Below are 144,179 nucleotides of genomic sequence, written 5' to 3'. Positions count from 1 at the left end.
TGCAGAGCTCAGTGGAGCCCAGGCCAGCGGACAGAGCAGACATCTGTGGCCGAACTCCTGCTTGGGAAACAGCCGCAGGCCGCGACCACCCTGCTGAGTCACCGGGCCGGTCGAGCCTGCTCCGTGCCAGGTACCCCGAGGAAGACTGGCCAAGCCGGCCCCGTGCCAGGTACCCCGAGGACGAGCCGAGTCTGCCCTTCGCCACCTACCCAGAGGAGCCAATGCTGGTGGAAAGCACCGACGACAGCAAGACGGCCCAGGTGCCATACGAGGGGGAGTGTGGAAGTAGCCTGGGGGCAGCTGACCCCAGTCTGGCTGCTGCACTGCCAGAGCCGATGTCAGAGAGTTGCGGCCAGGATCCCCACTGACAGCAGTGGGTTTCCATTGCTGCTAGGGCCCCGGGCTGGGACGCAGTGGAGTGGGAGGACCTGCGTCCCCCCTGCCACCCACTCCTTGGGTGGCAGACTCCCTCCTTTTTTCCCCTGGCCTAGAGAGGTTGGGGGCTGCTACAAAGCCCGACCCAGCCCCTGCTTAAGGGCCTAGGCCTTTGATTGACTATTTGCTACTGACCCAGCCCCAGCTTCAGGGCCTGGGCCGCTATAGACTTTGCCCTCAGCCCTTGCTTAAGGGCCTGGGTTTCGGACCTCTGGACTCAGCCCCTGCTTATGGGCCTGAGCCCCTAACTGTGTGCCTTTTGCCCCGGACTACCGCCAGACCAGAGTGAGGCACTGGGACACCCCACAGCCCCGCTGAGGGCCGAACCTCAGCCCAAACCTACTACATACACATCTAGACTAATACTGTAAACAGGACCAATTTGCAATCAGACTGGTGATATGCCTCTGGGACACGGTGTAACAGGGCTTTATGGCCCCTTCTGCCACACCCTGTCCCAGGAAGCAGCAAGGTGGGAGAAGAAGAGCAGCAAAGGTAGGTCCTCCAGGCCTGCCTAGAGAGGCATCACTGGGGCAGCCATCTTTGAAGCTAGAAAGTCCTGGTCCTCCAAGGCTACAAACAGCAAATCAGTACCCAGCAGGCTCAGATAAAAGGAGATGCAGGGCCTTAGCCCATTAGTTCCTGACTGGGACCAGAAGCGTGAAGAAGGGAGCTCCTCTTTGGCCAAAGGAGCCTAACAAGAAGAGGTTATGGTTGACTGAACTTACACTAAGATTGCAGTGGGAGAAGAACCTGAGGATGCTGACCCTGAGATTGGGCTGGAGATAAAAGGACCCAACAGCAACAGTTGATTGGATTTGAGCAGTATGTGGCTGCTGTGTATAGGGTTCCTGGGTTGGAACCTACTGGCCACAGGTAAAGTGGCATAAACTCCAAAAGGGGGCAGGACTGATTTGGGAGCCCAAACAAAGAGCTGAATTTAAAGGGCTCAGAGCTTGGTTGAAGAACCTAGCAAGGACAAAGACTTATTTGCTGGACTCTTTAATATCCCAGACTAGATTTGTGTGACTTCACTAGAGCCAAACCACTGAAGACCTGCCAAGATCAGTCAGCAGCCTGCAAGGGTCACTAAGGTCAAGAAAAGGATTGCAATACCCCATCCAGTTGCTTGGAAGCTTCAAGAAGTGAGTGCCCTTTTACAGGCCCTTTGTGATATCACCCTTGTTATATGAGAAACAATAAAACGTGATTATAATATCCCAATTATATCATGCTATGCCTCAAATCAAAATTGGGTGGCCCACTTTTTACTAGTCTAAGAACCATGGAAGTCAAACCTGCAGGCCATCGTGCTTGTTGTATGAGCCATTTTCGTTTGTTTTCTACTGTGCACAGTGTTCTAAATATGATAGTTAAATATGGTAGAACTAAGGCTAGGTCTACACTACCCGCCTGAATCGGCGGGTAGAAATCGACCTCTCGGGGATCGATTTATCGTGTCCCGTCGGGACGCGACAATCGATCCCCAAATCGGCGCTCTTTCTCCACCAGCGGAGGTGGGAGTAAGCGCCGCCGACAGAAAGCCGCAGAAGTAGATTTTGCCGCCGTCCTCACAGCGGGGTAAGTCGGCTGCGATACGTCGAATTCAGCTACGCTATTCACGTAGCTGAATTTGCGTATCTTAAATCGACTCCCCCCTGTAGTGTAGATGTACCCTAAGACTCTAAATTGTATTAAAAATAGAAGTCAATGAAAGCTGATGCAGGGGGCGCAAATGGGGCACCAACATTAAAGCGCTAAGTCAGCGGTACAGGCCAGTACTGGCGGCTACTTTTTACTGGTACGGCGTACCAGCCCATACCACCTTACTTTCACTCCTGCTTATTGGCTCAATACAAGGATAACTGGATGACAATGGCCTGTGACATGCAGGAGCTCAGACTAGATCTAATGGGCCCTTCTGGCCTTAACCTGTATGAAAATGCCTTGGTGAAACAAAACCCAGATGTGTTCACTTTAAAACATCCTCCAATCTAATTCAAGCTTTCCGGAGGAGGAGGAGGAGGAAGAGAGCTGAATTGGAGAGTTTGTCTTTGTAGTTGGGGGAGTCTTTTACAGTAATGGCTGACAATAGGTCTGCTTTGCCTTTTATTGTAATGTATAGTCCATACATTTATCTGAACTCACTACATGCTGGGGGGTGGGGAAAAGCTATTCCCAAGGCTGGGTCACTGACTTAAACAGCATCAGGGGTATTATTAATCTCAAAGCCTCTCTTTTTGTGCATGTGTGTCCCTACATGTTTCAAGCTACTTGCTTGCCACAGATCCACTCCTGGCAGCAAAGAAATCAAGTGAGTATCCTCTTTTCTCTGGTGCAGGGAATGAGAGCACCTTCTACCTGATTCCTGCCCACTGCCTACCGAATGCATTTTTCAAAGTAACAGTGTTGATTATTAGATTACTCTTCATTTTAAAAAGTATAAAATGGCTCTCCAGTACCTTTGGCATAAATTACTAAAACCAAATCAACTAAAACTAGCAAATAACCCTAGCAACAGCCATTAGCACCACTCAGCCCACAACAGAAGAACTCACACTCCCATTCAAACCACAGCCCCCTTCATGCCCCCTCCATCCTCAACATGCAAGGTATACCTGTCTTGCTGCATACATATGGATGGGTTATTCCTCGTCTCTTAAGTATTTCAAAGCCATGAGTCTACGTCAGAAAAAGCTATTTTAAAAAAAAAAAAAAGTCATGCACACTTCCACCGTCCCTCCTTTCACAATATTCCAGGATACAACTCTAAATTATAGATCTGCTTTGAGACTAGTCTAATTGAACTCTTGTACAAGACTGCCCTCTGCTGGTTCTATTAGTAATCCACAGCAGTGGTCTCCAAACTTTTTTGATCGCGCACCCCTATCAGTAAAAAATTTGAGCACGCACCCCCTGCTGCGCCGAAGCGCGCAAAAAAAAAAAAAAAAAACCTGACTCCCACCCGAACTGCTGAAGTGCAAAAAAACAAACCAAAAAACCTCCTCCTACTGTGCCCCCCCAAGGATCCTCTTGCACACTCCTTGAGATGCACGCACCCCACTTTAGAAACCACTGATCTACAGAATCACATCATTCATACCTGGGAAAGGGAAGGCCTGTTTTGACAAATGAAAACCTCCTCTCATGCATTGCTGTGATGTCTCAGGTGTGTTTGTGGAGGTTTGGACTGTTTATTAAGATGAAACAATCTTCCTTGCACTTGAAGATAAATAACTCAATCCACTTAAATGATATATGACCTGGGAACAAGCTTTCTTTGTTATTGGACTGAAATCAAACTTTCCCCAGTCATAGGGTAGCAAGCATAAAGGGTTTAAAATGAGAAAAAAAATGAAGACCACAGTAAGCTAGAAGGATGTAGGATACCAAACTCTCTCAGTGACCACAGATAGGGGCAGGGTTTGAAAGGCAGCATTAAAAAAAAAAAAAAAAAAAAAGCATCATCAGATACAGGTGCATGCAAAACACAAGTGAGTGTCTAATAGAGCTGTACAAAACTCTTAACTCAGAAATCTGCCTGCTTTCAGGTTTTATTACAAACATAACACTGGGGCCAAATTTGTAAGAGATTTTGGTAATTCTGGTCTGACTTCAAATGGACCTTGGTTGACTAGTTTCAAGTGAATCCTGAACCATTCAAACTCAGTTGTACTCCCCAGTCGGTTAGGTTTGTACCCATCTGTTATCTCCTGTCTTGTACTTAGATTGTAAGTTCTTTGGGGCACGGATCGTCTTTTTTGTTCTGTTTGTACAGTGCCTAGCACAGTGGAGTCCTGCTTTAGGACTAGGGCTCCTAGACACTACAATTAAACAAAAATATGGTTAAGCTCAAAACTGTAAGTCCAAGTGAACTGAAACAATAGTCCGGAAAGCTCTCTTGCTAGCCTCTACATAAGCTGTTTAAAGTATGGAAGAGAATCCTAAAAAAATCTACCATTGACTGATTTTTGTTTTAGAGCATCCAACTGGAATGTTGGTATAGGATAATAACCTGGAAAAAAATCAGGAGATGGGAAAAGGCAGAATGGATACTTCTGACACTACATACACCACCAAAGACTATGGGTTAATACAAGGAAAACAAGAAAGCAGAGGGGACTTTATAGTAAGGGTGTGTTTTAGACTCCGAATATCGCAGAATTGGAGAGAAGAGGTAATACTGTTAATAGCGATTATTTTAAATCTTGAAGATTTTTAGCCACCAAGGATATCTCTGCACTGCAGCTGGGACTGAGCCACCCAGGCTGGGTAGACAGACTTCCGCCAGCAGGACTCGAGGTAGCGGCCTTAGAACTGTGGACTTTGCAGTTTGGGCTAGAGAGTGGGCTCTCAAGCCCCCTGCTATTTTAATTGCTCTAGCTCAAGCCTTGCCAGCATGTCTGTACAGGGGGCCTGAGAGGATGCTTCCAGCTGCAGTGTAGATATACCTCCTCCCCAAGACATCTCAGACATTTTTAACTCTAGCTGAGGATATCTGACCACAAATTAACTGAATTTAAGATGCAAAGAAGGGGGAAGAGTAGCACGTAATGATATTCTAACATGAGATTTCTGTAAAGCAAATTGTTATAATGGAGAAAGACATTGGGCACCATAAAATAAGTTTTGGATGGGGGAGGGGAGAGAAATGGAAAGTCTAAAGAAGACAATTTAATCAGAGAATCTAGTAGTTTTTTAAATTTGGGATTAAGCCAAGGAGGGGTAGATTTAGGCTTGGTGATTAAAACTTCCAGTACTCAAACAATCCATCTCTCTGTTAGGGCTTTCTATAGCGTATCATTGTAGTACCTAATGCTCAGGACACTCTGCATACTTAATAAGTTTTGGGGGAAAACCACTGCATGAAATAATGCCAACTGGAAGGGTGAAAGGCAATTCCAAACATAGCAAGTCAGTTCTCATCAGGGGATTTTGCAGGACAGCATCACACTATCACTGAGTATTTGAAGGAAAAAACAAACAGAAACAGGTAAAGATCAAGTCTTATTTACTTATCATGGGAAAACTTGGCAAGGCATTAATTTCTTTGTAAGACAGCATGAAAAGGTAGGAGCAATATATTCAGAAGGAAAGTTAGGTTCAGAGTATTACCATGTTAATGGCATCTAATCTCCCCCATTATGTCAGGCCTACTTTAACTATGCCTCCTTTACAATCTTTAGTATTTGGGGGCATAATCCATGTGCAAGAAAATACACCAGCCAATTTCAGAATTAATTTTAAACCAGCTATGTTGACTGCACAGCAGCAGGAGGGAGTGCGACTACTTCATACTCTGCTAGCAAGAATGTCTGTTTTGGGGTGAGGGGTTGGTCAAACCAACCAACTTGCATTTAGATTTGGATAAAACTTTTAAAATTTTGAATTTTACAGATTAAACTGTTTATCATCTAAATACACTGAATTACCTTCTGTATAGTTTTTCCAGGAGTATATATTATATCTTGCACAAAAGTCACCATTCACTGTCATGTGCTAAAATAATATAGAATTATTTGCTACCAGTTTTCATGTACCGGAATTTTCAACTTCACACATCACTTCTGCTCTATTTCTTTTGGTAAGAATATCTTCATTATCCCATTAATTATTATTTACAGCAACCTCCTTAATGTACATAGCTCTTTAGAGGATGTTAACCCTTACAGCAGACTGACCAATTTTTCCACTCCCTCTCCCTTATAGAAATAAAATGCATTGTAATTATTACAAAAAAAAAATTGGACTTGTTTGCAGAAACAGTGATCAAAATGAATTGAGGATTAAACCTGTGCGGTACTCAACTGTCTATGAAAATTAACAGGTAACACACTCGAGGTGAGACTAGATGATCATGATTGCTTTTGGCCTTGGAATCTGATCTGGCAGTATGACAGAGGCAATGCAATTGTGTGGGTAGGACAATGGACAGACTCAATGTCCAGCAACCATGACATTTTTTCCCCTAGGTAGGTCAGGCCTTAAAAGCCCAGAGGACAAAGAGATGTAGGAATAGAATCTGTGTAATGGTTGCTGGAGGCTACCATGGAAAAACAAAAAAAAGCAAGCTACCCCAAATGCCCCAGCCCCATTTTGCTAGGCACTATATAGACATTTTAGATGTTAGCCTGGAACCGAGCTTCAGTTACACTGAAATGTTCAGAAGTAATGTCAAATACAGCTAACAAATATTTATACTTAGTGCCTTACAGCAGGAGTCATTTCTTTCATTAAACAGATTAAATGGGTCTGGTTTCAGTCCTCTGCCCCGTCCCATAAAATGGAGTATTTGCCAGGCTTTCAGCCTTCCAGGGTCCAAAAGGCAGCTAAGCTTGTCATAGATTAATGCTACCGATTAGTTCAAATTGCCTGTAGTCAAATCCTATCTTCCACTGTCCTGACTACCCACAAATTTCACTCACATGAGGCAAACTTCAACTAGAACATGGAGGATATAAACCTCAAAATCTTCTGAACTTTAGAGAAACTCTAGAAAAAGTGTTTAAGGGCCAAGCCTTCCCAGGGTGGAAAGGCTCTGGTATCTTCAGTGACTACCCTGTCATGGCAGACATCCCTTCCTCCACACAGCTACAACCATACAGTCATGTGCATCTGACATGACCTTACTGAATGTTAGCTTTATAAATAGCTACATTTGAGAGCTCCAGGCAGTCTGTAAAAATATGAGTAATTATACCTTGAAACTAAGCTGTAACTAGAGCTAGCCAGTTTCTGTAAGAGATGATAATTTTAGACACTTGTAAGGTGGTACCTGGAGGCAATTACATTACTTGCAACCATCAACAGCTGTAGGAGCCTAATATTCTTTCATCTCAATCTTAAAGGTCATCTGTGTTTCACTTATTTAATTTCAGTCTTCTAGGCAGGGCTGGCTCCAGCATTTCTGCCGCCCCAAGCAAAAAAAAAAAAAGCAGCCGCGATCGGCAGCGGCAACTGGGGAGGGGGGAAAAAAAAAAAGGCCGCGATCGGCAGTTCAGCAGCAGGTCGTTCGCTCCTAGAGGGAGTGAGGGACCTGCCGCCCCCGAATTGCCGAAGGTGCTGTCCCTCTCCCTTGGCCGCCCCAAGCACCTGCTTGTTAAGCTGGTGCCTGGAGCTGGCCCTGCTTCTAGGAAGCTGGAGGCATTCAGCTCTGTTGCTGGACCTTTCCATCCTGATCATCTGTTCCTACCCATACAAGAATTCCAGAATCAAGTTTTATTTATGGGGAAAAGACTAATGATAACACTAATACAGTATTGATCAGCAAAACTCCTGTTTTCGTGGTTTAATTTCCAGTATGGTTAATGACACAAAGCAGAGACACAAATTATTGTAATCATCTGTCTTTAGGAGAATTGAGTTTCTTGCGTCTTCTCTGATACCTGGAAGAAAAAAGAATTGCAGTGATAATTTGGAACGTATTCTTGGATTTTTCCTGTCAGGATTTGTTTGTAACCAGTAGTCTACAGCCTACATACTAGTAGTGCTATAAAAAGATACACGAGCTGATCAACACATTTGTCTCCTGTTCACAAGGTGTTACCTACATAAATAACACTGCAACTTCTACTGCTGCATGAACAAGTACACAATACAACCAACTTGAAAATTCACATCTGAATCTTGTACCTACTTTAGTTACAACCACCACGACCAAGATTATTAAAAGCGATTGGCAAATAAAACTTCAGTTTTTCCAAGTTTATTTATTCTATGCACGTGACAGCACTTTGGATAAAATTCATTTCACTAGATGGTCAGATAGCTTTTCCCTTGCTGAAAAGGGTCCTTAAAACTCAAGAAAATAAAAAATGACCTGATCCTTCATAAGGATCTGCTCATATGACTCCATCACTCCATCAATGACTCCCTCCCACTTTCTAAACGCATTTAAAACAAAATCAGAACATCCTTTAAAAAAAAAAAAAAAAAAAAAGGTATGGCCTAACTGGTATTTTTTAAATAGTCAATTTCACTAAAAATTCAAGTGGACAGTGTCCTTTCAACTAAAACTAGCACTACACTAAATCAGAAGAAGATATCCCTGATTTCATATACAAGAAAATGAAATTTTGTTGCTTATTGCGAAAGAGCAGAGTTTTTACAAGTTTCTACAATCAATTCTTCCTCATCTAATCCCATATGCTCTTTCTTATATAACGGCAGTCATTCAGGGAAGAATTTGGACCAGCTCTTCAGTTCTCTGTTAATTTCAGCCAACTTAAAGTTTTATGAAGCCACTTTAGAAAGGACTCTCAACAGAAGCTAAAACAGGCTTTGTTTCCACTGGCACAGCTGAACATAGATAGTGCCTAAAGTGGAAGTAACTTGATCAGGAGTGCTTCCTCCTCACAAATCTTATCTTTTAAGAGACTGCAAATATAAGAGCTGACAATGCTTCCCTATCACAGGCCCTTTGAGACAAAGGAGCATCCACGGTGTTTCACAGTAACTTAAGACTCTAAAAGCAACTGCTACTAGGAAGGATTCTAGAAAGTTATCACTGGAGGAGGTAAGTATTCAAAAAGGGTAGATAATGCTGAGAATTTTAATTTCCCAAAGGCTATAAGTCTCCGAAAAGAAAATAATTTGACCTCAGTTCTCCCACTTTGGTCAGTAACTAAGGTCTTGTCTACACTACGGACATATTACCAAATTTATCAGCGTTGCTGATATTGGTGTAGCTCCACTGTTGTTCGGAATGTTGGAAGCCCTAGTGTAGACTGTCACTGGTAAGCACTGTGTCATCTAACCCTGCTCAGAGCAGGTCTAATCGACAGAGATATTAGGCAGAAACTAATGTTCTTGGTCAAATGTACTTTACATAATAGATTGGTTTCACAGTGAGACATTAACGAAGAATACAAGAATTATCATCTAATCAATCAGATGAAGAAAAATAATCTCCTTTGACATTACTATACAATACCCTTTTTGGTGCAATTCTAAGACCGTATCGCCAGTGAAAATTCCTTAAGGAATTTATCCCTATGTAAAATTAAGTGTTATGTAAAATACTTAGTAATGTTAGCATCAAACTATTATGTCATACCTAATGAGTTACCGTAGGAGTGAATTTAGCCCATGTTATTTATTCCTCTTTCCCTTCAATCCCCAAAGGACAAATACTTCAGAAAAGACACTTACTGTCCCACAGGGTACCAGCGATGTTTTGTTGTATAAAACATTTTGCTGAGCTCCTCAAATGTAGGACCTTTGCTATTCTTTAGCTCCTTCACTTCCAATCTAGATTTCAGTACTTGATCATGTGTTTCTTCTTTGTTATCCACTGGATCTGGTCGAGGTATGGGCTACAATATCATCAGTAATGAGCACATTACTTTAGTAAGCTTTTAGTATTTTTTAACTCTAATTAAAACATTTAACCACTTCCCTGAACTGTTCACAATCCATCACTGCAGTATTTTACTACTGCACAAGAATTAGAAAGTGAAACTGTCTCTAAACAAAAAGTCTATTTAGTCTGTTTTATCTTATCCAAGTTGAATAAGTGCAAGGAATACAAAGGGCACAAATGATGTAAAGAAAATTATCAAAATCTAAGGTTTTAGGCTCCCATAGACTGCCAGATTCGCTTTGATTAAAATCAATCTACTCTGTGCCTGTCCTACTCTGGTTGTAAATCTCTTTCCCAGAATTGTATCCCCCATGCCTACAGGGGAATCTGTCTGTATCCCCTGCAGGTGAATCTCTCCTGTGGACTCTATAGCACAGAGAGATGAAGTGATCACACAGGAGTGAGTGGCAGTCAAGAGGAAAACTCAGCTTTGTTCATTCAGGTTCATATACTGTACCCATCTCAATAGTACATTTTCCCTGCTCCCAACAACAGTTTGAACTACCTCTAGATCAGAGGTGGGCAAACTACAGCCCACGGGACCCTCCTACCCGGCCCCTGAGCTCCTGCCCCGGGAGGCTAGCACCCAGCCCCTCCCTTGCTATTCCCCCTCCCCCGCAGCCACAGCTCGCTCTGCTGCCCTCCCAATGCTCTGGGCAGCAGGGCTGCGAGCTCCTGGGGCAGCGCAGCTGCACAGCCAGGGCCTGACCCGGTGCTATGAGCTGCTCTGCAGCATGCCTGGCTCCAGCCGGGCGGCGCAGCTGCCTGTCCTAGTGCTCTGGGCAGTGTGGCTGTGGCGCCACCAGCCATCGGTGCTCCAGGCAGCGCGGTAAGGGGGCAAGGGGGGTTGGATAGAGGGCAGGGGAGTTCAGGGGGCTGGGCAGGGCAGAGGTGTGGATAGGGGTCGGGGTAGTCAGAGGGCAGGGAACGGGGGGGCTGAATGGGGATAGGGGTCCCGGGGGGGCAGTCAGGAATGAGAGGAGGGGTTGGATGGGGTTCTGGGGGCTGTCAGGGGACAGGGAATGGGAGGTTGGATGGGGCAGGAGTCCTGGGGGACTGTTGGGAGCGAGAAGCTGGGGGGGGTCGGATGGGGGCAGGGCTGGGCCACGCCTGGCTGTTTGGGGAGGCACAGCCTCCGCTAACCAGCACTCCATACAATTTTGGAAACCTTATGTGGCCCGCAGGCCAAAAATTTTGCCCACCCCTGCTCTAGATAGTAGCCAAATTCATATCACAATATTCTGGCCATGTTATCCAGTATACTGAGACACTTAATGAGAGCTAAAAAAGGGATAGCCCAAAAGAACATTGTTAGCCAAATTAAAGATTGTCTGTGCTTTCAAGCAAACAGGAAACATAGTTGTGCAAATCTGTATATACCTGTGTGTGCTCATATGGAATTTCAACTGAAGGATGGTAGCAGACAATTGTCCTTCCATCTGATGTCATGGCAAGTTCCACTTTACTATAAATGATGAAAACATTATACAGATCAGTATATGCCCTTATTCCTATCAAGTCCACCCTCTTGCTCAGGTGAGAGCACTCTGGAAGAGACATGAGTCAGACTGGCTGACCAAGAAACGGGCGGAAAGTCTAGGGTATTACGTGCATAAGTTTGCTATCTAAAGTTGAAAAGACATCTTGAAAATTTTACTCACTAAGTGATTTAGCAGACTAAGAACCACTGACTTTCAATGGGACTTAGACTTCCGAGTCACTTAGACATCTTTGAAAATTGTACCCAGCACCACAGTTAAGTGCATAAGATTTCCAGATAGTTTCCTTGTAGTATTTTGTATCTTGTTTGTTTTTTTGAAAATATTTAGAAACTAGGCTTAAAATGTCTACAAGATACCTAGAAGTCAGAAATAAAGCACGAAAGACCATGGCAACTAGCCCCCTCAATAAATTCCAGGGCCAATGCCCTACAAAAGAGTCCAGCACCTCTAATCCACTGGGCAGGAAAGGGAGCAGGGATTTCTACCAAGTGCTAGGCCCTACCAGTCAGCTTCTACATAGAAAGCATGATAAATGTGAAGCTCCACCAAACTCATTCTGCTGGAAGAGATGAGGCTTGTCTCATCTTCCCTGGAGAGACCGTTAGTGTCTATGAGGTGAGAGGGGTCTACACTATTCTAAGGCTGAGGGGGGATATGATTGCTATCTTTAAATATATCAGAGGGATAAATACAAGGGAGGGAGAGGAATTATTCCAGCTTAGTACTAATGTGGACACGAGAACGAATGGATATAAACTGGCCGTGCAGAAGTTTAGGCTTGAAATTAGACGAAGGTTTCTGACCGTCAGAGGGGTGAAATATTGGAACGGCCTTCCGAGGGAAACGGTGGGGGCGAAGGACCTGTCTGGTTTTAAGATTAAGTTAGATAAGTTTATGGAGGGAATGGTTTAATGGAAAAACATGATTTTAGCCAAAGGAATACCGTGCCATTGCAGGTAAATAGTATAATGGCTAACAAGGGTCAGGCTGGAGACTCTTGCCTACATGCTCGGGGTTTTACTGATTGCCATATTTGGGGTCGGGAAGGAATTTTCCTCCAGGGTAGATTGGCAGAGGCCCTGGAGGTTTTTCGCCTTCCTCCGCAGCATGGGGCAGGGATCGCTAGCAAGAGGGTTCTCTGCCAATTGAAGTCACTAAGCCACAGGATTTGGGGATTTCAACAGCAGAGTCAAGGGAAGGGGTAGGGATGGCTTTGTGGCCTGCAGCATGCAGGGGGTCAGACCAGATGATCATAATGGTCCCTTCTGACCTTAAAGTCTATGAACCTCCTTTCCCCACCTTTTTTAGATTTCTACCCAGTAAAGAACTCCAGTAACTGATTATGTTGCTACTCAACTTTCCCAAGCAGCTGCATGGACGTGCCAGTACTTTTGCCGAAGTACTGAAAAGCAGCCATGCTCTTTAATTTCACCGGGCCTCTTGACAAACCTATGAATATCAGCAGAGGCACAACAGCCCTTTGTCTATAGAAGACAACACTGCATTGATTTTTCACTTAATTCACATTTTGAACGTTAGTTTCACAAGCCTTATGTCTAGAAACAAGGCTCTTCAGAAAATGGCTAGATCAATCCAAAACTTGCAAAAGGAATAATTGGCATAAAGAAAACAGCAAGACTAACAGCAGATAGGGCAATTACTCCAATATTTATCCCTGAAGCTATGGGTCAAATGAAGTCCATAGTTGGTCAAAATAGATTTGATTGTGTACCAGTTATAGTCTTCTGGAAGGACTGAATATGTAGATTTATGGCGAGCACAATGCACTGCTCCATCTGCAAAGATGAGAAAAAACATCAGTGAGAACAAATGAAACTGCAACAAATTTAACTTTAAACCTGCATTCCGTTATCTCAAACATGAGTGAGCTCAACCAGAAATGCACATTCAGTTTAAGTTTAACGAATCCATTTAAAAAAAGTGTCTTGAATATCATGCCAATATTTCACTCCTATTATAATACATATTTCTAGAACTGCAACTGGCCCAGTACTTGGGTGCTATCCCAGGGTTATCCTTGTGGTACTCTAAGAAGTTGCAAAAAACCCATACCATACCAAGAAGTGGGCTGTAGTCCACGAAAGCTTATGCTCTAATAAATTTGTTAGTCTCTAAGGTGCCACAAGTACTCCTGTTCTTCTTCTTACTACTCCTAAAGTAATAGTTTCTTGCCCAATGAAATAAAAACACTGCTATATTATAGGGTTGCATTACTTTGTTGCTTCTGTAGGCCAAACTCTGCACTCAATTAGAGAAAGCCCCATATTAAGCTGCTGCCTGCTTCAAGTGTGTGTACAGGAGTGATGACGGGACCATGAGGGAGGCAGAAATAGGGATTGGGGAGGTGGAGGTTACATTCCCCAGCCCCTGCTCATAGAGCTGCCTTGCCCTTTACCCTCTAGTTACTCAGCCTATGCCTCCTTCCTCTTCTCACCTGATCCCAGAGGTTGATCCCCTTGCCCAAAGCCCTGGCTGGGAATCAGTTCCCACAAACACAGGGCCTGCCTTTCTCCTTCCAGGCAATTTTTGCAGAGGTTGAGCTGAAACCCTAGGGTTTGTTATAGACAGTCTCTGCCCTGCCCCCCCACTTTTTGTCCCTGATTTTTCCATCTCTACTTCCCCCATTCCTGGTCCTTGCTTCCTCATCACTCCCCACCACCACAACTCCCAACCCCCTGCCACTCCGCCCCGAGGTCCCTGCTTTCCCCTCCCACCCCACTATCTTCCAGTTCCTGCTGCTTCCCCCAACCCCACTCCTCCCTGCTCCATGTCCCTGTTTCTCCCTGACTCCCAAAACTCCTTCCTCTAAAACGCTTACTTTTCTTATACTCCAGGCTACGGACAATCTCCCCATGCAAGTTAAGATACTGCCTCTGATATGCAGCAGCAGGGGGCACCACAGAGATTCCTTTGCCTTGCAGTACTAGGCAGTCTGATTTTCCTGTAAAGCAGGCTGTCCTGGTTTTCCGATTTTCACCAAAATCAATAGGATTCTGCCCACTGACGCCTAGAACATTCCCTGAAATGTTGGAATTGATCAGATGCAGTGTTCACAAATTATCGTATTACATACAGACAAATAGAAATGCCAAGAAGTTATGTAGAACCTTGCTTTGCTGGGCTAATAGATGTATAGAATGAGAAATTATGAATACAAAGACTGTTATCCATGACAACATCCAATTCCAAAAATGCTTTCATGTTTCATAGAATTGCAGCATCTTCACTTTTCCCCGAAACTGTGTGGGGTTTTAGTTCAACAGTAATTCATGAGCTTATGCTTCATTGTTTCTGGTTCTGGCCAGATCACAGGGTAGTAAACTCATACATTTTATAGCTATCTTATGATGTACTCTTCCACTTGTGTGGGTTTGTTATTTTTAAATATTTGAGTTTCAGTGCGTCTCCACTTTGAAGATGATTTTATCAAGAAGTATGTGTAGTAGTAATCTGAACTTAGATTTATGGGTTTTTTTAAACTGACATTTTTCAGGGATTTATTAGGATGACATGCATACCTGTGTAAGAAATTAGGCTCATGAACGTCAAACTCATTACTGATATTTGAAAGTGATCATAAAAATAACTAGACTGGGTACAGTTCTTCTAATGTTCCATTATTTTACTGTTTACTATAAGTATGGATATTGTTAAATATTAATACTCCATTGCTTATGGCAGATATGACACAAGTGTCTTACTTCCCACATATTTCACAAGAACAGGCACAGAAACCTAAAGCGAGGCCTAGTCTACAACAGAAAGTTTTACTGGCAAAACTCTACTTTTGTTGGCATTGCCTGGTGTTCATTACACTTACAGCTTCAGTGTAGCAAGAGATTACCACTACACTTCAAGCTCTGAATTACATTCACAGGAAACAATAAGGAGTTTGGGAAGCAGAAAACCCAGAATCAGCACAACTGTCAAAACATTTTTCTTCCAACTTTCGCTGTCACATTTTAGAAGACGTGACATAGCTCATCTTCGACTTTATATGGAGATACTATAAGATTTCCTTGGCGGTGCTTACAACTCCAGATACCCAGCGCTTTTTCTTCCACATATTGCTATCTTCAACTAACACCTCCCCAAAAGCCAATCTGAAATACTGCAAAAATCAGGCAACATCGCATATTATTGCTTCTTGTTCAAGAGAAGGTAAACACGAGCCTAAGAAATCAAGTCTTCAAATCTCAGATGCCTCCTAATGTTAAAATGCTCTTTAAAGCTTGGTTAATGGAGCTAATCTATTTTAAAGTTCAACACTGGAAACTTCAAGGGCAACCAAGTCAAAACGTGACTTAGTAACACAGCACATAACTCCATAAATATCAAACTTTAACCAGGTGAAATATAAAGGTCACTTCTCTGCCTGTGTTACTGTAAACTTTGCTCAGAGCTAAGTACCAATGCAAGAGTCTTTTAAAAAAGAAAAAGAAAACCAGAAAATTTCTAAACATAGGATTTTCATAAAGCAGCACTATTTCTTACTCTGTACTGAGGCCTGCCTACAGAATGTTGCTACATTCATCCACATAGTATTGGACCACACAGCTCTTCTCAATGCTATTGCCATGGTCACAGGAGACAGAAAATTGGTGCTGGAGAAAGAAATATTCTGGACGCAAATGGTATCCTTTTAACTGCAGCACACACTTCTGAAGGAGCAGGTTTCATCACTGTTTAGGAGACAGAAGGGTTGACAATTAGATCTTGAATCTTTTATTAATAAACTATGAAAGATACGACTTGCACTACACCTTATATATTGTTCAACAAGTGCTGGAAATATTTGTAATGAGTTAAGAATTAGCATCCACTTACTAAATAGTACTTCTGAGGGAAGGAATTCTGTACCAAAAAAATTAAAAATTCTGCGCACAATATTTTAAAATTCTGCATAATTTTATTTATCAAAATATTACAGTGATTATATTGTGTTATTTTGACAAATAAAATTATGCAGAATTTTAAAATTTTTAGGCACAGAATTTTTAATTTTTGGTGCAGAATTCCCTCAAGAGTACATTACTTTTGTGTGGCACAATCTGGGTGTGGGCAGCTCAGTGGAGGGGTCCAGGTATTTGTGGGGAGAGGGGGATCAGGATGCAAAGGGGCTCGTTGGGGGGTTCTGGGTGCAAGGGGAATGGGACTCTGTAGGGGAGTCCAGGTGAAGGTAGTTAGGGCTCAGCTAGGCGGGAGGTGTGGGGGCTCAGCAGGCAGTCTGGGTGCTGGGGGAGTTGGGGTCAGGATACAGCTGTTTAGGGGGCTCCCAATGCAGAGGGTGAGGCTCGGTGGGAGGGTTCAGGGTGCGAGGGGGGGGAATAGGCTTGAGGCGGAGGGAGTTGGAGGGAGCACAAACGGGGAGCAGCTTGCTGTACTGTGACCCCTCCCCCCTGTGGTTAAGGAGCAATGGGGCCAGGAAGGGGAGGCGCTGCTCCTCCATCTGCCTGACCACCCTGCACCTAACCCCACCCCACCCCACCCACTCAGAACCCCCACCCCACTCTTCATGCAGACTCCTTCTCCCCCCCCCCCCAAGGTGTAGAGCTTCCTGCAGTCAGGGGAGATTTCTGGGGGTTGATTTGACCCAGCCCTGGCTGCTCCGTGCAGGGGAGGGGGGAGAGAGACTTATCTGCGCTGCCAGGGAGGGGTTAGTGAGCACTGGTGCACTAACAGCAGAAGCTTTGCAGGAGAAGGCGCCTATAGTGAGTGTTCTACCCACTGTGCTAAAAGTTATAAGGTGGATACCACCACCTCCTCCAACCACTTGACTTATCTTTCCTTCCCTTCATTAACTGCCCTGCAGTTTAGGCAGGAGATAGGCATCTGGAGGCTTAAAGTAAGGAAGCACTGCGCATGCTCAAAAGGCAGAAAGTTAGGCACCTTGGGAACTTTTATCCTGAAAATGTAGGCACTGAGTGAGTTTAAGCACCTACAAGGTTCATTGGAAGTTTTAGCAATCACAGTGAAACCTAAAACTTGGACCTTTAAGTATCTCTGTGAATCTAGTCCTCGATCTCTATAATACACAGTGTATGGGCCTGGCTTCTTCAGATCTTGATAAGAACATCAGCATCCTTTTCAGAACACTTCAGAATCAGGGTTGTCAGCAAAACCACCCCTCACAGCAGACATGTATAGGATCTGGCACTGCTATCAAACGGATATATTTAAAAAATTTCTCCTTGAGGCCTAATAGCTATGCCAATCAGGTGTGTAAAGAGGGAATGACCTGCCAGGTAGCTTGCCTATAATGAAAGCCATCCTATGCAACTTTATCAGAAACAAATGCAGAACATGTCTAGTAACTGCCACACCCCATTTCTGGATCAGGACATCTCTGACAGCACTTTTCAAATATGCTGAGACATAACATCACAATGTTAAGTGAGCTGAAAATATTTTTGTTGCAGCCTATGCAGACGGTGTTCTTGCATATCACACTAAGGACTCATTAATATTACCATCATAATGTAAGAGAGGTGTAAGATAATGCTGGGTTTGTAAGTTAAATTTTCCTGGGAGCACATAGTTAATAAAGATAAGGTTTACAGCATGTGTGGTTAGCAAGCAGATAGAAGCGGAGATCAAAAAGAATTTTTTACAGTTTAAAGCACCAAACTGTAGATTCAGTCTCATGGGACAAGAGTGCCACCACTTTGTGTACTCTGCTTATACAGGGGAGTGCCAACAACCTCTGCATGCATGGCAGGATCTACCACGACACTGTCAGGCCTTCATTGTCCTGAACAGCACATAGTGCAGAGAAGGTCTATGGTCACCTTAAATTAACCTTGAACCATTTAGTGAAACTTTGTCAGCACAAAACTGATACCTGTGAAATACTGTAAAGGCTTTTTACAAAGAGCCACACTCCGAAAAGTTAAGCTCCACTGCTTCCGCCTACTCTTTGGTCTTCAAATAAAAAACAAAACTAAGTTACACTGGGACTATAAAACCCTTTAAAAATATTCAAGACAGATCAAAGGATGGAAGATTAATATATCATGTTTTGGGGAAAGACTCCTGTAATCTTCTAGGTTGTTCTGTCATCAAAACTAAGGCCACTTTACTTATGAACAAGAGCATCCACACAGCGATTTAAGGAGCTGTAAATTATGTGCATTAACTTCACCCTTCTATTGTGTTCAGGTAGACAAGCCCTGATTAAGGGAAGGGAATAAGGGAATTTGAGGGAGGAAAAGCCACTGTTAATTCCTTTACATTAAAATGCTTCAACTGGTTTTCCATGACACCCATATAAATGGGAAGCTGCAGAAAATCAGATGCAAATACTTCTGATGCAGTATTCACCACACAATCAGCATGAGAGTTGCAAAGCCATGAACAATAATGGTGCATCTAATATAGGAGTCAGCATTATAGTTTGTAACCTATGCTAAGACAGTGTGTTTTTACCATAGAGTAACTAACATGCATTAGCTATCTCATTGTAAATACATAGTGGACACAAGGCCCTTCAGTTTCACCAAAAGACAAACTAGGTAAGGTCAGCACTAGGACCCCATCCAACCAATATAAAGGATTAAGGTCCCCTCAGTCTTTTTTCTCAAGACTAAACATGACCCAAAGGTTAAAAAAACTGGGTAAGTTTTCTAAACGTTTTATCATTATTGTTTCTCTCCTCTGGACTCTCTCCAGTTTATCCACATCTTTCCTGAAGTGTGGCACCCAGAAGTAGACACAATACTCCAGTTGGGGGTCTCATCTGGGCTGAGTAGAACGGGACAATTACCTCCTGTATCTTACATATGACACACTTGTTAATACACCCCAAAATGTTATTAACCTTTTTCACAAAGGCATCACATTGTTGATACATGTTCAATTCATGATCCACTACAATCCCCAGATCCTCTTCAGCAGTACTACCCTTTAACCGGTTATTCCCCATTTTGTAGTTGTGCATTTGAGGTTTCCTTCCTAAATGAGTACTTTGCACTTTTCTTTATTGAATTTCATCTGGTTGATTTTAGACCAATTCTGTCATTTGTCAAGGTCACTCTGAATTCTAATCCTGTCCACCAAAATGCTCGTTCCCCCTGCCCAGCTGGCACCATCCACAAATTTTATATTCTCCACTTCCTTATCTATTTCATTAATGAAAAGATGGACTAGTACAGGACCCAGAACTGAGTTATGTCCATGTACTTTGACAGCAAACTATTCATAGCAACTCTGAATATCTTTCAACCAGTTGTGCACCCACCGTATAGTAGTTTCGTGCAGACCACTAACATTTTGCTAGTTTGCTTATGAGACTATCGTACGGGACGGTCAAAAGCCTTAATACAATTAACTTATCACATCTAATGCTTCCCCCTTCCACTGGGTTTAGAGCGGTAAGCCACAAAACAGCAACGAGAACAGATGTTTGACCCTCCGGGGTTCCCAGCTCCCCCCGATCCTGCCCCTCCCCCGGGAACAGCAGGGACCACGCTGGAATCCCAGTAAGCGGGAGTAAAGGCAAAGACGACGGCAGCCGTTACTGCGCATGCTCAGATCGCAAGCTCATTAACCGTCGAACAGCAATTCGGTTTGGCGACAGGAGCAGATTATGACGTTACGTCTCCGGCCGCTCACGCGCTGCTCAACCGCCCGCCGCGGCCCATCATCGCCTTTCATCCCTCTGCGCCCCCCGCCGAGCCCACCAGTCACACAGCACCGCTGGAGCCCAGAGCCAGGCCGCGCCCGGCCGGTTGGGACCGACACCGATGGGGGAAGCAGCAGTTACCTGGCCCGGCCCAGAGAGTGGCGCCATTATCTTGTTCTGTGAGGCTCCACAGATTCAACTGAGAGATGTTCAATGAATCAATCAGTCTGTAGGTACTCGCCCAATGCCTTCCTCGCGATGCCCGGAAGCAGTGATGTATATTTCCTGTGACGTAGACACACCCTCAAAGCATGATGGGAAATGTAGTCCAAAGCAGTGTATAGGCAAAATACAAACAGCTAGCGTCCAAACCTCCCGCACGAGGTGTGTCCTGCCAGGCCCAGCCCCGTCCACCACCAGCCAGGGGTGCCTGAGCCAGCCCCACCCCTCCCTCTTACCTGCCACCAGTGGGGGTGCAAGGTCAAGTCCAGCCCTGCCCACCTCCAAATAGGGATGCCAGGCCCAGCCTCACTCCTATGGGTGTCAGGCCCAGCCCCAGCCCCATCCTGCCTGCCAAAGGAGTGCCAGCCCCAGCCCCACCTCTCCTTCATGTGCCACGAGAGGTGCCAACCCTGTCCACCACTAGCCAGGAATGCCAGGCCCAGCCCCTCCCTCTTGCATGCCACCAGCTAGAGGTGCCAGGCCCAGCCCCTCTGCCTGCCACCAGCCATGGGTGCCAGCCCCCACCCTTCCTATCACCAGCCAGGAGTACCAGGTCCAGCACTGCCTTTGCCACCAGCTACGGGTGCCAGGCCCCAGCATCCCCCCAATCCTAGTGGTGTCAGGCCCAGCAGTGCCCAGCCACATGGCCTTTTGCTGAAGTGCAAGGTCATCTCCATAATGTTACCTCAAAGGCTGTTCTCTTCCATCTTTATTTAGGTAATGCTTCCATTAATCTTCAGTGGGAGCCTTGTCTGAAATAAGGGTTGCAGGACTGGGCACAGGTTATTTTCACAGGTCACTGATAAATACCCAGCATTAATTCTAGGCAATTTACAGGCAATGTCCAGTGACTTGTTTAATTTTTGGCTCCTTAAATGCTGCATGGTTAGATTCTTGTTTACTGGCTTTTGTTTCTCTCCTAATGGTCCCTATATTTGGAGTAGCATTTAACAGATACTTTATTAGATGGAAACAGGAATTTACACAGAGATCAGACAAGTGGTCCATCTAGGCAAGTTGCTAAATTGAAATGTTTCAGTAAAAACATAAAATTCCTACAATGCATAATGACATATTAACATGCCCATGGGGAATTTTCTTCCTAAGCATTTAGTAATAATTCACAAAAAGAACAGGAGTACTTGTGGCACCTTAGAGACTAACAAATTTATTAGAGCATAAGCTTTCGTGGACTATAGCCCACTTCTTCGGATGCATATAGAGTGGAATAAATATTGAGGAGATATATATACACACATACAGAGAGCATAAACAGGTGGGAGTTGTCTTACCAACTCTGAGAGGCCAATTAAGTAAGAGAAAAAAAACGTTTGAAGTGATAATCAAGATAGCCCAGTACAGACAGTTTGATAAGTAGTGTGCGAATATTTACAAGGGGAGATAGATTCAATGTTTGTAATGGCTCAGCCATTCCCAGTCCTTATTCAATCCTGAGTTGATTGTGTCTAGTTAACATATCAATTCCAGCTCAGCAGTATCTCGTTGGAGTCTGTTTTTGAAGTTTTTCTGTTGTAAGATAGCCACCCACAGGTCTGACATTGAATGGCCAGACAGGTTAAAGTGTTCTCCTACTGGTTTTTGAGTATTATGATTCCTGATGTCAGATTTGTGTCCATTAATTCTTTTGCGTAGAGACTGTCCGGTCTGGCCAATGTACATGGCAGAGGGGCATTGCTGGCACATGATGGCATATATCACATTGGTAGATGTGCAGGTGAACGAGCCCCTGATGGTATGGTTGATGTGATTAGGTCCTATGATGATGTCACTTGAATAGATATGTAGACAGAGTTGGCATCGGGCTTTGTTACAAGGATAAGTTCCTGGGTCAGTGGTTTTGTTCAGTGATGTGTGGTTGCTGGTGAGTATTTGCTTTAGGTTGGGGGGTTGTCTGTAAGCGAGGACAGGTCTGTCTCCCAAGATCTGTGAGAGTAAAGGATCATCTTTCAGGATAGGTTGTAGGCCAGGCGGGCTCAGTGGTACCCCAGTTGCAGGTGGCACCCTGGGGGGAACCCGTCACAGGGGGTCTGGATGCATGGGGTTTTGGTGGACTGAGGAGCAGCTCCCTGTACACGGAGGGACCCTTCTCCCCCATCTGAGAAGTAATGGGGGCAGGAAGCAGGGGGGTGGGTGCTTCCTGCAGCTGGAGGAGGTTTCTGGGGGTGGGTCTGACCTGGCCCCGGCCCTAGTCACTCCTTGTAGGGGGAAGAGCAAGTCCTGTCCTGCCCGCCCTAGCTCAGCCCCCACAGTGATTTACCTCTTTGCCAGTTGCTCTGGGTGCCCAAAACAATGCGTACTGCTGGAGAGGGGTGCGTGACCGTTCTTATGGCCTCCCTTTGCTTCCCCATCAGAAAGTCATTTTTCGGTGGGGAAGCAAAGAAATCTGGGGGGAGGACATGAATTCTGCACACATGCAGTGGTGCAGAATTCCCCCAGAAGTAACATTCTGTGCAATGGTTTACCATGGACTACATGTAATCAACTATCCCTTATATAAACCTAATCTACTTGCCAATAGCCTGTGATTCCGAAGGCCCCTTTCTACAGGATTTTAAGATTCCCTAATTTTACATCCTCTGACCTAATTAGTTCTAAATGAAGTAGCCACTGGGTTACTGAGCAATTCCCTTCCTGAAATGTGTCCATTTTAGAGCTAGGACTGAAGCTGAAAATCCTGTAACCTAACCCCATTTCTAAATTCTAAAAGGTCACAATTGGCGGTATCTGCAAAAAAATCTTTTCCAAGACAACCAAATTCCCCCGGTATATATATTTCAAGACTATTTCTAGAAAACAGCAAACAGTTCTTTAAGCTACGATATACTAACTCCATTTCACCTCAGACACATAATGTTCCTAAAATCTATTCTTAGAAACAGCTTCTGCCAGGTGACAGCTTTCTGGGAGACAGACAGGAATTACTTCAGGACTCTTAAGAAGCATGACTGCACACCTCCCAAGTACATCTGGAAATGCAGTTAATAAGAAACAGTTTCTTACTGTACCTGTGGTTCTTTGGGATGTAATGCAGATGTGTATTCCACTTATGTGTGTGTGCACCCAGCCTGCTGGAACCGGAGATTTTGCTTAGCAGTATCCGTAGAATTCTGCCACTTGCACCTTGTGGCTGTGGCCCCTCCCCTGGCTATATGAGGTGATGCTGCCCTGAGCCCCCTCAGTTCCTTTGCATCAAACACCCATGAGAGGAGACTCTGATGCAGAAGGGACAGAGGGTGGGTCACGGAATACACATCTGCATCATATCGCCAAGAACCAGTTACAGTAGGTAACCGTTTCTTCTTTTTTGTGTAGATGCACTGTGTATTCCACTTAGGTGACTCCCAAGTAGTATCCCGAGGAGGTGGAGCTTGGAATCTGCCTAAATAAGGATATTAGGAAATACTATTTCACTAGGAGGGTGGTGAAGCTCGGAATGAGTTACCTAGGGAGGAGGTGGAATCTCCATCCTTAGAGGTTTTTAAGGCCCAGCTTGCCAGGAGGGTCGGGGTGGCGCTTCCTCAAAATCCCTGGCTCCGGCATGCTGGGCGCACACACACCTAAGTGGAATTCAAGTCTGCATCTACTCAAAGAACTACCAACTACTTCATTTGCCTCAGCAGGTCATGGATAGTGAAGAGGAAAGTCTCATTCTCTGTTAACCAAATCTGAGATAGACTGTGCTGCCCACTAACTGTTCAGTGATGAGGGCCAATGTAAAGGAACATAGTGGTAATAATATAGGACTGCAAGTCTCAGCCCCTAGGGGCCTACACCTTTGGAAAATCATATGGTGGTCAGTTTTATTCTAGACTGGCTTTTCTGCCAAATCAAAAACACATCTATACTTTCCTAAAAATTCAGATGAGAATGTCAGTAGGAAACATTCTGAGGAATTAGCTTACCAGCAGAGGAATACTAAAGCAGGAAGTGTTGCATGGTAATTAGTGCAGGAGCCTGAATGTCAGGACTTCTAGTGCTAGCTCTTCCATTGCCTTGCAATGTCACCTTGGGAAGTCTCTTCTCTGTGTTTCAATTTGCCCATCTGTGAAATGTGTCCAATAGCTACCTATCTCACAGGGAGCTTGTGAAGCTTAATTAAATTGTATGAAAGTCCTCTGAGATCCTTAATAGAAAAGGTGCTACATTATTACAAAAAATAATCATATTTAGAAGTGCTACTTTATCCATAAATGGATGGATTTAGCCTATGTCAAAGACAATATCTTAACATTAGTGAGAGACAAGTCCATAAGCCCTTACTCCTGAAATAACAGACCTGAGTCAAATATCCAAAAGCCAGTCCCTTTTTAAAGGACAATGAGCATTTGTGTCAAGCTGAAAGAAGGCAACTCCTATTACCTGGATAACTAGCTATGCTTTTAAAAAATGTTGTTTTGGAACACATACATTATAGCCTGTGTGGAAATCGACTTTTTAAAATCTATTTTTTTTGCCCTTTTTCCCTTCAAACAAACTTTTTAATGACATACAAACCAGAGAAGCACCATTTGTGTCATTGCATAATTATATGGCTGCTAAAATTCCTTTGCCATGCCATTTCAAAGTTATGATATGACAGAAAGGTATCAATTCATTTGGTACCTGGATAGAACTACTTCGAAAGCCCATGATGCAAGAACAAACCATTCCACACATAAGTGCATTAAGACGCCTCTTAGTAGAATTTAAAAAGACCACAAATGATGGGCAATTCTTACTATACTCCCTTGTGGAAGATACCCATTGATAGATGGAGCTCTGGATTTTCCAATGATCCCAGGTTTAAGGCCACATTTTAAGTGTCGACCCCTGCACCCAGGGGTGGTCCATGTGGGAAACTCATTGCAGGTCTTGGGGCTAGGTCTTGGTAGGACTGACCACAGAAGACAAAGTTTATTAAGCAGCCAAAAAATGTTGACGGCTCCTTTCCTGGACATACAGATTGTAACATTAATGAAAAATACCTTTTCCATCTTCAGACAGTTAGGAAACTGTCTTTTTCTTTTAAGTGAAGACTTTGGCTCTGTGATCTCCATTTTTGTCACATCCAGAATAAACAGACAACAACAACTTATTCTACATGTGTATGAAGGTAAATGCCACAAGAAAACTTAAATTTGCCCAGCATACAGCAGGCCACTGAGTGAGTTACAAAAACTAGCAAAACACCATGTATCCCACAGGCTCTCTTGAATTCAAAATCCTAATCTACAGTACCTTTAATTTTAATAGCACCTCAGAAAAACCCACCAAGACAACTATACTCCAGTAAGGATGCTGCTGCTAAGCAGACATAGGATAAGACTCTTAGGGCAGAGGGTAGAGTCCCCTCAGCAAACTATGCAGCTCATTATTAGAAGAGCCTGACTTTGTTTATAATCTAAATGCAAGACCAATCTTTTTTCCCATGCCTTTCTTCAGTAACACCAGCCCCTGCTATTACCACTATTCAAGGCAGAGGGTAAGAGGAAGAGGAAAGACAAGATTAAAAGAAATAGTGAAAAAAATGTTCTGGAATATGAAGAGATGGAAGAATGAAACTCATTTAGACTTGGTTTAAGATACCTAGAGTTATATGGAGTTTAGATAGCACAGTGATAACCATTCTAAAAATACCTAGGGCCCTTCATTTTAGGTTTTTATTGAATTTAATTTAAATTTTTTCAGGAATTTATCATTTTTATTACTACAACAAAAACAGATGAAAATCGGTACAAAAACTATAATTAATATTTTTTCTGGGTAAATATTGGGGTTTAGTTTGGTGGACAGAAGGACGGGGGGGGAAATGTATTCAGTAGATTAATGCTTTGATGAACGGAATTCAATGTGGTTTGCTGCAGAACTAAAACAGAACTCAAAACAAAATGCCACCCATAAGTGCCACTTATAAGAAAACAATACATCTCTAATCCCCCAGTAAAACTTTTCACTTGAATAAACCATTTACTGTTGTAGACTTAGAACTATTAGTCTGTAACTTTGATGCTACACCATTTGCAGCGCATATACTCAACTTCATCCTTTTCTCCTGTTTTTGGTTTTTTTAAACTTTTGAATATTTCCTTCTGTTCTGAAATGTATTCTGATATGGATTTTTGTTTTATTCCCATTTTAGTTTAGATTTTTAAACCATTATCTGTTAACAGCTTGAAGTGTGTGCATGGTGGGTGTGAGATTCATCAGTAAGTTTGTGCCTGTTTGTTTATTGTGTATATCTTCTAGACTAATACATAGCCTTACTTCAACATGCAGCTTTGCATATACAGACTAATGTATTATCATAATACACATATCATTTAAATGTATTGCATTTCCCTAATAAAACAAGTTATTTTTTACATATTTGAAAGATACAAAAGTAGAGTGAAAATTGGAAAAAACAGATAATACTTTTTGTAAAACCTGTGATTTTTTTAGGTAAAAATTGGTTTAAACTGAAAATGAAGATGCTTAAAAATACCTTAAATAGATATGTTCATAGTCCATAATTAATAGATTAAGTTAGAATAATGATTCACAGTTACCATTGAATGGCACATCATTATTACAAATAAAGATATATATTTTAATAACTAATTACTTCTCAGTTACTAAGGCTATCTCTGGATTATTTGAATACTAACTTCATTTTTTCAGTAATCCGCTCCCCCTCCCCTCCTCTTCCATCTCACTGATAAACCTTTACTGCAATCCCATCCCCCCTCAAGTGATCAGATCCTCTAATCCTTCCCCATGCTGATCAGTGATAAGTAAACAATAATATGCAGACCATATAGTTTGTCTGAACTAATTTATCCCATTCCCACCATTTTCCCAAATGCTAAAATCCTTGAGAATGCCACTACTGTATTTTATTCTTTGTTACAATTTGCTGCAGGTTTGTCATGCTTGAGAAGATTTAATTTTGACTGCTGGAAATGTGTGTTAAATATTATTTGTCTTAGAATTCCCTGAGTCAATTAACCAAAAGTTTCTTGAGATGGCACTTTTAGTACCATATGGATTTTTGAAATGAGTAGTAATTAAATAACCTGTATGGTTCTAAAACTGCCATATTTATTCACAAGATGAAAGTTCTTAAATGTAATAATTCTCCAGGTTTACAGATTACCTGGCCCAAGATATGTCTCAAATTATCTTGATTATCTAATTGTCCAGCTGCTGACAATTAGACACAGTTGGAGTAGCTGGCTGTGCTCAAGCTGCTGCTAGATCAGTTTGAAAAGGAGGAGATTTCAAACTATGATGAATAAAACAGTATGTTTCTCATGCTGAAAGAATACTTTACAAATAATAGAGTATCCCCAGAGAGAAGAACCCATGCTAAACATATAGTTATTTATAAGGGAGTGGGTTGCCAATCAACCAAATGTTTAATAAACACAATTTGGTCCTGCCTATATACTAGGACAAATCTAGCTAACACTAGGTTAAAAACATAGTTTAGTTCAGAAAGATTTTCCTCTCTGTGTTATAGTCTCTTCCTCTAAGGACTAGGATTTCATTTGTGTACTGTGTCACAGCACTCATCTAACCTATGAAACGGAACCCATTAAGTTTGGTTGCTTAATACCTGACTTTGATTTGGTGGGAACCAAATTGTTGTAATTAGGTTAAAAAATTTCCTAGACTCTTTTTTTTTTATATAAACAATTTGTGTCTCTATACATATAGACAATACCAAACTATGTTATACATCCATACTTAAACATGCTGTTTCACAGGCCCAGCAACGCATTCAGGTTGGACCCTCTCCCATCAGCACATGACAGAGGGCAAATAACTCTGCAAACACATGCTTAACTTGAAGTACGAATAGTCTCATTGAAGTCAATTAAGTCAACAGAACTACTCACATGCATAAAGTTAAGAAGGTGTATAAACATTTACAGGATTGGGACCTTATTCAACAAATGTTTATCCTTTTTCATGAGTTGACTGTAAAAAGATAAGCATTTTCTTGAATTTATTTGTAATTTGAAGTCAAATCATTTCTGTCAATAACCATGACCCACAGCTTGCTCAAAAACAGTTGCAAGATTTTGATACAGTATTCAGAATTCAAGTTGTTATGGACACACAAGTTGCAAGTTGTGTTTCTGTTTCTTGTTTGGAGGAGTAAGAAATTTGCTTTCTGCCATATTCCCTTAAATTAGGCTTGTCAGAACTTGATTTTTTGTGTAATTGACGGATATTATCAATTTTTATTTTTAAGAATTTTTACTTTTTTATCTATTTAAATTTTCACAGTTGCACAAAATTGTAGGTTTTAAATATTTCTTTGTCAATGTTTATCGATTTAAATTTTCACAGCTGTAGGCAACTATAGGAGGAATCAGAAAATTATTTAATGACACCAGACCTTGAGATTCAAAAAGTTAAAGCTTTATAACCATTAAAATACAAACTGTCAACCTCACATGTCAAAATATACAAAGTAAATGTCCTTAAATCAAATGCTAATAAGTTCGCAAGCAGCATTTTTTGTACTTTGCCTATCTGTAAATTTTGATTATCAACGATGGAAATATTTTTTAATCAGTTTGTGTGTGTATAGGGAAATCAACATTTACTGATAAGAATCTAATCCTTTCAAGCCTACTTATAATGTGCTCTTTTGGTAAACGTTCCTGATAATAAATTCACCTGCAGAAAGCATAAACACAGTTGAAACAAATTCAGTTAAATATTTGAAAGATTGTTTGTGGAAAGTCTTTGTATCTTGTGTAACAGAACTATACATTGCTTTAAAATTGATTTTTATGAGACCATAATTCCCCTATGAATGTGAGAGTAGGATGACATGGAGGTAGGTAAGAAAGGCCTGGAATAACAAAGAAAACTGCAGGTTTCAGAGTGGTAGACATGTTGGTCTGTATCAGCAAAAACAACAAGGAGTCCTTGTGGCCCCTTAGAGACTAACAAATTTATCTGGGCATAAGCTTTTATGGGCTAAAACCCACTTCATCAAATGTATGGAGTGGAAAATACAGTGGGCAGGTATAAATACACAGCCATATGTGTAGAAGAACCTATGTGGATGAGCCTGTGGTTGACTTGGTATGTTGGGGGAACCTATAGCTTAGGGACAGGAGGTCTTTTCTTGGGTGTTGCTGGTTGGCAGCATCGGTGGGACTTGGTGTCTAGGTATAGCTATATGGGTGTGGGTGGCTGTTTGGCTGTAGTTACGTACTGCTGGGTGTTGCCGTGCGTATGTGTCTGCGATATGAGTGCTATCTGGCCTGGGGGTCTGGGCGCTGCAGGGTGTGTATGACAGACAGTCAGGAGGCTGATGGAGTGTGGGGTGGGAGCTGGTTGCTGCAGGATGTGGTGGGGACGGGGTCTGGGTGGTGAAGGGTGCCTGTGTGAGGTGGGAGCTAGGTGCTGAAAGGTGTGTATGGGGCGTGTGCGAGTGGGAGCTGGGGACTGCAAGGGGCGTGTGAGGGAGGTTTCGGGGCTGGGGTCTATAGGTCGGTCTGGGGGCTTTTAGGGTGACCAGATGTCCCGATTTTATAGGGACAGTCCTGATTTTGGGGTCTTTTTCTTATATAGGCTCCTATTCCCCCCACACCCTGTCCTGATTTTTCACATTTGCTGTCTGGTCACCCTAGGGGCTTTAGACAGGTGGGTTTGGAGGCTGTAGGGTGTGGTGCGATTCTAGGAGCTACGGGGGGGTCTAGGCACTGCGGGGGGGGGCAGTGCTCTGTGAGGGGCAGCGGTAGGTCCGCGGATCTCACGGCAGTTACGCCCCAGTTACCCGGTTATGGCAGCGGTCCCTGAACCACAGACTGACCTCTCGCTCCTCCCCACTGCCGTGACTACATTTCCCAGAAGGCTGTAGGTAGTGGAGTGACGTCGCCGGAAACATATCACGCGTTCCTTCCGGTTGTGCGTGAGTACCGAGCGGAGCCGAGACCCAGCGGAGCCTGAATCCCGATAAGACAAGATGGCCGGGCTGCCCCGCAGGATCATCAAGGTAACTACCACCCCCACTCGGCCCGCCGTCCCGGTCCCCCATATGCCGCCGGCCCCCTGTGCCGGGCGCAGAGCGCCGAGTTTCCGGTGAGCGGGGCAGGGTAGAGCGCGGGGAGGCGGGTTCAGCCGCTCCGTTGACCAGGGGAGCCACGGGCAGGCCCCGCCGGGCTGGGAGCGGGTGGGGCCCGTGTCTGTGGAGCCGCCATTTGTCTCCTACCCCCGGGCTGCGTGAGCGAGGACGGCGCCGCCGGAGGCCCCGTGCGGCGGCGAGAGGAGCGGCTGCGGGGCCCGGGCGGAGTCTTGGCGCTGCTGCTGCCGACGCGGCGCGGGGAATGAATGAACAGGTGAGGCCGCGGCCTGTGCGCCGCCTCTGGGCCCCGGGAGCGGCGTTAGCCACGAGCCCTGCATCCGCCCGCCGCGGCGCGGCTCCCCTCCCAGCCCCACCCCGGACTCGGGGCCTCTGGCCCCCCTCGCGGCAGGAGACGCTCAGTTACTGCGCAGAACGTCCTGGGCTTCTCGGCGGGGCCGGGCCCGGCAGTGGATTTTACAGGGGGCTGCACCTTCTGTGACAGCGGCAACGAGGAAATGCGGCACCAGGCTGAATGAAACCGAACGTGCTCCAGTGCGTCGTGCGCCAACATCCTGCTGCCACCCGCGTTTCCCAAGGAAAGATTGTGATACGCACCATTGAAGCCCATCTTCAGCCTCGCAATTAGGGCTTCCTGGTTTGCGCTAGTTGCGATTTGTTAATCTTTTGATGACTCAGGACTGACTGTCTGAGGAAATAAGGTTACACCAGTTACGATGACTGCCCCACATAGGAATGGTTAACGTGTTGTCTAGACTGTTTACAGTATCTGTGAAGTATGTGTTTTGCTTGAATTTTATAAAGGGTTTTTTTTTAAATAAATAATCCTAGCAAATTAGCTCTTTCTGCATCTTTAACACTTAGAGTAGGTCTGAAATTATTTTCGTTGTCGATGCTTCTTCCTAACTGGATGGTAATTTGTAGGTAGTGAGCAAGATAATTCTAAAATGAATTTCTCTATGCAACTAGTGTAGTAAACAAGTAATCTTTAAACTGTATATTAATTTGAAATGTCAGAACAATGAAGACCTCTTGAATTCTGGATATTTGGTGTGTGTACATCGAATTGTATACGGAATAAGGGTTTAAAATATTTTTGAATATTGTGGATATTGTAATTAGAGTTCTTTCAGTAGTAGTTATATAAACCAAGCAGTGTGTTAAATGATATCTGCCTGACTTCTCAATTTGTAACAATACATTCATGCAGTGCAATGTGAATCCAACAAATTTCTTGGATCACACTAATATGATGTTTGCTAAAATATGTAATATTACTTCAGAACTACTCTAGTTAGTTCAAACCACTGAGTACTCTGAGTCTGGTAAACTTCTTTGATATCAATTTATATAAATATTGCAGCAGATGGAAGTGAAATCACACAATAAAAATTCATGAATGCAGCATAATATTGACCTGATATAGATCTATCCCCTCTTGTTAGTACAACATAAATATCCTTCTTACTACCTACATCTACAACTCCAACTTTTAGGCAGTGATGTGATGAATAACTTGTTAATTTTATAGAACTAGTCAAGTAAGGTCCATTAGGTTTGATGGGAAATAACACTGTTGTTTCCTGTTAAATTGAATGAATGTCATACAAATAATTTATAATGCTGTGAAGTTGTTCTTGGCTGAACACACTGAAAGTTTGCAACCAATGCAAACAGCAGAGAACAGGCAAATTTGCAAGTTAGATTGTCTTAAAATGAAAAGTTGCATAATAAATAGCTGGGATAATGAAATTAGAATAGGAAAAAAATCACTAAAACTATGCAAGGGTATTATTAAGACTAAAGTTTATTATCAATTTCTTAATGTTTACAAGCCATGTTGAGAATTTTTAAGGACAAAACTGTATTCATACAATTTGATTTGTCACTCATTCAGCTATCTTAATGAACAGAAAACACTGGAAATGTTACTGAAATGTGTAAGGGTAGAATATTTAGTATTACAAAATGTAGTGGAAACCAGTTATTGGAGTTGATAAAAATAGATTTTGATAAAAATCGGTTTTTTATTTAAATTGACAACTTGTTAAGGCCTAAACACATAATCTAGTACAATCCTATAAATTAATCACAAAAGATAAATAGTACATATTTGCTATCATGTTTTAAAGAAAGTCTAATCGATGAACTGGTGGAAGGCACTGGCAGAACATCTAGAATCAGAATTTGTTGAGTGCTAAATCAGCGTTTGACAGCAATAGCCTCTTCTGCTGGTGTAGAGATTATTTTCTTCACTTGTTTGTTCAATTTAGTTTAAATAACTAGTTCATTCAACTCCCAGTTAGTTGCTTAATTTTGAGAAAGCAAGGAAGCTACTTTTTCTCTTCCAATATGTGAATAAAAACTAGGTGTGAGGGGATGAAATCTACTAGATCTAAAATCTTGAAGGAGACCGTAACCAGATATAATTGGTTCAACTCACTAACTACAGTTAAACTGATTTAACAGAGTATTACATGCAAAACATGTTTTGATGAAGTTTGTTTCCAGCACATTTAAGAGAACTTTTTTCTGGATTAAATAAAACTCTCTCATTTAAATATATAAAATGTTTTTGTTCATTTTTAATTGAATGTTCATCCAAATAAAGCTAGACACATCACAAATGAAATAATCATCTAGTAAATAAGAAATGCAGTATTCATCATTCTCAGATAATAAAACATATAAAAATTAAGCATTGGAATAAATGTAAATTAAGCCATATAATTGCTTAAATAAACGTGTAGTATAGTGTATCCTCCTGGTTAACAAAAAAGAATAAAAATTAGTATAAAAGCTTTATTTAATTGTAAATAAACATGTTTTAATTGTTACCAACCAGTGAAAATCACTTTTTCCCTAAAGAAAAGGTTAAAGTATAAATACAAAACACAATTAAAATTGAAGATTTAAATAAGTGTCCTGCTTGCTGATTAAAATCCATGATTTTAATTGCTTGGCTTTAGATAAGCCCACACTGTTTGTTATGGAGAGCTGCAGCAAAAGCTCTATAGTTAAGCTGAATCTCCCATTATGTTTCAGGTGGCTTTGGATTCACCTCTTTATCTTCACCAAAAAATAATGAAACTACCTCTAAGTCGATAACAGGTTCATCTCCCTGAGTTTTTTGTCTTCTTTTCATGAGTACTTTGAAGCAAATAACACAACTTGTTTCCAAGGTATGGATGGAAGTGTGACATCTAGAAAAGTATCCCAGTGCTTTTTTGCCCCTTGCAGTTTAAAACTAGACACTGAATATTTGTCTGATTTTTTTGGGGGGGGGCTGCTCGATCTTTTCGAGAGTGGTAATTATTAAGAGAATAATGCACGCTTTAGGTTAAGGATATAGATAAATATATATGCCTCCATAGACTCCAGAGCTTTTGAATTTTGGATTGGTCATTATGGATTGTAGTGGTCCATTTTGTAATGTCCATACTGTGCCTTGGAATGGGGGTGTCAGACATACAGCCTTTGGGTCACATTTGGCCTACATGACTAAAATTGTGCAGAGTCTGTTTATTTTTCTAAATGAAAGTTTCTGCCCACCATGGTTGCAGAGAGAGATCCTTCCCAATCTAAACTGGTTGTGTCTGCCTGACTCTGCAGACATCTGAAACGAATAGCTATGGTAAATTCCAAAAGCCAGTGATACTTGAATGTCAACATCAAATATTCCATTGCTGATCGTTTTGATGGCATAGGAAAGGGAGTGGGAGTGAAGCCCTTGGTGGTTAGATTTTGGAGTTGCAGGGAAGCAAATGCAGAGAAAAGAATAGAGGGAAGACAGGTCAGAGGGAGAGAAACTGAGAAGGTTGGAAATAGTGGTGGCCTAAGGAAGAGCTTTTTTTAACTAAATGTGGGTGTATGAATAAAAGTTTAGTTACTAAATAAAGACTCTATTCTCCCCTTGATATCAGTGGAAGGCTTGCAAAGATATCTGTGGGAGATCTGCTGTGGATTGAGGAGAGTATGAAGTTCTAAATGTATGTTCTGGCTGATGGGCCATATGGAATCCAGCCCTCTCTTCTGCAGGGGATTGACCTTGTTGTTGTTCTGGTGTCTTCAGGTTGCCAGGGCAAGGTCTTACTACTCTTTAGTCTGCTGCTTCATGATTTTGTACAGGCTGGGTCTCCTCCAGCAGGAGGGAAACCTGCCCCATGCCTCCTCAGCAGAGGACTCTGCATGCATGTGGGTCTTTGTGCTACTCCAGTAAAGGATTTTGGAGGGTAGCATAAAGTGATTTAATGGGACTACTGCCAAGTATTAATGTATTATAGGGGGTAAAATTGGTTGATTTGCTGTATGTGTGTGCACCAACATTAATTGGGAGCACTGAGTTCAGGCAGCAGGAGAGACTGGTCTGTTTGGGCCTACACAATGGGGGTGGGAGACAAGGCTGGATGGGGTATAGTTTGAGGCTAGTGTATTTCAGCTGGGTGGGTAATTTTTTCAAGTCCTGAGCTGAAGACCTTGTTTATTAGAGAAACTTGCACCAGAATAACTACATTGATGCAGTGTGTCGGCATTAGGGAGTTCATTAATGTAAATGGCACATCAGTGTGATTTAATTCAGTGAATTTAATTGGAGTAGTGCATCTGCATTAGAGAAATTTGCACTGGTGTAACTACACCAGTGCATCCCATCCCCGGTGTAGACAGGAACTCAGCTTCATTTTCAGCTCTGAGATAAGATGTGAAAAAATTATCTAAGTTATACTTCTGGGGAATGGTCCTCAGTGTGGTCACTTTTGGTAAAGAGATGTAAAAGACTATTTCCAGTTACACTGATCTTAAAGAACTGTTTTGCTACAATGCGGTAATGGCAGGTGTACTCTAGTGCAGTTAAGAACTTCGCAATCTTCAGCATCACTGGTATGGTGGTGATGAGCCTTAGGATAGAGTTTTGGTTTATGATGGTTTATGATGGTTCTGCAGGTGATGGTAGGTGTCTAATTATGGATAGTTGACCTTCACTGTGTGCATTCATACGTACATTTCCATGCTGACATTTTCTTTTGAGAAAAGTACAGCATTCTGTCCAGTGATTCTTTCTTAAAAGTAAGTAATGGAAGTTTACAGTCAACTCAGATGTTTTTTTACCTACATGTTTTAAAACTTGAGAATATGCCGTATTGTTTTATTTTACTTGCTAATATCTTAATACCAGTTTGGTTCATATCATACTGTGCTGGCTATGGCTACTTTTTCTTCATGGGCCATTACCTATGTATCTGATAAACTCCTTTTCTAGACTTTGTGTGTGAAAATACAGAAGATGATGTATTCATATATCAAGTCCGTGAAATAGGTCTACAGTTGTAGCTCCTCAGACTGCTCTATCCCAAAACAGGAACACTCTTTTCCCATCAATGTACTGTTATGCTCATAATTAGATGAGTGCTCTCCCTCCGCTGTGCGTGCCCCCTTCTCTTCTCTCCACCCCCCCCCCCCCCACTCCCAACACACACAATTTACCTCTTTACCTGGAGACAATCTGCCCTGGAGAGGGAGAAAATCCTATTTTCCCACTCTGATAGAGTATGAAAAAATGAATGTTCACTCATGTCATGCAGCTGGCTGTAATGTCGTTTTTGTTTTCTTGTCCACATGCCATATGCTGCTTAATTTTAACCCCAACTGCTCTCTAACCAGCTGTAGTTTCCATTCCATATACTTCAGTTTAACTCTCCAACTGTGTGATGGAGTTAGATAGTGGTAGAACATCTTAATTTACTTTATTCCAGTTTCTTACTAACCGCAGGCAAATTAACATAAATGTATCATATCATAAAAGTCTTAATTCAAACAAGTCCTGGCAAAATAAATGGTTTAATGTTAATATCGATGCTGTAATAAGATATGTAGATGGGTGGTGATTACATTGGTTTACCAGTGTATTGACTAATTAAGGTGAGGCAAGGGGAAATCCCCAGGCAGTTATGCTCAAGTCAGTCATGTGCACATGGGAAGGAAATGGTGGGAAGCCAAAACTGGGAAACAGGTCCATGACTTGCATGAGGATAGCCAGGATGAAATGGGCCTGTGACTCAAACTGAAATCGCAGGGAGAAGAAAAATGGGTCTGACTCAGTGGGGGAGTCAATAGTTGAAGGCAGGGTAGAATAAAAGAAATGACCTCTCCTGCATGGTTGGCAGGTGAGTGATTAATTTCAGGTTCTTTAAATGATCACTTGACTAATCTCTGATTACTGGCTAAGACTTGCTGCTTCGATTTCCTTTAGAGAGCAGGGATCACACCTAAATCTCAGCTAGAGAGCAAATATTAAAGAAACAAACCAGTAGGCATTTTAAACTAAAAGCCATTTCTCTTCATTCTCATCGTTCCTGCGTTCTAACCCCAACTATTTGCATGGCATCTTCCAAGTACTAAATGTCATCCTTACCACTCTTGCAGAAAGTGAAATTGAAGAGACCCAGTCTTGAACAATGAGTCAGTAATATTTTCCATTTCAATTCAGTTAAACTTTACAATAAACCTTTTTAAAAAATCATAATTTTCAACAGCAGTAGTCTCGAGAACCTGACACATGTGCAGCTTTAATAACAGGCTTATGTACACCAGTTAATTATCATATTTTAAACTTATTTTGGTAACTTACACAGATCTAGTTACTGCTAGCTTAGACCTGGTCTAAACACAGGTTCTACCATTTTAACTAAATCAGTGTCTAAACAGACTTTTGTGGGCACTCTGGTTGAGCGCTTGATATTGACTTGACTGTAACTTGTCTCTTTGCCATTTTAAGAGTGCCCATTTGAGGTTCACTGATGTAACTAAATCAATTCCTAAATTAATTTGATTATATCAGTAGAATTTTTGTTGGTAAACAAAGTCTTTTACTATAGATATCTTTTACTGGATATTTCAAATGTGTGCTAGGGAGGGACGCATGCTGCTAAATCTTGATCTGGAGTTTGTTTTAAACTTCTACTAAAAGGTAGCACATCCATGTACCATTTAAAGTGTTTTAATTATGAACACTAATATAAACTGGAAACAAATCTTATAAGGAATAAGTTTAAAACATTCACTTATTTTTGAAAATTGGACTTGTATTGGATGGGTTGTGACAGTGGGTTTTTTTTTTGTGGAAGTTGTTGGAACTATTAATTTTTTTTGCCATAAGATCTCCCTTTGACTGTAAAACAAAAATATAACAAATCCCTTTCAAATTTGGGTGAGCCTTCTTGTCATAACTGCCACTCAATATGTAATGAAAGGAGGAAAAATGAAAAATGGCTCTCTAACCACCTTCTTTGTAGATGTTTTTGCTAACTACATAGTGGCTAAGTGACTATTCACCCATCAAAGCATAACATTAAACATAGTGAAACCCCTTTAAAATAGGTGTGAGGCTAAACAGAAGAGGTGAGATCAGTGTAGAGGTAGTGGCTTAAACTCTTGTGGGGGGAATATGTTCAGAGTGAGGAGAAAGGATCCAAGAAAAGAACCATGAGGAGAACCAGTAGATGAGGGGAGGAGCCATTAAAGAATGAGCCAAAAGATAGAACCAGTAAAACACAAGCAAAAAGCCAAGAGGGGAGTGTATAGAAGATGAGCGCAGTCCGTAGCTACCGAAACAGGCAGATTAAGGAATTCTTGTATTGTAACTCTACACTATTCCAGGTTTTCCTGAAGATGGGAAAACATCACAGATAACTAGAGTTCTAAAATTGTTGGAACCACAGAAATTTGTTAAATAGATGCAAGTCCTAATACCTTCACGATAGTTTTGGAAAAAGTTTGTAGCTTTCTCCTGATGTGTTCTATAACTTTTAAAGCAGTATCTCTCACTGAATGACAACAAATGTCCTTATGCTTCTTTATTGCCAAAATGTGTGGGAAGGAGATAGGAATGTGACCATTTCCCCGTCAACATATACAAGGTCCTTTTAATTAAAAAAAGAGACTCCTTAAAGTCTCCTAAAGCCCTCCTATTCCATGTGACACATTTTCTCTTCAATCTTCTAAATCAGTCCAGACTCTCATCAGGTACTCCTGGGGTAATTCTGCACCACTGTGCATGTGCAGAATTTGTCCCTTGCAGATTTTTGTTTCCCTGTAGAAAAATGACTTTCTGACTGAAAAGCAAAGGGAGGCCATAAAAGTGGTCATGCAACCCTCCCCAGCAGTATGTTTCAGGTGCCCAGGACAGCCAGCAGAGAGGTAAATCACTGTGGGGTGGGGGCAGGACTGGGGAAGACATGGCTGGTGGCTCCTACCCTGTGCTAGGCTCAGCTGCTAGTCCCTGCTGGGCCGGGGAGCACTGGACTTCCTCTTCCCCTGCATGGCAGTTGGGGCCGGGTCAGACCCACTCCCCCGGCTGTAGGAACTTCTGCAAACCGCCCTCTTCCCCCCCCCCCCCACTCCCCCTCCCGTGCTTCCTGCACCCATCGCCCTTCAACTGCAAGGGGAGGGATCCTTGTACAGGGAACTGCTCCCTCATCCGTCCAACTCCTGTGCATCCAGACCCCCTCATACCCAGATCCTCCTGCCAAGGGTCACACACCCACAGGCCCCTCCCCCCCCAACTAGCTGCACTCCCCCTGCACTTGGACCACCCCAGTGAGCTAGCCGCACCTGGATCCCCACCATACTGAGCCCCAACCAGCTGCACCTGGATCCCCAGCATCTGGACAACCCCTCTCCCCCAACTGAACCATCCCACACCCAGAGCCCCCTGCTGAGCACTAACAATCTTCACTTGGACCCCCTGCAGAGTCCATTACCACTGCACCCAGAACCCCCCACAAGCCCCTGAGCATCCAGATCCCACCCAGATTGCCCCATACAGAACCCTCTCACCCCTTACCTGGATCCCCCACACACTAAGCCCCTCGACACTTGAGCCTGTCTGCCCACACCTGGGTGCAACCTGGCATGGAGGGGCAGGGCTCTGGGGTGTTTCTCCCCTGGCACGGAGGGGCAGGTCCAGTCCTTGCGCTGTGTCAGGGGTTGGTGCAGCCTCACTGCTGAGTCAGTGTCCCAAGGGGAGGAGGAGCTGCACATTGATCTCCCATCTCTGTGCAGCCAGAAGCCTGTGCTCCCCAATGCCATGCTGGAGCCTCCACATTTATTTGACAAATAAAATTTGCAGAATTTTTGCATTTTTTGGCACAGAATGCCCTCAGGAGTAATCAGTCAAGTGAGGGCTAGAGCTTTCACTTTTCTCTAGTGGCAGAACTACACTAGTGTAAAGATATTTTAGAAATAGTTTAACATGAATTTCCATTTCAAGTATAATTATTAGTCAATATGCCATTGTGTTGTACTAGCCTTTGCCTACAGGTTGTAACTTATTTGAGAAGGTTTGTTTGGCTTAGCTTTCTTTTTCTACAATATGTATACTTTGGCATTTTATAATTTTCCTTTATCATTATTTGAAACTGATTGCTTGAGTTGTGGTCTTGAATAAGAAATTCTCAAAAGACTTAAAGGGCTGGTAAATGACATCCAAGCTTCTCAAAAATGATGCTTTTGTTACACTTTGTGTATAGATAGTGGCACAATATTTTTATGCAGATCACTGCATCATCTCTTCTCTACTAGGTTCTCCAGTACTGGTGTCCTGGTGATGATGATGGTGGTGGGTGGGGGAGGGGATACCTTATTTTACTCTTGCTTTTTCACCAAGCTTCATTTTGCCATTTTTGTTTTTGGTGGCAAAGAAAGATGCCTGCAGATGTTCAATTTGTAATGAGCTATCACATCCTAAGAAACTGGGTGTCTCTTGCTTGTATGGCTCCAAGGCATCACAGCAGTTTGAGAATCCCAGTTTTTTTTCAGGTCTGTTAACTTTTCATTTTTTAGTTGAGAACAAAGCATCTGCTTCTGTGGTCTCTTGTCTAGGTAAGCCACTGTTCAGCAAGCTCCAGCTTTTCTCAGGATATCCCTTTTATTCTCAACGTTCTTCTCTTCAAGGCTGCCTTTTTGGAAGAACTGTTCAAGCTCAGCACTCTTAACCATGCTCCCTCCCCCCAATATGATCTTCTCCCTCTCTACCCACTCCCAAAAAAGAAAAGCCAACTGCACTAATGAGGGAATCCCCATTCTCTTCTGCATGGCAACCTTCAATATTTTTTACAAATTCCTTGACTGCCGATTTAAAATTAATGCAAGAATTCTGGCAACAGCCTTTTTTTACAATCACAGTATTTAAAAAAAAAAAAAAAAAATCTGTATGAGGATTAGCAAAACTCGGTAGCTCTAGGATGCCTTTATAGTATTATAAAGTCCCATGATATTTAAATAGGAATTAATGAGTTAGTGTGTTTGGATTAAACTAACCAAATGAGGAAATTGACATACTTCCCTGAATGAGTCAAGAGGATTTCCTACTGTAGGGTATCTGTAAAGTCGGATTTTTACCTGACAAGTTAGTCACCTTTTAGCTTCTGTTAATCTTCACTAAACTTTTTTAATGAAGCCAATAAAATTATTAAATAGCATTTTCAAAGCCTGTTCTTTCTGTGACTTAGTTTCCAGTAGGCCTCAAAGAGCCACATTTTCTAGGTCTTGCTAAAACGTTTTGTTCCGAATTGCTAGATTCCATTTCTGGCTTTCAGTGATCAAAAAGCTAATTTTGTACAGACATTTATATTGGGATTTAATGTGGTGGTTTTTTTTGTTTTTTTTTTGCGGCCTGCCTGTAAAATCTTATATGTAAGACTTTCCTTAATTTGCGATATTGTGGATCCCACAATATTAGGCTTCCACCATAATTTTGTCAGCTGCGCAGAGCTGGATAGGAACCCTGGCTGCAGACCCTACATATTAATGACAGTAATATACTTGCAGCAAAATGTCTGGTTACCACAAATTAGCAGGCATAACATAATACTTGAGTATTTATATTGTTCCAGCAATTTTTTCTTAAACGAATGGGTCTTCTCTGGCTTTTCCAAATTACTACAATTAATAAGGGTCCATTATTACTTTTCTGCAACTTTGTGTCTCTTGTCTGCAACTCAGCTGCAATTATTTGACAATCATCCCATGATTCAAGTAGGGCCTTAGTTATATATTTTTGCAATAACAATAGCGAATACTGCATATTTTTTTCTATCTTGTCTGAACTCCCTATTTTATACATGAAGTATTTATTTAGGCTGAGATTTTTAAAGATACTTGATGGGATTTAGACTCCTGACTGCCTAAATACCTTTTGAAAATGACTTAGGCTCCTAAATCAGTTAAGCATTATGATGCTGAGCCCAGCAATGTCTAAATGCCTGTAAAAATCTTGGTCTGAGTCTTATTTTTCTGTGAATAAGTCTGATGTCTAATAAAATTTTGTGTTAATTCTAAATATAGGACTTTCTTAGGTCCTGATCCAGTAAAGTACATAAGCACATGCTCCAAGTTTTTGAGTAGTTTCATTGATGTTATTGGCACTAATCACATGCTGAAGTGCTCTGTTGGATCAGGGCCTTAGTGAGTTGAATTTAAAGGAGACTGGCAAATACTTAAAGTGGGGCATATCAAATATCCTTTTTTTTTCAAATGGCAAGGACAAGAAGGGCATTCAGCATTTGTTTGACAACTTTATTTTCCAGTCACTTTCCAGTTCCCACTGTAAAAGGGTATTAAAATACAAGCATTACCATGCCTTTTATAATTAATTTATGCAGCATTCTCTAAAAGGTAATGATTAATAACCTTTGTTTTTTTTTTAATGCCTGGCTTCATATTCCAACAAGTTTGTGTGGTATAGTGCCTTGCTCGGGTGTTTTGTTTAAGTATGAGAGCCCAGAAATCAGGGTAACAAGGGACAAAATTTACTGTACTTAGATGCTGCAAAACCTACCAGTGTGGTGTCACTACTCCTGTGCCTATACCCAACATTTTGCTTATCTTCAAGGAATTTAAAAGCTCCACAAGGCAGAAAGCACTTTAATAGGAGCTTTGCTGCTGGGACAGCAAACATTGGGTTAACAAGCAGAAGAGTCTGCAAGAAATATATGAAGTGCATAAAAGTTGTACTGATGTAGATAAAACAGTTATAACCCCCCTGGTGTGGGCATAGTTAGCACAGTTTTATTGTGTTTATACCAGTATAGTTTATTCTAGAATGGGAATAGCTATCCTGGTGTAAGACATCTCTCTACTGGAATAATTGTATACACATTAGGGATTGTACTAGTATAACTATATTGATCTAAAAATAATTCCCACACCCTTAACCAAAGTAGCTATAGTGTTACAACTCTCAAGTTCAGACCTGGCCAAAGACTACAGCCTGGTTTGCAGCACATGGCTAGGTAACATAGGCTGCCTTGCATCAACCTAGCTGTGAAAGTGTCTTCACTTAAATTTGGCTCCTGCCGACATAAGTGCCTCTTTGTGCCAGTTTAGTAATACCACCTCCCTTAGCGGCAGAGGCACAATCAGTGCGGCATCAGTGTAGACATTGTGTTGCTTACATCAGCTGTTACTGGCTTTCAGGGGTTATCCCACACTGACAATACAAGCACTCCCGGTGAGGTTGTGCACTACTGACACAAGGAGACAAGTGTGTGCATGCAGAAGCGATTTAATAACTATGGTGGCTGTATGCCAGAGTAAGTTAGGTCAACATCATTTTGTAGTGTAGACATGGCTTAAGGCGATGTCTTCACTGCTCTTTTCCCCCTCCCCCTTAACACACGCACACATAGGCCTTGGCTACACTTGGGAATTCACGCAGTGCTGTGAAGCGCAAGTGTAGTCGTGCCGCCAGGGCGGCAAGAGAGCTCTCGCAGCGCTGTATGTTCTCCACCTCTCCGAGGGGAGTAGCTTGCAGCGCTGCAGGCTCTGATTAACTGGCGCTTTACAGCGCTGCACTCACTGGGCTCGGGAAGGGGGGGAGGGGCGTTTTCACACCCCTGAGCGCAGCAAGTTGCAGCGCTGTACAGCACGTGTAGCCAAGGCCAAAGTGTTTGAAGGGTGGTGGCGGTTGTTGGGGATGTGTGTGTGTGTTTTACATAGCTAACTTGCATTAGTTATTTATCTTGCTTTAAAATCCTAGTGGAGACCAGGCTGCTTGATGTAGCTAGGTGAGGTCAGCCCCAGGTGGGGGTATAGTATTGATCTTGCGTCGCTACCTCCTGGTTTGTAAAAACTAGCTGTCCCTGGTAAAATCCTGGTAGATATAGCATGATAACTAATGTGAATTAGTTTTATTTCTGTTTAAAACAAAAAACAACCCCCCTTTTTGGCAGTGAATACATAGATAGCCTTACATCAAATTTATGAAGCAGTCAATGCTTTCAGTAGGTGAGGTCTAAGCCTGGCTTTTCTCCCCTACACCTGATTGGCAAAATTTTGTTAATGAAAGTTGGAAAAAAATCTCAACTTAATGAACACTTTTGTGAAAAGCTTCCCACCATTTATGCCTAATTACTGTCACTCAGAGCTTTAATCTGGTGGATATACCAAAAAAAGTGTTAACTGTTTCTTTCTAGAAAAAGACAAATACTACATTTGTTGATACAAAATAAGTAGTAGTCATATAAAACATATTTAGCCAGAGATTAAGGTCATGAGTGTTATATAACATAGCAGGGGTTTTTAAATATTTAAGTAACATGGTGGTATGGACTGTCTGATCTGGGTACTTTTTTTCTCTTCTCAAGTCTATTTTCATTTGACTCTTAATTTAGTTTTTCTCATTTTGTGGGTATTATCTGCTTAATCATAGCTGATTAAAAGTGGTTTTAACTGTGATCTTTGAATAAAACATTTGTATTATCTTTGTCTTTTTATAATATGGCTTGTAGCAGGTTTTTATTTGGCAAGTGCTTTACAGCTAATTACTGTATGAGATAAGTAAACTGATAGTACTTGCCTTTAATGATTGTGGTGCTTTACTTTCTTTGTGATCTGATGCTTTTCTATAAATGAGGTTTTTCTGCTCAAAGTAATGGATGCCCTTTTGCTCTGAGAAAGACACCTGTGTCAAAATGGTAAATATAGCCTTTAAAGATTAGTTTCCTTGTTAATTTAATAAGTGTATTTTATCTAAACAGTACTTTGATGTACTCCAGTACAAAGAGGCACATCCATCTTGCTGATTTGCAGCTGTAGTAGTGCTTCAGTCTTGGGGTTATGTTTTGTGGGCACCCAACATAAAATATTTTATAAATGTCATGTAGTGTGCACTGCATAAGCTTTAATTCTTGTTGTACAAGTTGTTTTACTTTTTATAATTTTCTCTCCCTTATTGTTTTGTGAACGATTCAGAGGGGAAATAGTGAAACTGACTAGATAGAAGTAGCCAAACACACAAAGTAAAGGAGAGAGAAAATAGACATTTTTCTTTAATATTTCCGTTACAGTAATCTTAAATATGGTAATAGTTACAGTTTCAGGGTTAACTACACCTTTGACCCTCTCTTGGGCAGAGCTCGCTCGCTCCTCTCTCCTCCCCCTCCCCCCCTTCCATCCCTCCCTTCAGATCAAGGTCCCTCTGTACCTCACTGATTTTTTTCCCCCAGTGGATCTGAGCATGGTCCAGCATTTGTGGTTAACCTTTCTCCACCACTGATTAAGCAATCTTCACAAAGTTAAATCCACTTAGTTTTAGGGTAAAAGCATTGCATAAAAAAAATATAGAAAACAATGAAAGTTCCTACGTATATTCTAAAAGCTTACCAGAGGTCACGTTGCGCCCCCTGTCCAACATAAGGCTCTGGTATATATCAGTCCGTCAAATCCCTCAACTTGGTCTGCTCTCCTGGTTACCAGTTTGTGTCTGGTTTCAGATCCAGAACCCTTTGGATAGTATAACTGTTCCTTTATCAGTTTGATCTTTTGATCTCTGACCTCCTGTAACTAGTATAAGTCAGTGGTCCTTTCCTCCCCCGGAAAGCTTCAAAAGGCTGTTTTTTTTTTGTTTTTTTTTGTTTTTTTCCTCTGCATTAATCGCCCCTTAGGGATTCCAGGTTCCACAGGTTTTCACGTTTTAAGCATAAAATAAAGATGCTGCATGTATTTGCAGTATCGGTAACAGAAGTAGATTAAACATGCTTTAACACAAGGATGGGTTTCTCTTTAAATTGATATACCCCATAACCGTAAAGCTTTCTTTCAGTAATGCAGAAGAATGGAATTGTGCAAGTTCAGTCTGATAACTTAAATTTGGTTTATGGCTATGAATACATTGCACAGATGTTTGTTTTATTGAATCATTCTAAAGTCCTCTCACTACTACATAGGAAAACTTGAACATTGCATATGAAATAGCTCTTCCTTCTGATTCTTCGTTTGGTAGGCATTTTTGTGTAGTGCAGAGTGGGAAGCACTTTCCTCAGCATAATGGTGGTGGGGTTTTCCTTAGAGTTCTCTGTAGCAATCCATCCTATTCATAAGTTCATCACTTTTTAAGGCCGGATAGGATCATTGTAATGATCAGTGTGGATTTGATTTAAATCACTAGTCAGGAAGACTCGATTTAATCATAGTTTTCTACATAAAAGTGCATTCTTGTTGGTTGTAAGAACCTTAATATATATTCTTCACAACTCAGATGTACGTTTCATTTTTAGAAGGTACACACTATACATTTTTAAACAGTGATTTATTTTGGAAACTTTTCAGATTAGTTTTACAGCTATATCAGAAAATGACTGGTTATTTCATTTACCAAAGGTAATTGAAGCAGATATTTATGAAGTCCACTGGGAGGTGAACTGTCTCCAATTCAACAGGTTAATCATTAATATTTGGAGGATTGTCTTGCTATGCTGTATTAGGAGGAGAACATCACCAGAAGACATTTAAATTTTTATTTAACTTCAACATTAAGTATTCTGGATTTTTTTCTTCAACAGCAAACATATAATATTTTAACAAAACAAGCATATGTCCCTCGCTTTTCATATTTATCTTCAGACTTCTTCTCCTTGTCCATATCTATTCCACCCCCAACAATCTTCTATTCATTGAACTTTTTGAAATTTTGCACTTTTAGAGAGATAAGGGATTGATTCTGTGTACACAAATTTGCAGAGGACAATAGAGTTGAAGTCTGTTATTTCTCACCTCTCTATATTTATTTAAAAACATTTTTGCTGTTAACAAGCATGTTACCTCTGGAGACACAAATTCACAGTTTGAGAACTACAAAACTAAGCATCTCTGATGGTATCTTCTAGACTGAACACTGAGTCCCATTGGGTAGGTATGTATATAAATAATCTATACAGAAGACTGTGGAACCTCATAAGATTGGGTCCCTAATCCATGAACTATTGGAAATCATTTACAAATCTTAAACACTACATGAATATATTGTCTCGTACTATAGAATTAGAATTTATAATCCTTATTCCATGATGAGATACATTATAGCTCAAAGATATCTTAATTAAAACCATCTTTAGATAGGTTTTTCCTCAAAAAGCATTTTATCAAAAAATCAGATTTAAATTAAATGTTTTTTTAAATTATTTTTTCTTTTAAAAAAAATCATTGTGGTGTGTTTTTTTTTTTTTTTTTTTTATCCATCCTGGTAATGATCTGGTCTGACCTCCTCTATAGCACAGGCCATAGCACTTTCCCAAAATAATTCCTAGAGCAGATCTTTTAGAAGAACATTCAACCTTAATTTAAAAATTGTCAGTGATGGAGAATCCACCACGATGCTTTGTACATTGTTCCAATGATTGATTACTCTCATGCCTAATTTCCATTCTGAATTTGTCTCGCTCTGTGTGATTTTTTGTTTGTTTGTTTTTTTTCTTTTTATACTTCACCTAACATGCAAAGTCATTTTCTATGGTTTTGCATAAATCTACTTAAAATGACTATTTGGTATCCTGGTACAAATTTTGTCTAAATACGTTTGCTGTGTTTTAAATAGCTTGCCTTTGTTACACCATGACTCTTTCTTCCTCCTCCTCCAGGAAACCCAGCGCTTGCTGGCAGAACCAGTCCCCGGGATAAAAGCAGAGCCAGATGAGAGCAACGCACGTTATTTTCATGTGGTCATTGCAGGTCCACAGGATTCCCCCTTTGAGGGTGGGACATTTAAACTTGAACTATTCCTTCCAGAAGAATATCCAATGGCAGCTCCTAAAGTACGTTTCATGACCAAAATTTATCACCCTAATGTAGACAAGTTGGGAAGAATATGTTTAGATATTTTGAAAGGTAAGTGTCATCCTTTCCACTAAATACATTTCTCTTAATTCATCCTTAGCAGGGAAAACTGACAATTTAGATATTAAAAGGATTACAAACTTTTTTTTTTAATTTTAGCTTTCTCACAAGGCTGGCTTAAATGGCTTTAATCTGAGAGGAAAACGCATTAAATCTGGAGGTGGTAATAAAGAATGTGGTATTTCATGAATTTGCGTGTCATTACTACTGTAAATCTGTCTCTTTAGATAAATGGTCCCCAGCTTTGCAGATCCGTACAGTTCTGCTATCAATCCAGGCTTTGCTAAGCGCTCCCAATCCAGATGATCCTTTAGCAAATGATGTAGCAGAGCAGTGGAAGACCAATGAAGCCCAAGCCATAGAAACAGGTAGTGTATCACATAAGTTGTTACTTTCGTATTTGTGTGAAATTCTATGAGAACTAGATTACGAAGGTGTTTTTATTTTAGAACTTAATTTAAAACTTGGCCTCTGGTTTTGTGCTTGTGACTCACAAGAACAATTGTTTGCTTGTGCAGTTGATAGCCCTGAATGCAGGTACAGAATCAGAGCCAGAGTGGAGGTCTTTCTTTTCTGAGGATCCACTTAGTTTGCGTGTTTTACATTGCTAAAAGTGCAAGAGTATTTGACTGAACTCTTATTGGGAAAGAGAAACCATTACTTTCTGTACTTCTAGCCATTCCTTGTACATCATGAGAGATTCTTTAATAAATGGCAGTTTAGTTCCACAGAGCTCTGCAGCATCTGTAAATCTGCTTGTGTTGCAGGCTCTAATAGAATGTAGTTTCTGTGGTAATAGAATAAACAGGCTGCATTACGCCTTCCCATTACAGGATCCTCTGCAGCCAGGCCATCTGTTCCCAGTGAATCTTGTGGGCTTGGATTGTGACTAACATTCCACAGCTAACATGCTTATATTTGTGAAACAGTGACATAAAACTTAATTTAAAATACTCAGGTATCTCTGCTTAACAAGCTCGTCTAATCAAAAGTTTGGGAAATGGAGTATATTGAAATGAATAAAATGAGATTTATTTCACTTTAAGAGTGTGCTTCTTTTTTTTTTCTTTACAGCCAGAGCATGGACTAGGCTATATGCCATGAATAATATTTAAATTCGCTCTGAACATCAAGTGTGCATCACTTCTCCTATTCTGCCAAGACCTCTTCTCTTTTTTCTTTTGTTTGCATTTAATGGACACAGTCTTAGAAACATTACAGAATAAAAGCCCAGACATCTTCAGTCCTTTGGTGATTAAATGCACATTAGCAAATCTGTGTCTTGTCCTAATTCACTGTTGTAACGCATGAGCAGAGGCTAGAAATATCATCTGGATTGTTGTGAAATTGTTTAAAAGCAGTAGCACATCTCTGCTTTGAATAACTTTTTCCATCATGATTTAAGTATAAGCACTGTGAATGAAGGTAGTCAGGGTTAGCTGCAGGGTTTTTTGTTTTAATTTTGTGTGCTCCTCCTCTTCCCTTTTTTTATGGTGATGCTAAATGCATTGGTTAAAGCAGCTAACCAGTTACACTTTAGGATATGCCCTCTAGCCAAGTCTAACTTAGATGCTGTAGATGGACAAGCTTGATTGTTTGAACAAAAATGGGAACATTAAACATCCATCACCTTCACTAATAATATTGTGATTCTGCTGTCAAGTGTAGAAACCTCCTTTCAAGAAAAAGCTTGTGACCATTTTGTATGGCTTGTCTGGAAGATCTTCTGTAAATCTTATGTTTTAGTAAAATATTTTTTGTTATTCTACTTTGCTGTTGTACAGTTTATTTTGCTGTGGTTTTCATTTCTCTACTGTGACAATTGTATTTAAAAAATTGAAACCAGAACAGAACAATTTGTCATCTCCAGTCTGACAGATTAAATAGTAAGAGGAAGAATTTTCAAATTCCCTTACTTTGGTTGCTGCTGATTTGTATTACTAGCTCATGCCACAGTGTGTTCCTAAATTGGCTGAGATAGTACAAAATTATATTAGTAGCTGATTCTTTCAAAATGAGCCTCTGATAAGTATAATTTATCACAGTCAAAGGTTTGACAATGCATTAACATGTATATACATAACATCTTATGTAACATTAAAGCAGGAGGCTAACAGAGCAAATGACAGCAGTAACTGGGTAAATGTGTCACTTGTCTGTTTTGTGCTGATTATCAGGTATTACACTATGCTCTTTAATTCTAACTCGTGTCTCAAAAAAAGCATATAAAACACCAGTGTACAATACAGCTGTTACAGACCAGCTAATCAGTCGATTGACATTTGCTAAGCTACTTTCAACTAGACCCAACTGATCTTATCTATAAGCCTAAGTAAGCTAAATATCACAAGAAAGGTTTATTCATTTGGAGGAAGTAATAGCTTCTTGCTTCCTTGCTATTACATTTATAATTTTTTTTGTCTCTCTTGGAAGCCCATTTTAATTTCTTCAGTTCAACTTTATATCCCTTTAAATGCTTTCTTTCTTTGTTTTTTTTTTTCTCTTCTTTCCTCCACCCCCACCCTCCAGGAATGTTTTCTGATCTCTAAGCTTTCAGTGTGGCCAGTCTGAACTGTATAAATGACAGCCTACAGTGGGAATGTATGTCTTGCAATTCACGGTGATGGTTATGTAGTCCGTTGGTATTCTCTGCCTCCCACACTCCTATTCTAGTATCATCTGGAGTTTCTATAGAATGTGGTGTATTTATTGTGCTCTTATGTAAGATGAAGATTATCTATTAAAGTTACATTTTCAACATACAAATGCTTTCAGTGACTGGTAACTGGTATTGTCCCTCAAAGTGCACTGCATAGTAACGTCATAAAACTTGGTTCAGAATAATCTAGTTCAGCACAAGATTAAGACACTTAAAAAGCTGGGTTTAAAGTTAGATTTCCTTATTGGGTGTAGTTTCTCACATCTGTGGCTTGCAGCAGATCTTGTGTCTTATTCAGGTTAAGTAGGCCTCTTTACTGTAACTAACAAATCAGGTTTTTTGTTTATTGATGAACATTTGTGCAGTTTAGTTGGTGAAATTCTCTTGCATGTCATTATTTGGGGGACTAGTTAACTGAGCATACATCTACCCTTAATTGTACAGTAACTGATTTTTAACATGGTAGATGGCTCTTCTGAACTCTTCTAAAATGAATTTAGCTAAAGATACACTTTAAAAAAACAACACCCTTTTAATACTACTACTGTTCACATTTACCAATGGATGCCTTTATTAGCATACTCTGAATATGTAATTGAATGGAAAAAGTACTCCTCCAGTCAAGCCATGGTAAAGGAATGGGGAGTGCAGTAAACTTCGTTGTGTGTGTATATAGAGGTGCCAATGCATCCCAGGTTTTTAAAGATTCTTAATGAGTCTGGAATGTAGCTGAGAGATCTACTGGTTGAGTGTTGAATAGCTTCCCAACCTGCTTTTTCTCTGTGCAGTTAGACAATGTAAAGCTGTGGGTAAATAGCTTTGATGTCTACAGATTTAAGTTGTTTAGAAGGACATGCCCTTAAATGCTTATTTTAAAAACAATTGTAGATTCTAAAAACTTCACATGGCATAACTTCAGTGATATCCACCATGATTGTAAGAATCTGTAAGTGGACTTCAAGTCCACAATAAATTAAAGCAAAGTAGGATTTATGAAAATATAATTTTATATTACAATAGTCACTTAACATCTGAATCTCATGCTTTTAATGAAGCTTAAAATGCAATGTCAGATATTTTCTGTCTTGTATCAAGTGATGCTTGCAGATATTTGACTTCCTGACTCATATTTGAGAATGTTTGAAGTTCTTAGCTCATCTGTATAGTTGCCTGAATTATCTGAAACCAGATTAATGGAATTTATTTTTCAAATGGTGGTTGGAGATGCCCCACTATGTTTTGTTATCTAATGTTCATTCCATCACCTCTAGAATTAAAATTTGCCACAAGTACAAGTGTGGTTGCCTTACCATAATGAGTACTAGTTAGAATTGTTAACCTTTGCAGAAGAATTACAGTAAGTGTTTCCTTTTATAGCTTTCCTTCAGTGCTATTGGTGCTAAGAGCTAACTGGCCTGAAAGCCTAAACAAGAGTTGAAGCTATATTTTACAGATGATGATTGTGTAGGTAGAAGGCATACATTGTAAACCAGACCCTACTTTTTTTTTTTTTTTTTTTTTTTTTTTTGCAATAACTAACTTTAATCTAGGTCAAGGAAATACACTGGAAGGTCCTTTGTTCTTGCATTTAACATTCTGAAATCTGAACTGTCATTTTTAAACATTTAGCCATGATTTTACATGGAAATGAGGTTGTGTATAAATCACTTAGAACTGATAGAATAAATGTCTTGGATATTAGGTGACTTCTGTAGCCTAAAAACAGTGAAGTGTTGCTTCTATAGCTTTCAAGAAAGCGTATCTCCAACACATTATGGTTACTGTAAAACATCTTAATGGAATAGTAAAATCGAAAGTTGTGAAATTTCCCTCAATGTGTGTGTTCCTACTTGGAATTATTTTGAGGGTTACTTTAAAATAAAATGTGTTAAACAGAACCTGTCGTGACTGTAACGTAATGGACACTTGAAATAAAAGGAAGCGTGATTATTCATTGCATATATACTGAGCATCATTTGAAAAAAAGTGGTCCCTTTTGTAGTATGACCATGGTATTGTTCAATTTCAGTGGTCTTTAAATGTCTGTGCAAAATAAGAAAATAAACTTTGACAAATTTTTAAGCCCTCCATAACTCTTGTTTTCCATTTGCTACTGCTTTGTAATGGGAAGAAAAGTAAACCATTCTGTCCAAACCTCAGACAAATATTAAACTGTTTCCCTGGTCTTGAAAAGTTGTTATTCTGGTTTCTTGCACAATATAGGAGTTTTAAATGCTTTGGAAGTGTAATTAAACTATCCAACCAACATTCCTAATTGCTTACTGTAAAAAAATGTTTACAACACCTGTAAAACACTGAGGTGTTAATATAACTGCATGTGTCCACCACAGGTAATGGACTTCAGGCCATAAATACAACTCCTCCTATCAAAATGTTCAAGATTTTCCTTGTGACCACTTAATAATGCTGTAGCACTGCAGTTTGTGTGAAGAGTGGCATACAGTATCTAAACTGCTTTATTGCTGATGTTTGCTTGCTTGTTTGATGCTGCATCATCTATAGTAAGTAGCAGCCTGGACTTGAGTGGAATGAGTAATGATGGCAAATGAGGGCTGATGTACTTCGTTTGTTCAGTGCTTGGAAAAAGGAAATGTCATGACTGCAAAAGTTAACTCTTTTAGCAAAACACAATTACTCTGGTAACATGCACTAGTAAAGGAAAATAATATACCTAAGGTAACTAAACTCGTAGACCTAGACATCTGTTGGTAAGAAGCTGTCAATTTGACTAGCCACAGAACATCAGCTACTAGAGGAGGCATGTTCATAGTAAAGAGTTGAGGGATTAATTTATGCAAATTTTGCTAGAAGTTAGCAGATGACATGAAAACACAGTTGAGGGTGGGTCTTAAATATGAAATAAAGATATCACTAGAAGATTTGTCACACATAGGTCTCTAATTGTGGCTGTAGCACCTGCAGAAGCATTCCTACTACAAAATTGTTCCAGAACTTGCATTTTAAAACAAGTTTCTTGCCTCTAAGGTTGTGGAAAAACTAAAGTGATGTACCTTCCTGAGGCTGCTTGTTGCACTGGGTTAACTATAAAACATTGATACCAGTTTAGCTGTTGCATTGCTGTGCAGTGTAGTAGCAGGTGCACACACAATTAGCTGGGTGTCTTGGTCAACCATCTCCATCTTCCTAGGTGTCAATCCTTCCCTTGGATCCTATGATGACTTCAGTCCAGTTGTTTGTACAAATGTGGGCCATCTTGAAAATTGGAATATTAGGGCAAACAGTATAAAAAAAGCCAAGAAATATTGAAGGGGTTCTAGTGTGAACTCCTATAGCTAACCATAAAAACCTCAGCTACTGCACACAGGAGCCTGCCATGCCTGAAGGTAGGTCTGCCTTTCTATACTGTACTTGAGAGCCAACACTCCAGCAGCCTAGAGAGGGAGGAGCTAAATTAGATGGGAGCAACTGCTGCATCTCAGTGTGTATGGGGGGGGAGGAGAGAGGAGCAGTCCCTATATCAAGGCTTGGTCACTTAAGAGGGGGGTTTTGTGCAACTAACCCCTGGGGCAAGACTTGAGATGGTACTATTTCTTACCCCCTTATTGACTAACAGGGTGACAATGAAGCCTGTATAAGTAAGGAAAAATGTTTGGGAACCTTAACTACCAGCACAGCTAGATATAGGAGTTGAACCAAGCCCCTTAAACAAGTAGCAGCTGATTATACAACAGGTTTAATTGCCCTTGAGAGGTTCACATCTTTGAATCAACTGCCTCAATCACTGATAGTGTAGTTCTTGGATTCTATTTTTTGACAAACATTTCCTTTTTATGTAAAGGTGGGGAAACTGTCCTAATGACAGCCCAGGTATAGCAAAAGTAGTTTAGATTGTAATAAGCAGGTTAATACCCTACCTGCTGCTTTCCAAGGATGAGACAGACTGTAGCTGTCCTTTCCCTCCATGAGAGGTACTGAACACAGCCTATGTCCTTGAACAAATGTGGCAGAATGTCACCTCTTACCTCCCCAAAAATGCAGAAGTCCCAGCTCTGACAGTTTTAGAAAAGATGGTAGTTAATCCCCTTCCAGTAAGTACTCTCTACACTTCCCCTGCACTCAGTAGGGGACTACTCTGGAAATTTGGCTTTCTGACACCTGTGAGGTAGGTAAGTTTCCTCCCTGTGTACAGATGTTAAGACCTATTGATGCCTCTCACCTCTAAGGCATACCCAATTTCAATTGTGTTTTTGAAGCAGCCTTCAGAAGAGCAAGGCTGTAGTTTAGGGTCAGGGATGAGATGAAAACTACTGCTGGCCCACTGCTCTAGTTTGTATCTATATGCTGTTTTATCAGGTGCTGAGGTTAGATAGGAGGTACATCAGACCAATTTATGCCTGCTGGGTTGCACCCATACTATTACTTGGACTATTCAGAACACTCAATAGGAGCACATGTGCATGACTGTCAGTTTTAGGCCACATTTACAATGATGTTTGATCTGGAGCCCAGAGAGGGCTAACCACTGTTAAAGGTTCTTGCTGGAGGTATATTTAAGCAGTCCTCAAACCCTTTTCAGATGGGGCATAAGCATTGTATATCAGCACTTTGCTATCAGTGGTAAAACTAGTGTCTACTGAAGGATGACACTCACAGCACTAGTTCAGATTTTATTGATATTTATCTCAAATATAAAAAGTCAAAATTCTTACATCAATCTTTAAAGAAAACCCATGCAAGCAGTTCAAAATGTTTACAATTTGTTAGGGGATTTTCCTTCAAATTTCTCTTCAGAACCATGTTGATAAACAAACCAACTTGGTTTTTCCTTTTGATTTTCTCCACAGGGACTTGTCAATAGGCCAACTTCAGGCAAAGTTAGTGTGCAGTAAGTCACCAAATTATGCTTTTCACTTTAAGAGTCTCTGTGCAATACACTTGATACTTTTGCAGTGTTAAAACATCAATTTTTAAGTAGGTATTTAGTGTAACAACTTCTGTTTCAGGAGGAGCTGAAGCTATTTCCATTGGCAATATCATCTATTTCATCTTAGGTCATGATGATCCCAAACCATGGCTGCTACAGGAAAACCATTGATGCAAATCAGATTCCTTTTTCTGTTCCCACAGCCAGGCAAGCATCAGAGCTGCCAGCAGCTCACTGGGATGGGGATTAAAAATGTAAATTCTAGTCCTATTTGCACAAATAATGCATCACAGTAAGCTATGAAACCACCACTAGTTACTTCATAAACCAAACTGGAAACCTTTCTAAGAACATGAGGAAACTGCTGGCAGTAACATGCTTCTATATATAATCTTGACAGCAGGAGCTGATGCAAAGTGTTATCCTCCTTATCCCAAAGTTTTACACCATCCATTTCTGTAGAATTTAACTTTAGTGTTCACTTAGACTGTTAAAAGACTCAAACATACAAAAGGAATTTGCTAGCATGGTTTCCTGTAGCATACTTAAAGCAAGAGCCTGCACAGTAGTCAGTTTACCTTTACTGTCACATACTTCAAAGTTCTGTGAATAGAAAAGCATAGGAAATCAAATTGAACAATACAGGGCTTCATTTTGAAAGCTGCATAGAGACTGAAGAGATCTGTACAACAAATGGCATTTAAGAATTCATGTGGCACTATTAACAGTCCAAATGTGTGCAGCCAAAATATTAAAATATTTATAGGCAATCAACAGGTTGTTAGCAACAGCAATTCTGTACATTTTTACACAGTTATCAAATACATAGAGAGCTACAAAATAAGATCATGCATTACCACTAATATCTTATACAAGTATGAGTTTTCTTTTAATTCCAGGAATCTGAAACTGTTTTGAGATGGCTTCTAGTTCATAACTGCTTCTAAGTAACTACTTTGAACTTTTGTATGTAGTTTCATGGATTATATGTTGTATAATCAAAAGAAACTTCTCAAAAGGCTCACAGTTATGAGCTCAGTTTAATGTGTTAATGACTAAATGAGTGTCAATGTATATGACATTAGATCAACTTAAAAATCTGATGTTTCTATTACCATTAAACCATTCTGTCATTGTACATTAGACATTCTTTTCAAAGCACCTGACTTCAGCTTTCTAGACATTTTAGTTAGTAAGTCTCTCTTCAATTCTGTAAGCCCTTCAGGACAAAAGCTAGGCAATGTTGGTGGTGTTTAGATCAGAAGAATTAAAATGGGTTTAAAAATCTCATGAATTGTTGAGATTTTGGCCCTCAAATACCTGAAGTCTCATGAGATCAACTGTTCATGATGATTCCACCAGTTTGTGGTGCATCCAAAACTATACACAGAAGACATGCCTGCTCTTCTGGTTTTAGAAGAGACCTGGAACTAGAACCATAGGGCTAGTGCTGATTTAGGGATTTAAAAAACATCCCACCTCAAAGTTCAGGCAGCTTCTGTTTTTTGGCTCATGTCCAGGGACATCTCTAATCAGTAGTACTTATGGCCTCTTCAAAGAGCAGTTTACATGAGGTGAAACCTCAAACATTACTATCCATGGTTTAAATGCATTTATATATGGCACAAAGATCTCATTTTTCAAAAAGGATCACTTGTGGCACCAATATTTTCCTAAAAAAGTGTAACAGCACGCAGAAGTTTAATTTATAGCAGCATTTTACACAATTTGTGCTAAAAAAGTAGAAGTTGTGTATTGAGTAACAAAATGTTTAAATTACATTTACTTTCCATTTTACACTCACTATTTACCAGTTGGACTATTTACAAAGGGTTCAAATGCTATGTAAAAGAATGAGTTTACCCAAAACAGCCTTCACAAGACACAAAGTTTACCCCAACCTCAGTTTTGGCTTTCTGCCCAGAAAGAAAAGGTGGCTGGAATTAATATTTAGATCCTAAAAATTCCAGAAGTATCTGCATGAGCTAGATGGCATTCTTTGTAGAAAACTGTCTTAATGGCACAGTGGGAAGAACATGTTTGGGACCCATGGTTAAGTTCAGTTTCCATCCTTTTTGGTTGACAGGTACAGGGGGGAGGGAGAAATGGTAATTATGACAGGATGCTGTCCCAAGTTTACTCCAGTTAAGTTGTAGCATTAGCTCTACTTTCACTTCAGAGAGCAAAAGCAGTTATTTTGAACGATCAAAAATATTTTTAGTATTACAACTTTAATTGGGATATTTAGCATAGTCATTAATAAGATAACAAAAATTTTGGTATATCTGAAATGTCAATACCAGCCCTTTCTGCTCTTAGTCCACAGTGCCATTTCCTCTAGGTTTAGGAGTTTGCTAATGGACTTCAACCTAGCCACATTGTTCCCTTATAGGTATAATTTTCTTCCCAAACACTGTACTTTATTCTTCTATGCCACAGAAGCTACAAGAGACTCAGAACTGGAAGAAACTGATGCTATTTTTTACTAATTGAACAATCTTAGAAAACTATGGGATCGCACCCTCAGCAAAATGAATGCGAGGATATCAGAGGAAGGCAACACTTAATGATCATTGGGTGGGAAGGGGGGCGGCAGTATGTTTCAGTTTTCATGTACCTCTTTCTACAATTATGAATTTCTTGCATATTTGGCCAAGTACTACAAAAAAAGAGAAACATTACTGCCATTTGTTCAAGAATTTTCCCCCTAAATTTTTTTTTAAAGACTACCTGACAAAAAAAGATTAAACCAAAATCTGGACTAAGTTCCACTTAACCCAGATGTCTTATTTTTAGCAGATGTGTAAGTTTATATTGATAGTTTTTTTTAAAAATGGCCACTTAAGGCATCTTAAAAAATTCCATATATGGCTTTAGTTTGCTGAAATACTATTTTACATTGTTAAAAGGAAAAAAAGTTAGTGTCTGAATGTTATGATGTATTCACACATTTTGCTGAGGACTGATAGTCAAAGATGTCTGCATGTGAACACAAATACATTCCCCCCTCCTCCACCTTGTGATGGCGCACGAGTAAAAAGGTAATCCAAATGTTTATCTCACAGTAGAGGGCAACCCAGAAGTCTGTGCAGAAGTGACATATAAAGAGTTGTTATCAGGAAGATTGGGGACCACAGAATTCCCATTGGTTGGGGAGCAGCCCAGTTTCAGTTTTTCCAGGTATTCTGCATGAACAGGCTTATGACACTGAAGAACCTTGATAGCATCTTCTACTTTAAACCATTCTCTTTTCCTTCCTGAATGAGTAATTTAGATCAAAGAAAAATATGTTACAAACAAGTTTCAATGGCAGTTCAGCTACAACAGCCAGTTCCAAAAAAACTCCAGGTCCAAAAACTTAAAGGTCAAGTGCAAAGCAAAAATACAATTAAGATCAAGCATCCTCCCCCTTCCACCCCCCCAAGTGTGAAGGAAGATGGCATGTAACACAGGAGTAACAGCTGAGCAGCAGAGGAAAAGTGGTCTTTGTGTCTCCCCCTCTTCAGTGTATAGGGTCCTAAAAGGTTTGTTTCCCCATGTTTCTTTACATTGGAAATCCAGGTTGTCTGCGCTCCGGTAGATTGACAACTGGAGAACAGGGAAGTGACATCAAGAGAAAGTTGGACAATGAAGATTTAGTCAAACTTATCTGGTTCATTGAAACTAAATAGATGCTAACAAAACATTTTAGATACAGGGTCTCTTTTGTAGAGGTCCTATACCTACTCTATACAGCCCATCAGTTTATGCAGAATCCATGCTCTTTAAAACAAACACGTCTAATCCTAATGGCTGGGAACAGACAAATTCATGGTTGGCTTCTTTATAGCATAGGGCATGTCTACACAAACTCTTCCTGAGTGACTCCTTGTGTGGACACTTATGAAAGAGGTGCCTTTTTCCAAAGTAGCATAATCCACTCTAAGTGTTCATGCCTGAAGTTATTCTGGAATAGCTATTTCATTGCAAACATACCAGAGGGAACATGTGCATTATTCAGCTGCCCTCTTCAAGATGATAGAGGGGTAGTAAATTTAACATCTGACATTTGGCAGAGGATAGATTAGTAGCAGAACTCCAGGCACTGGTAATGGATAAGGAAAAACAGGCAACTCTTGAGGAGTACCTCCAGCCAATGAGAATAGAGCAGCCAGGAAGTTTGCTGAAGCAACCCCTCTAAGTTGCTAAAATGCTCTTAAACCTCATGCCTCAGCTGATAAGACTAAATGAAGCCATCTAAAGCACAGCTGCTAAGAAGCGTTCCCTTTAAGAAATATTTTTAAAATATTTGAATTAGTTAAGTATAAGTTATTCCATTTTTTTTTCAACTATATTGACAAAAGTTGTATTTCTTTACCATTCATATTTGAAGATGTTTGTATATCAGACATAATCACAAGCCCAATCCCCTTGCACTAAAATTGCAAAAATGTTGCTACTGTATCCTGAAGTCAATGTGTTCCTTGCTGGTTCAGGGAGGATATCCCAAAATGCAATGAATACTAGTATTTATTTTAACCCATACAATCTTATTTGCTACCACAAAATACATGATTGTGACACCTTTAATGATCCAGAAAGTACCAACCCACACTAAGGCAGAAGTTCCCAAACTTTTCTTATTGTGTACCGCATTCCAGATCTACCAATTGCCTGCATACCCCATATCCATAACTAATACTTTGTGTGTTCTTAACACTGTCCTCAGCCATCTGTCCATATTTCACTGTTACATATAGATATAGTTATAGTGTGATGTATAGAACCGAAAAAAACCTCTAAGTTCTGAGCTCAGTACACTGGACAGTCGCTGGGCAAATGAACCTGCACTGTATGGTGACTGGAGGTGAGGGCACTGTACATCAGCATCTGTGTTCTCATTGGTATATCTTGAAGTAACAAACTACCATATTTTATTTAACAAAATGTCCAGAGCTGTAAAGCTTCAATTGAGTAGCTTACTATGAAAATGCAATAAATAAAATCCACCATTACATAATTTCTCCTGCACCCCTCCCCCCCCAGAGATGTCTTGCATATCCCCAGGGGTACACGTATAACAGTTTGGGAACCCTTGCACTAAGGGTTCTTTTATATTTTAAAAATATATATATTTCTACACTGAAGACATTATGAAAAATCTGTTAATTCTATTTTCATTTTGATGTACAACTTGCATTACATATATTGTGCTGCTATTGTAATTTTTAAAAAATTCTTTTAAAGGGACACTGTCATGATTGACACCACTTGATGGCAAAAAACTCAGTTCTATAATTTATAGTATTATGTTAAGTATTAAAATTCCAATTCCTGAAATGGGAAAGCCATCTACTAACCAAGGATACTGTTTTGGTGCAGATTCCTGTATGATCCATCAGATAACTGACCAACGTACTGCTCAATGAGTGTAACATGTTAATATTTAGGTAAAACCACATGGAAGGCAGGCTAACTTGTTAGGGATATCTGTAACTGATTAAATTTAGCAAAGGGGTAGTCATGTGATACATTTCAAAAAATGCTGTTTAACTAGACTGACTACATCAGTGGTTCTCAACCTGCAGCCCATGGGCCGCTTACTGCCCAATCAGCACACAGCTGTGGCCCATAGGACATCCTCAGGGCCATACAGGTAGTACATATGGTGTGGATGCAGCCTACAACACAGTGAACTGCATATGCAGCCCACAATGGTAAATGGGTTGAGAACCACTGGACTAGATACTCCATGCATCTAAACATAGCAGGCTTTAGCCAATGAACATAACTTATCTGTACGGTTAAGATTTTTTTCACGGTTATTTTTAGTAAAAGTCACAGACAGGTTGTAAGCAAACAAATTCACAGAAGCCTGCAACCTGTCCAGGACTTACTAAAAATGATTGGGGGAGGGGTGTGAGACTGCAGTCCAAGCAGGGGGAAGGAGCCCAAGCCCCACTCTGGGAGGGGGAGCCAGATGGCTCCAGGTACTCTACTGCTGGCTGAGAGCTCTGGCCCTGCCGCCCTGAGGCTGACGCAGAAAATGTCAGAGGTCTCAAAGTTACGGAATCTGTGACTTTACGCTATAATCTTATCCTTACTTATGACTAATATTGGCGTTGCTCGAGCGCTAGAGAAGTGATGAAGTATAAGTTTGACTAAAGCTAGTCAAAGTTTTTCATTAAAGTTTGATAATGGCTTTGTCATTGTTTTCTTATGACAATCAGAACACCTTTTTGTTTTCTGGAAACAAAAATTGAAAGTTTTTCAACAAAAAGCAAAACTCTGCTAAAAATAGTTTTCTATAAAACGTACCCATTTTCTCAACACTTGCAATTACGACAAGACTAATTATGACTAGACAACTGGGAGTTCCAATTATGACTAAAGTTACTGTTTATCCCATCTTATTACTTTACAAGGCCTACTTCATATATTGTGTTATTTTTATATTGTATTTGAAGGTCAAGTTTTGTACAGTTGAGGAAAACATTTACAATCATTTCAGTTTTGCCACAGATTAGGGATCTCTCCAGATTTAGAAAAGAATCCACTGTTGTAGGTTCTAGAAAATAAAACACACTTCATAATTAAAGTTAGCACATAGCAAGGATAAAACAAACTTGCCTATATTAACTGAATCCTCCCAGTCTTCCAATATTTCAGTCACTGTAAGAACATAAACGTAAGTTCTATGCTTCCGGTCTTGGTTCTGCTTGAATGTTAGAAATACAAATTTTAATTCACAGTAATTTGGAAATTATTTTTAAAGACATACACTTTAAAAATCACATTCTTTAATCTAAAGTAAATAATTTAGGTGTGCAATGTATCTGCTGGACAACAAAACCAACTCTTTTATTGACTATACTCGATATTGTTATAAAATCCCTCATAAGTCTTACTATTGCAGCACTAAACACAAGAGTATTTGAACTTCCATTTTCCCATCAAACAGGAAAGCCACCCTTAGTATTGAATAGAATCAAAATTGAAAGCATAGTGGATGCTATGGTGTGAAAACTGGATGATATTCATTTAGTTAATGCTCAAACATCTACACTTAGGAGCGAGTCCAGGAAGGACCATCATGATCATCTAGTCTGACCACATGTATAATGGAGACTATAGAATTTCACTCAGCGTAGGTGAAATGGACAAGGGATTCATGAGCAAGAGAGAGTGCTCCTTAATAATTAATACTGAATCTAGATCTACCAATAGTAAGGTATGACTGTCAATGTTCCCTCTAATTTTTTCCATCCAAATTTTATGTGCACACCAAGGTAATGTGCAGATGTGCACCACCAGTAGAAACAAAAAAACTATATATAAGTAATCATAGGGATAATTACTCCAGCCAGCACAGTTTAAGCATTTTAGGACTCACTACCCAAAGAAATAAATTTAAGTGTAAGAAATAAAAATTATGAAAATGCATAGACCAGTCAAAACACTAAAATAACACTTTGAAAGAATAAAATTACAGAGAATATAGGTGCATTGCAGGGAGTACCAAGAAGTAACAACAACTAGTATGTGTTGGGAGGTGAGTGAGAGAGAGACACAGAGTGTGTGCTGGCTGCTGGGGAAGTTTCTGAGAGACGCCATGCATGGTCTCTCTAAGTCACTCACAGAAAGCTCTCCTGCTTCTATCCTGAGCCAGGTCCCCCCTCCCCTGCTCTGCAGAGATGGGGTATGGGGTGGGGGCAGCACCTGACAACAGCACCCCCCTTCCCTACCCTGCACAGCCAGCAGGAGGGTCCCAGGAGCAACGTGGCTGAAAAGCAGTGCACTCGGGGGGAGGGGAGGGAGAGGAGGGAACGGGCAGGGGGCACCTGAACACAGCTATCTGATTGTGCACAGCTCTGCTAATCAAGTGCGTGGCACTTGAATCATTCCTGGCGGCTGCCCGACCGGGAAGCTTAGAGGGAACACAGGTGACTACTATATAACAGAATACTTCTTTCACCCTGGAGGTCTGACTGGTTAGCAGATCCCACTAACCTATTAGAATCTTTCCTTCTTCCCTAGTCACCCAACAGCTTACAGTTATGGGTAACTCACGGACAATAGCAAAGTAAGTACCCTGAATGGCTGCTCTTTGGGGAGCTCCAAGGACAGTTAAGGTAGAACAGAGAGAAAGATTGAGCATCAGAGACAGGAGGGTTTGTAGGGGAATTTAAGTTGGCTACTGGAACAAACTGAACCATCTAACTTGGTTTGTAGTGACATATGAGACTTCTGACTTATCTACACAGGACGTTACTGTGTGGCAAGCCAAGGTGTGAATCTACAGTGTATTAGATTGCCATGCAGTATTGTCTCGTGTAGACATGCCCTAATTGTGCATACGTAGTCGGTTTTAAATAATTTAATGTTTTGTTCTAATTACTATATAAAAGTTCTAAGAAGATTGTTGGTCAACATCACTGTCATCAATTCTTAAAACCCTGTTAGAGCTGCAGGCTGATAAGCAAGTACAGTAGTGTACCCAGATCCCAGTCTAAGGGTAGAAGAATTGAGAAATTCCACACCAGGACAGGTAAGGACAAGAAACCAAACACCGAAGGTGGGCACACAGACTAAAAAGGGGGCAAAATGGTGTAGTTAGCCATGTAAGTGCAACAGTGATAGAGGGAACTTCTCCAATTCAGTCAACTTAGTCCTCAGTGTAGGCATCTTTATTGCTTTACCAATGGAGTCCAGCATGTCTGCCCAAAAACAACATAACACACGATTCAAATATGTAGTTTAACTCCTAGCTTTAACCCCCTCTCCTAAAAGAGGTACTTAGTGGCTGGTTCCTTACCTTCTAGCTTTGCTTTAGAGATAAGGCATTACAAATTGCCTCCAATTTAGAAAGTTAAATATATTAGCTGGTAAGGAGCTCCATTCAACATGCCCTAAAATTGAAGTCAGTTATCTAGGGGAGTGAAGCTGTTTAAGGTGTGGCCATGCCTCCAACTGAAGACCCAGATAAGGGATGAGTAACTAGACAGACATGTTACAGTTGTTACCTATAGTCCTAGGGCTTGTCTAGACCTGCATGCTAAATTGGTGCCGCTGCGATCGATGCAGCAGCACTGATTTAGTGGGTCTGGTGAAGATGCGATAAGTTCATGGCAGAGTGCTCTCCTGTTGACTTCAGTGCTCCAACTCCTCGAGAGGTGAAAGCTAAGTTGGTAGGAGCTCATCTTTTGCTGACATAGTGCAGAGCAGACACCATGCTAGGTCGATATAAGCTACATTGCTCAGTGGGGTGATTTTTTCACATCCCTGAGTGACGTAACTTACATTGACTTAAGCAGCAGCGTAGCCAGTCCTAGGAGTCCTATAGTATTAGATGTAGCCTAAAAGAAATGCTAGGGCTACACTATAAAACAATCTGAGCAATAAAGTGGAAGTACCCAAAGAATAGAGGTACCAAAAGAATATTTTGGGTGTTCTCAATTGAGGGGGGATCCAGAGGAACAGGCTGCCCGCAATTAGGCTAATCCAAATTTGACGACCTTTAGGGCATGCCACAAATCCTATCTGAGTAAGATTTTGTACCAAAATGATAGTTTGTGTATAACATACAAATTTAGGAACAAAAAAAGAACACAGAAGATTCCAAAAAGGCTACCTATTAGGGATCTCATGCATATCTAGTTTACCTCTGAAATATTTGGATACTATGGTGACACTCGTGTGAAGAGTGGCTGAACTTGGGAGAAAATATTCACCAATCAGCATTTTATTGGTTTCTGGAAACCTACAGCTAAAGTAGATATGGCAGATGCAGTAATCTCTCTGCCTCGCTCCAGGTGACTTAGGCATCAATCCATCAGTTCCACAGTATCCTCCTCAAGAGGAAAGTGTATTGTACTGTTAAAGAAACAAGGTGGGTGAGGTAATATCTTATTGGTCCAACTTCTGTTGGTGGCATTTGACATGGAATGTGAAAGAGGTATTTTAAGTATGGGAGACAGATTTTTGCCATTTCCAAAGATGGAAGTGTATCCCTGGGCCATTTATGTCTTAGCTGATTCAAAGTTTGTCGTTCAGCCTGTGAGTAGGATAAAATGCCCCCCCCCTTTTTTTTTTAAGTCTGTTCACGAGCAGGTTGCTGCTCCAGATAAACTCCACCTAATATTTGATTCTGAACTTTTGTAATCTGAGTGCCTCTCTCAATACATTTCATACCACCACATAGAAAATGTGTATGTCTCTATTCAGACTGCCATTTAAGATCCAAAGAAGGAAGAAAATTTGAAGCCATCTGGGTTTTCAAAGTAGAAAGAAAAAAATTAGGAATGCAAGTACTCAGACATCATTTAGATATTGAAGCCATATTTGTATATGAAGCCATATCTTAACTCGTGTCTTAAGACTAAATATCTGACAATCAAGTGAATTTGTTTTCATTTTAATTCTAGTTTATTTGTTGATTCATAACTGTTCAACTGTCATTGCAGTTCAACAAAGTGACAGTCACATGACTGGAAATTTTGAAACAGGATATCATCAACCTATGGGATTGACTGCTGCACAATATGGAAAACAGACAAGAGTCAGATTAAAATAGAAGCACTTGTTGTTTAGCTACGCTAAAAGTTACTCTGAACATCAGTACTATATATCCAAGCTTACTATCAGCTATCAAGGAATTTCTGCTCTCCATGGTATAGCATATCGAAGTATGCAAGGTATATTATGTTTGTCTTCCTCTGAGGCAGTTATAGGTTTCTAAAAACACTTGTTAGGACTTCAGTTCAGAATTTGTGAAACAGTTGGCATAACCACCATCTAAAATAGAGCTACATTCACCACATTGCTTGGTGTGTTATGTTATCAGCCAAGCTACTGTCTGGGCATCAGTCCCTGAGAGGCATGGTTTCGGGAGGTAAATAAGGTGGAAATTGAGAACTATTTTCAGGGTCTACGTAAAATAAGATTTGTAATTTTTAAATCTATTCTTTAACAATCTGTAATCCTAAACATTAATTTTCTTTAAAGAAGCAAAGTTATACTGAGACTATTTTCTTGTTGACAAATTTCATCTATCGTTTTACTTCAATTTAGTTTAAGATCACACCGCTTATTTTTCATACTGGCAAGGCGTTCAAGTGCATGTGTTAGATTTCAGCCATGAAATAATGGTAAAATTATCACGTTAGAACCTTTTGTAGTAGATGTAATTCACTCTACCTTTCTTTATAAGTTAATTTCCTGTGCCAGACAGCAACCATTAGTTTTATATGGAACACCTTCTCCTAATAAAACTGTTTCATACAATGGCCAGTCAATGCAATATGTTCACCATGTAAGCTATTTATTTACAAGTACCTGGCAAGGCTTTTATATGGCAGATATAATTAACACATCTACTCAAGCTTTGCTTTGATTGTGGAGCAGAGGAAGACTCCACTTGTCTTTGAAACTATTGATCTGTTACTCTTTTAAAGGGATAAAGAACCTAATATCTGGCCTGCTACAGTTGCAGCCAAAGTTTAAAGTAACTATAGCAAAAATTAGAGGTTTTATTCTCCAGTTCTTTGTGAGCATTTGACATTATTTTGTATCATCAGTTCCCCATTTGTGTGGGTCTGCCACAAAGCATCAGGGGAAACATTTTTTAAAAATAGGATAATAGTGACTGTCAAACTACAAAAATTGGAAGATGCAGTTGTAGTACCAGAAGTTAAAAAGTAACTCAAGCTGACTAGATTGGGTCCCTTTGTCACCCACACTTCAAGGACAAAGGAATTTTTTTTTTGCACTTTTGAGAAAGCCTGATTTTTAGAATTGATTTTTTAAATCTCCAATATACTAAGAATGTTCAATCTTGTCTTGTGTGAAGCCAAAAGTAAAACCAAGGAAATGGACTGAAAGCTCTCAGAGACCTTAAAAGGACTAAGTATTGAATCTGAGTTGCCCCCACTGATATTTTAACTCTTTTTTCCATCTTTCATATGAAGCACCAGAGATGGCCACAACTGGAGAAGGGACATAGGATGGTATTGACCAGTGGTCTAAGGTGGTATCAAAGCATTCTTTCAGGTCTTGCTCACGTGCTCAACAACTAACTGATGCCCATACTCAGGGTCAGGAAGGAATCCCGCCCTCCCCCCGCCAGACTAGCAGTGACTAGGTTTTAAAAACACAAAAAACAAAATACAAACAAAAAACAAACTAAGAAACCCCCCAGTAGCATGGGACTAGTCGCTTGCTAGAATCATCTGGGTCTCATTCTTTGATTTCAGGGGCTTCAGGCACTGGTTCACTGCCATCTCTCCTGTTCTGTGTGGCATACAACAGAGAAGTGTTACGAGGGCAGTAATACTTTGGTTTAATTCCAGTGGGCTTTTAGTGTGCAGGTGGCTGGGTAGTGTTCAGTGACCTGTGATATACTGGTGGTCAGACCAGATAATCTGGTGGTCTTTTCTGGCCTTAAGATCTATGGCTATTTTAGAAAGTTGGGTGTTGAAGAAAATGTTTAGTCTGAATTAAAAAGCCTCTCCCCAGTCAGTCTGGTTTCACTTTTTTGGTTTCCAAGTGTCAAACCTATTAGTACTTCAGATATCCATACATTTCTTCCAGGAAAATAGGGAAGAGAACACCTGGATTCCCAACATCTTGAAGACTTTTTACTTTCCAGGCCCTACACATAAGAGAAGCAAAAAAGCACAAGCCCATTTCCCCACCTCCTTTTCCAACCACTTTAAATCTACTTTGTAAGATTAAAACAAGTAACACTTGACTTTCTTGGAGAACTTCAAATCTGATACTACTGCACAGATGTTGGTTTCACCAGCCTATCAACTTGCACAGTCGACACATCTGTATTTAGGTATGTGGGTTTGGGTTTTTTGTGGTTTGTTTTTAAATAGCTCACCTCAAATATCCCCAGCAGTCTGCCTAGTTTTCCCTTTACTCCAGCCTACAAAAGAAAAAGAAGAAAGTGTTACCATGTCAGGTTTTTTTTTTAGTTCAAAGCTGAAGTCTGACTTGTGCTTTTGTAATGGAGTCGCTACAAGCCATATAAAAACGGATTACACAATTTTATCAGAAGATACTGTAGAATATTAGTTCATAGAAAAAATTTATCTAGACACCATTATATTACTTCAAAATGACCCGAAACTTTCTGGCGTCCGAATATGCTTGTGGGGCAAAAAAAATCTGTCTATTCAATAATTTGTGGGCCGAATAGGAAGATACATATCTGATCTTATTGACTTAAGGTGGTGGGCAAGAGCATATTAGCTCCAAAGTGCAGAGAACAAAGAATAGCTGACCTCACATATGCATCCAGACCTAAATGTTATTTTATTTGCCACGTTCCTTGTAAGCTATTTACACATTTGTAAGAAACCAAATGGGGGACACAGTGAGTTAAGGTGAGTAGAATGAAATAAATGGAAGTAGAGGCATACTTTACCAAGGCTGAGCAATAAATTCAAACTAAAGAACCAACAGAAACCCCTTTAACAGGTCAATAGTCATTCCATAAGAAGTAGAAGTTCAGCTAGTGATGTCCAAGAACACTGTCAACAGCTATGGTAAATCAAAAGGCAGGACTCTAATACCATTTTAGGATACTTGATATAACAAGCAGAGTTATATGAATTGCCCTCACACAATCTGGACATAATAATTACATTGTACATGGTTCACAAATACAGATTTAAGTCATGCACGAATCTACATTCGGGATCCCCACACCTGTAGTTTACATCTCTATCTAGTTAGCAATGCTACAATGCTAAAATTCAGAGAGTTTTATTTTAGAAATAGCTTCTCAGCACACATCACATACAAGAGAAATCACTATCTACCTAGTTTTCTCCAGTTTCATACGTACAAGTAGTTTGAGATATTTCCAGTGAAGAGGCACTATTTATGCTTTATATTTAGGTTTGGATTTGCAGTTTGTTCAGATTACTTTTTTACGACTCAAGGGTAGCAAACCCATTTGCAGATGAGGCTATAACAAAGGGCTTTTGTACACTTGAAATGTTGCAGCTGCAGCAGTGCTGCTGTAACACTTCAGCAGAAATGCAACCTATGCCAATAGGAAGGGTTCTCCTATTGGGGGGAGAGGTGGTAGCTAGGCTGATGGAACACTGGTTGTTCGGTCGGCTTAACTAGGCCTCTCAGAGTTGTGGATTTTCACACCCCCCAAGTGATGTATTTAAGCCAACTTAGTTTTCTACTATATACCAGGCTTAAGTATGGCCTTGTGATATAATGTATATAATACATGAATTCCCAGTACTGTAAAATAATTTTCTAGCCTTCATTCCCTATTTCCTGTACTAGCTAAAGAATCAGAATAATTGATGGCGTCTTATGCCTTTGAGATATTTAAGGAAGAAGATGGATTTTAATGAGAAGCTCAGACAGACAAAAGTGAGTAGAGGTTTTAACAAGCTAAGACACTGCATATTGCTTTATAGTGAGCTCTCGACCACTAAAGTGAACAATTTTTTTTTTTTAAATTAAAACAAAGGCAGATGGCTGGTGTCCTTTATGAAGCATCTTTGGAAGATTAGAACTGAGCTCACTCCTAATCCAGGCAATGGGAGTTTTGCCACTAATTTAGTAATAAGATTGGGCCTGAAGTTACTGCAGAATACACAGCCAGCTGCTTTGAATGCACAACTTGCTAGAACTATTACTACACAGCTTTGAGCACACTTTAAAAAAAACTTTTTTTAAACACCTAAATATTAAGGTTGACTAGCTACATTGCTCACAGTTGGCAGTTTCACACCCTACCTAATGGAGTTGAGTTCACTAACCCGCACTGTAGATACAGCTAGGCTGATGGAAGAATTTGTCCATTGACCTAGCTACCACCTCTCACGGGGGTGGATTTACTAATAGAAAAACCTTGTCATTGTAATAAATATCTATGCTACCGCAGCGAAGCTGCAGCACCACATATGCCCTGCTGTAGCTGCTTGTAGTGTAGTCATACCCTCAATGAAGACTGCAGTGAGCCTTCTGTTGAGCACACTTACTAAATAATCCTTTGTATACCACTGAACAATACAGCGGAGACTCAGAATATTTATGCGTTATGTAATTCATTGAGGGTCCCTGCATCTATTGTAACTTCAGATGGAATTTTTCTGGTTGTTCTGCTCTGAAGTGCAGCTGCCCAGACATTCTTATTTGACCAGTCTACACTCCCAGTGTATGGCCTGGGCTACACTCGCGTCCAGACGAGACACGATAAATCAATCCCCAATACATCGAACCAGGGCCAGCTCTAACTTTTTTGCAGCCCCAGGCAAAAAAGAAGAGAGCCGCTCTGCCGTACCCCCACCCCCATAGCGCCACACCACCCGAAGCCCCACTCCCCTCCAAGCACCGCGCCGCCCAAAGCCCCGCTCCCCTCCGAGCACCGCGCCGCCCGAAGCCCCGCTCCCCTCCGAGCACCGCGCCGCCCGAAGCCCCGCTCCCCTCCGAGCACCGCGCCGCCCGAAGCCCCGCTCCCCTCCGAGCACCGCGCCGCCCGAAGCCCCGCTCCCCTCCGAGCACCGCGCCGCCCGAAGCCCCCGCCCCCAGAAGCCCCCACTCCCAAGTGCCACACCACCAAAATCAATCAAATAAATAAAAAAAAAAAATCAAGCGCCGCCCTGCCCCAAGGTGCCGCCCCAAGCACGTGCTTGGTCGGCTGGGGCCTGGAGCCAGCCCTGCATTGAACACTAGCCGCCGATCCGGCAGGTAGTATAGACGTACCCGATAAGTAAAACTTGGCAATTTAGTAAATTGCCTGAAATACAGAAACCTGTATTTTTAATGATATCCTTTTTAGCATGTGGCAATTCTAAACTTTATTGTACAAGATCAGAAGTATTCATTTTTATTTTCTCCAGAAGTTCTTTTCTTGCCACTCCTAGAATCTGAAGTCTGAAAGAACCAGCTATTCTGTAGTAAAAACGAGAGTTTACTGGAAGTAAAGTTAATGGAGAGTGTGGCTACAGTTGAGGCAAATGTATTTTCTTCATAAAGGAAACCTGTTTGTTCTCTTCTCTAACTGGACCAAGATATTTGTCATTTGAGAAAGTCAGAAAAATGTACAAGAGTCATGCAATTGGAATTCCATAGAATAGTTCAGTGAACTGAGAAAATGGTGTCATTCCAGAAGCTACCCTATTGAAAACTTTTTTAGTATACAGTTCGGTTATGTTTCATCTGATCCAGAAAAGCTTTAAGTAAATTGAGATTTGTTTTGCTTGCTTGCTTTTCAACTTTGTCCTGACTCTAAAGCACCCTAGTCTGACAGACCATGTTAAATTGGGTTCCAGAAGTCTGGCAGAGTTAGATTAGCGAAGATGGTGTCACCAGGAGGGCTTTGGCTTCCTCGACCACGGGATGCTTTTCAAGGAAGGACGGCTAGGCCGAGATGGCGTTCACCTTTCAAGGAGGGGAAAGACCTATTTGGGCACAGACTGGCTAACCTAGTGAGGAGGGCTTTAAACTAGGTTCGACAGGGACAGGTGAGCAAAGCCCACAGGTAAGTGGGGAATAAAGAGACCTGGGAGATGGGTTGGAAACGAGAGTGAGTGTGGGCTACATTGGCAGAGAGAAAGGAGGGTCAGGACAAAACTGGGAGGCAAGATCAAACCAGTATCTTAGATGCCTATATACAAATGCGAGAAGCATGGGTAATAAGCAGGAGGAACTGGAAGTGCTAATAAATGAAAACTACATTGTTGGCATCACTGAAGCTTGGTGGTACAATACACATGATTAGAATGTTGGTGTGGATGGGTACAGCTTGCTCAGGAAGGATAAACAGGGGGGAAAAGGAGGAGGTGTTGCCTTTTATATTAAAAAGTACACACTTGGACTGAGGTGGAGATGGACAGAGGAGACGGAAGTGTTGAGAGTCTCTGGGTTAGGCTAAAAGGGGTAAAAAACAAGGGAGATGTCATGCTAGGAGTCTACTACTGGCCACCCAACCAGGTGGAAGAGGTGGGTGAGGCTTTTTTTAAACAACTAACAAAATCATCCAAAGCCCAAGATTTGGTGGTGATGGGGGACTTCAACTATCCAGATATATGTTGGGAAAATAACACAGCGGGGCACAGACTATCCAACAAGTTCTTGGACTGCATTGCAGACAACTTTTTATTTCAGAAGGTTGAAAAAGCTACTGGGGGGAAACTGTTCTAGACTTGATTTTAACAAATAGGGAGGAACCCATTGAGAATTTGAAAGCAGAAGGCAGCCTGGGTGAAAGTGATCATGAAATCATAGAGTTTGCAATTCTAAGGAAGGGTAGAAGGGAGAACAGCAAAATAGAGACAATGGATTTCAGGAAGGTGGATTTTGGTAAGCTCAGAGAGCTGATAGGTAAGATCCCATGGGAATCAAGACTGAGGGGAAAAACAACTGAGGAGCGTTGGCAGTTTTTCAAAGGGACACTATTAAGGGCCCAAAAGCAAGCTATTCTGCTGGTTAGGAAAGATTGAAAATGTGGCAAAAGACCACTTTGGCTTAACCATGAGATCTTGCAGGATCTAAAAAATAAAAAGGAGTCATAAAAACGGAAGCTAGGACAGATTGCAAAGGATGAATATAGGCAAACAACACAGGAATGCAGGGGCAAGATTAGAAAGGCAAAGGCACAAAATGAGCTCAAACTAGCTACAGGAATAAAGGGAAACAAGAAGACTTTTTATCAATACATTAGAAGCAAGAGGAAGACCAAAGACAGGGTAGGCCCACTGCTCAGAGAAGAGGGAGAAACAGTAACAGGAAACTTGGAAATGGCAGAGATGCTTAATGACTTCTTTGTTTTGGTCTTCACCAAGAAGTCTGAAGGAATGCCTAACATAGTGAATGCTAATGGGAAGGGGGTAGGTTTAGCAGATAAAAAACAAAGCAAAACAAAAAACAAGTTAAAAATCACTTAGAAAAATTAAATGCTTGCAAGTCACCAGGACCTGATGAAATGCACCCTAGAATACTCAAGGAGCTAATAGAGGAGGTATGTGAGCCTTTAGCTATTATCTTTGGAAAATCATGGGAGACGGGAGAGATTCCAGAAGACTGGAAAAGGGCAAATATAGTGCCCGTCTATAAAAAGGGAAATAAAAACAACCCAGGAAACTACAGACCAGTTAGTTTAACTTCTGTGCTAGGGAAGATAATGGAGCAAGTAATTAAGGAAATCATCTGCAAACGCTTGGAAGGTGGTAAGGTGATAGGGAATAGCCAGCATGGATTTATAAAGAACAAATCGTGTCAAACCAATCTGATAGCTTTCTTTGATAGGATAACGAGTCTTGTGGATAAAGGAGAAGCTGTGGATGTGGTATACCTAGACTTTAGTAAGGCATTTGATATGGTCTCACATGATATTCTTATCGATAAACTAGGCAAATACAATTTAGATGGGGCTACTATAAGGTGGGTGTATAACTGGCTGGATAACTAGTCAGTTGTTATTAATGGTTCCCAATCCTGCTGGAAAGGCATAACAAGTGGGGTTCCGCAGGGGTCTGTTTTGGGACCGGATCTGTTCAATAACGACTTAGATATTGGCATAGAAAGTATGCTTATTAAGTCTGCGGATGATACCAAACTGGGAGGGATTGCAACTGCTTTGGAGGACAGGGTCATAATTCAAAATGATCTGGACAAATGGTCTGAGGTAAACAGGATGAAGTTTAACAAAGACAAATGCAAAGTGCTCCACTTAGGAAGAAAAAAAATCAGTTTCACACATACAGAATGGGAAGAGACTGTCTAGGAAGGAGTACGGTAGAAAGGGATCTAGGGGTTATAGTGGACCACAAGCTAAATATGAGTCAGTGTGATGCTGCTGCTGCAAAAAAAGCAAACGTGATTCTGGGATGTATTAACAGGTGTGTTGTTAGTAAGACACGAGAAGTCATTCTTCCGCTCTACTCTGCTCTGGTTAGGCCTCAGCTGGAGTATTGTGTCCAGTTCTTGGCACCGCATTTCAAGAAAGATGTGGAGAAATTGGAGAGGATCCGGAGAAGAGCAACAAGAATGATTAAAGGTCTTGAGAATATGACCTATGAAGGAAGGCTGAAAGAATTGGGTTTGCTTAGTTTGGAAAAGACCTGAAAACTGCTATCATGTCTCCTCTGTATCTAAAAGGGAGTCATAAGGAGGAGGGAGAAAACTTGGTCACCTTAGCCTCTAAGGATAGAACAAGAAGCAATGGGCTTAAACTGCAGCAAGGGAGGTCTAGATTGGACATTAGGAAAAAGTTCCTAACTGTCAGGGTGGTTAAACACTGGAATAAATTGCCTAGGGAGGTTGTGGAATCGCCATCTCTGGAGATATTTAAGAGTAGGTTAGATAAATGTCTATCAGGGATGGTCTAGACAGTATTTGGTCCTGCCATGCGGGCAGGGGACTGGACTCTATGACCTCTCGAGGTCCCTTCCAGTCCTAGAATCTATAAATCTATGAACAGCTTTTGTGCTGACATGTTACTTAGGACAGTTTTATGGCAATTCTTCAGCATTAAGAGAAAGGGGAGAAGATTCCCCTCAGTGGTACTCTAACACCACACCACTGGCATCCAGCACTAGTTTTCAGTTGTTAAGAATGTTCTGCATAAGCAACGCTACAAGTTGGACTGATCAATATTGAATATCTATGCTTATGGGGTAAGCTTTTCCTATTAAATCCTAAACAGACAATATGCTCCTGAAGATAAGTGAACAGGCTTCTCTGAAGAAAAATAGTAGGTGGCATTCTATTTGATTTCCACTGAACAGCAAGTGTCTCAAGCTACTATGCATATAGTGGTTTAAACATGTGTTAAGTAGCTATGGGTAGCTTCTTTGAAGAACTGAATTGAAAAGCATTTCCCAGTCCTAATTTTAAGGAAAGGCCAGGAATATACACTAGCAGGTTCTAGTAAAATCCACTCTTAAGAGCTTCCATTTGAACAACTAACCATGACTGGGTTAAGTAGGATAAGCAGTCAGAAGCCACCGACCGAAAATGTTTTGGGGGGGGTTATAGTCCATCTCCAGGGCTCTAGTTTGCCTAAAGTGTAGTTTGTGTTGGAATCTGTCCACTAGTTACAACAGAAAAGGTGAGAATGAAGTTGAATTGTTTGTGGTTTTCCTTGTAGAATTTTGTTTGTACAGGTGCAATAGCAAGTTAGAGCTTTTATTCAGGTTTTGGGAGTCAAATAGTCAGTGTTAGCTTGTTACTCCTATGCAGGATAGGACTGTCAAGTCACTGCTTTGAAATACCTCTTTGCAGTTCTTTTGAAGTGTTTGATGCCAGAAAGTTTCCTTTAAGACATTCCTTTATCAGATTTTATGCATTCCCAAATATCGGTGGCCTTTAACATGCATCTAAATTGGAAGCTAAATTTAGTTTTAGCCTGTAATCTTTCAGACCTAGGAGTCATAAGCCATCAGCTGATTCTCTCTGTCTGGCAACAGTACTGACAGTCTTACCTCCTGTTTCCTGTAGATGGAGCAAAGCCCATGCTGTAGTTATCTAGTTTAGTGAAGCAAACTTCTGTATGTAACAATTAAAAGCTTTGACGTTTGATTTTGTGAGCTGAAATTAATATGGCATCCAAGCTTTGCCAGATTTATATCCCAAAGATGCTGAATAACCAAGCAGTAATTTACTTTCTGATGTGACACTATTCTGCACTTGTTTGCATGCTCACAAAGTAAAATCCAATGAGTTTCTCCTGCAGGAAACACAATTGCTGCAAATAATGCAGAACTGCAGTTAGATATCACACATACTGCAGAACACTTTTTAGGGAAAGTTTTTGTAGGCACTTATGTAACCCTCCATCACTTGTGTTTTATTATTTTCCATGTATTTAAAGAACTGCTGGATTGAGTTTCCTAGTCTAAATTAATCCCCTATGAAAGTTCTCTCAGACATGGGACTACCAATACATTAAATTTCGTTGCACCAGTGAAACGTAGCTGTTGCAGAAGGTTATGTTTGCAGAGAAGGGGGAGAATAATCAGGTGTTTACAGCTAATAGAGATCTTCTAATATAATTATATATCTCTATCCTTATATTCAATCTCCTACAATGCCAAGACTCACTTTGTTTTGGGCACTCTTAGGCCTTGTCTTCACTTACCGGAGGGTCCGGCGGCACGCAATCGATGTTCTGGGATCGATTTATCGCGTCTGGTTAAGACATGATAAATCGATCCCGGAAGTGCTCGCAGTCGGCGCCGGTACTCCAGCTCGCCGAGAGAAGTACGCGGCATCAACGAGGGAGCCTTCCTGCCGCGTCTGGACCGCGGTAAGTTCGGACTAAGGTACTTCGAATTCAGCTACGTTATTAACGTAGCTGAATTTGCGTACCTTAGTCCGAAGTGGGGACCAGGCCTTATTTAAGTTTGCTGAGACACAGGGCCTGGTCCTTTCAGCTGGCCAATCTGTCACTACTTTTGGAGACCCTTCCCTTTTGCAATCACAGCCTGTTTTATTTCCATCCTCCATACTTAAAGAATGAAACCCTTGATTAATTAAGTGAAATCCTTAATTACTGGAATGGCTTGCCAAGGCCTCTTCCTTAACCCATATTTTTTTTAAGTGCTGTTTAAGATGTTTTGCATTCCGTTTTAAATATACTCAGATGCCTCATTATATGGATATTGGTACAAGGGACATACAAAGTTTCTTTCCTCTAAATGCAATCTACAATAGAGAACTCAAGGTGTCAAGGGCTCTTAAATTGTTTGTCAGAGGATGAAGCCATCCTTTAAGGCTCGTTTTACACTATAAAAAACAGCAATAATTAAACCTGGAATAAGAGTATGATTTAAAATGCAAATAATTTAATCTGGACTTCAATTAAATTATTTGCTTGGAATACCTAAATATTTTAAATCTGTAGCTTTTATGATTTTAAATAAAAGGTTGAAAGCATGCCAGTGCAGATTGCAGTCTTTCACACCTAGGCAGAAAGCTTACCAAAGAAACCAGCTAGTGTCTACTTCTGTTCAAGAGACACATGCAGCCAGGGTTAGGATCATGTCAATATGCAGCAATACAGCTATCAGTACCTCTCAAACTGCTGTCTTGTTCTCTAGAAACTTCAGCTTTCATTTAAAATAAAGCTAGTTACCATACTTGGAAAAAAGCATAAAAGCAAACTAGTTTAACCAATGGAGAGATGTTTTTGTGAGTCTACAGAGAGCTTGGAACAACAGTTTAGAATTGTGAACTGCCCCTTTGTCCTCAGTGAGGTATGTTACCTTGCGTTTTGGATATTTTATTATTTGTTCTAGAAATATCTCCTGTTTCCTCCTGATTTGAGGATCTATAGAAATCCCTTACTAGGAGAGCACCCCTGTATTTTTCCCTTTTATTTTCAACCAGGGCCTTCACTGGTCACCACCTTCTGGAGGTCAGAACAAATGCATATCTTGATGTACAATGCAATACCTTCTTTTTAACCTGACTGTTCTTCCTGAAGTTATAACCCTCTACACCAATATTCCAGTCGTGAGATTTATTAGTTAAAGTGAAAGTGTCAGATTAAGTTTAATTATATACATTTCACTTTACTGCAGTTGATCATTGATGTACTTTATTTTAGCTGGAAACAAGCAATGCATATTTAGTTGTGAAGTAGCTATCAAAAATTAGGCATGATCTTCTTGAAGTATTTCTGCAGACTAAAGATACAGATGAAGGCTGTAACGGTGTTTAGATAGTATTTTTAACTAGTTTGCCCAAACAATATTTAAAACTTGATTAGCAGTTTACTTAAAAGAAAATCATTTGCTTTAAGTGTCAAGCTACTGAAAGGAACAGTTTGTTCATCAAAACTTAGACCACTAAAGTTGGCTTTAGAAGAAAAATGTGCGTTGTTCCTGTCTTGCTTTATTGATGGATAATGGCCAGAGGCACTATTTTTACCGTTGAAATATCAAGTCTCTTCTTGAAGAATTACCACTATTGGTGTTCACCACATACCATTTGTAAATTCTGTTTAACTTACTGTATATGATCTTGGAAGAAATTTTATGGTGCAATACTTTTAGCAGCTGTTCATGTAGATGAAATATTCACTGCCAGAACCATTTACAGAAATTTTAGGTTCTAAGCTACTGCCTATATGGTGTTCTCACACAAGTATACAAACACATTACTTGATGCCAAAACATTAGTTTTTTGTATTAGAACAGAAACTCAGCCCTGAAATGAAGAGGCAGAGGTGAACTATTCAAACATTTTTCTCAATACTTTGTCAGGAATTTGAGTTTGATTATTTTAAACTGAGGCATGCACTAAGAATCCCTTTCCTTCCAACTACTCAGGTCTCATTACTTGATTTAAGAGACCCACTAGTCCTCCAGTAGTCCATACATGTAAGATTTTAAGACAGAAAAATCTGAAATTGAAATTAAGGTAAAAATAAGCAGAAAGAGTCCCCCCACCCTCCCACCACCATCGTGCAGGCTTCTTTATAACTACCTCTCCCCCCCCAATCCCTTTATCCTTTGCATGTCACATTCTAAGAATTTACTATAATGTCTGCAAAATCCAGGTTTCAATCTAAATATTGATCATAACCTACTTCCATAGCAATGTATTCTGATCATTTATTTTATGACTCATCTCCTTTTTAATGCAAAAAAAGTCTGAAATAGGATAAGCTATAAATTCTTTGGAGTTTGTGGATCATTTGAATTTTGGCAAATTATATTGTGAAAGAAGTCACTGAGGTTGGTTTTTTTTTTTCCCCTCTTTTTCAAGATCCCTATCCGAATAGGAAAGGAACTGTTAAATCTAGGTTTACCTCTTCATAAACCTCTCGGACTGCAGCACCTCCTGGTTCCTCCTCTGGCTCCATTCCTCCACCTGGTACAATCCACTGATCTGGGTACCGACTACTACTCACTAACAGCACCTGAAAGGTCAAAATACACACATTTAAGCAGTCATTTGAAAATAATCTGATTGGAGAGTCTGAAGGCTACTAACCATTTTCCTACAGTGCACTTGTTCATGATGCCAGATGGATTATAGCTTTCAAAAATGTAAATCAGAAGTAACCTGCAGCTAGATTTACACGTGAAGTACCAACTCTCTAAAAACCTTGAGATTAATGAAGGTTAAGAGTCAAGATCCTCAGTCCTATACTCAACCCCCTGCACATATTTAAACAGGGCATTTTCTTACATCACATTGTTGAGAACTTTTCTGATAGTTGTACGATGAAATATATCAAGTTGATTTAAAGGGACACCTTTCTAGACTGATGAGGCTTTTGTAAGAAGTCCCAACAAGTAGAATTATCAAAAATATAAAGTTTAAGCTAGATATTTCCCTGCAATTTTTACAATATTGACATTGCATGATTTAGTGATGCAACTTCACTATAACTTCTTGTTCAGGTTAGAGAAATACAAATAGTAAACAAAAAGCAAGAATCAAAACAAGTTAGTTGTACATTTTGAAAAAATGTATCAATCTGTTATTAGTAAATTAGGAGATACCTATTTAAAATGTGTTTTGTCTTCATGTTTAACCATCTATTTTGCATTAAAGTTGGAAAGGACATATTGGGCAGATAGGTATAACAGACCTTTAATAAAACTAGTCATCATCATAGTGCCTAGGAGCCCAAGTCAGAGTGGGACTCCCCTGTGCGAGGCATTGTACAAAGAGGACAAAGATGGCTTCTCCCCAAAGGAGCTTTCTTGTACAACTGTTGCTGCAATAGAATTTTAGCATTGTACAGTTCTCACCATTAGCCAGCAACTGCAATTTAAAATACTTATTTTACCATCTATCCAAGAATGTACTGAAGTTAAAGATTACATAGGATAGTTTTATATAAAAGTGAAATATGGCAAGGAAGACCATGAAAATGGAACTCTGATGGAAAGAACATCTGGAGTTAGTAAAATATTACCTGTATTTGAGGCCATTTCCACTCTGACTAGTAGATTCTATCTATAGTAGTTCAGTTTGAAGCTTCTTGGAAGTTAGCACAAGATGCTTATGTAATCACTTCTCCTTAGAAAACACATTTTCCTTTTTAAAGATGGAAAGGAATATAAACATATAAGCAAGCTATTCTCAGATAACGAAGCCAATAAGTGCAAAAACCCAAATCATGTAGTGGATCGAATTTTCACTAGAACATATTGCTCAGTTTAGCTATGCTAGATGTTTGGATGATCACATTTGGCCTTGCGGGGGGGGGGGGGGGGGGGGGAGAGAGACATTTTACAGAACAAAAAATAAATCAAACTAAGGAGTTTTAATTATATTACTTTATAACAGGGGTAGGCAACCTATGGCACGCATGCCAAAGGCAGCACGCGAGCTGATTTTCAGTGGTACTCACACTGCCTGGGTCCTGGCCACCGGTCTGGGGGGCTGTGCATTTTAATTTAATTTTAAATGAAGCTTCTTAAACATTTTAAAAACCTTATTTACTTTACATACAAGAGTTTAGTTATATATTACAGACTTCTAGAAAGACCTAAAAATGTTAAAAGGTATTACTGGCACACGAAACCTTAAATTAGAGTGAATAAATGAAGACTCGGCACACCACTTCTGAAAGGTTGCCGACCCCTGCTCTAGAAAATATGCAGATTACTATCCAATTCCAATAAAGTTAAACAGAACAATGTAACAACGTATAGCTGGGATTGGAGCGTTTTGTACTCACAGGGGGAAAAGCTTGTTTTAATTTCACATACATACCAGTATTACCACCACTGGATAACATTTGCCCAATCACTCAAGTGATTTTTAGACAGCAGAACTGGCTTCTATTTTAATATTTTGTCAAAGACAAAAGTCCTAATTTGTGGAGACAGTTGTTACAGCAGTATAATGCTCTGTAGTAACTCCTATGGTCCAGTTATTGGTGGTATAGTAGAACTAAGTTGGTCTCTTTCTCACAGCAGGGAAGGGAACCCACTACTTACTGGGCCTCTGAAGTGAACCCAGTCTCTTGTATAGAAGGCCAGAACACTGACCACAGGATTACCCCACATATTTTACAACCTACTTTTGTTAGCATAGTTGTTTAAAACCTAAAAATATTGGTAATAGATAAATTACTTACTATGGCTCATGAAGTTGCCAATATGGATCTACACTGCTCACTTCTTCCTACTAAGTCAAGAATCTATTGTAAGAGACTATGGGGAAGGAGATACAGAACATACGGAGTCTACAAAAAACAGTTATGTTAACTAAATGCAAGAGCATTACCTGCAAGGTTCCCAGACTAGATGATTACAAAGTAGTCTTTAACCCAGGGAGGAGAGTTTGAGAAGTCCCACTGAACAATGCTTGTGGAACTGCTCTCCTACTCAAGCATCTGCTCTAGAAGCTAATTACAAGGGGGGAATGTTTTTAAAAGATGCTAAAAATAGCTGTCCTAGCAAGGACAGTATTTACTTCAGGAGGAATTCTGCACACTATTTTAAAACTCTGCATATTTTATTTGTCAGAATAATACAATATAATATCAGTTTCAATTATTTTGGTAATTTATTCCAAAATAAATGTAGGCAAGTATGTCTAACAATAGAGACAACAAAAAAAGATTCCCCAGGAGTAAAGAATAAAGAAACCCCTACAACAACCCAGTTCCAGCTCCTGCTATGCTTTTTGTTGGGTGTCTCAGTCTGGGTGTGTCATATGTGCCAGCTGGGCACATGTAGGGGGGAGAGAACCTGCCCCTGTGCTCTCAGACACCCACCTCCCAGATCCTAAGCCGTGAGGCATCCCCTGGCCCAGACATCCACACTCCCTCCTCTCCAGAGCCCAGGGATCTCGAGAGCGTGCAATAGAGAAACAGCCTGATGCTGGGTCCTGAGCTAGTACAAAGCCACCTCCTTTCTTCAGGACATGCTGGACACCACAGCTGCCTGGAACCCTCCAGCTCCCTCTCCCTGACAGTGTCCTGTATTTGCAAGCTGGAGAACCAGGCTGTGCTGGGTCCATCGGCTCCTAATGGCAGCCAGCAGCTCTGCAGCACCAATTCTGCATGTAAAAATGAAATTCTGTGCAGAACATTAATTCTGTGCAAATTCTTCATTGCACAGTGGCACACAATTCTCCCAGGAGTAAGTCTTACTGAAATTGTTGAAGTTACCTTAGAACAGATTGGGTAGCAACTGGAAAGGAGCAGTGGTAGATTACCAAGCTGCTCCTACAGCAGGGTAACACTGTGCTTTCATTAGTTAACACAGAGATGGAGCCATTCATAATATGGCTCCTTCAGTCTGTAGATTCAGGCAGACACTGTTAGTTTACTATTATTCCATCAGGAACGCTTTTGTTTGCATTTAAGATTTTGCAACCACAAGAGCCACAGACACAAGTTTTCCTTTTCTTTTTTAAGTACAAGATAGACGCTTCCAGAAAGAGTACCAGCCCACGCTAGACAGTTTTACCTCCTGGGCTTGTCAATGTGCTCAAGCAACCTAGTGATACTAGGATCCTTGGTCTCTCAAGCAAGAAGTCAGTCTTCACCACTTAGTGTCTGGGTGAAAGCCAGCTCACATCAAGTGCCACAAATCTAAGACTTTGGAAATTTCATGCATTACAAAATGTCCTCTATATACTTTAATATTGCAGCGTAATCTCTCCTGGTCTCAAGTGGTGCTTGGGAGAAAGATACAGTAGAATTAGATTAATATTAAGAGGCTTTGCTAAGAGCTTTGAGAGGTCAGAGCAGCATCTTATCTTTATAGAACACACTGATGGATCAGCATGGAGAATGGAAAAGGAGTATGCATCAGCTTGGAGAGTAATAGGAATGAAGACAAAAAAGGGATGTAAAAAGACATCCTAGCAGAAGAGTGGTGCCACTGATTTGGTTTGCACTACATGCAAGTTCCAGGACAGGGACAACTCCTGAAAATGACAGATCTATACCTTTTGAAAGTCTCACCATTGTAACAAGGAAAGATTATTGAAGATTTCTATACTAGTGAGACAAGACAGAAATTTGAAGCCAGGTGCACACTCAAGCCCAGGAAGAGAATAAACTGCAGCAAAATAGACACGGGATAAATCGTATTTATTGTGCCAATAGATGACTTCATCTTTCAATGGGCAGACATACAGCTGGATTTCTCATTTGATACAGTCAGTCACCAAATATCTGTCCTTCCTCAGAGATGTAGCAGTATTGAATGAATGAGCACAAAAATCTGCAGCCCTTCATATTCTGAACCCAGAGGATCACTAAGGTGAACTACACCACACCTAGGAACCTCACTTGTGAAGTTCCACAACTCAAAATACTCCCCCTTATCCTATTAAGCATGAAGCCACTGGGACATTCATTAGACCCTATGGGATGTGTCAGCAATTCACTGGCACCTAGCTCTTGCTAACAAAAACAAGCACCATCTCGCAGAGTATTATCTGCACCAGGATAAATAACTAGCTGAAAACGAAGTGGAAGCTAATAGGTTATGCTGATGGGGAGAAGGAAGTGCTTTGGAGAACTCACCACATATACAATCTCCCTAGAGAGCTCGCTTGCTCCAATTAAGGCAACATGCAATTTTGGACTCAATGCCTCACTAGTTCTAGATATCAGACTAACTACAGCTAAAGACACCTGCCATCTATAGCTGGCTAGAAGATGCATCCCATCCTATCAGACTGATTTGGCCACAGTGATCCATGCATTTGTGACTTAAGAATGAGAGCACTGAAAAACTCCAACTGTTCAGAGCATAGCAGCTCATGAACTCAGCAGCACAAGCTGCCAAGAACCATTTCCCCCACTGCTCTGTTCTTTAGAGAAAGAAATTCCAGGTTCGGATAACCTGGGGCAACCTGTGAAATGCTAGCCAAGAGCTTTTCTCTACACAATCATTACCATTACTGTTTTAGTAAAACAATGGAGCTGTCAACTACAAACATTGAGATGAATGGAAGCAAGAAAGCAAACTAACACATGGCCTATGACTGTTCCTGGAGTTCTACATCAAAATTTCACTAGGCTCAGAAAACAATGCAACACTTATTTGACATGGTCATAGCTTGAGGAATTTTTATCTATGAAGGAAGGCTCTCAAATTGCATAGCAAGGAATTAGATTTCTTGCCATACTATCACTTATTTGGGATCCCTCACCCAAATTTTGTCCTCTTTCCCAAAAGCCTGGGGAGGTTTCATCTTTGATGACCAGTCCCCTCTTCTTTGGGGATTCTTTCTTATGTGAAACGAAGGTGATTTGGATAGGTTAGCTAGCTACACCCACCTCTAAATTTAAACTTCTCCCAGAAGCTGAGAGAAAGTTAATCTCTTCCACCTGCCACAGAAGAGAAGTGAGCCAGTGTGGCTGCAGCTCAACTGAAGCAGGGAGGCAAAAGCTAGCCTCCCAATAGGTCTTACTGAGCAAGTTTTTACCCCATATATGAAGTACAGAAATAGCTGTACCCTGCATTCAAGGAGGAAGAGAAGCTGCTAGCAATCTCCTGGTCATAAGAAGCAATTGGAAGCTGCCTAACCCAGCTGTGGTTAAAGTCATAGGTATATACCAATTGACAAAACATGTGGCATCATGGGGCTTTTGTTATATAGAAAGCACTATTAGAAAAAACAGGAGGATTAAAAAACTCTGGGAAGAAACTCAAGATGCAGCTGTAAAAGTTTGACTAGTCTTTAGTAACTGAAGGAAACATTATTGCATGTTTCTCCTGGGCTCTTTTGATCTCTTTGCTTATAATAAAATGCTTAAGATTTAACACCTCATGTTCTGGAATAACGTTATGTAATAACAAAGCTATGTATAACAAATTCAAAATCTACTTTAAAAATGGTAAGGTTGCAAAGTCAGCCACTCAAAGTTAGAAAATGCCAAAATCAAAGTTGACTTGTGCATATTCTTGTACCTGAATTCTGGCATATCCTAACTTTCGAGTGCTTCCCTTTGGAACCTTACCATTCAAGTTCCTTGGATACAGTTTTTAAAGGTTTAACAAAAAAAAATCCAGTCTTGTAGAACCATATTACCCATCCCCAAATGGTGGTATTAGCAGGGTTGGGATCTTTAGATCCACAGCACAGTCCTCTAACACTTGAGCTAATGGAATAACTGGCAGCAGACTGGTATTTTCTATGTGGTTAAGTCACTAGAGGGGGATGGAGACACTTCACAAGTGCTATTTGCTAGACAGCAAAGGAGTGTTTAGACTCAAGAATATTTGTTCAGTTCCAGGTTCTTTAGGGGAATGCCCTAGTGGTTAGAGACCCATCTTATCCTCCCTCTTCACACCTCTCCTCCTGAGCAGCTCTTGCCCCACAATTTCTCTCTCACACACACACTTCTATCCACCCTGTTCCTCAACTTGCTGCCGCCGCCTCCTCCTCGGCTGCATGTCAGGAGGATTGTTGACAGACAGGAAAGAGTTTCCCTTCTCTCAGTTCCAGTGTTTAATGCCAGAGTGACCCACAACAGCTAGAAAGAGCAATTGCAGGGGAGGTCCTTCTCAGCCCCTGCAGCCCTGGGAATGCTCACTCGCTCTATGGGGATGGCACGTGCAGTTTGGACAGCACACAGGTGCTGAGAGGCGATAACTCATGCTCAGTGCTAGGCCTGGCAAGCTGGTCAATTTGAACATGATCAGACATTAAATATTCCTGCAAGGAAGTCCTAATGTAGGCAGCAGCCTGCCTTTTTGGTTGCATCATGGTGCCATCTGCTAGCGAGATGAATTAACTGAAAGTTGAGCATCTTAATTGGCTAGAATCTTCTACAACACCACTATCTTTATTTGTATAATAGGCCATCAATGCACAGTAGAACCTCAATTAGGAACACAAGAGATATAAACTGACCAGTCAACCACATGCTGCATTTGGAACCAGAAGTACACAATCAGGTAGCAGCAGAGACAAAAAAGCAAATATGGTTCAGTACTGTGTTAAACTACTAAAAAATAAAGGGAAAAAACCCACATTTTTCTTCATAGTAAACTTTCAAAGCTGTATTAAGTCAATGTTCAGTTCTAAACTTTTGAAAGAACCACAACTTTCTGTTCACAATTACAAGCATTTCAGAGTTACGAACAACCTCCATTCCCAAGGTGTTTGTAGAATCTGAGTTACTGTACATGGCAGTTTACAAAGCACATTAAACAAAGACATGGTCTCTGCCCCAAAGAGCTTACAATCTAAACTGACTAGACAAACAAAGAAGTTAACTCAATGGAGTGGGGAGGAAGGAGAAGAATTCAGTCATTAAACTTCCTCTCTCAACAAAAAGAATAGGTGCATAGCCATTAAGCTGCTTAAAATGTGGCAGGCTACCTACCTATCAGAACTGCATTTAAAAATGTCTCATGGTTGTTATGCATTTGTTTAATTTCATACATCTTTTGTAACTGTTTAGTTTGAAAAACTTTAGCATTTAAGTGCTAACCTAACATTGCTAAAAAAAGGTAGGTTTTTTCCCAGAACTTCATTTCACTATCCCATTTTTCTGAGTTAAAATAACTCCATGAATAACTTGTTTTTTGGAATTAGGCCTAAGTATCTAAGGCTAAGCCTACAGGAAACCATAACATCTTGCTCTTTTATTACTATTCTAATAAATTAGTGCTTTAAAATATTTTACCATTTTTGACATTTGACAATATCTGACTTGTCAAATGCCTAACCCTACTCAGTGCAGACAAAATATTTGGAGAATTGTTACTACTAAACTAGCTATTCAGAGTATCTGAAAAACCTAAGTTTGCACAATCTCCTAACTTGACCAAACTTGGTCAAATTTTCACAGGGCTGGCAAAAGGCATGCCCTTGATACCAAAGCAACCCCTATGCCAAATTTCAAGTTTCCACTCCAAAGCTAGAGCCCCTCAACAAAATGGTTGGCCCATATTAAACAAAACTTGCAAACATTTTTCCCTAATCTCAAAAACCAAGAAGCCACTTCAGATGAATTTTTTTTTTTAAATAAATCCAAGATGGATAACCATCATGGAATATTTCAGCCTGTGTGGTTAAAGTTTATAATGGGAAGTATAGTGAAACCTTAACTATAAGAGCCACTTATAATACACCTGTAATACATACGCCCCATACCACGAAGCACAGAAAAGCTTGTGTTCTTGACTACATATCATGGTAGATGCTTTTACAGCTTCTGGTGGGATTTTGTTCAAAGCGTTTCTCATTTACAAGAAGTGATGTATATGGGTTTTTGGACTAAAGAGTTCTGTTAAGCCTGCTTCTCTAGTTAAGTTAAAATACTATTAGATATTTCCTTGATCTGACTTTAAGAATCACTGTCTAGTTTTAATTCTAAAATAGTTTCTCTTCTGTAACTGAGCTTACCATGGGTCCATAATATTACCATTTCAGCTTGGACTCCAGAAACTGAAGTCTGAGGAAGACAACAACAAAAAACTTTAAAACTGAAACTTTCCCTGAAGATTGGGGAGGACCAATGCTACCAGGTTGTGCAGCTTTAAGTAGCATTTTACACGTATTGATGCCTCAGGAATTGTCTATATTGGGAATGTATTGGCAGAACTATGTAACTGCTAAAGTTATCAGTAACTCCATGTCACCACATCAGCTCCAGTGCCTTTTTCCACTTTGCAACAAACTAAACTGGCTAAAAGTACTCTTATTCTGCAATAACTGTCCATATGGGGAGTTATACTGATAATTAAAACAGTATAGTTATGCCAGTAAATGTTCCCATATAGGCAAGCCCTAAGACTGTGGTTCTCAACCAGAGTACATGTACCCCTGGGGATATGCAGCAGTCTTCCAGGGGGTACATCAACTCATCTAAATATTTGCCTAGTTTTACAACAGGCTACATAAAAAATACTAGCAAAGTCAGTACAAGCTAAAATTTCATACAGACAAAATAAGCAATTTTTCAGTAATTGTGTGCGGTGACCCTTTTGTCTTTTTAGGTCCGATTTCGTAAGCAAGTAGTTTAAGTGAGGTGAAACTTGGGGGTAAGCAAAACAAATCAGACTCCTGAAAGGAGTCCTGTAGTCTGGAAAGGTTGAGAACCACTGCCCTAAGACATCAATATATGTGCAATGCTGCTTAATAAAACCTTAGATGCACAACCTGATAGCATTGGGCCTCCCCATTTTTCAGGGAAAGCTTCCTGTTTGCTAGTGCCAAAGAAGGTAAGATATTTAAGTTTTACCTAAAATTTTGGCAGAATTGTTTTCCTCAGTTCCATGTAAAGTGCCGCAAAGTGGTTGCCATGCTCAATTTATAATCATGTTAATATGACAGAAGGGCAAAGCAATCTTTTTGGCTGATGTGATTTAACATGAAATGCTAAAAGGTACCTCGCTTAACTCAGAGAACACTAAGTAGCTGTATTTGTGTGTGGGCTAAAAAGGTCACTTTTTAAACACATTTCATTAAGTTTGTAACTTCATTAGCTACATTTACACTGGTAAACTTTTAATTTAAAGTTTTGATGACTATACCTGCATTTTATACAGCATTAAAGTTAGATTAAACAGTGTGGAGTAATCAGCATGCAGCTGCTGCATTGAAAGGTGACCTCTAAAAAGGAAAAGTCTGCCCTTATGTTGTATGAAGGCCAGAAAGGTCTCAAACTCTTCTGGCTGCACCCCATTCCCCCTTTTTTCACTTCATACACACCCCCACACACTTGGAAACAAAACATGGAAGTTTAACCTAACTTTGTTGGAGGTCCCAAACTGGAAAGTTGCTCTCTCCTTAATGGATAGTCAGCACTCCTGAATCAGATGTTCCCAATTATTTGTAGAGCATTTAAGTTAAATGACTGTTCACTAAATAAAAATATCCTTCCATTTCATCACTTTCAGTATCTTTGTACCTGTGATCACATGATGCCACTAGTCCTACAGTTGTCCCCTGAGCTGTACCCTAGTTGCCCAGTTTTGTTACAATCTTAAATTCATCCAGAGCACAAACTGTTGTAACCAGGTTCCCTGATTTTTTTTTTTATTGTAGTGTTGAAAGGACCGTAAGAGGGTGGTGGGGCCAACATTATATACAGGTGACCTGAACTCAAGTCCCTTTACATATGTTAATACCCAAGAGCTTGAACAGGACAGTCTTTGTATGATTAAGCTGGACAGACCTATGCTCTACTGAAAATCGGTTGAGAAAATTAAATGACAAAGACTTGGACCACTATGCAAACATCTCCCTCACCTTAAATGCACACCACAGCCATACCAAATGGAATCTCACTTGAGCTTGAATAATGAGCCCAAATTGAAGCAGAATGTAGTTTTTACTGGTAAAACTTCAGTATCACAATCGCTTTGGGCTCCTTGCAAGAGCCATTTTTCTCTTGGTGTTGTGCTTACCGCTACTACCGTTAGTGGGGAAAGAGCGTGGTTTAAGGATCAGCATGTCAGTAGTTCATTTGCTGAAGTAGGAAAAAAAGTTCATACACCTTTGGCCTGGTCCACACTAACCCCCCACTTCGAACTAAGGTACACAAATTCAGCTACGTTAATAACGTAGCTGAATTTGAAGTACCTTAGTTCGAACTTACCACGGGTCCAGATGCGGCAGGCAGGCTCCCCTGTTGATGCTGCGTACTCCTCTCGCCGAGCTGGAGTACCGGCGTTGACGGCGAGCACTTCCGGGATCGATCCCAGAAGATCGATTGCTTACCGCCGGATCCAGATGTAAGTGTAGACCTACCCTTTGAGGCTCATTCAGTTGTAAGGAGGACCAATTAAATATCACTGACCTGTCTTGGCATTAAGATACTTAGAAGAGCACACTACATCTTTGCAGAGGAGAGATTTTGCTTCTAGGTATTGGATATTAGTATTTAAATTTAGATAATGGCTCCAAAATTCTTTAGGTCCAAAGACACCAAAACTTAACAGGTCAAACTGGCCAAATATTATAGAACACTACAAAACCAAGACCATCCTCTCTCAAGCCAGCACTAACAGAAAACTACACTGAACAAAAACTTTGCAATATACCTATGAACAAATTCTACTCTAAATTCTAAAAGCAACAGAGGGTCCTGTGGCACCTTTAAGACTAATAGAAGTATTGGGAGCATAAGCTTCCATGGGTAAGAACCTCACTTCTTCAGATCTTCTGAGGTTCTTACCCACGAAAGCTTATGCTCCCAATACTTCTGTTAGTCTCAAAGGTGCCACAGGACCCTCTGTTGCTTTTTACAGATTCAGGGTATGTCTACACTACGGGATTAATCCGAATTTAGATAATTCGGATTTGAGAAACAGGTTGTATAAAGTCGAAATGAGTGCGGCCACACTAGCACAGTAATTCGGTGGTGTGCGTCCAAGTACCGGGGCTAGCGTCGATTTCTGCACCGTTGCACTGTGGGTAGCAATTCCATAGCTATCCCATAGTTCCCGCAGTCTCCCGCGCCCATTGGGATTGTGGGTTAAGATCCCAGTGCCTGATGGGACAAAAAACATCGTCGCAGGTGGTTCTGGGTACAGCCTCACTTCCTCCCTCCCTCCCTCCCTGCATGAAAGCAACGGACGGCAGACAACCATTTTCGCGCCTTTTTTCCTGGGTGGGTGAACACTGCAGACTCCATACCACGGCAAGCATGGAGCCCGCTGAGGTCAAGACAGCACTCATGAATATTGCAAACACCTCGTGCGTTCTCGTGGAGTTTATGCTCAGCCAGGACCAGAAAAACGAGGCGAGGAGGCAGCGGCGGCGGCAGCGCAGCGACAAGCATGATGAGGACATGGACACGGACACGGACACAGAATTCAGTGAAACCACAGGCCCCGGTGCTTTGGAGATCATGTTGTTAATGGGGCAGATTCTATCCATGGAACGCCGATTCTGGGCAAGGGAAACAAGCACAGATTGGTGGGACCGCATAGTGTTGCAGGTCTGGGACGATTCCCAGTGGCTGCGGAACTTTCGCATGCGTAAGGGCACTTTCATGGAACTTTGTGACTTGCTGTCTCCTGCCCTGAAACGCCAGAATACCAAGATGAGAGCAGCCCTCACAGTTGAGAAGCGCGTGGCGATAGCCCTGTGGAAGCTTGCAACGCCAGACAGCTACCGGTCAGTCGGGAATCAATTTGGAGTGGGCAAATCTACGGTGGGGGCTGCTGTGATGCAAGTAGCCAAAGCAATCACTCGGGTGCTGCTACGAAAGTTAGTGACTCTGGGAAATGTGCAGGCTATAGTGGATGGTTTTGCTGCAATGGGATTCCCTAACTGTGGTGGGGCAATAGACGGAACCCATATCCCTATCTTGGCACCGGAGCACCAAGCCACCGAGTACATAAACCGCAAGGGGTACTTTTCAATGGTGCTGCAAGCACTTGTGGATCACAAGGGACGTTTCACCAACATCAACGCGGGCTGGGCGGGAAGGGTTCATGACGCTCGCGTCTTCAGGAACACTACTCTGTTTAAAGGGCTGCAGCAAGGGACTTACTTTCCGGACCAGAAAATAACCGTTGGGGATGTTGAAATGCCCATAGTTATTCTTGGGGACCCAGCCTACCCCTTAATGCCATGGCTTATGAAGCCATACACAGGCAGCCTGGACAGGAGTCAGGAGCTGTTTAACTACAGGCTAAGCAAGTGCAGAATGGTGGTAGAATGTGCATTTGGCCGTTTAAAAGGTCGCTGGCGTTCATTATTGACTCGCTCTGACCTCAGCCAAAGAAATCTCCCCATTGTTATTTCTGCTTGCTGTGTGCTCCACAATCTCTGTGAAAGTAAGGGGGAGACCTTTATGGCGGGGTGGGAGGCTGAGGCAAATCGCCTGGCTGCTGATTACGCGCAGCCAGACACCAGGGCGATTAGAAGATCACACCATGAAGCGCTGTGCATCAGAGAAGCTTTGAAAACCAGTTTCATGGCTGGCCAGGCTACCGTGTGAAATATCTGTTTGTTTCTCCTTCATGAAAACCCTCCCCCTTTACTGACTGATTTTCTGTAAGGAACCCACCCTGCCCCTTCCCCCAGCTTTCTTTCAAACCAAATAAAGTCACTATCATTTAAAAATCATTTATTCTTTATTAATAGATTAGAAAAAGAGGGAGGGAACCCGGGTGGTATTTGGGAGGAGGATTGCTGGGAAGGAAAAAGCCACAAAGAAAAGGTTAAAAAAATGACAGCCTTTTGCTTGGGCTGTCTACTGGGGTGGAATGGGAAGGTGTACGGAGCCTCCCCCCCCCCGCGTTCTTACACGTCTGGGTGAGGAGGATACGGAACATGGGGAGGGGGGAGGGTGGAACAGGGGCTGAAGCGGCAGTCTGTTTTCCAGCAGCCGTTCCTGAACCTCCACCAGACGCCGGAGCAGCCCCAGCGTTGCATCCTTCATCCTCTGGTCTTCCTGCCGCCATCTCTCATCTCGATCGTCTCTCCTCTCCTCACGTTGGTCCCTCCTCTCCTCACGTTGGTCCCTCCTCTCCTCACGTTCACTGACTTCTTTCCTATACTTTGAAACTGTTTCCTTCCACTCATTCAGATGAGCTCTGTCACTCCTGCTGGATTGCATAATTTCAGAAAACATGTCCTCCCGCGTCTTCTTCTTACGACGCCTTATCTGTGATAACCTTCGGGATGGAGGAGGGAGGCTTGAGGAATTTGCAGCTGCTGTAGGGAGGGGAAAAAAGAGAGAATTGTTTTAAAAGCTACATTTTGCAGAACAATGCTTATACTCTTTCACGGTGACCAACACTGTTCACATTACATAGCACATGTGATTTCTGTGCAAGGTCGCATTTTGCCTCTTAATGCTGAGTGCTTGTGGCTTTGCTGCTAGAGATCACAGGTCTGGGCAACAGAATTCGGCTTGCATGCGGCCATGGTAAGCCATTGTTTTACAGCTTCTGCACCCTCCTTTCCCACATACCAAGCATAGCCTGTAGAGTGCTGCAGAAGCCTGGCCAATCTCAGCCAGTTGGGGGGGGGGCAGTGTGGGGGGGCTTGTCTGGGCCCCTTCAGGCAAGTAGAGTGCTGCGGTTTTTCTGTTAACATTCAGCAGCACCAGAAAACAAACTAACCCCCCCCCCCCGCCATGAATTCTCTGGGATGATCACGGTACCCCTCCCCCCACCGCATGGCTGGTATCAGGGAAGATCCCTGCAGGCACCAAACTACCCCCCCCCGCCGCCGACCCCTCCCCTCACCATGAATTCTCTGGGATGATCACGGTACCCTCCCCCCACCGCGTGGCTGGTAACAGGGAAGATCCCTGCTAGCCAAACGCGGAAAACTTCAGGGCCAATTTCCCATCTGCGCTTGGCTAACTGCAGGGAAGGATTTATTTTCCGCCACAGGCAAACAGCCCAGTAGGAACGGCCACCTCTGTCCCCTTAATTAAGTTCCCGTATTTCAACCAGGTTACCAGGAGTGATATCACTCTCCTGAGGATTACACAACAAGATAAAGAACGGATGTTGCTTGAATGCCAGCAAACACCGGGACCATACGCTGCCAGGCTTTGTCAGGCAATGATACCAGATTACTTGCTGCAAGCATGGCGTGGTCAAGTGTCCTACCATGGAGGAGGGAATAAGGATGCACTGCCCAGAAACCTTCTGGCAAGGCTTTCGGAGTACCTCCAGGAGAGCTTCATGGAGATGTCCCTGGAGGATTTCCGCTCCATCCCCAGACACGTTAACAGACTTTTCCAGTAGCTACAGACTTTTCCAGTAGCTGAACTGACCGCGAATGCAAAGTCAGGCAAAGTAATCATTAAAAACCGTTTGCTTTTAAAACAAGTTTTATATTTTAAAAGGTAAACTCACCTGAGGTCCCTTCCATGGGGTCAGAGTCTTGGGTACTGGCTTGGGAGGCTTGGGAGGGTACTTCAGTCAGGGTGATAAAAAGATCCTGGCTGTTGGGGAGAATGGAGTGCTGTGTGCTCTCTGCAAGCTCATCCTCCTCCTCCTCCTCCTCCTCCACCCCATCGGCAGAATCCTCAGGCGTCGAGACTATCCCCGACCCAGAATCCACGAACAAAGGTGGGGTAGTGGTGGCAGCCCCCCCTAGAATTGCATGCAGCTCGGCGTAGTAGCGGCATGTCCGCGGCTCTGACCCGGAGCGACCGTTTGCCTCCTTTGTTTTTTGATAGGCTTGTCTGAGCTCCTTGACCTTCACGCGGCACTGCTCAGAGTCCCTATTGTGGCCTCTCTCCATCATGCCCTTGGAAATTTTTTCAAAAGTTTTTGCATTTCGTCTTTTAGAACGAAGTTCTGCAAGCACTGAATCCTCTCCCCATACAGCGATCAGATCCAGTACCTCCCTCACGGTCCATGCTGGTGCTCTTTTTCGATTATCAGCCTGCATGGTTACCTGTGCTGATGAGGTATCTGTGGTCACCTGTGCTCTCCACGCTGGGCAAACAGGAAATGAAGTTCAAATGTTCGCGGGGCTTTTCCTGTCTACCTGGCCAGTGCATCCGAGTTCGGATTGCTGTCCAGAGCGGTCACAATGATGCACTGTGGGATAGCTCCCGGAGGCCAATACCATCGAATTGCGGCCACACTAACCCTAATTCGAATTGCTAAAATCGATTTTGGCGCTACTCCGCTCGTTGGGGTGGAGTACAGAAATCGATTTAAAGGGCCCTTTACATCGAATTAAATGGCGTCGTTGTGTGGACGGTTACAGGGTTAATTTGAATTAAAGCTGATAAATCCGAATTAAAGTCGTAGTGTAGACCAGGCCTCAGACTAACACGGCTACTCCTCTGATACTGTGACAGTTAAGTGAGAGGAATATGTTCCAGGCAAAAGCCCTGTGCCCCCAAATTTAGGTATTAGACAGTGCCTAAAGCACGTTTCAGACACTCAATTAGGACTTGTATTTACTGGGGGAAACGGTGCTTTTTAAAAACAATAAGATATTCCCTGTTTAAAATTAAGTTAACAAATGTGACATCTTGATGAGACAAGGTGGGTGAGGAAGTATCTTTTATTGGACCTTGTATTGCTAATATCCTGAGACCAACATCGATGCAACACTGCATATGACACCTTAATGTCAGATTAGCTAATTTTTAAAAACACTCTCCCATAATCAAGACAGGGTATGTGGCATGTTTTCTAGGCAAAAGAAAGCATTTTAACATGTATTAGCTCCATGTTAAAATCTTAGTGTACAGAAGACATGTGTGTTTTTAAACACAGCTGAGGTAAACCCTAATTCAATCAGCTAACATGTTAAAACTACACCTTTTTTCCTAGTGCAAATATAGCCTAAGTGACTGCAGTCTGCAGGTATGCAATATGAACAGAACTAGTCTCTCAAATGGACAGGCGCCAGACCGCTTTTTACATCAAGGGTAATCATCTGGAAAGCTCATTCAATCCAGGCCCATACATAAGAAAAAGTGATCCTACTAATAAGGAGACATTGTTTGAAACAACTCAGTGGCGAAATCAGGCAGGAGAGCCTTCTATTTTATTAATTCCCCCACAAAAAAGAATGCAGAGATCAATTAGGACCAAGGAGCTACAATACAAGAGGCGGCAAACATTCACTACATGTACATACTAGTTGCTTCTTGGAGCTTTTATATTATGCTATACAGTAAATGCTTTTATATTATGATGCTTCTTTAAAGCAATGTTGTTGCCTATAATATATTGACATTCAACATAATTAAGTCAAAATAGATAACCTGTGCATCTTTTTAGACACTTCTGGTTTTGGGAGTTTGCCAGCCTTGGCTATGGTACATAACAGATTTCATTTACAATCTGACTGCATCACATTTAAGAAGTGTACACTCTTAGTGTGTCTTGGACAGTACCAAAAAGAGGTTAATGCATACTAAATGCAGATATGGATGAATTCTAATTACAGCAGCTAAGTGTTTAGAATTTACTGCAGCACTTGGCAAGCCCCATCTCAATAAAAGCAAACTGGGGAGGCTATACTAGAGAGTAAACCCCAAGTGTTGCTGAAAGTACTAGGCTAAGTAATATGAACAAATGATGAACATACACTAGGAGCCTAACAAGAGGTTTGAGGACCACAAAGAAACTAATGAAATTAAGAATTTTAAGTTACTGCTTTTTCATACCTTCTGTTGAGGTTACATAATGATATAGTTCATGTGACTTAAGAGTTAATTCAACAAATGACTAGCTGTTCAAGGAAGTTGGGTGGAAAGGAGTATGTGAATGTAAAGAAACAGTATATTTCTGAACACCTAAATTAAGGCCATGTCTACACCAGTACTTATGTTGGCAAAACTTTTGTTGCTCTGGGGTGTGAAAAAACAGGGCATGTCTACACTGCAATTAAACACCTACAGCTGGCTCATATCAGCTGATTAAGTGAGACAAGAAAGCAGTAGCAGTGCTGAAGTGCGGGACAAAACAGGTGTTTGAGCACCAAGACAAAAACCAGTTCTTGAGTATTGAGATAGGCACTCAAATTTGAGAAAAACAAATGCAAAAGCATTGAAGTGTACCAGAACACCTGGGCTTGTCTACACCTACAACACCGCTGTGGCACTTAGGCCTGGGCTACACAGAGGTGGGGGGGGGAGGGGAGGAGAGAAGAGAAGAGGGATTGGAACTAAGATACGCAACTTCAGCTATGCAATAGCGTAGCTGAAGTCAAAGTATCTTAGTTCAACTTACCTGGTCATCCTCATGGCAGCGAATCTATCACCGCGGCTCCCCCATCGACTCCGCTTACTCCTCCTGCGGAGGTGGAGTACAGGTGTCGATTCGGGGATCAATTTATCGTGTCTAGATGAGATGTGATTAATCGATCCCCGATACAGCTAACACTACCCGCCAATATGGACATACCCTTAGTAAAGATGCCACCGACCAGAGAAAGCACTAGCACCATCTACGCCGGGAGTTTGGTTAATATAATTGCTTCACTCAGGGGTGTGGATTTTTCACACCCTTGAGCAACACAGTTATACTGACAAGTTTGCAGTGTAGACCAGGGCATAGTCTCTTGCAGGTTGCTCCTTTGCAGACCATGGTAAAAGAGGAATTGAGTGGAATGTCCAGAAGTTAGGATAATCTCCCCAGCTATTGCAGACCTCAAGGGTCATACTCTGATAGGGGATTTCTTCGGTCTCACACTAAGGTGCCATATTCTAGGAATAAGAAACCTGCAAGATGGTATCTTTAGAAAAAAAAAGACTTCTTCCCATATGCAGATGAGGGGGGAAAACCCAAGTCTTAAATTTCTGGTAGATAAATTTCATGACCATTTTAGTTATTTAAAAACGTTATTAACTCAAGTTTCTTGCTTTTATGTTTCCAAATCACAGATAATGTCTAATTACATTGTGCAATGCAACCATCAAAAAAGTTCTTAAATGACTGCCTGTGCAATTGACCTTGATTAAGGGTACAGAACTTTGTTGTCTCCTATATTTGGTGCAATGTAAGACCTTGCTCACATCTATATTCACCATTTCAACTTTCCTCTAAAAGTCAATGCAATGTAGAAAATGTCTATACAATATTTTTAAACTGTAAAGTGTTTAGCACAGTTTTGTGGGGACTGAAGACTACTCAAATTTCACTCAATAAAAAGTAAAAATCCAAGACAACTATGCAAATTCACTAGTAGGGCACAATCAGGTTTATCCCAAGTTCATCATAACACTATGTCATAACATACCAAGTATACCTCATCTTCAAATATATGCAGTACAATCTGTTAAATTACAAATCGATTAACCAAATATTTGGTAAAAACCGCAAATAATGAATATACATTAAATTAAGAGAGTCAGCATTAAATAAGTATCAGGGGGTAGCCGTGTTAGTCTGTATCTACAAAAACAACAAGGAGTCTGGTGGCACCTTAAAGACTAACAGATTTATTTGGGCATAAGCTTTCGTGAGTAAAAACCTCACTTCTTCGGATGCGAAGAAGTGAGGTTTTTACTCACGAAAGCTTATGCCCAAATAAATCTGTTAGTCTTTAAGGTGCCACCAGACTCCTTAGCATTAAATAAGTTACTGTAAGCTAATCAACTTCTGGTTAATGTCAGCACCAAGACTGCTGTACAGTCAAGTCATAATTCTAAATACCCTACAAACTAAAAAGACAATAGATTCAGAAGCCCCGTTTTCGCCCACTATACCGATTCTGGCCACAAATCAGAGCTGGTGCCGCCTATCTGTCAGCACTCCGCTTTACACGCTGGGTTTGTTGATTATAAAATGGTGACAGTCCTAAATATTTCAGTCCCCCCCAATAATGAAGTTGCAACACAAGAAAGAAAGTAATCGAAGTGATGTTTCGCTACGTTATACTGCGAAAGAGACATCTGTTCGACTGATGGAGCTACGGGTGCGTGAGCGGAACGAGACGCCCGGCAGGGCGATGCGCACAGGTTATGCCGAGATGATGCCGCTTTTGCCACATGCGCGGAACCAGGGTCTGAACAGCCCGCTTTTAGCTCCAATTCACCGTACAAAAGCCGAGAAGTCGGAGATCCCCACAACCTTCCTTCTTCACAGACTGACCGTGATATTTTCTGTCTGAAACCCGGAGCTGGCCGCCCGCCCGCCCGCCCCCCTGCGCCCCGTGCTAGCCAGGGCGAAGCGCAGCGGTACGACCGGCGCCCTGGCCCGCAAAGCGACCCGATCGGGCCTTAGGCAAGCGCCACGCAGCCTGGGAGGGAGGACGTCTCGCACCCAGCCATGCGGCTGCCGCTACCCTGCCCCGGGGCGAGGGAAGGGGAAAGAGAGCGGGACTCGCCCCGGAACAGCCTCTTCCCCCGACACCCCGCGCGGGACAAAGGCACCGGCGGAGACAGGCGATAGGAGCCCCCCAAGCCTGGCTCCGGCGCAGGGAACCGGCCCTTGGACTCTCCCCCCCCCACCCGTGCCCAGCCCCCCTCCACCGCCGCTGCCCCGGCGCGCTCACCTCGTCCTCCCGCTCGCTGCGGAAGCACAAACACGCCGCCCGCTTCTTGTAGCCCTCCCGGTCGTAGGTCCGCGTCTGGTTCGGCTTCAGCTTCATCATAGAGGCGGAGGTGCCCCGGCCGCCGCCGCCCGCCCCAAGCCCCGGCGCGCCCGGCAGACGCGGCCCCGCTCCGCTCGGTCCCGGTGGGGAAGCGTCTCTCACAGGAGCTAGGCGCTGCCGCCCAGGAAGCCGCGCCGCGCCATGGAGCCCGCCCGTCCCCTGCCCAGCGGCTCCCTAGCCCCGCCGCCGCCGCCGCCTCCCTGCGCTGCCCGGCTCCAAGCGCCGCGGCGGCCCCTCCTGCGCCCACTATTTAACCGTAACGCACATTCCTGCGCCCGCACGGCCCCCCGCGCGCCGCCGCCTCCCCGCCGCACTGCGCAGGCGCCACCAGGCCGGGTGAGGTGGGGGGCTGGGGAGCGGGGCGCGCTCGAGCGAAGCCGGGGGGGGAGCTTAGAGGCGGGCGGGGCTGGCGAGGCAGCTGAAAGGGCGGGGGAAGGCAATCAGAGCTGCGGCAGAGGGAGAGGGCAGGGCGTAGCGCTGGCTGGAAGTGGTGACTGGCAGCTGGAGGAGGAAGCCAGTCCGTCACTGGATGGTGCCCTAAGTGCAGAGCGACACCGAGGCACTGGTGCATGTGGCCCATCCTAGTCTCTGCTTAGTCACCCATTAGGCGTGGTCTACTTAGTGAATTAGCTTTAGCATAAGTGGTGGAAGTAGGGATGCTGCTGTACGCTTGGCTTGAAGTGGTTTCCATCATATACATGATTTACAGTTTGGTTCGATGTCTCTCAGCACCCCTGAGCTGTGGATTCACTCCTGCGCAAGTTCCTAGCATAGCTGTGCTGGGCGCAGGGCTCCTTTTACCAATCTAACTTTGTGGGTGCTAAGGCTTTTGCGAGCAGAGTTGTGTCAACTGGGTTTGATCACGCTCGGCTGTTTTAGCTATGCTGGCAAAAGTTTTAAGCATAGACCAGGCCTGAAAAAGATAAGCCTGGCAAACTGACATCAGGCTGTCCACTTAAGGGTTTGCACTGGTATAACTAAGGGCTTCTCTACGCAAGGTTTTTCCAGTTATACTACTAGTTAAACTACTATGCTGTCTAACTCTCCCATGTGAACACTCTTATTCTGGAATAAGCATGGGCTTTTTTGGCTAAGGCCTGGGCCTTGGCTACACTTGGGAATTCACAGTGCTGAAGCGTCTTGTTCTTGCAGCGCTGTATGTTCTCCACCTCTCCGAGGGGAGTAGCTTGCAGCGCTGCGAGTGAGAGTGCAGCACTGCAGGCTCTGATTACACTGGTGCTTTACAGCGCTGCGCTCGGGGGGCGTGTTTTCACACGCCTGAGCGCAGCAAGTTGCAGTGCTGTACAGCGCCAGTGTAGCCAAGGCCCTGGTCTACACTAGGAAATTTAGTCAATATAACTACGTTGTTCACAGGAGTGAAAAATCCACACCCAAGTCATGCCCTTAAACTGGTCTAACCCCAGGCATAGATAGTGCTAGGTCGACAGGAAAGTTCACTGAAGTGCTAAAGTGGTACAGCTGCAGCATTTTAAGTGTAGACAAGCCCAGTTTAAAACACTTTCAAAGTGACATAAGGTAAACTGGAAAAAGGCACTAGACTTAAGCTATGTGTACACTAGCACTTTTGTTGGTCAGGGGTGTGAAAAATAATCCCCCTGATTGACAAAAGTTTCACTGACAAAAGTGCAGGTGTGGACAGCACTATGTTGGTGGGAGATGCTCTCCCAACGTAACTACCGCTGCTTGTTAGGGGTGGTTTAATTTTACCTGCAGGAGAGCTTTTTCCTGCTGGCATAGAATAGCTACATAGGAGACTTACAGCAACACAACTATAGCAGTACAGCTGTGCCATTGAAAGGTCCATAGTATAGACATAGCCTGATTCCAGGATAAGAGTGTTCAAGCAGGGAAATATACCAGTATAACTATAGAGTTTTAAATTCATACCCTACCTTATGCCAGTATAACTTCCCTGTAGACAAACCCCTAGATCAATTTGAAATCTGATTTTAGTTAAACGGGGGCAAGTTCTGGCTGTAGACCAACCTCAATTATTATAATTCTGCAAACTCACAGAGACATCATGCCATTGGTTGTATCTAAGGCCTGATCTATTCTATAAACTTTGGCCGGTAATGTCTCTTATGGTATGTGGTTTTTTTACAACATATTTATACCGACAAAAGCCCTTGTGTAGATGCAATTATACCAGCAAAATGCTTTTGCCAGTACGTTTTCTTTGGAGAACTGGTATAGCCCATGCGTCTACACAAGGAGGAGTTACCAATATAGCTATACAGACAAACCCTTTCTAGTGCAGACAAGGCCTTAAAGAATACTTTGCTGATTTAATAATTCTTCAGAGAAATGTGAACTGGCCAGTCATCTGGATGGGTGTTAGTATAGATGCCTATTAGTGGTAATTTAAATGTCAGCATTAACTATTTCACTTTGATCAAAGTATGTAGAAGGGAGTGGGAAGATCTGAACAATTTGCTGTGAGTGGCACAGTATTGTCAATCTCAAGTATTCAAAAATCCTGAATCAGCTGCTAAAAATCATCAAGTATCAGGGGGTAGCCGTGTTAGTCTGTATCTACAAAAACAACAAGGAGTCTGGTGGCACCTTAAAGACTAACAGATTTATTTAGGCATAAGCTTTCGTGGGTAAAAACCTCACTTCTTCAGATGCATAGAGTGAAAGTTACAGATGAAGGCATTATATACTGACACATGGAGAGCAGGGAGTTACTTTGCAAGTGGAGAACCAGTGTTGACAGGGCCAATTCAATCAGGTTGGATGTAGTCCACTCCCAATAATAGATGAGGAGGTGTCAATTCCAGGAGAGGAAAAGCTGCTTCAGTAATGAGCCAGCCACTCCCAGTCCCTATTCAAGCCCTGATTAATGGTGTTAAATTTGCAAATGAATTTTAGTTCTGCTGTTTCTCTTTGAAATCTGTTTCTGAAGTTTTTTTGTTCAATGATAGTGACTTTTAAATCTGTAATAGAATGACCAGGGAGATTGAAGTGTTCACTTACTGGCTTATGTATGTTACCATTCCTGATGTCCGATTTGTGTCCATTTATTCTTTTGCGGAGGGACTGTCTGGTTTGGCCAATGTACATGGCAGAGGGGCATTGCTGGCACATGATGGCATATATAACATTAGTGGATGTGCAGGTGAATGAGCCCTTGATGGTGTGGCTGATGTGGTTGGGTCCTCTGATGGTGTCGCCAAAGTAGATATGGGGACAGAGTAGGCAACGAGGTTTGCTACAGGGATTGGTTCCTGGGTTGGTGTTTCTGTGGTGTGGTGTGTAGTTGCTGGTGAGTATTTGTTTCAGGTTGGGGGGTTGTCTGAAAGCGAGGATTGGCCTGCCTCCCAAGGTCTGTGAGAGTGAGGGATTATTTTCCAGGATAGGTTGTAGATCGTGGATAATGCGCTGGAGAGGTTTTAGCTGGGGGCTGTATGTGATGGCCAGTGGTGTTCTGTTATTGTCCTTGTTGGGCCTATCCTGTAGTAGGTGATTTCTGGGTACCCAACAGATTGACAGAGCAAGATGGGTATCCAGAAATCAACTTAGGAAAGTACACTCAAAATAAACAAATAAAACATTAAAATAACATTGTTTGCAAAGTCAAACACTCAAAAGTTGGAAAAAACAGCATTAAGGTTGCTTGTGCCACATGCACTATGATTCAGTATTTAATTACATGATTGCATGCTATTTTTTGCACATTCAGTGCAAAAGGATGGACCTATGCTGGGTATGAATCAAGATTGTGTAATGAATAAGGTTGTTGGCTCTAGTACCCCTGTATCATTTGTTGCAAAAGCTTCTGAATGCAACCCTGGAGAATTGGACACTATCCCTGTCTCTGCCGCAGAGTTCCTATGAAAATACTAGTCTTAACCAGTTGAGCCAAAATTTAGCCACTAATTGTGTGTTCCTCATTTTTAGAGTGTCGAACATGAAACACCTGAGGTCAGATATTCAGAAGTGCTGAGCACTCTCAACTTCACCTGAAGTCAATGGAAGCTGTATTTTTGAGCATATAATGTCCTATTAAAATGGTAAGTACTCTGGAAAATCACAGCCTTAGATGTCTCAAGCAGTCTATCCAAGTTTAGTGCATACTTCTGACAATTTTTGGCCTCAATCTCTCTGTGTGTCCCCATTCTCCCACTGTAAAAGGGTATGGGTGGGTGTTAAAACCACCTCACCTTACAAGGGCATTGTGAAGATAAATTCATCAATATTTGTGAAGTACTCAGATACTATAGTGAAAGCACCTTGGAAACTCCCATGAGGTAATTAATTTTGTATTCAGTGCAGGGTTTGGACGTATGTGGTAAATAAGGGCTGGGTCTACCCTACAAAGTTTTGCCAGCATAGCTATGTCAGCTAGGAGTGTGAGAAAAATTCACACACACCCCCAAGCGACATATCTATGCCAGCAAAACCCCTAGTCTAGACACACAACTATACTGACAGAAGAGTGCCTTTGTTTGCATAGCTAATGTTGGCCATCACTGACAATTTTAAAATCAAGATTGGATGTTTTTCTAAAAGATCTGCTCTAGGAATTATGTTGGGGAAGTTCTATGGCCGGTGTTATACAGTAGGTCAGACTAGATAATCACAATAGTCCTTCTGGCCTTGGAATCCATGAAGTGGTATAGCTACGTGGGCAGAAGAACTCATTTTGCCAGCATTTGCTGCATCTCCATCAGGAGACTTTTCTGGCCTAACTATACCCAAAGAATCTGTAGTAGACTAGCCCCAGGCCTGTGTCTACATGTTGAATTAGGAGAATAAAAAGAAATATTGAGTAACTATCCATTCATTGATTTGGCAACCATAATGTTCTCTTAACATAGTTGTTTAATGCAATATAGATAAACATAGTGTGTGTGTATATATATTTTCTTTCTGTGTATATGTAAAAAGTTTTCCTGTACATACTGTTAGCATTGGCCTGTTGTTCTTTCTCACAGCAGTTGTGCTCACATTTTCTTTTGGGACATCCCTTGAGCTCCAGGAGCAAGAATCCTCCTCAGATGGTAACTTTAGAAAAGGGGGACTTACTTTTATCCCCTACCCCAATTCAGTAAGGTATTTAACTTCAGATACATGAGTAGTCCCATTGTGTTCAATGTAATTGCTCAGGTAATTAAGGGACCATATCTTGTAATTCTGCCTTTCTAAAAAGATAATCTTGCAGGATTCTTAGGCCTGGTCTACACCTAAAATTTAGGTCAACCTAGCTATGTTGCTCAGGGGTGTGAAAAATTCACACCCGAGAGATGTAGTTAAGATGACCTAGCTCCGGTATAGATACTGCTAGGTTGATGGAAGAATTCTTCCACCTCTTGGGGAGCTGCATTACCTATGCCAACAGGAGAACTCCCTGCCCTTCAGAATCAAAAAACTTTAACAACTAGGTAGTTCCATTAATCTTGTATTGATAAGATAAGAGCCAGGAATAAGAATCCTGCAAGATGATACATTAAGAGAAGCAGAATAACAATGTGTGTAATTCCTCTTAAACTTTAGATTCATAGTAGCTAGAGATGGAAAAGACCTATTAGTTCATCTAGTCCATATCCTTTCTAACGCAGCAACAGTATATTCATCTGTGTTTTGTCCAGTCAGTGTTGCCAATTCTTATGATTTAATCATGAGTCGCATAGTTTTTGTGTTTTCCCAGAAGCCTTAGTTCCAAGAGGCATGTGATTAGGCTTTCATTTAAAAGTTTCTAACCCATCTGGTTTTGGAAAAAAGCTTGAAAATGTGACCCAAGTGTAAAATAAAGACTCAAAAAAAAAAAAAAAAGAAGGGAAATAAGAACACATTTCTTTTTAAAATTACACAGTTTTGAGGAGCCTGAGTCATGATTTTTGAACATCTGGGGTAAACATTACTATGGTCTAGTTTTAAATGTCTGGAGTGATATGGCTTCCATTACAGATGGAAGATCTTTCAGAGTATCAGCCGTGTTAGATGGAAATCTGAAATTATTATAGATTTTGTAATCTTTAAATATTATTTTTTTTAAAGTTACAAGTTTTGACCATTTTATGTTCTTGTAATTGTAAAAAAGCCATGTTATTTAGAATTACATATAATTAAACTTTAGAATTTTAAACCATTAGCAGCAATGTGAAGACCTTGTGGAATATTTGAAAAGAAATAAAGTAAATAATGGTTATACATTTTATATTACCATGCAGTCACAGTATCTGTTATATATATCAAGTTTGTAATAATTTCCTATTACCGATTGATATACCCTGTTAATATGATACCTGGTATTCATATGATGGTCAATTAGGAATGCATAAATTATACTATTTAAAGGAGCTGCTATGGTATTAGGTCAAAGGTCCATTTCACTGTGACATTAACGATTCAAGATAATATTTTATTAAAGTGTCTCTCTGTTTGGAGCTCATACAATAGCAATAATGATTTGATTATAAAGTAAAGTTGGACACCTTGAATTCAAATTTATTTAGAACTAGTTTACACAATGTAATATGTAATGATGATGTAACAAAGCTTCAAAAAGCCTTGGTAATCAAACAAAAATAGATCTCCAACTAGTTTTAACTAAAATCTTGAGTAAAGCAAAGTTTACCTTGGTGTGATTATGAGCAAACTTTTTCTTCCTTGAGATTGAAGAAATGGTTTAAAAATTTACAGATGTAGGTTTTCTGATTTCCTTGACCTACATTTATTGCCTAGATTAGAAACTGCAGGGTTTAATAACTGTGTTCTGGGAATTGATACCAGAAAAAATAATATTTTGTACTCATGTAGTTTATCATGATTAATAAAAATAAGACATTTGTGTTGGAGGTGCTTTAGTCATTTGTTTACCATTTATCCTGAAAACAGAGAAAGCCCAGCTTTGTTCTCAAATCAGTTAGTCAGATTAATAGATCTACGTTAATAGATCTCATTGTTTTTAACTGTCTTCATGCTAAATTGCTATGTGTTCCTTCATGATTCTAACTCTTTTTGGTATGTCATCAGTTAGACTGCCACAGAAATGCTATAGTCCAGAGGTAAACAATCTCTTTGGAGCACACTGAATGCCTCAGAGAACACTATATCCTAATTCAGCTGCATCACAACCCAGTAAAGAGGCTGCCCTGTAATCATATCAACAAAATTTACCAAGAATTGTAGAGATCAGGAAGGGGAAGGTCAACTAGACAGTCATATTGGGGACCTTTATCTCCTTTTCTATGCGAGGACACAGCCTTAATTGTATTTTTTGAATCTTAATAAAAAGGTTCAGAGTGAGGGAAGAGCAAAGATTTATTAGCTAGGTTCTTATTTTAACACAGTTCACCTTTCCCAATTACAAATGAAACAGATGGTGTTTCTTCTGAGATTTAATAATGCCACCCTGTGTTAGCCCTGATGAGATGATCAAGAGCAATGCCAATCTATTTTCACTGTAAATAGAGAATCTCTGTGATGCTTTCACCAGTTATGAACATTGCAACATTAGACTTACAACCTTTGTAAAGGCCACTGCCATCAAAGAAGCCTATCAAGAAACACGCACATGCTTCTTTAATTAACATGAAACATAGGAAACTAGTAAATATTTATTTCCAACTCTTACTCTCCATTAAAGCAGTTTTTAATACAAAGTCCTATGTTCCCTGGCCCCAGATCTGCACCCTGTTTTCTTGAATCTAATATACTAGAAAAATATTTTTTAAAAATTTAAATGTACCAGTTTACCAGATATGTGGATTGAACTTCCAATATGCATATCATCATTTTTATTCAGGCTGAACCATTGCAGTTGTTGATAAGCATATCTCCAGCCAAATTTTTTTTTTTTTGTATACTAATTTTTTTTATTTTTTGCATCCATTTTTGATTCTAGTCAGACTCTTACACTGGGGTCTCATAGCCATTGGCTCTCTCTACTTTAGCGCCTATCTCGTCCCCAGAAGGTTTTCCAGTGCCGCCACCACCTTTCCCATGCCGTTCCATCAGCTTGCCCAGTTCAAACTTGGGCTTCTTAAATCTTCACTTTGCGTATATACACATCATGAAGAGGGTAGATGGATTGACAGGCTTTTTCTATGTCTTTGCCAATGCTGTCTCGGATCAGCTTATTGATAACTTCTTTCAGGTCATTAGTCTGCACCTCCTGTGTCATGATTTCCATCATCTTCTTGCAAATTTGGCGGACCTGCTGGTGCTTGGCATATGAGGTCTTGCGAATCTGGTTATTACATTATTGAGAGGCAGGTCAAACAGCCTGGGTGATAGTTCTGTGATTCTGTTACTGAAAATTATGATCACTGTGTTCCTGTGAAGATAGCTACTTTCTTAAAAATGCCACAAGATGCTTCAGAGTGGACTTTTAGCCATAAAACAAATGGATGAATACTGAAAAATATTTCAGTGAGTAATGGGCCTCATTGTTAGTTACCTTATGGTACCTTTGTACTCTTCTGGCATCATAAATGGGCCTTGAAAGGGGAAAAGCAGTCCCCAGAGATATTCCCTGTACAGGACACCTCCCAGGCTGGTGTAGAGCTGATGTAATAGCTTTGTCCAACCCCTAGCCTAGTCAGCATGTTGGATCAGCGGTGGGAAATAGGTGTTTTTGGTTTATTGTATTACTAATTTAGCAGCATTTTCAATATAAATCCAGTATTTTGAAGATTTATGTTCAGTCTGAAAAACCATTTGTACCATTGTAGCAGCTCAGTGGAGGCTACACTCCATCCCACACTATGACGCATGATGCACGTAGTTCACATCATGGATTAATTTTATGCCCCTTCCTCTCCTATGCAGGTGCATAGGGTAAGGGATAATCCTGCTCTAAACAGGTAATGGGGGGAAAAGAGAGTACACCTCAAAATATGGAAATGTAGAAGATGCTGGTATGTACATAATCCTTTTGGGCGGGACACAATGTCAAAAAACCAGTGATCAAATGAACCAGACAGGGAAATTAGTCATCTTTTTGGTGAAGATTGTCCCTCATGCTCCAGAGCACCAATCTCCTACACTAATTTGCACCGATAATGCACTCGAAGTTTGGATTTCCAGTATTTTGCACAATGTAGTATGATTTAGAACAGCAACCAATCAGTGAGCTGAGCACCAAATGTGCTTCTTCTAATGAAACCAGTCTTGTGTCTAGCATTAGCTATTGAGTTTTTTACATCCTCCCAAAGACATATAATACCAAGCAGAGCCATGAGGGATGCAGATGAGTCCCTGGGCCAGACTCTACCCCCGTACAAGAAAATTTGTAGGAGGAAGCACCATTACAAGAAAATTCTTCCGATGAGTTGAATGAACCCTACCTTGGACCAGGGCAGGAAGAGATTAATGATCTTGGAGGCAGGGGCTGAAGCAAACCTTCCTCTGTAAAACCTGCAAGCAATATCAAAATAAAGACCTACCCCCTCCAGGTGGGGCCCCCAGTTGCAGAGAACTTCCCTGTTGAGCTTCCTCCCCTGGAAGGTCATTGGTAGAAGGTCATTCTGGCTAGAAAGGCATTGGTGCTATTATTATTAATAGAGGAGCTTATAAAGGATATACGGACCAGTGAAAAAACATTGCTTGAGCAAACTTCTTTCCTTTTCTCTAGGAAGCTTGGAGAATCTACTTGGCTAGACCTGATAATCAAGTCCTACATGTTAGGTTGTTTTGATTATTTGTTATATTTATGTTGGTATGTTTGTGTAGCCAGGCAATGGGCAGGGTATTTGAACTTCTCTCTGATATGAGGTTATAGAAATCTAATATGTGAGGTTTTTCCTAACAGAGAGGTTCTTTCTTTCGTTTAAGTAGAAGAGCCTATGTTATTTATGATATGGAAATATACTGGGTGGTTGACTACAATACACTGGATAAAGATTCAAACTAAACATAAGTAAAATTATATTCTGTCTCCATGAGTAAAGAGAAAAAAATCACTAAGGTGGATCAAATGACCCTGTGCATTGATCTAGGAATTTTTTTCTTGAGTACTTTCATCCAAAGCATCTCCAAATTTTTGCAAACTTCGGACACCTTGCTGCAAAATGTTGAGTGCCAGAGTCATTGAAATGCAACCATCTTTACAGTGGAATGCAGCAGTCCTTTAACAGTTGATGGGAACTCTATACAATAGATCAGGAAAAACAGCGAGGAACCATATTATACCCAATGGAACTTGTGAAGCAAACCTTAGTAGATAGAATATAATGATGAACTCTCCTAAACAAATGTATCTCTTGCATCACCTCATAATGTTTTGCAGGATTGTTATGTTTTAAATGTCAACCAGATTATTGGAAAAAATTATTAATGCAGGGGTGAGGTGGCAGAGAAAGCAATAAAAAATTAATTGACATAATTTCTTTGCTATTTTCATCAGAAAGCTTCTCTTCAAAATGTTGACTTTTGACCCCCGCTTTGTTTAGTCAGGCCTAACCTTTCTCCTACAAAACACTCTTTTGAAAGCTTACACGTCAGTCCGAGAAGACTCATCACATCTGTCCTTTCAGCTTTTTATGGAATTTTGTCATAACAAGCTGTATTACAAGAGGATACACCTTTGATAGTCTAAAATTATTATGAGATATCTGGAAGTAGGTAGGCACAAACATCAGCTTGTTGCAGCATTTTCAAGCAGCAGAGCTGGCAGGTGATGTTTGAATATGTTCCAAACTCTGGTGCCAAATCACTGGGTGGCCTGATACTATCACTTTTATTTCAGCACTTTGTTTCATACAGTGATTTATCGTCCTTTTGCACATACAGTCAAATTCTGCTCGGTGTGGAGGGCCAGCACAAGAAACTACTAAAGCTCAGCCTAGGGGTTTTATAGGATGAAGTTAACTGAGTGGTCATGGACAGGTGCCTGTGTACCCCGGCACACCACAGGGCTGGTCTCTCTGCCAATCTACAGGGGACTGACATGAAAGAGCAGTTTTGGGGCACTCTATAGCAGTGGTTCTCAACCAGAAGTATGCGTACCCCTTAGGGTACGCAGTGGTCTGCCAGGGAGTACATAAACTCATCTAGATATTTGCCTAGTTTTACAACAGGCTGTTGACAGATGTTTGGCTGCATGTGTGTGTCTCAGGCTCTCTTCTTACTACACAGGCTACATAAATAGCACTAGTGAAGTCAGTACAAACTAAAATTTCATACAGACAATGACTTGTTTATACTGCTCTATATACTATACACTGAAATGTAAGGACAATATTTATTTTATATGTATTTTATAATTACATGGTAAAAATGAAAAAGTAAGCAATTTTTCAGTAATAGTGTGCTGTGACACCTTTGTATTTTTAGGTCTGATTTTGTAAGCAAGTTGTTTTTAAGTGAGATGAAACTTGGGGGTACGCAAGACAAATCAGACTCCTGAAAGGGGTACAGTAGTCTGGAAAGGTTGAGAGCCACTGATCTAGAGACTAGGCCTGGAGGGAAGTTGCAGACCTATCTGTGTGCATGTGGCTGCAGTACCCCACACAGCTACATTGGCTGGTTTAGCAGCTGTGGGGAATGGCTGCACCACTTCATGAAAATGATGCTGTGCATCTCTGCGATGGGAAACATTGGTTGCAAACAGCAGGGGTGTCACAAGATGTTGCCCCAAAGACATATGAGGTTGTCACCCTAGATGGATACATATAATCAGAGAAATGTAAGGCTGGAAGGGACCTCCAGAAGGCATCTAGTTCAGCTCGCTGCACTGAGGCAGGATCATGCATATTTAGACCATTTCTGACAGGCGTTTGTTTAACCTGTTCTTTAAAATCTCCAATGTCAGGGATTCTACAACCTCCTCTGAATCCTATTCCAGTGCTTAATTACCTTATAATTAGAAAGTTTTTCCTAATATTTAATGTAGATCTCTCTTGTCCTACCTTCAGTAGACATGGAGAACAACTGATCCCCATTCTCTTTATAGCAGCACTTAAGATATTTGAAGAATGTTATCAAGTCCCTACTCAGTCTTCTTTTCCCAAGACTAAATGTGCCCAGTTTTTTTAAACCTTTCCTCGTAGGTTAGGTTTTCTAAACCTTTTATCACTTTTGTTGCTCTTCTTTACCTCCTCTCCTCCGCCACTGCGTGAAGGCAGAGGAAGAGCTAACACTGGTGTTGGCAACATGTCTTTTTCCTCCTATTGCAGGTTCTTCCAACTACCTGCAAATTAAGGGAAAAATCCCTCCCTGCTTGCTTCTGCTAACAAACTCCCTTAGTGTCCTAGCCACATATCTTACCAGCCACTGGCAGCCTCTGTGTTTTTTAAAGCCTGAACCCCACACCCAGCTGGAATGAGTAACTCAGCCCTCTCAGCTGCCTCTAATCACTGGCCTATTCACTGCTCTCAGTTTAAAGAGCTCTGCTAGAAATCAGGTGCTACCCCACCTAACTTCATGGCAATCTAGCCCAGATGGTTGGCAATTTAGCCCAGACGGTTGGGCAGCCAAGCCTAGATTTCAAACAGCAAACCAGTAAGCAAGCCCAGAGTCCTACCAAACTTGATGAAAAGTTCCCAGCACAGAAAAATGCACCTTCCTCCCTCCCGCCCAGTTAATCAATAGCAATAAGACAGAAGTGCTCAAGAGATATTCAACAGCTGGGTAATTCCCGTAGTCTCCCAGCTGCCATCTCACCAGCCTGTGGAGGAATAGATGACATCTTCTCAAAATCCCAGAAGGAAGGGACATAAGGGACATTGAGTCTACCATTTTGCCTCACACCATGGCCCTGGATTTCATGTCCTTGTTTTCCACCTCTCTAGAGCCACTAAACACAACCTTCATGCAAGTGGCATGAATTTTACCAATAGAGGCACAAGACCATGGCATCTAATAGCATTAGTATATACAGTGGGGGGGGGGGGAACTACATTATGGCCAGTTTTAGAAGCTTTTTGCACTATCTGTATAATGATGAGATTGAATTTTGCAAAGTCATAGGGCAAAATTTTGCTCTTACATGTCGGCATGATAGATCTCAACACAAGTAGTCTGATGTTTCTGATGTACATGCATAAATCTCCCAGTGACATCCCTGTTACGTAGAGGTATACCTTATGCATCAGAAAGCAAAAGTTTGTCCTTAGTTCAAACCACAGAGCAATATCTCTTTGGTACTTTCAGTGTGTGTGCGTGTATAAGCTACTATCCCCATTTAAATTTCAAATGACTCAGAAATATTAACTCTTTTCTTCAATGGCACTGGGAGAGAATCTGAATTCACTTAGAATCATAGTAGTTGGAGATGAAAATGACCTATTGTATCAAGTTTGTCCTCTCCCCACTTTGCAAGATCAGGTTCCTGTTAGAAGATGGAACACATGTTAAATAAGCCTGTAACTTTGTTAGTATAGTCAAACTTCAGGGACCTTTGTTATTGGTACATTTTAAGCCTGTGTCTGCAACATATTTACTGCAAACCCCAGGCTGGTAGGACATATAGTGATCCTTCCATGAATACTGAAGAATTTCCTCTTTTGGGTTTTACAACTGTGAAATCTTATGTATTTATTTTTTTTACTATGATTTTGTTTTCCCCATTATAGCCCAACTGGGAGCAAGGCCCACTTTACATCCATATATTCTTTGAAAAGTATTAATTCGTCCCATATTTATTCTGAATTCTAATGCACATTTTAAGAAGCTCTGCTAGGTCTTAGATGCCCCTGACATAATTTTTTTCTAGGCAATTGTATTTTTCATTTAAGTTAGAAGCTGCTCCTCCCTCTGAAACCCAAAAATAAGCCAGCCATTGTTCCCTTATCACAAATACCACCCACTTCCCAAAAGTCTGAGTCAGTAGGCTTTGGAGTGTGCCCTGAAGGCCAATAAATATGGGCTATTTCAGATCAAGGCTGGGGGAATGGGGTCTGAAGTTAAGTTCCTCATGGAAATCTCTACCAGCAGTTTCCCTTCCCTTATTTTAATGGGGCTCCAGCTTTAGTGCCTCAGATGATGACAACTCTGAAAATATTGTCTGTAGTCTGAGGTGGTCTCTAGAATAAGCACTGTTTAAGTGAAGGCCGTATGCACAGTTACTGTTTGTAAAGCTAAACCACAAATAAACTTCTTAATGATTATTTATTTGTTTGGTGATACTGATCACAGTTGTCAGGCTAACTGCACCTCTGACCCTTCCTAGACTCTCTGAGGACAACCCCTAAGGCATTACGCTGTCACCTTTCTTGGATGAAATCATATTTTTCCATTCTCAAACTGGGCCCTGGCTGCAGTCCCCTGGTACTAACTATGATTACCTCAGCAGGTGTGACCTATGTTCCATACCTGTACTCTTGGAGCAGTGGCAGTGGTAACCAGTGACCAAACAGCCTTCTTGATGCAATTTATAATTTATTTAAACAAAAAAATTCAGAGATAATACATCTTAAAACAATAGACAGTTTACATGCTTGCCTGTCTTTCCTTAAAGTTTTGCCATTCTCTGGATCTGGGGAAAGATCCAACTCTTTCAGACTCCTCTGCACAGCGTCTCTCAATTAAGCTGTCCTCATGACAGATCCTGACAGTTAACCCCTCCTTCTTCCCCAAAAGGGTTTTTTAACAGTTTAGAGTACTGTACTTTTGATCTCTTTGTTTTCAGCATTGTCAGAAGAGCTGTGTCACTTCAGCCTGAGGCCTGGAAATATGCCATTGTCCAGTAATTGCCTCCCCAATTGTTTGTTTGGGGGTTGCTTATTAAGCACCATTGTGTTGCTTCCCTGCATGTTTTTCCAACAGTCCTATTTTGAGTTAGATCAATACATTCATACAGAGAATTATAATAACCATAGTTGTACAGTAACTTGCCCACACTGGCCAAGTCATAGTGTTCATAAAAAATATTACATCTTAGTATTCATAGGTAGCAATTGCACATTCGTCGCAAGAGTTTCTAAAAATATTGTCTTGGGTCCCAAGCCGCGGCCCCCTTGAAGTCAATGAAAACAGGAGCAGGCCTTTGAAACTTTTCTAGCCTGATTCTGCAAGGTACTAAGCATGCTCCACTGCCAGTAAAACTACTGGGACTGTAGGGCATTTATCAGACTTCAGAAGGTGCTCTTCATCTTGCCGAATCAAGCTCTCAGTGCTAAAATATGATGTATAAAAACCTTTGCTTTTCGATATATATTTGGAGTGTGATTCTGATCTTGCTTGCACTGGTGTAAATCAGGAGTATTTCTGATGTAGTCAGTGGACATCAGAATCAATCCCTCTATATGGATTTAAAATACTTTCTTCAAAGAGTGAGGTGATTAATCTGATAGATGTGTTTTTTTAAGAATGATGACGACAGCCAATATACCTTAGTTCTCAAACTTCATTTATATAGTTTTCCATGCTGTACAGATAGGAAGACTTAATTCTAGTGAGAAATTTCTTAGCTTAAGAAATATCTTATTTCTCATTTGTTTCTGAAGTTATTTTTAAAATTTCTGGCAATATAGTAGAGGATATAGACAAGCTGTAGAAGAATACGACTTCTGTTGATTTTACACTCTCTTTCCTGAGAGAGTGTAAAATATATTTTATTATATTATAATAATTATAAATATATATTAGTAAGTATATTTCTTACTAATAAAGGAGTTAATGAACAGATTGAGTGCAGTTAGGAGTCTACAGAAAACATCTTTTTACATCAGAAATATCTTGACAAGAACAATGCACTACTGCAGACATAAAATTAGCTGTTAGCAGTGTCTTTGTTTGTTTTTTAAAAAGATATGAATGGGGGGGGGGAGACCTGAGCTCTACCCACTATTCATTGTTTGTTGCATTGCTTTGCTATTTGCACAATGAAGACTCCTTACAGGGAGGGACTGGTAAAGCTATGCTGCTACAACACAATATATCTATTTTGTTTTTACTAGCATTTCCCTCTGAATTTCCTGCTAAGCCCACCTTTTGCAGAGTGCTCTGCAGTTGTGTCGTACAAGGTTTGATATTAGTTATAAAAGAAAGAGTTGATGCTATATTAAAGATGAGCCAAAGAAATGGTATTTTAAACCAAAAATTTAGGTTTAGAATAGGGGTTGGCACTTAGACTGAGCCTGAATAAAGATTAGATGGATGGATGGTGCAGAAATTTTATCGGCTGTTATTACCAAATTTCATACCCTAATCATAGAAATGTAAAAAGATCCTGCAAAATTACCACTACTTTGAATGTTGGAAGTCTTGTGAAATCAGTTATTAGGATAAGTTTTCTGCTGTCTTGGATTGTGGCTGAACTAGATCTGGAAATAGGATATTTGCTATGTGGTGTAGCGGGTTTCTGTTTCTCTTGGAACCAAAACTGGTGGATGGTATTACCATACCAATACAGCACTGTAGTGAGGCCGTATTGGCAAACCGGGAAGTGGGCGGGCTTAGCCGCCCACTACTAAAGGCCCCTCCTCCTAGCGGGAGGGACCACTGGACCCAGTACCAAATGATTACGTGGGACAACTAATAAAAAAACAGGGAGCGAGGTGACGGTCAAAGGTTCAAAATCAGGGAACCAGATGGGGACACCGAGCAGAGAACCCCGGACAGCGCCCACTGCTCCTCGAAGGTGGCAAGGGAGCCAGCGGACGCTGCCCAGTGAAACTCCGCACGGAGACGTGAAACCAAAGAGGTGTGAAAGTAGGCCCCACAGTCGCAAAGCACCCCCTCGTCCAACATCTTCTCCCTGGTATTATAGATGGTGAGTTTGGCCAGGGCCAGGAAGAGGTTGACGAGGAGGTCTCGCGACTTAGTGGGGCCACGGACAAGGTGTGCATAAATAAACAAGTGCGGGGAAAAGTGTAGCCAGAACCTCAACAAGAGGTTCTGGAGAAGCCGGAAAAGGGGCTGCAGCCTGGCGCACTCAAGGTAAGCGTGCGCCAGGGTCTCCCTAATGCCACAAAATGGGCAGGCCTCAGGAATAGGGGTGAACCGCGCCAAGTACACGCCCGTGCTCACGGCCCCATGAAGGAGCCGCCAACCAATGTCCCCGGCGGGCCTTGGAACTAAGGTGGAATAAAGGCTGGCCCACCGGGGCTCCTCACCCTCCACAGGTAACAGATAGTCCCTCCACTTGGTGTCGGGGCGGGACACGAGGGTGAGGTGATGCAACGTGTGAAGCACGAGCGCGTACAGATAGTCCCTAGGCGCGGTTCGAAACTGGACCGGCTGCAAAGCGCGCAGCCGGCTCGGGTTATGGGAGCGGGAGAGCCGGGGGGGCTCATGGAACAGGGGCCCGAGAAAAAGGTCCGGAGGGCCCGGGGTGAGGGGTGGGCGGGGAACACCCTCCCGCAGGGCCCGCCACAGGAAGCTGAGAGCAGGAGGTGACAATGCAGCGCCCACCTCCTGGAGTACACGCAGAGGGGTCGCGAGGGTGGAGAGCCCCATGCGCCGACCAAGCGCGCGGGGATCCACCCAGTCCCCTCTGGTGTAGTCCAGGAGGTCTCCGACCCTGGTGGTTTCCGCCAGGACCAACCTCCGGCTCACCGAGGGCGACTCCGCCACCTGCACACGAAGATCGGGATTGTGCAGCAGGGGCTCCGCGAGGAGATCCGCGCCCTCGGTGGCCACAATGGACCTGGTCGCCGAGAAAAGCTTCCAGGTCCGGAGAAGGTCCTGGTAGAAGACCGGCAGCTCCGAGAGGTCTCGCGGAAGACCTCTCGGATGAAGAAAAAGGAGCTGCCGGTCGTATCGGAGCCCTCGGAGGCGGCGGAGGAAGGCGTGCGCTAACGTGCTCCATGCCGGACTACCTTCACCATAAAGGAGCCTCTGCAGGGCCTGGAGGCGGAAGACATGGACCTGGCTACGAAGGCAGACCAGGCCCTGTCCCCCCTCCTCCAGGGGAAGACTCAGAACCCCCACAGAGACCCAGTGCAGTCCAGGCCAGAAGAACTCCAGGGCTATCCTCTGGAGCCTGGCCAGGAGTCCCGGGGTCGGGCTCAGGGTGTTGAGCCGGTGCCAGAGCATGGACAGGACAAGCTGGTTCAGCACCAGCGCCCTCCCCCGCAGGGAGAGACACCGGAGCAGTCCCGTCCATCTCCGCAACCGCTCACGCACCCTGGCCTCCAAATCTAGCCAGTTCTCCGGCGGAGAGGGATGCGTGGCGGAAAGATAAACGCCCAGATAGAGCAGCGGGCCCGCGCTCCACCGAATGGCTTGAAGCGCGGGTGGGAGGGAGCCCGCCTGCCAACCGTCCCCGACCACCAGGCCAGAGCTCTTGGCCCAGTTGACCCGGGCGGAGGAGGCGGTCGAATAAACGGCCTGGCAGGCCTCCACCCGCACCAGATCCTCAGGGTCCTGGACCACGAGGAGCACGTCGTCGGCGTACGCCGACAGGACCAGCCGCAGCTCCGGCTCCCGGAGCACCAACCCTGCTAACCTCCGGCGGAGGAGGCAGAGGAAGGGCTCGATCGCCAGAGCGTACAGCTGGCCCGAGAGGGGGCACCCCTGCCGTACTCCCCGCCCAAAGCTGACCGGCTCGGTCAGGGTCCAGTTGAGCCTGACCAGACACTCCGCCTCAGCGTACAGCACCTGGAGAAAGCCCACAAACTGGGGCCCAAAGCCGAATGCCCGCAGAGTGCCCAGGAGGTACCCGTGGTCCATCCTGTCGAACGCCTTCTCCTGGTCCAGAGACAGGAGGGCGAACGACAGACCATCCCTATGTCCCAGCTCTAATAGGTCCCGGACCAAGTACAGGTTGTTAAAGATGCTCCGGCCCGGGACGGCGCAGGTCTGGTCGGGGTGGACCACGTCCGCCAGCACGGACCCCAGCCGCAGCGAGATGGCCTTCGCTACGACCTTATAGTCCGTGCTGAGGAGCGAGATGGGACGCCAGTTTCGTAAATCGCGGAGGTCCCCCTTCTTCGGCAACAGGGCGAGCACTGCTCGCCTGCACGAGAGAGGGAGGACCCCGCTCTGCAAGGACTCGGCCCAGACGGTGACGAGGTCTGGGCCGAGGACGTCCCAGAACACGCGGTAAAACTCCACGGTCAGCCCGTCCATGCCTGGAGATTTGTTAGTGGGCATGAGCCGGAGGGCCGCCGAGAACTCAGCCAGAGAAAGAGGCAGCTCCAGCCGGTCTCGGCCACCCGCGCTGACCGTCGGGAGCTCGGTCCAGAGCACCCTGCAGGCCTCGGCGTCGGTCGGATCTGGGGAGAAAAGAGCGGCGTAGAAGGCCCTGGCCCTGCCACGCATCTCCTCCGGATCCGTGAGGGGGGCGCCATCCTCCGCCAGGAGGCAGGTGACATGTTGTTTGGCCCCCCTCCGTTTCTCCAGAGCGTAGAAGAAGCGGGAGCCACGATCCATCTCCCGAAGGAGACGGATGCGGGATCGAACAAACGCGCCCCGGGCCCGGTGGTCTTCCAGGGCCCGGAGCTCCTCCCGCTTCTCCCGGTACGCCGCGCGGAGGGGTGGATCCTCGGGGCCGGAGGCCAGACGCCTCTCCAGCTCCAAAACCTCCCGCTCCAACTGCCCCAACAACGCATCCCGCCGCCGGCTGGCGCCCCGGGTGTAGTTCCGGCAGAAGAGCCGCGCGCGGACCTTCCCCACATCCCACCACCGCCGCGCCGAGGGAAAGGCGCGTCGCTGCCCCCGCCAGGCCAGCCAGAACTCCCGGAAGGATGCCACGAAGCCCACGTCCTCCAGCAAACTATTATTAAAATGCCAATAGGCCGGCCCCGGCCGCTCGGAACTGAGAGAGGCCGTCACGGTCACCAGGTGGTGATCTGAGAACGGGGCCGGCCGAACGCTGGAGGCATGGGCCCGCGCCAGATGAAAACGGGACAGATAAATGCGGTCCAACCGGGAGTGGCGCGACCGGTCGTCCTCCACCCGGACATAGGTGAAGGTGGTGTCGTCGTCCGGGTGGTGGTCGCGCCAGACGTCCACCAGGGAGTGATCGTCTACGATCTCCCTGAGGACGCCCGCGGCTGCCTGGGAAGACTCAGGCCCGGAGCGGTCCCGGTCCTCGAGGGTGGTGTTAAAGTCCCCGCCCAGGACCAGGCACTCGCGAGAATCCAGAGTGCCGAGGAAGGCCGCCGCCCGCTGATAGAAAGGCACGCGTTCCGAGCCCGTGGTCGGGGCATAGACGTTGACCAAGTTCAGAACCAGCCCCTCCACACGGGCCCGGACGTGCAGCAGGCGGCCTGGCACGACCTCGGCGACCCCCAGCACCTCAGGCCGCAGCCCCGGGGAGAACAGGGTGGCCACTCCAGCCGAATGGGCGCTGAGGTGGCTAAAATAAACCCCGTCTCCCCACTCCAGCCGCCAGCTAGCCTCGACGGCCGGAGCCGTGTGGGTCTCCTGCAGGAAAATCACAGAGTACCCCCCCTCCCGAAGGAAGGAGAGCACCTGGCTCCTGCGGAAACCCACCCTACAGCCCCGGGCGTTCAACGACGCAAAGGTGGTAGCTGTCATACGGAGGGCTGGGGCAGATCCTCATGGGCGGAGGGATCATCGGCCCCCAGCGGGCCCCGCAAGATCCCGGTTTCGACTCCGAAGGTCAAAAGGGAGTCGCGGAATCTGCGGGCCCGCCGATAGGCCGCAATGTCCCGCCGACCGGACCCCCGCCCCTCCCCCAAAAGCGCCTTCACGGCCCGGAGGACGAGATGGAAGTCCCCCCAGCGCTGAAGGGCGAGCTGCACCTTACCCTGGGAACCACGGGAATCCGATAGAAAGAGGCGCAGCTCATCCCGCAGCGCGGAGGGGGAGGCAGCGGCCAAGCCGCCGCCATCCTCCGGCGGGGCCCCTGAAGGGTCCTCGCGGCCCACGGTGACGGACAAACAAGGGGCCGAGCTCCGGCGCCGCTGCGCTGGGCAGCCCGTCCCCATCCCCGGCAAAGGAGAGAGCGGCTGAGGGAACAACGCAGCCCCAACAGTGGCAGGAAGGGGAGACACGAAAACCGCCCCCTGAGGGTTGTCTGCAGGCAACGGAGATGCGACAACCCCGGGGGCGGCAGTAACACCAGAGGTGGCAAAAGGAGACACCTCGGGGACAGGATCTGGGGCAAGGGCGGGAGTAGGGGCGGGGCTCGAGACGGGAACAGGGACTTGGGCAGGAGAGGGGACAGGATCAGGGACGGGAACGGGAACGGGAACGGGCTCCCCATCTCCCGCTGCCAAGCCGCTAGACTGCGGCTCACCTCGGCCAAGGTCAGCATCCGAGGGGACGGAGGCAGCAGGGGCAGGGGAAGCCTCAGGGGCAGGAACGATGGAAGGGGCAGGATCGGGGATAGGAACCGGCCGCTCAGCAACGGCCGTCGCCCCGAGGGGCTCGGCGGCCGTGCACGAGATGGTAGTCGCGGCCGGGCTGGCGGGTAGGGCTAAGGGTTCTCCCAGGACTAAGTCGGGAGCGGCAGAGTGGGGCGAGGAACCGGGAGCAGGAGAAGGGGGCGGGACTAAGCCAGCACCCGGATCGGGGCCCGCTGGCAGAGGGTCGTCCTCCCCTTGGGTAACCGGGGTCAGACCCAGGGCCTCGATCTCATCGAAAATGGAGGCGAAAGCGGTCCCCTCGGCCCCGGCGACCTCCCCGCCAGTCACGGAGACAAAGGCCGCCCCGGCATCGGCGGCGGCGGCGGGGGGCACGGACGGAGCAAGGGCCGGGAGAACCGCTACGGAAGCCTCCTCAGGTGTGGGCTCAACAAAGGGGACAGAAGTTTCCCCAGCCACTGCCACGGCATCCACGGTCTCCATGGCCGGCACCTCCTGCTGGGCACCGTCCGGGGGCGCGGAAACAGAACTAACAACGTCGGCCCCCCGCGGCATCTTTCGGGGGGCCTGCTCTCCCTCCTCATCAGAGGGGAGGGAGAGAGCCCGCGACCTGCGGGCACCGCGCTTCCCCCGGACGGTCACCCAGCCCCCCGAGGTGGAAGAGGAGGTGGAGGGCCGGTCAGCAGGGGCAGGGCCAGAGGGCAAGGGCGATGGCTCCGGGGCTCGGGGCGGCAGGGTCGGAGGGACAGCAGGGGCGAGGGAAACCTCCCCCTGGGGCGGGCCCTTCCCCGCGGCCGGCGGAAGCCGCCCCGCCCTCTCCTCCACATGCCCCGCCGATCCAGGGTCGGCGACGGCAAGGCCCGCCCGCCCGGCCGTCTCCGCGGCCAGAGCGGGAACCGCGGCAGAAGGAGGAGGGGCGGCGGCAGCAGCAGTGTCCGAACCGCCAGGGTTGCCGGAGATGACAGGGCCGGCACCCTCCCGGGCCCCGGGGGTCTCGGACGCCCCTCCAGGCCGGGCCAGGGGACAGTCCCTCCGGACATGCCCCGGCGCCCGGCAGAGGAAGCACCGGGCCTCCCCCGTTGAATAGTGGACCCGATAATGGACCCCCCGGTAGGGCACCAGGAAGGACCCCTCGAGCGCCACTCCGGCACCCGCCGCCGGTGGCAGCTGAAGCTGGACCTGCCGGCGGAAAGACAGGATGTGCCGGAGGGCAGGGTCCTTACAGCCCAATGAGAGAGAGCTCAGAATGGAAATGGGCTTCCCCAGGGTGGAGAGGGCCGGCAACAGGGCGGCGTTGGGGAGGTAGGGCGGGACGGAGGTCAAGAGCACCCGTACGCCCAGGTCCTCCAGGGGTTCCAAGGGCACAAACACGCCTCCCACCGCCAGGCCTTGTTCCACCGCCTCCTGCGCAGCGGCCACCGATGCCAGGAAGAACACGGCCTTCCCGTACATCTTGGAGGCCGCCACGATGGCCGTAGGCCCCACCACCCTCGCCAACGCCCGCACATAGGTCTCAATGTGGGGCGAGGCAGGCACCAAATGGCAACGGACGCCATGCCTCCTAGTCAGCGAGGGGAAGGGGCCGTGGTCACCAGGGACAGGCCCAAAGGCGGCGGTCGGGGCGGACGACGGGGCGGCACGCAAAGAGGCGGCGGCCACCTGGGCGTATGCTCTGGGGGCCGGAGGTGGAGCGCCACCAGAGCTGGTGGAAGGGACGGCAGGAGAGGGAGGGGCCGCGGCCGGTGTCGGGGCCGCAGCGGGGACCGTAGCCCTGCCCGCAGGAGGTCTGGCTCCACGGGCGGGGCCCTTGCCCTTCTTCCTCCCTTGGCCCTTCCTGCCGGTGGAGGGGGCAGCCGTGGCAGCGGCGGTATCCGGGACAGGGCCAGCCGAGGGGCCGGCCACTGGGGCGGGCGGGGACGACGAGGCAGGGGCAGAGTCCCCCGCCATCACAACCTGCAGCCGCTCCTCCCCTCTAGGCAAAAGACAACACAAAGGGGGGGGGTGAACAGTGCAAAAGGGGAGGGGGCAACAAAACGGGGGCACAAGCGCGCGCGGGGGGGCCAAGGGGGGGGGTGCACCGGAGCAGCGGCTCGGAAACAGAATGGAATGTCCAGCCAGCTGCAGCCCAAGGACAAGGAGGGGTAGGAGGAAAAACTCCAGCCAGCCGCAGCCCAAGGACAGGGCCGGGAACACAGCCAGCAGGCTAGGAACCGAGGGGGGGGGGAATGGGCACCAAACAAAATAAACCGAAGGGGCTCAAAAGGAGGGGGGTAGGGTAGGGCCAACTAATACAAAGGGGGCTACAGGGAGGGGACCCCACCAGCGAAATGTAGTTGGGGGGCAGGAGAAGTCCAGGGCGAAGGAAAAGGTGCACCCACAGCGTTCGCGAAGCGCAGGCTCCGCCGTTCACTGCTGCAAGTAAACAGTCCCGGACGATGGAAATGGCGGGGGGAGCAAACAGCCCTGCCGAGGGGCGAAAAGCAGGTCCAGGTGGCACGCGGGGCGGTGGAGGGGTTGTCGGCAGCTGTCGGCGGTGGGGGTGGTGGTAGAGGGGGAGTAGATGAACGAAGGGGGGGGCACCGCACCCCCCCCGCACCCCCTTCAACAGTCCGCTACGGGGGACGGGACAGCAGGATCCCAAGTCGACCTCGGAGCTTCCTGGCAAGCGACGGCTTCCAGTCCGAGGAATTACAAACGAGAGGCTCAGTACCGTCCACACTCCTAACGCGACTGGGGGCACCACCACCCCAGGAGCAAAGATGGCAAAGTCACTCAAAACACAGTCCTCAAACAACCCCCTCCACAATCTCCCGAACCAGGGACGCAGTCTCTTCGCACTCCGCGACGGAGGCAGCGGCTCCCACACAGGAACAGCAGCAGCAGCGAGCGGCAGTCAGCCGGCCGGGCAACCGGCCAGGCAGGCAAGCAAGCAGGCGGGTGGGCCCCCAGATGGTATCGGTGTTGGCGTTGGGGGGCCGATGCTTCTCCCTCCGGAGGCGAGGGCGAGGGGGGGGGCAGGCCGGCAAGGCCCCCCCCTCCGCACTCCTCACTCACGCACGCAGCAGCAGCAGCGGCAGCAAAAGCAGCAACAGCAGCAGCAGAAAGGGGCCGTATTGGCAAACCGGGAAGTGGGCGGGCTTAGCCGCCCACTACTAAAGGCCCCTCCTCCAGCCTAGCGGGAGGGACCACTGGACCCAGTACCAAATGATTACGTGGGACAACTAATAAAAAAACAGGGAGCGAGGTGACGGTCAAAGGTTCAAAATCAGGGAACCAGATGGGGACACCGAGCAGAGAACCCCGGACAGCGCCCACTGCTCCTCGAAGGTGGCAAGGGAGCCAGCGGACGCTGCCCAGTGAAACTCCGCACGGAGACGTGAAACCAAAGAGGTGTGAAAGTAGGCCCCACAGTCGCAAAGCACCCCCTCGTCCAACATCTTCTCCCTGGTATTATAGATGGTGAGTTTGGCCAGGGCCAGGAAGAGGTTGACGAGGAGGTCTCGCGACTTAGTGGGGCCACGGACAGGGTGTGCATAAATAAACAAGTGCGGGGAAAAGTGTAGCCAGAACCTCAACAAGAGGTTCTGGAGAAGCCGGAAAAGGGGCTGCAGCCTGGCGCACTCAAGGTAAGCGTGCGTCAGGGTCTCCCTAATGCCACAAAATGGGCAGGCCTCAGGAATAGGGGTGAACCGCGCCAAGTACACGCCCGTGCTCACGGCCCCATGAAGGAGCCGCCAACCAATGTCCCCGGCGGGCCTTGGAACTAAGGTGGAATAAAGGCTGGCCCACCGGGGCTCCTCACCCTCCACAGGTAACAGATAGTCCCTCCACTTGGTGTCGGGGCGGGACACGAGGGTGAGGTGATGCAACGTGTGAAGCACGAGCGCGTACAGATAGTCCCTAGGCGCGGTTCGAAACTGGACCGGCTGCAAAGCGCGCAGCCGGCTCGGGTTATGGGAGCGGGAGAGCCGGGGGGGCTCATGGAACAGGGGCCCGAGAAAAAGGTCCGGAGGGCCCGGGGTGAGGGGTGGGCGGGGAACACCCTCCCGCAGGGCCCGCCACAGGAAGCTGAGAGCAGGAGGTGACAATGCAGCGCCCACCTCCTGGAGTACACGCAGAGGGGTCGCGAGGGTGGAGAGCCCCATGCGCCGACCAAGCGCGCGGGGATCCACCCAGTCCCCTCTGGTGTAGTCCAGGAGGTCTCCGACCCTGGTGGTTTCCGCCAGGACCAACCTCCGGCTCACCGAGGGCGACTCCGCCACCTGCACACGAAGATCGGGATTGTGCAGCAGGGGCTCCGCGAGGAGATCCGCGCCCTCGGTGGCCACAATGGACCTGGTCGCCGAGAAAAGCTTCCAGGTCCGGAGAAGGTCCTGGTAGAAGACCGGCAGCTCCGAGAGGTCTCGCGGAAGACCTCTCGGATGAAGAAAAAGGAGCTGCCGGTCGTATCGGAGCCCTCGGAGGCGGCGGAGGAAGGCGTGCGCTAACGTGCTCCATGCCGGACTACCTTCACCATAAAGGAGCCTCTGCAGGGCCTGGAGGCGGAAGACATGGACCTGGCTACGAAGGCAGACCAGGCCCTGTCCCCCCTCCTCCAGGGGAAGACTCAGAACCCCCGCAGAGACCCAGTGCAGTCCAGGCCAGAAGAACTCCAGGGCTATCCTCTGGAGCCTGGCCAGGAGTCCCGGGGTCGGGCTCAGGGTGTTGAGCCGGTGCCAGAGCATGGACAGGACAAGCTGGTTCAGCACCAGCGCCCTCCCCCGCAGGGAGAGACACCGGAGCAGTCCCGTCCATCTCCGCAACCGCTCACGCACCCTGGCCTCCAAATCTAGCCAGTTCTCCGGCGGAGAGGGATGCGTGGCGGAAAGATAAACGCCCAGATAGAGCAGCGGGCCCGCGCTCCACCGAATGGCTTGAAGCGCGGGTGGGAGGGAGCCCGCCTGCCAACCGTCCCCGACCACCAGGCCAGAGCTCTTGGCCCAGTTGACCCGGGCGGAGGAGGCGGTCGAATAAACGGCCTGGCAGGCCTCCACCCGCACCAGATCCTCAGGGTCCTGGACCACGAGGAGCACGTCGTCGGCGTACGCCGACAGGACCAGCCGCAGCTCCGGCTCCCGGAGCACCAACCCTGCTAACCTCCGGCGGAGGAGGCAGAGGAAGGGCTCGATCGCCAGAGCGTACAGCTGGCCCGAGAGGGGGCACCCCTGCCGTACTCCCCGCCCAAAGCTGACCGGCTCGGTCAGGGTCCAGTTGAGCCTGACCAGACACTCCGCCTCAGCGTACAGCACCTGGAGAAAGCCCACAAACTGGGGCCCGAAGCCGAATGCCCGCAGAGTGCCCAGGAGGTACCCGTGGTCCATCCTGTCGAACGCCTTCTCCTGGTCCAGAGACAGGAGGGCGAACGACAGACCATCCCTACGTCCCAGCTCTAATAGGTCCCGGACCAAGTACAGGTTGTTAAAGATGCTCCGGCCCGGGACGGCACAGGTCTGGTCGGGGTGGACCACGTCCGCCAGCACGGACCCCAGCCGCAGCGAGATGGCCTTCGCTACGACCTTATAGTCCGTGCTGAGGAGCGAGATGGGACGCCAGTTTCGTAAATCGCGGAGGTCCCCCTTCTTCGGCAACAGGGCGAGCACTGCTCGCCTGCACGAGAGAGGGAGGACCCCGCTCTGCAAGGACTCGGCCCAGACGGTGACGAGGTCTGGGCCGAGGACGTCCCAGAACACGCGGTAAAACTCCACGGTCAGCCCGTCCATGCCTGGAGATTTGTTAGTGGGCATGAGCCGGAGGGCCGCCGAGAACTCAGCCAGAGAAAGAGGCAGCTCCAGCCGGTCTCGGCCGCCCGCGCTGACCGTCGGGAGCTCGGTCCAGAGCACCCTGCAGGCCTCGGCGTCGGTCGGATCTGGGGAGAAAAGAGCGGCGTAGAAGGCCCTGGCCCTGCCACGCATCTCCTCCGGATCCGTGAGGGGGGCGCCGTCCTCCGCCAGGAGGCAGGTGACATGCTGTTTGGCCCCCCTCCGTTTCTCCAGAGCGTAGAAGAAGCGGGAGCCGCGATCCATCTCCCGAAGGAGACGGATGCGGGATCGAACAAACGCGCCCCGGGCCCGGTGGTCTTCCAGGGCCCGGAGCTCCTCCCGCTTCTCCCGGTACGCCGCGCGGAGGGGTGGATCCTCGGGGCCGGAGGCCAGATGCCTCTCCAGCTCCAAAACCTCCCGCTCCAACTGCCCTAACAACGCATCCCGCCGCCGGCTGGCGCCCCGGGTGTAGTTCCGGCAGAAGAGCCGCGCGCGGACCTTCCCCACATCCCACCACCGCCGCGCTGAGGGAAAGGCGCGTCGCTGCCCCCGCCAGGCCAGCCAGAACTCCCGGAAGGATGCCACGAAGCCCACGTCCTCCAGCAAACTATTATTAAAATGCCAATAGGCCGGCCCCGGCCGCTCGGAACTGAGAGAGGCCGTCACGGTCACCAGGTGGTGATCTGAGAATGGGGCCGGCCGGACGCTGGAGGCATGGGCCCGCGCCAGATGAAAACGGGACAGATAAATGCGGTCCAACCGGGAGTGGCGCGACCGGTCGTCCTCCACCCGGACATAGGTGAAGGTGGTGTCGTCGTCCGGGTGGTGGTCGCGCCAGACGTCCACCAGGGAGTGATGGTCTACGATCTCCCTGAGGACGCCCGCGGCTGCCTGGGAAGACTCAGGCCCGGAGCGGTCCCGGTCTTCGAGGGTGGTGTTAAAGTCCCCGCCCAGGACCAGGCACTCGCGAGAATCCAGAGTGCCGAGGAAGGCCGCCGCCCGCTGATAGAAAGGCACGCGTTCCGAGCCCGTGGTCGGGGCATAGACGTTGACCAAGTTCAGAACCAGCCCCTCCACACGGGCCCGGACGTGCAGCAGGCGGCCTGGCACGACCTCGGCGACTCCCAGCACCTCAGGCCGCAGCCCCGGGGAGAACAGGGTGGCCACTCCAGCTGAATGGGCGCTGAGGTGGCTAAAATAAACCCCGTCTCCCCACTCCAGCCGCCAGCTAGCCTCGACGGCCGGAGCCGTGTGGGTCTCCTGCAGGAAAATCACAGAGTACCCCCCCTCCCGAAGGAAGGAGAGCACCTGGCTCCTGCGGAAATCCACCCTACAGCCCCGGGCGTTCAACGACGCAAAGGTGGTAGCTGTCATACGGAGGGCTGGGGCAGATCCTCACGGGCGGAGGGATCATCGGCCCCCAGCGGGCCCCGCAAGATCCCGGTTTCGACACCGAAGGTCAAAAGGGAGTCGCGGAATCTGCGGGCCCGCCGATAGGCCGCGATGTCCCGCCGACCGGACCCCCGCCCCTCCCCCAAAAGCGCTTTCACGGCCCGGAGGACGAGATGGAAGTCCCCCCAGCGCTGAAGGGCGAGCTGCACCTTACCCTGGGAACCGCGGGAATCCGATAGAAAGAGGCGCAGCTCATCCCGCAGCGCGGAGGGGGAGGCAGCGGCCAAGCCGCCGCCATCCTCCGGCGGGGCCCCTGAAGGGTCCTCGCGGCCCACGGTGACGGACAAACAAGGGGCCGAGCTCCGGCGCTGCTGCGCTGGGCAGCCCGTCCCCATCCCCGGCAAAGGAGAGAGCGGCTGAGGGAACAACGCAGCCCCAACAGTGGCAGGAAGGGGAGACACGAAAACCGCCCCCTGAGGGTTGTCTGCAGGCAATGGAGATGCGACAACCCCGGGGGCGGCAGTAACACCAGAGGTGGCAAAAGGAGACACCTCGGGGACAGGATCTGGGGCAAGGGCGGGAGTAGGGGCGGGGCTCGAGACGGGAACAGGGACTTGGGCAGGAGAGGGGACAGGATCAGGGACGGGAACGGGAACGGGCTCCCCATCTCCCGCTGCCAAGCCGCTAGACTGCGGCTCCCCTCGGCCAAGGTCAGCATCCGAGGGGACGGAGGCAGCAGGGGCAGGGGAAGCCTCAGGGGCAGGAACGATGGAAGGGGCAGGATCGGGGATAGGAACCGGCCGCTCAGCAACGGCCGTCGCCCCGAGGGGCTCGGCGGCCGTGCACGAGATGGTAGTCGCGGCCGGGCTGGCGGGTAGGGCTAAGGGTTCTCCCAGGACTAAGTCGGGAGCGGCAGAGTGGGGCGAGGAACCGGGAGCAGGAGAAGGGGGCGGGACTAAGCCAGCACCCGGATCGGGGCCCGCTGGCAGAGGGTCGTCCTCCCCTTGGGTAACCGGGGTCAGACCCAGGGCCTCGATCTCATCGAAAATGGAGGCGAAAGCGGTCCCCTCGGCCCCGGCGACCTCCCCGCCAGTCACGGAGACAAAGGCCGCCCCGGCATCGGCGGCGGCGGCGGGGGGCACGGACGGAGCAAGGGCCGGGAGAACCGCTACGGAAGCCTCCTCAGGTGTGGGCTCAACAAAGGGGACAGAAGTTTCCCCAGCCACTGCCACGGCATCCACGGTCTCCATGGCCGGCACCTCCTGCTGGGCACCGTCCGGGGGCGCGGAAACAGAACTAACAACGTCGGCCCCCCGCGGCATCTTTCGGGGGGCCTGCTCTCCCTCCTCATCAGAGGGGAGGGAGAGAGCCCGCGACCTGCGGGCACCGCGCTTCCCCCGGACGGTCACCCAGCCCCCCGAGGTGGAAGAGGAGGTGGAGGGCCGGTCAGCAGGGGCAGGGCCAGAGGGCAAGGGCGATGGCTCCGGGGCTCGGGGCGGCAGGGTCGGAGGGACAGCAGGGGCGAGGGAAACCTCCCCCTGGGGCGGGCCCTTCCCCGCGGCCGGCGGAAGCCGCCCCGCCCTCTCCTCCACATGCCCCGCCGATCCAGGGTCGGCGACGGCAAGGCCCGCCCGCCCGGCCGTCTCCGCGGCCAGAGTGGGAACCGCGGCAGAAGGAGGAGGGGCGGCGGCAGCAGCAGTGTCCGAACCGCCAGGGTTGCCGGAGATGACAGGGCCGGCACCCTCCCGGGCCCCGGGGGTCTCGGACGCCCCTCCAGGCCGGGCCAGGGGACAGTCCCTCCGGACATGTCCCGGCGCCCGGCAGAGGAAGCACCGGGCCTCCCCCGTCGAATAGTGGACCCGATAATGGACCCCCCGGTAGGGCACCAGGAAGGACCCCTCGAGCGCCACTCCGGCACCCGCCGCCGGTGGCAGCTGAAGCTGGACCTGTCGGCGGAAAGACAGGATGTGCCGGAGGGTAGGGTCCTTACAGCCCAATGAGAGAGAGCTCAGAATGGAAATGGGCTTCCCCAGGGTGGAGAGGGCCGGCAACAGGGCGGCGTTGGGGAGGTAGGGCGGGACGGAGGTCAAGAGCACCCGTACGCCCAGGTCCTCCAGGGGTTCCAAGGGCACAAACACGCCTCCCACCGCCAGGCCTCGCTCCACCGCCTCCTGCGCAGCGGCCACCGACGCCAGGAAGAACACGGCCTTCCTGTACATCTTGGAGGCCGCCACGATGGCCGTAGGCCCCACCACCCTCGCCAACGCCCGCACATAGGTCTCAATGTGGGGCGAGGCAGGCACCAAATGGCAACGGACGCCATGCCTCCTAGTCAGCGAGGGGAAGGGGCCGTGGTCACCAGGGACAGGCCCAAAGGCGGCGGTCGGGGCGGACGACGGGGCGGCACGCAAAGAGGCGGCGGCCACCTGGGCGTATGCTCTGGGGGCCGGAGGTGGAGCGCCACCAGAGCTGGTGGAAGGGACAGCAGGAGAGGGAGTGGCCGCGGCCGGTGTCGGGGCCGCAGCGGGGACCGTAGCCCTGCCCGCAGGAGGTCTGGCTCCACGGGCGGGGCCCTTGCCCTTCTTCCTCCCTTGGCCCTTCCTGCCGGTGGAGGGGGCAGCCGTGGCAGCGGCGGTATCCGGGACAGGGCCAGCCGAGGGGCCGGCCACTGGGGTGGGCGGGGACGACGGGGCAGGGGCAGGGGCAGGGACAGAGTCCCCCGCCATCACAACCTGCAGCCGCTCCTCCCCTCTAGGCAAAAGACAACACAAAGGAAAGGCAACCATTCCCCCCCGCTAGGCCGCAGGCTGGGGAGGAGGGTGCCAATGGAGAGGGCACACAGGAGCAAAAAAAGAGGGGTGGGGCACAAGTGCCAAAAAAGGAAAGCCGGCTCCCCCGGCTACACTAGGGCGGGGGGGGGGACTACAACAACAGTAAAAGGGGGGGTGAACAGTGCAAAAAGGGGGGGAGCAACAAAACGGGGGCACAAGCGCGCGCGGGGGGGCAAAGGGGGGGGGTGCACCAGAGCAGCGGCTCGGAAACAGAATGGAATGTCCAGCCAGCTGCAGCCCAAGGACAAGGAGGGGTAGGAGGAAAAACTCCAGCCAGCCGCAGCCCAAGGACAGGGCCGGGAACACAGCCAGCAGGCGAGGAACCGAGGGGGGGGGGAATGGGCACCAAACAAAATAAACCGAAGGGGCTCGAAAGGAGTGGGGTAGGGTAGGGCCAACTAATACAAAGGGGGCTACAGGGAGGGGACCCCACCAGCGAAACGTAGTTGGGGGGCAGGAGAAGTCCAGGGCGAAGGAAAAGGTGCACCCACAGCGTTCGCGAAGCGCAGGCTCCGCCGTTCACTGCTGCAAGTAAACAGTCCCAGACGATGGAAATGGCGGGGGGAGCAAACAGCCCTGCCGAGGGGCGAAAAGCAGGTCCAGGTGGCACGCGGGGCGGTGGAGGGGTTGTCGGCAGCTGTCGGCGGTGGGGGTGGTGGTAGAGGGGGAGTAGATGAACGAAGGGGGGGGCACCGCACCCCCCCCGCACTCCCTTCAACAGTCCGCTACGGGGGACGGGACAGCAGGATCCCAAGTCGACCTCGGAGCTTCCTGGCAAGCGACGGCTTCCAGTCCGAGGAATTACAAACGAGAGGCTCAGTACCGTCCACACTCCTAACGCGACTGGGGGCACCACCACCCCAGGAGCAAAGATGGCAAAGTCACTCAAAACACAGTCCTCAAACAACCCCCTCCACAATCTCCCGAACCAGGGACGCAGTCTCTTCGCACTCCGCGACGGAGGCAGCGGCTCCCACACAGGAACAGCAGCAGCAGCGAGCGGCAGTCAGCCGGCCGGGCAACCGGCCAGGCAGGCAAGCAAGCAGGCAGGTGGGCCCCCAGATGGTATCGGTGTTGGCGTTGGGGGGCCGATGCTTCTCCCTCCGGAGGCGAGGGCGAGGGGGGGGGCAGGCCGGCAAGGCCCCCCCCTCCGCACTCCTCACTCACGCACGCAGCAGCAGCAACGGCAGCAAAAGCAGCAACAGCAGCAGCAGGAAGGGGCCAGGGAGGACGGAGGGAGAAGGGAGCACAGAAAACTCCAGCCGGCTCCCGACGGCCCCTGAGGGAGAGGAGCCTGAATTGGCACCCAAGTGGGCGGAGCCACCGCCACCTGTTCCCGCCCCCCGGAAGTCAAGGGGCGGGACAGGAAGTATAAGAGCCAGGCCCCAGCCCTCAGTTAGAGCCCAGCAGCCGGAGAGGCCAGACGTGCCGGTGCGAGCTCCGGCGAGACCAAGGCTTCCCAGAGCCAGGTACCCGGACACGGACGGACCGAGCTGCCCCAGAGCCAGATACCCGGACACCGACCGACCGGACCTCCCCAGAGCCAGGTACCCCGACGCGGATTGGCCAAGCCTTCCCCAAGCAAGGTACCCCGAGGTAGACTGGCCATCCTTGCCCCGAGCACGGTACCCCGAGGAGGGGCCCGAGCGCCCCCCTGACCGGAGACCGGAGGAGCAACCCGACCCGGACGACCCTCTGCGAAGTGAGGAACCCATGGTGTGGGACCCCGTTGCCGAGCCCAGCGGGGAGCAGGTACAAATGGAGGAGGAAATGGAAATCAGCCCGGGGGTAGCTGACCCCAGTCTAGCTACAACAGAGAGCGAACCCATGTTGGTGTGTTGCGGTCAGGACCCCACCAACACAGCGGCAGACTGACTGCCGCTCTTAGGGCCCCGGGCTGGGACACAGTGGAGTGGGTGGGCCTGTGTCCCCCCTGCCACCCCACTTAACGGGTGGCAGTCTCCCCCTCCAGCCAGCGCTCTGGCACCGCCACTGAGCTATTGCTTGCTGCCCTGAACGAGTGCTTGTTGCCCCACCCTGACTGAGGGTCTGGGGCGTCCCGAGTTTGTCCGTGCTCAGCTCCTGATACCCAGACCTGAACCCGAACCCCTGAACTATTGTTTGTTGCCCCGCCCTGACTGAGGGCCTGGGCCTACTAACTTTGTCTGGGCTCAGCCTGAAGGAGGGTCCTGAGCCCCTGAACTATTGTTTGTTGCCCCGCCCTGACTGAGGGCCTGGGGCTACTAACCCTGCCTGGGCTCAGCCTGAAGGAAGGTCCTGAGCCCCTGGACTATTGTGTGCTGCCCCGCCCTGACTGAGGGCCGGGCCTGAACCCCTGACTTTACTGCTCAGCCTGAAGGAAGGTTCTGAGCCCCCTGGACTATTGTGTGCTGCCCCGCCCTGATTGAGGGCCGGGCCTGAACCCCTGACTTTACTGCTCAGCCTGAAGGAAGGTCCTGAGCCCCCTGGACTATTGTTTGTTGCCCCGCCCTGATTGAGGGCCGGGCCTGAACCCCTGACTTTACTGCTCAGCCTGAAGGAAGGTTCTGAGCCCCCTGGACTATTGTGTGCTGCCCCGCCCTGATTGAGGGCCGGGCCTGAACTCCTGACTTTACTGCTCAGCCTGAAGGAAGGTTCTGAGCGCCCTGGACTATTGGGGGTTGCCCTCCCCTGAATAAGGGCCTGGGACGTCCTGAGTTTGTCAGGGCTCAGCTCCGGATCCACGGAGCTGAGCGCCCGAACTATTGTTTATTGCCCCGCCCTGAGCTAGCGCGGGGGCTTGACTGACTTTGTAATCCCCAGCTTCGGCAGTGAGGACCGGAGCCCGGGCCTGAGTTACTGCCGGACCCTGACGGAGAGCAGGAGCTCATTGCAGAGGCCGTGTACCTTTGGCCTAGTCCCTGCCAGAGGGGCGGAACCCTGAGACCGATCCAGGCCGTGTAGTGAGGCGGCCTGGCCCCCGACGGCCCCTGAGAGGGCCCGACCCCCGCACCGGACGTTTACAAGCACAAATTTAGAGGAGCATTTACAGAGGTTTACCATGGGATGGTCCCAGGGAAGTCTAATAAAATAAATGATCCTGAATACCATAAATAAAATTTAACAACCTAGAAGCTGTGCATTTCTTGTAGCCTTTACTTTTCTCTTTCTCTATCCTCATTTTCTTATTCCATGTCTGATTCATTCTGGCCATCTGCATGCCATTTTCTCTTTTCTTTCATCTTTTTTCTTTGAAAAGTAGCATCTCCTCATCATTTCCTCTCTTCTCCTATACACATAAACACTACTGTCTGGACCTGGCACTCTCCCATGTTATTCTCTTTCTCATCCTTACTCACCTGCTTCTGAGCTCTCACATCTCTGCTTCAGTCTCACCTCTCTGTTACCATTGCTGCTACCTGTATTCCATTGTGTCTCAAGGTGCTTCTTCTTTCTCTTTCTCTAAGGCTACATCTACACTACGGGGGGGGCGGTCGATTTAAGATACGCAAATTCAGCTACGCGAATAGCGTAGCTGAATTTGACGTATCGCAGCCGACTTACCCCGCTGTAGGGACGGCAGCAAAATCGACCTCTGCGGCTTCCCGTCGACGGCGCTTACTCCCACCTCCGCTGGTGGAGTAAGAGCGTCGATTTGGGGATCGATTGTCGCGTCCCGATGGGACGCGATAAATCGATCCCCGAGAGGTCGATTTCTACCCGCCGATTCAGGCAGGTAGTGTAGACCCAGCCTAATACTAATTACTAGCATTTATATAGCACTCTACAAACATAGACAACAGTCCTGTAATTTAGATCTTGCAGGTGGACCTTTGCACTCCTAAAGTCAATGGGGCTCCATGAAAGTGCAAATATTTTCCTGCCCTGATCCAGTTGCAGACTCAGGAGTATGCTTAATATTAGCAGTGACAACAGCATTGTGAGATGGCTAGTAGGTAAGTATTATCCCAGTATAAGAGAACATAAGTAGACCTGGACAAATAATGGATTTTTGGTTTACTAGAAATTCCAAAAAAAAAGGATTTAAAAAAAGTTTTGTTTAATGTAAAATCAAAAATGAAAAATGTCAAAAAATGTTGGTGAATCAAAAAGTCAAAAAAGATTGAATCAGGTCGAAATAAACCCAATTAGGAATGTTTCGATTTGGGGCATTTTGATGAAAGGTGGACGAGATTAACTAAATGATGGGGTCAGGGGAAGACGTGGCCTCCCTTATAACCTTTAGCCCAATGGCTAGGGAACTCATCCAGGATATAGAAGATTTGGGTTCAATTTCCCCCTCTTCTTTTCACATGGGTCTAGCGAAGTGCAGAAGAGTGCTCTACCACTTGACTTTAGAAGTTGGTCCAGTAAAAGATATTACCCCATCCACCTTGTTGCTCTATTAGACTATAGAGTCATTCTCACTTTCTTTCTCTGCCCAATGACTATTGCCATTATGAATGACAATGAATAGTGATTGAGCCCAGGAAAGAGTATGATAATGACTCTAGCGCCTGATGGTCAGGGCACTCATGGAGGATGTGGGAGACCCATACTCAATTCCAGTGATGATTTATGAGCAGTGGAACAGCTTCAACAGGAGAGATTGAGAAAAAGCCATACCAAAATAGCTCATAGCCCAGTGGCTAGGGTACTCTGCTGTAATGTAGGAGACCCAAGTTTAAATCCCATCTCCACATGAAGGAGAAATTGAATCTGGATTTCCTACAATGCAAGTCAGTTTCCTAACCACTGGGCTAAAGATTACAAGGGTGGTCACCCTTCTCCCTGTTTTGCGAATCTAGTCCTCCTTTGCTTTTGTCCAAGTGCCTGAAATGGAAAGAAAAACATTTGAGTCAGGTTGAAAATGAAACATTTCATTTTGACGTTTCTGAAACATTTCAATATTCTCAGTTTTTGTCAAAACTATTCCATAACCTCAACACAAATGCGTTAATCATTTTGGGTTGACTGAAACTGCATTTTTACTCATGGAAAAAATTTTACCCAGGTCTAATCTTAATGTCACTTTCACTGCAAAGCATTACAGAGTGCCGTGCTAATTCTATTATGTCAACTCCAAATATACTTTCTCCTGATTCAGAAACAGTTGAGCATTCCTATTCACTTTGATGTAATGGCTGCCATTAGATTGATTCTCAATTTAACTTGATGTACAGACTTCTTATATAAAGAGTAAGTAACATAGAACAAGCATGACGTTGCAAAGACTTCATTATGCATGTTTATGTTTCATAATAGCACTGTGAGCTGCAGCACACTGGTATTCCATGTCTCATATTAAACAATTTAAAATATTATATGCAAGCATTAAACCAAGATGTTAATTTTATTCTAAGATAATTAGAAATAATGACTGTTTTACCAACTTCCCTGTTATATAATCATTTTGGCTCATGCTGTGAAACTATTTCAAGAACCTTAGTCTTAAAGGCATATAATTACTGTAAAATGCATATTTCAGTGTATTTTTATGGATAATGATCAAACCATGATATAGCCCTCACAACAGATACCTGAAGATATCTAATTTACATATAGCTATAGAGCATCTGCTGTCATACAAGTTGTAACTAATTGTACAGTATATATTACCTCATCATATTCCAGAATGAGTGAGCTGTTATGGATAGTATTACAGTTTTTTGAACAGTAAAACAATCTAGATAAATATTTCAAGCACTTCCTTTTTAACAAATTCTTCACAAGGTAATGAATGTTATATTCAGAGTAACTAGGCCTAGATTTCAGTGGTTGGAGTGGAATTCTGCTGTCTTTTACATAACTGCAACCTCACTCAGTGGGGAAAAGTGAGACCAGAATCTGATCCACGGTGTGCAAACTTTTCCTTCCTGTACTATCAATAAACTGCAAATTCTGATTTGTAGTACCTCTGCAGGCTGTTATATAGTGTTGCAGTCAGTATTGAGAAGAGAATGTGTTTTAGTTCCCTGTTACATGAATTAGGAAGGAGACCCGAGTGAATAATTTATTTATTTATGTATTTATTTGTTCAGTGGCTGAACTGAAAAATCTGGAAAAAAAAGTCATTTCCTTTTGAACGCAAATTGATTTTTTTGGTTTTTCTTGCCAAAATGAAAAACTGAAACAAATTCATTTGGGTCAAGTTCAATGTTTCAAGTTGTCATTTCTAAATGAAATGTGATTCAAAGTGACAGTTTCAAAACACAGTGGTTCATTTTGAAATGAGACATTGGAACAGTTTGTTTTGAAAAACAAGTTTTGCCAGAAAATGTCCTCATTTTTTTTTTTTTCAGCTCAAAGTGTATACCAGGGGTCGGCAACCTTTGGCACATGGCTCGCCAGGGTAAGCACCCTGGCGGGCTGGGCCAGTTTGTTTACCTGCTGCATCCGCGCGTTCGGCCAATCGCGGCTCCCATTGGCTGCAGTTCGCCGTCCCAGGTCAATGGGGGCGGCAGGAAGCAGTGGCCAGCACATCCCTCGGCCCGCACCGCTTCCCGCCACCCCCATTGGCCCGGAGCGGCGAACCTCGGCCAGTGGGAGCCACGATCGGCCAAACCTGTAGACGCAGCAGGTAAATAAACTGGCCCGGCCCGCCAGGGTACTTACCCTGTATACAATATAACTTTTGAAAGCCACATACCCCAATCCTATATTAGTCATTGCAATACAGGAACATATTGGCAACAAAGATGGTCAGAGCTCAAGGGCAGCCACTCCTTTTTCAGGATAAGGGTGGAAATATGTCTGCTGTAGGTGGCGTAATGGGGGGTAGTTGAGGCTGAGAAGGGGAACTGGAAGGTGGATTATAGATGAGAAACAGGGAAGTTGCATTATTTAAGTGGTTATTTCCTCGCTTTTATGGCTTGTTTTGATGGAATACATAGTCTAATCTTAACTCACAATTGACTGTTCTCTCTGCTCTCTAATTCTAGACATGCCTGTAGTTCAGGGATTAAAGGAGGGAGCATGGGGGACAGCAGCTTCTTCTCCCCATTGACTCCAGACTATACATGTGTACAGAATTATTTATTACAGAACGTCAGTCAAAACTCTAAAGAGTCCTGTGGCACCTTATAGACTAACAGATGTATAGGAGCGTGAGCTTTCGAAGAAGTGGGTATTCACCCACGAAAGCTCATGCTCCTATATGTCTGTTAGTCTATAAGGTGCCACAGGACTCTTTGCTGCTTTTACAGATCCAGACTAACACGACTATCCCTTTGATACTTGCCAGTCAAAACTCAGACACTTCATCTTTTTAAAACTCAATCTTTGAAGGCTTTGGCAAACTCCTGAATTATTCTTTGCTGGGGTTTTCTTTTTCTAATATTCCTAAAACTTGTTGACCCTGCTGGACATATATCTAGAGCCCTTCATCAGTAGGCACCTAAATTTGTATTTGAAGAAAAATAAATTGATCCTGTTCTTGTATTTTCAGGCAGGCAACACTCATTGTTTTAAATGAAAATGTTACCTTCACCAAAACTGCAGCATTAGGCCTGCTGTATTTTTTCAATGCTTTGTTTTTTATTTTATCCAAATAAAATTGCATATGAATATGATTTTGGAAAGGTTTTATGTCTTAAAAATTTGGTTTTTATAGTTTGCAAAATTAAAAACTTAAATTACTACTCTGTACTCTTCACATCTTCATTTGAGGCAATGAAAGCCTCTTACTTCAATGTAAAACAAACAACCGGTATGAAGCAACATAGAATAATGTAAATCAAGCTTGAAAATACAGGGGCAACCTCTTCTCTTGAACTGAGATGAAGCTTCCCACATGGGAACATTATTTCATAACTTCCCACTTCAGGGCTTCTTGTTACACCATATGAAGTATCTTTTAGTAAAATTAGTAACCACCATTAGAGTAGATCAGTCGCTGACCTGACAAGTATGGTAAGTCTATGACTTCAATGATAATTTTGCTCAGTTATAGGACATTGGCAGTTCCAGCAATCTCACTGTAGGTGGTAAAATCCTTGCTTATATTTTGCTCAGCTGGTGTGTCAAAACAGTATTGGAGAAGCTTCTACTAGATGGCCAATGTGCATTTAGATCAGGTCAAAGCACCACAGACATGCTTCATTGTGAGATAGGTTCAGGAAAAATGCATTGAACAAAACTATATGCTGTCTTCGTTGATCTAAAATCCAGTGTTCAACACTGTGAGTAGAAATGGCCATTGGAAAATTCTAGGAAATTTTGGCTGGCCCACCAAACTTAACATCATATCTCAATTCTACAAAGACATGACTGGTCAAGTACTGTCAGATGGTAGTCTCTCTAATCAATTTAATGGGGGTGAAACAAGGCTGTGTGCTGGCACCAGTCCTCTTTGATCTCTTCTTTGCAGCTGTTCTGAATTACATAGTTAACAGTCTTCAAAAGGGCATCTACGAAAGGTACAGAACTGGTGGAAAACTCTTCAGTCTCTGAAGGCTTATTGCAAAGACAAAAGTTCTTGAGGAACTCATATGTGAAGTTTTTTTTGTGAACAATTGCGAAAGTGACCTAACGCTTATCCTTGACAGGTTCTCAAAAGCAATTAAACAGTTTGGACTCACCATTAGTCTGGAAAAAAATGAAGTCGTCTTCCAAGCAGTCCCATCAACCACCATCATAGAGCAAACATCACCATTGATGGTACAAAATTAATGCACATCAATCACTTTACATACCTTGGCAGTACCATCTCAAGTGACAGTTCTTTGGATCAAGAAATATCAATTAGAATCTGAAAGGCAAGCCTGGCTTTTGGAAGACTTTGCTATAGGATACTCAACCGTATACCAACAAACTGTCAATAAAACTGATGTACAATTCAGCTGTCGGAGCATATCTTTTTTTATACAGATGTGAAACATGGATCGTTTACCCCAGACACATCAAACAACTTGAAAAATTTCACAAGTGTTCTCTTGGCTCTATTTTGAAGGTCCATAAGTGTCAAACATTGTCATCCTGGAAAGAACAAAACCAACCAGCATTGAGGCAATGATCAGCAAAGCTCAGCTTAGATGGACAGGTCATGTTATCAGAATGGGTGGTGATAGAGTCCCACAAAAAGTCCTCTGTGGTGAGCTGAAACTCGGAAAGCACAGGAAGGTTGGTCAACATAAACACTTGAAAGACACCCTTAAGCAGAATGTCAACTCGTGTGACATGGATATGGATAACCTTGAAGACACAGCCCAGGACAGAACTGAATGGAGAGCAACTATCAATAAAGAATATAAAGACTTTGGAAAAGACAGACATGAAAAAACGACTGAAAAAAGGGCTAAGCACTATGTCAAATCTTCAACGGGAAGATGCCTACATATACATTCCTACATGCCTACTTATATTCCAGATATTCCAACATATATATTCCACATGCCTACATATATATTCCTATATGTGAGATGCTGTGATGTCATTTTTGGATATGATGGACAGGTATACAATGTTGCTTATTATGGGTAAAATTTTCAAACATGCCTAAGTGACTTGGAAGACTTAGGATATGTCTACATGCATAGGCGCCAACTCCGTGGGTGCTCTGGCAATGGAGCACCCATGGAAAAAAACAGTGGGTGCTCAGCACCCACTGGCACCCCCACAGGTCAGCGCTTCTCCATCCCTCCCATTGCCTCTGCCTGTTGGCGGCCTGCCAATCAGTACCTCCTCCTCCCTCCCACCACAGATCAGCTGTTCTGTGGCATGCAGGAGGCGCTGGGGAGGAGGGGGAGGAGAGGGAATAGGAAGAGGTGTGGGAAGGGGGTGGAAACAGGTCGGGGGTGTATCCACGGGTGGGCCTGGGTGGGCTATGGCCCACCCACTTAGTATCCAACCAGGCCCACCCAAATCAGGGCAGGAGGCCCCTGAATCCACAGACTGAGACTCCCGACTCTGGCTCATTGTCCATCCACCCAGCCATGTCCCTCTCCTGCCAGCGCTGTGTGCTGTTGCCTCAGTCTCCAGCCCCAGTGCCTGGAGTGTGCCTCTTGGGAGCAGGGCTGGGTGGGACTAGCTGGAGACCAGGGCGGCAACAAAAGTTTTGCCGACATAAGTGGTAGTGTAGACATGGCCTAAGTCTCATTGACTTTCACTGGGATTTTGGCTCCTTAAGCACTTCTCAAAATTGTATCCTACGTTCTTTTACATCAATGTAACTTCATGTCTCTGCTGCTAGCAAATTACTCCTACTTAGAGTCCCAAATTCAATTTGTCTCATAGACCTAGTAAGGCTGCCAGATCTGTCAATAAAATGAAATAAATGAAAAGGAAACAGTCTTTTATTACTATACTAATATATGGCATATAGAGATCTTGTTTCTGAACTCAGTTGAGTAAGCTTTTCTAACTACACCTCTACCCCGATATAACGCTGTCCTTGGGAGCCAAAACATCTTACCACGTTATAGGTGAAACCGCATTATATCGAACTTGCTTTGATCCGCCAGAGCGCGCAGCCCCGCCTCCCCGGAGCGCTGCTTTACCGCGTTCTATCCGAATTCGTGTTATATCGGGTCGCATTATATTGGGGTAGAGGTGTATTTCATAGGTGGTATACGTTAGACAAACTATACCTATATGACGTCAAGTATCAGAGGGGTAGCCATGTTAGTCTGGATCTGTAAAAAGCAACAGAGAGTCCTGTGGTACCTTTAAGACTAACAGATGTATTGGAGCATAAGCTTTCGTGGGTGAATACCCACTTCGTCAGACGCATGTAATGGCTATTACATGCGTCTGACGAAGTGGGTATTCACCCACGAAAGCTTATGCTCCAATACATCTGTTAGTCTTAAAGGTACCACAGGACTCTCTGTTGCTTTATATCTATATGAGTACATGAAAGGGGAATTAGAGACTAGGTAACTGAAAGTAACAAAATGGTTTCCCCTTAATTCTCTTCTGGAAAACTGACAAAACTGAATCTTAGAGAGACAAGGTAGGTGAGGTAATATTATTTATTAGACCCACTTCTGTTGGTGAGAGACAAGCTTTCAAGCTCTTCTTCAGGTCTGGGAAAGGTACTCCAAGCATCATAGCTAAATGCAAGGTTGTTTAGCATAAGTAGTAGTAGACACTGGATTTATGGTTTATTACAACAATCTGTAATGCACTAACTCCCTCTTTCTGTCATATAACTGCAGAGGTGTTAACAGGTCACTCTACCTTGAATGGTCCCTTAGAATATGTGCCAACTACTTGTGCTAAACAATCTGTTCCACCTTCCATTTAGCTATGACCCTCAGACTTGAAGAAGAGCTCTGTGTAAGCTCAAAAGCATGTCTTTCTCACCAACAGAAGTGTAAAAGATATTACCTCACCCATCTTGTCTGTCTAATGTCCTGGGACATGGCTACAACTACACAGCATAAAACTGATTCTTGTCCATGGATTGTAATAGTTGGGGAAAGAATCTAGACTGAGAAGTTAGGGGGACTTAGGTCAGATGAAGCAATTGGTGTGAGGCAGGGGGATCAAGTGAGTGGATGGGGTGGTCAATGTGATAGGGGCTGATGGAGCAGGAGAGAGTGAGAGTGTGACATTATTAACAAACTATTATTAACAAACCACTGTTATATATTTGCACCAAATATTGTACAAAGATTGTCGTGTAAGGTGTCTATGGAAAGGTAATAATTTTCTGATTCTGATTATGCTATCTGTATGGGTGTATCATTTTGTAGTTGAAGTTATGAATATTGGCTATGTACTTGTATATCTAAGGCCTTGGCTACACTTGCGAGTTACAGCGCTGTAAAGCCACCCCCAGCGCTGTAACTCACTCCCCGTCCACACTGGCAAGGCATATGCAGCGCTGTATCTCCGTGGCTGCAGTGCTGCATGTACTCCACATCCCCAAGAGGAATAGCGCGTATTGCACCGCCGCTGCAGCGCTGTGGCGCTAGTGTGGCCACCCAATGCGCTGTGACTGCCTCCAGAAGTATTCGGCAGTATCCCACAATGTCTGTTCTAGCCACTCTGGTCATCAGTTCAAACTCTACTGCCCAGGCCTCAGGTAACCAACCATGTGACCCTCCCTTAAAATTTCCAGGGAATTTTAAAAATCCCCTTCCAGGTGACCATGCCTCCATGCGCCAAGCGAGCCCCAGCATGGAGCAATGGCGAGTTGCTGGACCTCATCAGTGTTTGGGGGGAGGAAGCTGTCCAGTCCCAGCTGCGCTCCAGCCGTAGGGAAGATATCAAAGGACATGATGGAAAGGGGCCATGACTGGGACGCCCTGCAGTGCAGGATTAAAGTGAAGGAGCTGCGGAGTGCCTACCACAAACCCCGTGACGCAAACGGCTGCTCGGGTGCTCCGCCCGCAACCTGCCGATTCTACAAAGAGCTGGATGCGATACTTGGGCTTAACCCCACCTCCACTCCGAGTACCACCATGGACACTTCAGAGCCGGGGTGGGAGGAGGAGGAGGAGGAAAATGAGAGTGAGGGTGGTGGGGCGGATGGAGACATCCCGGAATCCCTGGAGGCATGCAGCCAGGAGCTCTTCTCGAGCCAGGAGGAAGGTAGCCAGTCGCAGCAGCCGGCACTTGGTGGAGGACAAACAAAAGAGCAGGTTCCCGGTAAGCGGTTTTTTTTGGGGGGAAGGAGTTTTTTCGGTGCGGGCTCTTTGTGAGAGGAGGGTTAGGCATGCATGCCTAGATGCGGAACAGTGCATTGATGTGGTTTATCACATCGCGGTAATCGGCCTCGGTAATCTCTTCGAATGGTTCATCCAGAACGTGTGCAATGCGCTTGTGCAGGTTTATCGGGAGAGCCACTGTGATCCTTGTCCCAGCCAGGCTAACGTGTCCGCGCCACTGTGCCGCGAGGGGCGGGGGGACCATTGCTGCACACAGGCAAGCTGCATATGGGCCAGGGCAGAAGCCGCATTGCAGTAGAAGACCCTCCCTTGCTTCCCAGGTCACCCTCAGCAGCGAGATATCATCCAGGACGAACTCCTGTGGAAAATGTTGGGACAGTGTTCAGTGTAGGTGCCCACTGCATCTGTTGGCTCTCCCCAACGCACAGAAACTCAGAGGACAGTACAGCCCTGAAACAATCAGTCCCCCTTACTCACCATTTTGAGGCTCCCTTGGGTTATGTGTGCTCTGTTTCGGATGGGAAAATTATGCTATTGTGTAGACCCTGTGTGTTTTCTACTCCTTAAGTGCTGGGGGAATCATTACTCTGTCTGGTATAAACAATGCTGCCTCTGTTAAATGTTGAATTTTGCCTATACAGCTGCAACAACCTTAAGACCTCAACCGTCCCTCTTATCGCCTGCTCAGAGACTGCAAAGACTCAGGAAGAGGCCGCAAAAAAGCAAAGAAGACATGCTGCAAGAAGTGATGCGGCAATCTATTAAAGAGAATGAAAAAGCACAGAACTGGAGGGAGAGAGAAAGCAGTATCTGCCTGGAAAACACAGCGCACAGGTGGCAAAGCACGGAGCACCGACAGCAAAGCATGGATCGGCTCATAAGCATCCTGGAGCGCCAAGCAGACGCTATCCAGGAGCTTGTAGCCATGCAGAAGGAGCAGTACCGCAAACGCAAATGTCCCCCTCCCCCCTCAGCCGTTGTCCCAAAACTCTTTCCCTTGTGCCCCACTATTACCTCCAACGCACTTTCCCCAACTTCCGGGTTTTTCACGCCACCAGCTGCCTCCAATACCAGTATCTTCACCACCCAGCCCTGAAAATCACGACCCTTACCGTCTGCACTCAACCCCCATCACCATGCAGTATAGCTATCCTGAAGTGCAGCACTCACTGCACAGCACACCAGACAGGACATACGCGAATCTGGGATTGTACCATTCCCCACTCCACCCCCTTGCCCTTTCTGATTCCCAAGCAGTTGGGTTTCTTTTCAATAAATAAATTTTCTTTTCAATAAATGGATTTTTTGGCTTTGAAAACATTCTTTATTAATGCATAAAGTAAAAGATTCCTTAGCCCAGGAAATAAACAGGCACTGCAAGTCTGCTTAGCAAACACTGATTCCTAAAGATTGAAGCTACTGCACTTCACTCCCGTGCACGGCACCAGGTATCACTG

General features: G+C 44.5%; 3 protein-coding genes across 5 annotated transcripts; 1 reads left to right on the top strand and 2 right to left on the bottom strand.

Annotated features, from left to right (window-relative positions):
* Positions 1–7,694: 7,694 nt before the first annotated feature.
* On the bottom strand, positions 7,695–20,201 carry MRPL42 (mitochondrial ribosomal protein L42). Its single transcript, XM_054028032.1, has 6 exons — positions 20,081–20,201; positions 15,814–16,001; positions 13,031–13,094; positions 11,177–11,261; positions 9,586–9,749; positions 7,695–7,820 (listed from the first exon to the last, which is right to left on the bottom strand). The coding sequence occupies exons 2-6, from the start codon at positions 15,896–15,898 to the stop codon at positions 7,775–7,777; spliced, it is 444 nt and encodes a 147-aa protein (XP_053884007.1). The 5' UTR covers positions 15,899–16,001; positions 20,081–20,201; the 3' UTR covers positions 7,695–7,774.
* Positions 20,202–30,014: 9,813 nt separating this feature from the next.
* On the top strand, positions 30,015–52,032 carry UBE2N (ubiquitin conjugating enzyme E2 N). Of its 2 annotated transcripts, none has more exons than XM_054028019.1 (4): positions 30,015–30,161; positions 47,159–47,405; positions 47,642–47,782; positions 48,489–52,032. In XM_054028019.1, the coding sequence occupies exons 1-4, from the start codon at positions 30,132–30,134 to the stop codon at positions 48,527–48,529; spliced, it is 459 nt and encodes a 152-aa protein (XP_053883994.1). In that variant the 5' UTR covers positions 30,015–30,131; the 3' UTR covers positions 48,530–52,032. The 2 variants fall into 2 exon arrangements, with proteins under 2 accessions (XP_053883994.1, XP_053883985.1); XM_054028010.1 differs by lacking the exon at positions 30,015–30,161 and adding an exon at positions 33,345–33,430.
* A 2,677-nt stretch (positions 52,033–54,709) lies between these two features.
* Positions 54,710–99,114, bottom strand: NUDT4 (nudix hydrolase 4). 2 transcript variants are annotated; one of them, XM_054027986.1, is made up of 5 exons: positions 98,822–99,114; positions 78,750–78,860; positions 67,842–67,886; positions 61,585–61,676; positions 54,710–58,232 (listed from the first exon to the last, which is right to left on the bottom strand). In XM_054027986.1, exons 1-5 carry the CDS (start codon positions 98,918–98,920, stop codon positions 58,034–58,036), a joined length of 546 nt encoding a protein of 181 aa, XP_053883961.1. In that variant the 5' UTR covers positions 98,921–99,114; the 3' UTR covers positions 54,710–58,033. The 2 variants fall into 2 exon arrangements, with proteins under 2 accessions (XP_053883961.1, XP_053883970.1); XM_054027995.1 differs by having other exon boundaries at positions 61,585–61,673.
* Between the last annotated feature and the right edge of the window lie 45,065 nt (positions 99,115–144,179).

This window comes from Malaclemys terrapin, chromosome 1, assembly GCF_027887155.1.
Source record: "Malaclemys terrapin pileata isolate rMalTer1 chromosome 1, rMalTer1.hap1, whole genome shotgun sequence".
Classification (NCBI taxonomy): Eukaryota; Metazoa; Chordata; order Testudines; family Emydidae; genus Malaclemys; species Malaclemys terrapin.
Note: the sequence above shows the minus strand (reverse complement) of the source record. Positions and strands in the feature narration are given on the sequence as shown.

Excerpts from the sequence above, each read along its gene's own strand:
- NUDT4 (XM_054027986.1), bottom strand. The coding sequence starts at position 98,920 with ATGATGAAGCTGAAGCCGAACCAGACGCGGACCTACGACCGGGAGGGC. Across the intron at positions 67,887-78,749 it reads TCCGAGAGGTTTATGAAGAG|GCTGGAGTAAAGGGAAAACT; the intron begins GTAAACCTAGAT and ends TTTCTTTTGTAG. Across the intron at positions 58,233-61,584 it reads GATTCAGTTAATATAGGCAA|GAAAAGAGAATGGTTTAAAG; the intron begins GTTTGTTTTATC and ends TCATTCAGGAAG.
- MRPL42 (XM_054028032.1), bottom strand. The coding sequence starts at position 15,898 with ATGGCAATAGCATTGAGAAGAGCTGTGTGGTCCAATACTATGTGGATG. Across the intron at positions 13,095-15,813 it reads TAGGCAGGCCTCAGTACAGA|ATGGAGCAGTGCATTGTGCT; the intron begins GTAAGAAATAGT and ends TCATCTTTGCAG. Across the intron at positions 11,262-13,030 it reads CTTCCAGAAGACTATAACTG|TAAAGTGGAACTTGCCATGA; the intron begins GTACACAATCAA and ends CATCATTTATAG.
- UBE2N (XM_054028010.1), top strand. The coding sequence starts at position 33,392 with ATGAGTACTTTGAAGCAAATAACACAACTTGTTTCCAAG. Across the intron at positions 33,431-47,158 it reads TAACACAACTTGTTTCCAAG|GAAACCCAGCGCTTGCTGGC; the intron begins GTATGGATGGAA and ends CTCCTCCTCCAG. Across the intron at positions 47,783-48,488 it reads AGCCCAAGCCATAGAAACAG|CCAGAGCATGGACTAGGCTA; the intron begins GTAGTGTATCAC and ends TTTTCTTTACAG.